This window comes from Aythya fuligula, chromosome 5 (assembly GCF_009819795.1).
Source record: "Aythya fuligula isolate bAytFul2 chromosome 5, bAytFul2.pri, whole genome shotgun sequence".
Lineage (NCBI taxonomy): Eukaryota > Metazoa > Chordata > Aves > Anseriformes > Anatidae > Aythya > Aythya fuligula.
This window is the reverse complement of record NC_045563.1, coordinates 39681331-39825509: the sequence shown is the minus strand read 5'-3', so window position 1 is coordinate 39825509 and position 144179 is coordinate 39681331. Positions and strand designations below refer to the sequence as shown.

Sequence of the window (144179 nt, the reverse complement as noted above, 5' to 3'; positions counted from 1 at the left end):
AAAATGAGCTCCACTGTTGGAGGAAAAGGCCTGTGCTTTGGATCTCGGCTACCAAATAGAGCAGCTTTTCTGTTCACCCCGCAGCTGCTGTTACTCATTCTGCAACTGCTAGAGGATGGGCAAGTAACCATCCTCATACGAGACAAAAATATAACTCCATTAGTCAGCTGGCGTGGGTTGTTGAAGCAGAAGTGCAGGCAGTATTTTCTCCTGGTGGAGAAAAATCCATCACATCCTATTAAAGTTGCCATTAGCTGACTATGGGGGAATGTACATTTCCTGAATCCGTGATTGCCTGTTCTCCTTACTTTGATGGCTGTCTACTTTAAAACTTGTAATTTAGTCATAACTATTATAAGATCATGTTACATCTCTGGGGTTAAATCTATTTGACATATAATCTGTCTGAGAAAAGCCCTTAAGAAATAATGGTGCTTGACACTAACTGAACCTTAAATTATTGTGGCGTGAATTAGAGAAACTTGTTTCTAAAGAGGTTTGGTGAGCTTTCTGAAATCTTTATCACCCTGTTGGACTTCTGCATTTTTAATATTTTAATTTTAACTTTTAGACTACTTAATATTTTAACTCGTTGCTGTTAAACATCGATTTCAAGATTTCTTTTGGAGTTTTTTTAACAGTTGTTTTCTGAATATTGGAAATTTAACAGGCTAGTGACATCTTCTACTTGCCAGTGTTAAGTGTAAGGCTTAAGTGAGGGAGAGTTAACACCCTTAAGCTTTTTCACAGTAGCATTTGAACCTTTTTAAGTTTTTGGATCTTAATCGTTGTAATTCAGAACTATAACAAAAAGCAGAACCAAGAAAATAAAAAGGTTCCTTCATGTAATTGCTGCTTATCAGGTACAAGAAAATTATTTTTCTTTGTTATTCTGGAAGTAGCAATCTTTAGTCATGGCTACAGGAGTGTTACAGTAAATCATTTGCATCTTTAGGGCAAGTACAGCTGTGGTTAGGTTTCCTCTTAATTTAGGGCTCAATTGTGTTAAAATCTTAGCCACCCGATTCCTTATCTCTGTCCTTTTTTTTTTTCTTTTTTTTTTCTTTTTTTTTATGAACTGTGCACAGATAGAAATGTTTGAATTTCTTAATTTCCAGAGGGATAAATATTTGACCTTAATGTAGTGTGGATGGTATTAATATAACAGGTGTCACGATCTGTGATTGCACTTTACAGGTGTACTAGCACCTGTAAATTAAAGGCAGAACAATGTCAATCATACCGTGTAAGGCCCGTGTCTGTCTCTATATTATGTACAACATTAAATCTGAAGAAGAAATGAAGCAATGGCAAGCTACAGTCAAGCTTCAATTCTTATTGTAGTTATATTTTATTTTAGACAGGCCCCAGGTGTATGTCCAGTTAGTTGGCAGTCACCTGTCTGTGTGGGTTTTTTGCCCTTTACCCTTAAGCTGCTTTTGGTTTGCTCATCTCTCCCCATGATAAATTTGCTTCTTGTTCTCAATAAGCTATCTATATGATATTAAAGAAGTTCAAAACGTGATACTGAACAGTAAAGTCAAAGTAAGTGTCCTGGTTTCAGTTAGAACAGAATTAATTTTCTTCCTAGTAGCTGGTGGAATGCTGTGTTTTGGCTTAGGATGAGAAGAGTGCTGATAACACCCCGATGTTTTAATTGTTGCAGAGCAGTGCTTATACCAAGCCAAGGACATCTCAGCCTTTTGCTCTGTCCTGCCAACAGGCAGGCTGGGGGTGCAGTAAGAGCTGGGAGGGGACAGACCCAGGACAGGTGACCCAAACTAGCCAAAGGGGTATTCCATACCATCTGACGTCATGCTAAACAATATATAGGGGTGGCTAGCCGGGGGGAGGGGGCCGGACTGCTCGGGGTTAGGCTGGGCATCGGTCAGCGGGTGGTGAGCAATTGCATTGTGTATCACTTGTTTGTACATATTATTAGTAGTAGTACTATTATCACCATTGTATTATTATTATTATTATTATTATTATTATTGTTATTATTATTATTATTGTTATTATTATTTTCCTGTCTTATTAAACTGTCTTTATCTCAACTCACGGGCTTCACTTTCCATTTCTCTCCCCCGTCCCAGAGAGGGAGGGGGAGGGTGAGTGAACGGCTGCGTGGTGTTTAGCTGCCGGCCAGGTTAAACCACGACAGTAAGAAAATTAGATTATTGTGTTATGCAAATATAATTTAATTACTTAATGACTCTACAAGTTTAATTCAACTCTTTATTAAAAAGTAAAAATTGTGCAGTTCTAGCTGAGGGAGCTGTTTTCTGGCAAGTCAGCTTCCTGTATGTTCATTTAAGTAATGTTTGCTAAACTTTGGTATGGCAAGGTAGACAAAGTTTTGTACCATTTTACTCAAAATAGTTGGTTGCCATGCTAAAAAATGTTGTAAAATTTAATTATTACTTTGTAAGATTGAAAATCAAGTCTCTATAACAATCTGTTTTTAACTTTAAAGAAAAGGAAATGAGCAAGATCCTATTCCATTGTATTTGATCACATTACCCCATTTTACCAAAGAGCTAAATACAACTTTACATATGCAAAGGTTGTGCCCCTGTGAGATGCCTACACGTTCTTGTTGAGCCTGGGTAATGGGATTTCTCGTGAGGTCCTGTGACTGAGGGTTGGGTTTTATTGGATTTTTGCACTTTGGTGTTCAATAAAATGTTTAAAATCCATCCTGATGTGATTCTGGTTGGCCTGCCTCAGTCTATCAGGTTCCAGGCAGCAACAGAGGACTCTTTTCAGCTTTCAACCTTTCCCTTCAGCTTTACTTTCTTGTGAGCAGGATCGTCCTCTGCATGTGTTGTTCATTAAACAGGTACTGTTTTTCATTTAATATGTAATTTTCCTCAAGTCAGAGCCTTCCTGTGTGCTGAATTATAAATCCTAGTCTTCAGTTTTTCTCCAGCTACTCCAAGTTGCATGTAGGCAGCCGGCTAGTTTTGTGTACAAGGGAGAGAAAACCTGGAGCATGCTGTAAATGTCAGTAATGTCAGCTGTAAATGTAAAAGTATGAATGTGTGTGTGGATATGGCAAGTGTCTTGCTGTCCTGAAGAATTCTGGAAGCAAAACGTTACCTCAATCAATGGGCAGAATTTAGGAACTGTTCTGTGTGGATGCAGAAACGTGAGCGCTCTGTATCTGTAGCTCTCTTTTATCTTGATCTCTTTGGATTGGGCTGTTAGGGAGCTTGTTTTGCCTCGTACAAATTGTAAGAGATTGCCATATGGTCTGGTATAGTTCATGTACACAACTGTGATCCAGTAGAGGAAAGGCAAACTCCCTACCCCCCTACTGCTGTTTCAGAGAGGAACAGACAGGAGGAAGTAGGAGTGAGAACAGATTTCTGGATAGATTGGTAGGCAGCGGGGTGAATTCTTAGCACTTCCCACCAGAAGTTTATTCTAATAGCATCAGTTCTTAACTGTGTAGCTGCTGCTTGGGAAGCTGGAACGTAAGGATCAAGAGCAAATGAATAAACACACTTATAGGGCTTGTTTCAAGTCAGAATGGTAAAATAATTTACTTATTATTCTGAAACAAGGCTGCAGTGCTTTCAGCCTCTAGCTTGATTTTTATTTTTTTTTTTAAGTGCAACTGAATGTTAGCACTAATAGATATATCTAGAAAACAGTTGTAGCAGTGTACTGGCTGAATGAGATTTGGCTAAGATGCACACCTGGTGGTGGAAGTGTGTGCTTAGTATATCCACATTGATTGAAATAGGTCACATGCAAGAGGAAATTTTTCTTGTTTTCTGGGCCTTTTAAAGGAAAGGGGTAATTTTGAGTAGATTTCCAATACTACATAGAAGGAACAGATGGATTTTTATGTTAGACACCCTGCTACTCCATTGGTCATCAGCTTCAGATTGATTTAAACCAGAGTTAAAGTAGTTTAAAGGAAAGGGGGCTGGGGGAGAACCATTTAGAATTAAAATTTATATATGGAATAGAGAACAACTTTTATGCCTTTCCTCTGGATTAAAGGTGAATTTATATAAATGCAAAAATAATAGCAATAACATAAGCTTTTAAATCTGTAAATCTGCATTTCTCGTGATGAAACTTTGGGCTTCATTTTGGGCCCCCTCTGAAAGGGGGAGTTACCTTTGTTTGCATTCACCAACAATGCCTTTGCCTTAGATCTGAGGAGAATGACTGCAGGTGATTTGGGGCACTGATCTGTCAAAGCAATGTTTTTGGGTTGTTGGATTTTCTGCTTAGGTTGCGCAACCAGCTCTCTTCACCGTTGCATAATAGTTTGAGCTAACACAAAGGAAGAAGCAGAATTGTGCCCCGAGACTGAGGGAGGAGAAAGGGGTAGGGATTCATTCATGCTGGATTTAGGTGAGCAGGTTTAGTTGCCTTCCTATTATCCCACAAGATCAAATAATTTTTGCTGCAAACCTACAAATGCTGAATCACTGGTAGAATTCTGTGTATATGACTGTTTAGACAACTCCTATGAATAAAATCTTACAATTAATCAGGAGGTCTGAAAATGAGAGTTGTATATATCATTTATGTGCTCTGCATGGTATACTGTACTCCTACCTTATGACTATTCAATGGAGCATCGCCCTTTAATTTGTCTCATGGAGATGCATAGTCTGTCTGTGTCAAAATGCTTGCATGAGTATAATCTGGAAGCTGCTTTTCTTCTGAGTGCCAGTGTACTGGAACTCAGTGTTGAAAGCTTGAAATTCATGAGGTTTGTATTTCCTTGCATTCTCAACAAATACTGAATAACCTTCTGTAAATAATGATCCTTATTAAAGGATGAATACATGAAAACCCTTCAAGTTTTGCAGCTACTTTTTTCTTCTTTTGAGGAGAGGAGATTTGTATTTCCTCTCCCTTATGTGCCTGGCATAATAATGCAGGAGCACAAACTAAAGAAGTGGTAACAAGCAGCAGTGGTTCATGATGCCAACAGCACTGCAGTTTGGAAAATATGTTGTACCACTAAATTAACCAGTCTCAATTAAAATGTAAAGAATCTACACCACAAATTGTTCACTACTGGTATAGTCATCTTTATCTTTTTTTATCCCTTAAAATGAATAAATGTTTTCTAGCAAAAAGGTCAGCTGTCAAATTTTCTAGGTTGTTCTTAAAAGCTACTTTTCTATTTTAAAACTTTTTTTTAATTATTATTTTAAAGGAAATATCCTTTAATGATCATGATTGTAAAATGTATCAGCGAAGATGAGCTGGTGAATCACTTCAAACAAATCATATTTGTATGTTAAACTTTATTCAAAATGCTGGTTGCCATAATTCCTTTCCATTAAAAAGGTCCAGATTTGGTGTTCTTAAGCTTTGCTAAGCCATTGGAGTTTGGATCCAGACTTCCTAATTTGTACAGTAAGGCTACAAACTTTAGTATTAATTTACTGTAATATTATTAAGAGTAAAATTTTGGTTTTAATCTGCAGCAAGATAGTACTTATTATACTGTTTCAGGTGGATCAGTTATATCAAAATTTAAAGTTACAAGCATGTGCTTGTAATTGATTCTCATATTGTGATGTATTTTCAGTTGTATTTCCCAAAAATTGTGTTTTCATTGCCTCTCAGTTTTCACCACATTGTGGGATAAACTTTTTGCAGTGTTCAGAAGATCCATTTTCTGTGCTACCAGAGCTAATCCCCTTGCATCATCTGGAATCAAGAGGGCTTTCCCTTTGTGTATTCAGTCCTTACATAAAGGAAACTCAGTCTATTTTGTTAGCATGTAAACTGGGATTTACTAAATACAATGAAGGCCAAAACTTCTAGCAGTAAGAATTTAGAGAAAGTAAATGTATGTTTCTTGGGAGGAAGAAAACTATTCATAACTGCCTTACACGTTTGGTGCTCATCATTCCACATGTATGAAGCCAGAAAAGGGAACATTTAAGATTTAAGTTATGTTGATACTGCAGAAAGAATGTGCCAAAATTTATGACTTAAATCTTAAATATCCATATTGCTAGTTGTGGATTAATCTCAAAATCCATACATAATGCAGAGAAACAGCCAAGCTCTGACTGGGCTTTAATGTGACTGCCCCATCCTTTCCTGAGCTAAACAGGTTTATGTGAATGAGCTTGGCAGCAGTTGCTGAATGTGAAGCAAGCTCTCATACATGTGTTCAGGCTCTGCCATAGAACTTGTGTGGAATATATATTCTGTTTCCAGAACCATTTTGAGCAGTTACAAGAGAGCCTCGATACCAAAAATCAGTCGTTTACTGATTAAGATTGGATAATTGTTCTGGACTGAAGTTATCCTTTTGATTCACATCAGCATCCTGGTGTTGATTGCTGCCTACTTGCAGAAGCAGTGGAGAAAGTGCATGGCAAGAATAAACTATTAGGACAGGAGAGGAGTAGAGAGAGGCTGGTACTTCTGGCAACAGTACTAAGTCATTTTACTTTAAGTGCTTGAGATAACAGCAGCATTAGTGCAGGTATGAAGGGGGCCCTGGACCTGTTGGTAGAAGATAGTGGAGAACTATCAGCAGTATTGAAAGACTTTCTGAAATCAGGATGCAGAAAGTGGTTGCAAGAGATGATTCTGACTGCTGTCATTTTCATCATCATGCTTACTTGCTGTATAAATGCATCTTAACCTTTCTTTCCATTCAGTCATTATCCCTAGCAGTTTTCCACCTATGTTATTTAAAAAGATTAACATGATACAGCTCTACGTTGTAATAGGGCAGCTTGTATTTGTTGGAAAGGATTTAATCCATATGCACTTACAAATTTAAATTTCAGTGCTTCACTTTTTCCCCTATTTTCTGGAACCAATTTAAAACAATTTTTACTGGTTTAGATTTAGCTACAAATTTTATACTTCCCTTTTAATGCAGAAGATATCAGTATATTATAGAAAGTCACTGCACACAAATTGCATGCTGAACAAGGATATGGTTTGTGATTATGTTTCTCCCACACACGGGAGGGATATAGGTACCTGTATCATATATACATACATACACACATACATATATACACAGATGCACAATTAGTGTTTGTGCTGCATACATTGAAGAAGGGCATCCAGTTTTTCCTCATTTATCTGCTTCTTTTTTTTTTTTTGGAAAAAGGGATGCTATTTGTGTTTGTTTTTTAATTTACGTGGTAGGGAGGAATTTATGCAAGCAGTATTCCCTACCACCACCCCCAACCCTGATCTGTTCATGTAACTGACTTTTGAAACATCTATTACTTCATTTTTGTTACTTGAGTTCTGGCATTTTTAGCTCCCCTTTCTTCCCCTTAAATAACTCTTGGGCAATCTTTTCTTTTTTGCGCTTCCTAAAGAAACAACTGTGTCAGCTGTTTTTCTTTAAACATCAGCTTTTCATGTGGAATAGTCAATACTGGTTTTTACTAAGTCTTCTGTGAAAATGCCTCAAATAAATGGTTGCATTGAGTACCAGTCGCACAACGCTTCCCAGTCAACATACAGACAAAGAAAGTAAGAAAGAGGTACTTTAGTCATAGGTAGTTACAATGCAGAGTGGTGGTTCTAGAACCCGTAAACACAAACCAGCATTTCTCTCTTGATTTTTCTTGCAGTCAATAAGCTTAAAAATAATAACAATAAAAAACAAGTCTTAACCTCTCCTGCAAGTGTTATTAAAAAATTACAGCCAAATGAATTCTGTCTAGGAATTACTATATGACTAGGGAGTATTCTTTCATCCATTCAAACACAGTAATTTTTTGTCATTTGTGCAACCAAATTCAAGAAGCAGACTCCTCAAAAACCCCCATCCACCATGACAAGCTCAGATGTGACGAGTGCATTCTTAATCTTGGGTTGTAAACAAAGTCTGGAGAGTTCTCAGATGAACTTTTATAATACAGTTGGTCATTTAAGCTCAAATCCCTAAATAGGGAATTCTATGTAGTTTTAAAAAATATATATTTATTAGCATCACGGAAAAAACTACTTGTAATGTGTTATTGGTCGTTTGACCTCATTTTTTCAGGATGCTTAATAAAATGCTGATTACTTTTCTTTAGCTAGTAAAGCAGTTAATGACTTTTCCTGGCTTATTGGGATTATTCAGACAGTCTCATTGCAGATAAAAGTACTCAGTCTAATTTTTTAATAAGATAAAATTATTTGTAATTCAAACTACTTTTCCTATTAGATCTTGTGCTTGGGGTATAAGTAGAGAAGGCCCTTCTCTTGCTAGAAGAGCAGAAGTCTGTAGCAAAAAATAAAGATGAAATTGGTAGTTTACCAAATTCAGATTTCTGTTCCTTGTATTTGAGCTTCACCATCCATTTTTGTCCATTCTGCCAGTCTGTTTTCTCCTTATATTTATCAAATACATAATCTTTTCTTCTGTCTCTCTAAGCAGGAGTCTTTAATTTTCTGTTTGTATTTCTTCAGATATGCAGTCAGGATTCACTGTTAGCAGTCAGGATTCACTGTTAGCAGTTCTGTTAAATACAAGCCCACAAATATTTGTGGAATGGCTCAGTATGTATCTCACTACATTGATCTAGTAATTTTTTTCAGATTTATACTTTATACTACTTTGCTATTTAATCATACTGTATTTTATGTAACAGAAATGGCAGATAGTTGTACTTAAAACATTTTTAGGGTGGATTGCCGTATGTATTGTCCAGTAAAACTGTGCAACACAGATGTCAGCTGCACAAAAATCTGCCTAATTGTTCTGATGTGCCATTTTTGTCTCTTAGATCGACTGGAGCAGGAGGACTTCTTTATTCCTTGTCTGGATTCTGCTGTCTAACAAGTGCTTTGAGCTTTCATTATGGCCTGCTGTACTCCAATCATAGGTTTTGTGCAGCTTCCCTTAACTATCTCCAGCACCCTTTTCACCACTTCCTCCTTATGGTGAAGTCCTACCCCAGGCCCATAACTTCTAATGGCATTAATGGTTGTGAAAAGTTCAAAGAGGAAGCAACAAGATGTTATCACTACACTAAATCATCTCATGATCTCAGTGTTGTAACTTTTTGTTTAGGACTTTGTTGTTGCCAAAACAAGGAAAAACTAGCTTAGGGAGCCATTTTCAGTTGCTGAGTAGACTTTGAGAGATTCAGTGATTATTATAGGAGTTCTCATGACTAGATATTAGTTATGAAGTTTGCACATATTCTTATTTCGATGTTATATATTTTCAGGGGAAAACACATGCATGACTTGTATTCTTTTTCTCAGTAATTGGTTATAAGCTTTTAAACCTCTGGAATAGCAGCAAATAAAAAATTTAAGTAGTCTTCCTTTTGTACTGAGAGGCCTTTTAGTTATTTTGCTGCTTGTTGTGTTCATGCATGAACTATGTATTCATTAAGTATTGCTTTTTGTAGAAACTCATGAACACTGTAGTTGGAGTAGGGAATGCAGTTACAACAGGATTTGATTTTTTATTTTTTTTTCTGATGCTCTGTTAACATTCCGATGTTCTCTGACCTTAGGACTTGTGAATCACTTCTATGCTTGAGACTGCTGGCTAAGGATACTAATTATTACTGAGATTATCAAACATAGATCATACAGTTACATATTGGCTAAGTAAATCACAGTGTTCATTCTGAAGTATTGCAAATGTGAAGGGCACATTGTTAAAACATTTTGTATAATCTTGTTAAACTTGTTTCCTCTCCTTTGATGGATTATTGTAACAGAAGTCTCCGCATTTGTCTTTCACTTATCTGTCTCAGTTCTTCGTCTCTCCCTCTTGTGTGTCTTTTGATGGGGGGAAATACAAAAAAAAACAAAAAACAACAAAAAAAAATGATTCAGACTGCAACATGTGGCGCTGCATAACAGGGGAGTGGTAACTTCCTTTCAATGGCTGAACAGAAACTCTTAAAATAGAGCTGGAAGTTGACAAGTTATGGTCCTTTAAACTGGGTTCAGATTTTCTTATTTACTCTGGCTATGGTGCCAGAGTAAATAAATCCTGTTAAGCATTTTGCAGTTTGGCTTCTTTTCTTTCTGATTTGTTAATGTGGATATTTATGATTTGTCCACTTTGTTTCTGTTTGAAACATAATTTTGGAAGCCTGTTTTTTTTGTCATCTTACATTAAAAAAAAAAAAAAAAAAAAAGTAGCATTAGTGATTGTTTTGCAAAGTAAATTGTGTTCCAGGATCATTTTCCTATGGACAAGTTAAGGTCCCTGAAAAGTCATTTCAATGTAAATGTTGAGACAAGCTTTAGATTTAACAATATCAACTACAGTTTTAAAGCATATAGTTTTAAAACATTTTATTCCATATTCATTAGTAACATCAAAGCTCAGCAAGACACTTAAAGGAAAGTTATTTTTTTATAAGCTGATGTGCTTTATTTGATTTTTGATTCTGAACGTTTTCAGTGCAGGCTAAATGGGAAATGAATGTCAGGAATGATCTAGGTAGGCCTTTTACATATTCGTTCTAACACTGCAAGGTTTAAATTTAAATTTGTGGTTGCCCTCCCTATGAAGCGTTGCTTGAGGAAAATAAACTGAGTGGGACATGTATTTTTTTTTTTTTTTTTTCCTTCACTAAATATCTTGGCAAAAGATGTATGTAGCAGTTCAGCAGCTAAACTATATACTGAATATCATCATGCATTCAGGGCTTTATTGAATTAAATTTATTTTACTAAAATTTAGGCAGTTGCTGTCCCATAGTCCAGGATAAGCTGAAATAAATTCAGATATAGTGAACGTAAAATAGGAGACTATGTTTTCCAGTGTGTTAGAGAAAGTATAGCAGTTTATAGTTTGTCTCTTTTGTACTTATTTTTGCAGAATAATTTCTTAGATGTGTTAGGTGGCAAGTAATAGTTTTTTGGACATTTGTGGAGTACTATTTTTAACTGCAAGAAGCATAAAAATTACATAGATGCTTGTTTGAAAATAACATATATGCAGTACAGGCAGTCACACCTTCTTAGGGTAGCTAAAACTGCTCATAAAAAAATTCCATGGTTTTATTTCAGTGTATTAGTTACCTTCATCTTATTTTACTGGTCAAGAATGTTATTACAAAGTGACTTGTTGATTAATGCATTCATATTTCCTGTTAACAGGGATTCCGGAGTCCTGTCATCCTTAATCTTGATGGCTAGATGACTAATAGCTTTGACTACAAGCATAATCTAATTGTACTCACATATTTGAGTGAAGCTCAGGGGCTTTGTATGTAAGAGTGGAGGAAAATGGTCCCAAGAAGAGAGAATTCGGACTTGTTTTTCAGATACTCATTGACTCTGAACTTTATTTTTTATCAACTGTAGTAAGCATTGCTATTCCAAGGAAAATAAGTCACAACTGAATATGTAAGCTTTATTTAAAAAAAAATTAATAATAAAAAAATTTGACTGGATGGATGTTGTCTGAGGGTATTTACTAAAAGTGTCAAGCTGTGTTAGTTTTGGTGGAATCTGCCTCAGGCTTCAACCTTGTCCTTGTCTTAAGTTTACTGAAGTGCCAGAGCTCATCTTCCATCTTTTCTTTAGACATTCCTCTGCTTCTGCAAGGATGTGAAGGAACAGAAACTTTTCTTAAATTACTCTTGTTTTGTGTTGTTGTTTGTTGTTGTTGTTGTTGTTTTTTTTTTAATGGATTTTTTTTTCTCTACGTTTCAATAGTAAGCAAGTTGCAATTAATACATGGCCTCAGTACCCAATACCTCAACTGCTATGTGGTAAGAAACAAGTAGTGATTCCGTGGATTTTGAAGAGTCATTGGCAGTTCTGTGCTATAAATGCAGTGAAGATATTTCTCTGGATCTTCAGGAATTCCAGGGTAAGGTGGAGGAAGAAACTAATGAGAACAGAGAGAGAGAGTAGAAGCAGGACTGGGATGAAGAGACTGGGTATTTCTGGAGTTCGTGGCTGTCAGTGTGTAAAGAGAAGGAGAAATAACAGTTTTCTGCAGGAAGTCTGTTAGGCCTGGGGAAGCATATGATTAGCAGGATCTAACCACTTATATTATGTTGTCCCACCTGCCTAAAATTGGAAGGAATTTAGTCCAGGAGCACCTAGTACCAACACTCCTCTGTTAAACAGGTAGCCGTAGAAGTCCCACTCATTTCACTCACTTCTCCAAGGAAGGAGTACTCCTTACTGTTTCTGCTGCTTCTCTTAGTTCTGCCCTTTATCTAAAACATGTTACCCCATGTTTGAATGTTACTTTGGTTCTTTTTAACTTATTTGGGAAAGTTTTTATTTGCTTGTGTATTTGATATCAGATGCAATTTTCCAAATAATATGCTATTATCATACTGTGTTACGAAAGCCATACCATTACAAAAACTTCAGCCTACAGAAGGCAGTTCCTTTGAAAGAGGTGCAACCCAGGTTTGTGATGTGACCTCCTTCAATCTACTTAAAGGTTATTTCATGTAACCTATGATCATGGATGACATACAGTTATATATAGTTACAGAGACTATCTACTATTATTAAACAAGAAGAGCTGAGAAGCAGGGTTAAATATTATTCACACAAATGTCAAATTTCTACTTGGTAATTTTCATGGTTTTCAAAATTTTTAGCAGCTTCTCAGTTCGTCATGCATTCTTGCTTTTTGTAAAAACTCTTGCAACAATAGCCATTCTTCCTTGCAGCCTCAGTTATTTCGCACTGTCACAAATCTTGAGTTTTCTGTATTCAGATAGGAATGTGATTCTAGTGCTACCATTTTTTGGTTTGTTTTTTCCTCGTGTTATGTGCAAGACAACACTTAACATCAGTATACTGTTTAGACAATTTCCCATTTTGGACACTTTTTCATCTGTCTCATTTTTCCCTTTTGACTGTCAAACACATTGTTTTACAAGTTATATTGCCTCTCCTACTAAATAAGCACTGTATGTATTTTTTTTTTTTTTTTTTTGTCTCTTCTGGGATACCAATTATTACCTCCTTAGGTAATATCGTTTCCCATGTAGCCTTTTCTATCTGCCATATTGGGTTCAGGCTAGGTTGCTTGGTAGCTCAGGCTTCTGTAGGTATCTTTTTGCTCAAGCAGGAATGTCCAATTCATTTTTTTTTTTTTTGCAGAGTCCAAAGTGTGATGGGAACCCAACTATTCATTTGTAAGTTAGTGTGAGTACCAACATCCTAAGTATACCAACATTTGTCTATGGTTCCTCCTGAAACTCCATGTCTTTTCTTACTAAGATTCTCAAAAATAAAAATAAATAAATTAAAAAAAAAAAAAAATCCTAAGCATGGCAACCAGGCATGGTTGCTGTACCTTCTGTCCTTATAGCATACCTTTTACCTCCCATTTCTTAAAAGAGAAAAGGAGATTTTTCTTAACAGGGAAAATCTACAGAAATACTAGAGAGAGAAATACTACAAAATCTAGTTTCGCCTTTTAAGAGTATGACAGCTTGGTATGTGTTCTGATATAATGTTGAGGAGAATGGTAACAGACATGTCAGGCAAAGCCTCGTGTATAGTTATTATTATGGGCAAAAAAATACATTTTTTCTTTTACACACAAAATAACAGGATATGCTGTCATTTATTTTCTTGTTGTAAATTATGTTTTGCTCAGCATTCTACTAGTGCTATATTTGCATCTCCTGTTGCAGATAATTCATTAATGTTTCATGCTGGTGGCAGTCATTCTCTAAACCTTTTGTAACAAAAGGCTTTTCATCATCAGTAGGTTACCAATATGGTCAAGTGATACTGATGAAATTACTTACTTTCTTCTAAATTGAATTGATACTCAACAAATGTTATCTGCAAGTCAAATAGACTTTAGTATGGTGGTTTGGTATTACCTTTTGGTATTCCTGGCATGCACTTACTCATTGAACACTTCTCTAGTTGAGAATAGTAAAATCATCTGCAAAGCTGCTTAGATAATAAGAACCATAAAAAGCCAAGCTCTTTGGGTGAGGCTAAAAACATACAAGCACCAGAAGCTGGAGGGGTTAAAGTACGTGTGTAAAGTGCCAACCAAAGGTAAGGAGCCTTGATCCATGACAAGTTCACACAGAGATTAGCCTGGAGCTGTTGTTTGTATGCCAGCAAATATAGTGTATTTTCATAGCGAAGTGTGTCAAGATTTTTCAGAATTCAAAATCACTTTTTTTCCTTAGCCTTGTCAGAAGTATTTATCTAGTAGTTCTGTGCAATAACAACCCATACTTCAAAATATGTGAATTTATGATAAATTAACCTATAATAGCTATTTTTTTTTTAAGATGTTTCATTGAAGTTGTTGTGCTTTGAAATATTATAATAAACAAGCAAACAAATTGCAGAATGCTTGAGGTTAGAAGAGACCTCTGGAGGTCCGACACGCTGCTCAGGCAAGGCCACCCAGAGCAGGGTGCCCAGGACCACGTCCAGGTGGCTTTTGAAGATCTCTGAGGAGAGTCCACACCTCTCTGGGCAACCTATGCCACTGCTCAGCAGAGTTTTTGTTGTTTTTTACTGAAAGTGTTTCCTGATGTTCAGTTAGACCCTTTCTGTGTTTCACTTTGTGTCCACAGCCTCTTGCGTTGCATGAGGGTGCTCCAGGCCCTGAATTACCTTAGTAACCCATTGTAGGCCAGTAGCTCCATGTCGCTTGAACTGGGAAGCCCAGCACTCCAGGTGCAGCCTCACCAGTGCTGAGCAGAGGAGAGCACCTCCCTCCACCTGCGGGCAGGTCTCCTCCAGGATACTGCTGGCCTTCTTTGCAACAAGGCCACGTTCACGGTTCGTGTTCAACTTTGGTGTCTACTAGGACTCTGAGGTCCTTTTCTGCAAAGCTGCTTTCCAGATTGGAAAGAAACCATAACACTAAATATTTTTCCTTAAGCTAGGAGGGTCAGTTTCTTGTACGGTTCAGTTTTTAAGTTGCAGAACCATTTTTTGATGGTGACTGTAGTAGTTTCATAGCACTGGAAAAAAAAAAAAATACAATTACAGTTCGGTTGCCTTTACAAACATTTTTGGGACCACTTATTAATTTTCAGTCCTACCTTAAAATAGAACTGTGCAAGATGCAATATAAAAAGATACGTAATGCATAATATAAATCAGCATGGAAGCCTTCCCTTTCCTAGAAAGTGGGTTAAAATAAATGGAATGCAACAAGATAGCTGCTTTTTTGGTTTTGTTCCTACCCTTCAACATCTCTTCATCTTTTTCTCTGGGAAAAATATTTTGGCAGAAATTTCTTAACCTTCATTCTCTTTTGGATCGCTAATGGAAGAAAGGACAAATGTTGTAATAATGCTTTGGTATCTTTAATTGGCTTGATATTACAAGTAAGAAATACCCTGAACTAACAAAATAACTTTATTTTTATTATAAAAAAAAAAAGGGGGGGGGGGGGAGGGTGTGTCTTTTCCCCTGACATCACCCAATCCCCTGCCAAAGGGGTTATTCATGAGTTGCTAGGCTGAAGATCTCTGCTGGTCAGGGTCAGTGGAGTGTTTCCCAGTAAGGAGCAGCAGTTTGTTCATTCAGGTCATAAGTCACTTTGGGCCCAGGAGCATTACAACAATGTACAGTACAGATTTTGGAGGGAGCTGAGAGCCCTTAAAACCTGTGGTCAGATCATAATGCTTGATGTTCTTAAAGTTGTTAGCAAGCAAGGACTGTGTCTTTGGTATCTTCCTAGTCCACTTACGGTTTGTAGTTCTTTGTTTCTGCCCTCCCAATACTTTCTCAGGTTACTTAGCTCACCCATTTCCATCATTTGGTTTTAATACAAGAATCATCTTCAGTAATTGTGTTATGATAGTATTTTTAAAATCAAACTTTGCAGATCCAATATCTGAGTGCTGAGTAGAAAGTATACTGTGTTGTCTTAAAATTACTTTCTTTCAAGTTTAATAGGAGTACAGATCAGACATGCTGCACTTTTAGTGATACCTAACTATGAGGAGAAAATCAGTGTGATCACAATTTCTAATTTCTTGTAATCACATAAAAATGCAATACTCACCTCCTTACCTGAGGCACTCTTCTGTCAGAGAGAAGTCCCATTTCCCTAACTGTGAGTTGGTGTTGGGTTTCCATGTGCTGTTGGGTTTCCCCAGTCTTCGCTGCTGTTCAGGGTTTATTATTGAGGAGCACCTGTCTCCTATGGGCAAAATCCTGTTTTGCGTTTCCCATAAAGCTTGCCCTTGACTCAACAGTTTCCAGTGACCACAACCAAAATCAGAGCTTCTCAGGAAACGTTGAATGTGATACAGTAGGTCTGGACCTGCTCTTGCAGTGCTGCTCTTCATGCTATGCTTCACATTTGTGGTAGTTCTAATAAAAGGTTTAATCAGAGCAGTGCTCAATTGATTTCCATGTTTGGCTGGTTTTCTTTTGTTTAGCTGCTCTATCAGCAATACCTGAACGTGCAAGAGCAGGTAAACATGTCAGGCTCTCAGGTTTTAAAAATACTGTAGGGTTGGTGCTGAAAAATACGGGAGCACTGTCTGTCCTCTTTCTCCCAGCTAAACCATCCCAGCATTTTAGCAACTTGTTATAGATGTTCTGAAATGTAGATAGGGCTCTCACTTAAGAGGACACAGGAGAGCTGGGTGGCTTCAGTAGCAGCAGTGGTGTGCTTTGGTTCAGCATCTTCAGTTCATTTGTAGGGGATTCTAGGAATTTAAATCACTCTTAAGACCTTCTGCTGCTTTGCCAGCTTGTATCATTACTAAAAATAGCTATCATTAATAATTGTCAGTTCCTTTAAAATAAAATAACTAAATAAAGCAGTCTCTTCATTGTTTTGGGTATTGTTAAACAAGCACAGTAATGAATCCATCTACTTAACTTATAAGGTAGTTGTCATAAAAAATAATCTTTTTTTTTTATTTAAAAGGTTTTTCATTAAATGTTACAGATTTGCCTGCTGGGCACTTTTATTTTTGTTCTTGCATTAATGGAGTGGATTTGACAGTTTCTAAAATATTTGAAAGGATACATATTGTTTCAAATAGTCTAAAGAATACAAAATATGGAAGTGAAATGTAAGATTGTTAACTAGACACAGATAGGCTTCTTGCAATAGGGAAGGGGGGCAAAAAATTCCGGAAGACTTCTGGGAAATGGAAGTAGCTATTGATATATTGATACTGAGATATCTATTGAAGTTATATGCATCTTCTACCTTTGCTTCTCCTTCAATTCTTGAAAAGAAAATGGTTGTAGAGTGCAAACTACCATTTAAAAGTAGTGTTTTAATTTTTCTCATTTAGCCTAAGTGAAGTTCTGTGAGTGTCCATAAAAGATACTAAACCGAACCTTTACTGCATCTTAAATACCATCTTCAGTAGTTCTAGTATGCCAAAGAAAACTTATTCAGCTAAATTGACAGCCAAATTTATAGAGTAAATAACTTTTTTAGCTAAATTTGTAGTTAGCTTGAAGGAAGTATAGTGGAAATATAGTTTAACCAGTTAGTGCATCCTATTTCTTACTGTTTCATAGAAAAGTCCTGGTGTCTTCAGTTTCTGTCAGGGGAGGCTCTTCACCTGGGACAGTAAGAGATAAATGATTACTTTTGCCAGTTGCAATCTGAAATTATCTCTGAGTTAAGTAGTGACTGAAAACAATGAACAATTCAACTTTCGGTAATACTGTTAAGCATCAAAATTACAGCAATTTTTATTTTCAGACATTAGAATTGATAGATGCATACAATAAATATAATCAAGAAAAATCCAATCCTTTATCTGCTGTATGGGAGAAGTTATTAAGAGATACTGGTATAGAAATGCTGTAAAATGTTGACTGAACTGTCATTTTAACTGAGTTTAGGAGGAGGAGGTTAGTTTGTGGGGTAAACAAAGTCTCTACAAGCAACTTCACTTGCCTATAAGCTAAAATTAGATAGTCTTGTTTTTTCACCGTTTTGCAGACCTTTATGTATTTGAGCAGCAAAATTATTTTATATTTACATACACATTTATACACAGATATATATATATGTGAATCATGTGTGAATCATGCGTGTGTCTGCAAATGTAATATATTAATTATGCAAAAGAGCTTACCTTCTGTTATTTTGGGAAAAGACCTTAGTCTTTTTCAAACACAACAGTTTGGTAATGGCTGTAATGCATGTTTATGTACAGAAGGAATAGCTTTGTTCCCTTTTAAGGACTGAACAGGAAATACTAAATTCTACATAACTAATGCTGACTGGTGTAAGTACTCAAGCAAGGTATCATGAAGCTTATTTTTCTTGAAGTGGTGGGATACTTGTTCATACAGTAAACCGTATGTAAAATGTAGGATAGGATCATATAAATTCCATGACAAACCACAGGGTTTTCCAACACAAGTAGCAGCAAATTCCTACTCAAAACTAAAACGTGTCATTGAAATAAATAAAAGGTGAGAGAGAAGATTACCACAAACTATTTTTCTGGGATTCTGCAAAAGAAATCGGGCTTTTAAGGAATGAAGTGATAACTATTTGTTTATTTCATAAAAATGCTAGATGATGGAAAAAGCCATTAAATTGTAAAAATTCAAGTAATTTTCCACACGCTGCAAGCACTGGAGAGAACCAGCTAATAGAAATACTAGTTTTTAAGTAGTCATAACCAATTCTGCTGTCAAACCCCACAGCACGTGTGTTCTGACTTACCCCTTCCAAAGGAGGGGCTCTCTATGTGGGAGGGAGGGAGGAGGGAGCAGCATTTCTGGCTAGAAGCCTGTTCTTGTTTAGATTTCAGTGGCAGAAGGCCTGACCTCTTTCTGCTTCCTTGTTCTCTTTTCTGTGTGATTTCATGGTGGCTGACTCGGTTCATGATTAGTCTAAAATAAATCAAGAGCTGATTTGTACTCTTCCTGCCACTGGCCCTCTCTAGCTAGATCACTGACTGCAAAGTTTCTAGAAGAATATAAATTTTGACTCTGAGGTACTGCACTGTCTGGTTAAGTTTCTTTGCAAGGAACCCACATGTATACTCTAAGTAAAAGAGGATACTTGTGAAGTCGTCCTAATGAGGGCATAAAACTAGGGAGGAATGTTTATTAGAATCTTAGACTGGTTTCTCCTAGGTGACAGTTACGAAAGCAGTGAACCTCCACTACATGAATTATTTTGATCTTGGTTGTGGGTTTGTTGTGATGTTTGTTTTGTTTTGCTTCTTTATTTGTTTTGTCATGTTTCTTAACTAGACTTAGCTGTTTTGCATTTATGTAAAACTAATTTTTTCTTTTGCATCTCTTCCAGTAATAGTTATGCACGAGTGCGAGCTGTGGTGATGACCCGGGATGACTCAAGTGGTGGATGGTTACCACTTGGAGGGGGTGGACTAAGCTGTGTCACAGTCTTCAAAGTCATTCCCCAGGAAGAGAATAGCTGTGCTGATTTTCTTATCCATGGAGAGCGACTCAGGGATAAAACGGTAACAATTTAGATCTGTTTAGTGTTCAACAAAGAACCTAGTGCTTGCATATTGTTGCTTGTAGACTGGAAAGTAAATTTACAGTCTCAATCTAATGCTGTTGCTGAGCTTATTCATATGACTATATACCGAGACATCCAACTATTTATTTTAGGTAATACCAAACATTTCTAGAATTAAAGATTTTGATCTTTCAGCAACTTTAAAACATAATTTTTCACTGTAGATTTTCATCCATTTGCAAAAACATTTTGCTAGTCATTTTTTTCCAATGGAGGGTCAAAGTAAAATCTGTTTGTTGACCTGTTTATACACTGATGATACTGTGTTTATTAGCAGTGTTGTCAGCATTTAGAAAATGAGAACTTGTTAAGAACACAAAATCAGAAGGAATTTCTCAGTAATTGATTATGGTAATTAAAAAGTAGCTGTTTTTACATGAAAGCCACTTCTCTATTGGAAGAAATCATGAAGTTATTAGCAGGTCCAAAAATTCATCTGGTTTAACAAATATGTAGACAGTATTAATTTATCAACTACAATAAATAGCTGTAACAAACTTGTCTTAAATAGCACCATGAAAGTCAGCCTCCCAAAAGGAAAACTGGTGTAGAGTATCAGCTGTTGCTATCTGCAGACCTATGGAAGATGGAATTGGCTTACTAATGTTTGCTGGGTTACTTGTATGCCAGTCGATTTTTGAAGGGAATGTCTTACACTGGAAACAAAGTGGGAAAAGCACAAAATCTCTATCTTAATGACTGCTATCAAAGGCTTACTGCTTTCTGCCAATAATCTACAACTCCCTAAACTTAAGCTGTGTAAGCCTAAAAGGTAGAATTACTTCTCTACGCCATGCTGCTGATTCTTCTCAAGCATACCAATTTCTTCCTTGAGGCAGGACTGCTGAGTTTTCTGCCTTGACTGTGACTGCTGTAGGAAGAGAGCATATAAATAGAAATTCTGCTGACTCAGTTGTTTCAGCGAGGCGTAGTGCTGTTAGCAGAGTACCCTGTGTTCCCGCACAGCTATGTGCACCTGCAGTTCCTTCCTCACTTTGCAGTAGTTCCCTTTAGAACTTTTTTTAGCCGTACTGAAGCTGTTTTTGAGCAGCTTAATTGCATTTAGAAGTACTTGACAATTTTCTCTTAATTCCTAATACTTTCAACATTCACTGTTTGCCTTCAGAATCTAAGGTAATTAAAATGCTCAGAATTGAAGGCTGACTTAAAGTTTCTCCAGCATGCATATGAAAATGTTGCAGGCATGAGTGTTTGTGTTCTCTCTCCCAATTCCCCTGGGCAAGCCTTGTTTCGTTTCCGCTTCTGGCAGAAGGCTTAAATGTGTCTGCTCATCTTCCTGTCCAAAATCCAGTCCATATTAGTATAAATATGTTTGCAGATTCCTCCCCCATAGCAGGGACAGGAAGAGAACTTTTGTTAGATAAGGATCAGGTCATCGATTCTAAAAAAAATTCTGCTCTTTATTTTCTGTGTAGATAATGGCCCTGTGTTTGTTATTAGTGATATTCCTGTGGATTCACTTAAAGCACAGCTTATAACCTTTTCTTAATGAAGCCAAACAACTGGTTTTCTAGTCCAAATAGATTTGACAGTAGACAATTATGTTATGCAACACAAGGAAAACACCAAGAAGATGAAATGTAATTGTTTGTTCAATATGTGTTTTTAAAGATACACAGAGGCATTTCTTAAAATACTCCAATGGATTAACACCAAAAAAAAGGAAAAAAGCTAATCCTTACAGATGATCTTTTTTCTCCTCTTCAGTCACATTATACACTGTTAAAATACCTTTTTAAATGGATTACATTTTGATTTCCTCTGACCAGCAGGTTGTTTGTTGTTTTTTTTTTTTTTGAGCTACCCCAACTTCCAGAAAAGGTGCAGAAATTCCCTTATCCTGGTAATAATAAAAAAAATAAACCACAAAACTACTGTAGCATGGAAATGTGGGCACTTTTTCTGTGAGATGGGGTAACATGGGTTTTGAAATGCCTCAGCAAATACAGTTAGATCTATGGCTTTTACCTAAGATACGTGGACAATATATAAACAGTATAACATGAACAGTAATACAAACAATATTACTGTTCAAGCCTACATGTTGAAGAAAGAATTTATTCCATAGCAAAAAAATCCATACGTAAGATAATAGATTAACCATTGAAGAAGTAGCTAGATCCCTTATATTCAAAAGAATGAGAGTTTCTCTTACTGTTTCTTGTAAACTGGCCTTAGTTGCTTCCTCTCCAACTACTGCATCTTATGCTACTGACAATTGCAATTCCATTCTAAAGTGCCAAATCTCTTCATATATGTTTTAGCATATGTGGGCATCTAATTAAGACTGTAGATCTTGGTCATCATTATATAAATTATATAATTTGGGATTGAACATCAAAATACTGAAGTACCTCATTGCAGTTGCCCTGGGGTTTTTCTCATCATTTCTTTATATACCTGAGAGTTAGATTACTATCAGCACTGCTATGAACAAACTTCAGATTGCATGTAGAACATAAAATATATATATATATTGTGCAGTATGTAGCTATTTAAACATCTCTTGGGTTGACAAAAAGCATTCTTGTCAACCGAGAAGGAAATCAAAGTGGTGGCACCACTGAATTAATTTAGAAGAGGGAATGCTTCCTGCTGGTTTACTCAGGTTGTTTAGATCTGTGTTGGAATGTAAAGTCTTCACAAAATACCCTTGACATAATTACACGTTTCCTCCTTTATTATACCCACCTTCCTAGATCTGGCTCCAGCCAGTCTGCTGGGAACAATTGCACTCCCTTCTAACCTGGTCACTCTGCTGCTCTGTTTTACTGTGTTTACAGTAGCTCTCTTCTATCTTAATGGCAGCAGTGTTAAACATATACTACACTTACAGGTTTTTAGACTTTGAGAATCTTACGTTCTGAAACGAAAAGTCTAACAGAGTTTCTTGTTGTACGTTATGTTCTTCTTCCGTCCTTTCCTCTGCAAGCTTTTACTGAAAAATGTGTCTAATAAATTTTGGATCACTAGTCAGGGTGGCAAGTCTAAGTTTAAAATCTTTCTTTTGAACAGCAAGTAATTGTGTAAATGGAAAGATGCAAAGCTGAAACTGAATATAAATGTTGCTCTATTCTAAAAATCTGCTTGTTGAATTACTTAATTTCAAACTTCAATACCAATTAAAAAACTAACAGATTGATTCTGATAGCTGTAGTATAGTCCTCACATCTTTCTGAATTGGGAGAAAAAAGCACGCATAGAAAAATAATTGTCATGGGGTCATGGTGGCGCTGAGGTACATATGCTTTGTAATAGTAATATGGTCAGGTCATGCTGCTTGGTCCCAAGACTAGAGAAAAGTCTTTGATTCTGTTATAAATGAAGTCTCATCTCAATCTGAATTTAGTAATATTTATAAAAGAATATTTATAAAAGGTATAAAAGGCAAGTAAACAGCATTGGGTGTGTGGAGAGTCTATGCTCCGCCAACACGCACACACAAATATCAAACATTCTAAGTATATAGAACATTGCTTTTACATACTAAACCCGAGTATGCCTATACAATCAGAAAAGGTAACAAAGAATCCTTTAAGTTCCATGACTTAACAGTCTCCGTTTTCCATTCCTTTTGAGCAATACGTCTTGCTTTAAGTTGTCAAGCAATACGGTCTTTGAGCCTTATGTATCCCGTTCTTCCCGAATCGAAGAAAAGCATATCCATCTCCTTTTCAAGGCCAAAAGGCCTGGGTCAAAAGGCACGTCCAGGTCACCAGGGGGCGTAACAGCAAAGGCCTGCGATGGCAGTAGCAGGAGGGGGAGGGGGCGATGGCATAGCAGTCACACAGAATCACAGAATCAGAGAATTTCTAGGTTGGCAGAGACCTCAAGATCATCGAGTCCAACCTCTGACCTAACACTAAGAGTCCTCCACTAAACCATATCCCTAAGCTCTACATCTAAACATCTTTTAAAGACCTCCAGGGATGGTGACTCCACCACTTCCCTGGGCAGCCCGTTCCAATGTCTAACAACCCTTTCGGTAAAGGGTTGTTAGACCTCTTCCTAACATCCAACCTAAAACTCCCCTGGCGCAACTTTAGCCCGTTCCCCCTCGTCCTGTCACCAGGCACGTGGGAGAATAGACCAACACCCACCTCGCTACAGCCTCCTTTAAGGAACCTGTAGAGAGCGGTAAGGTCACCCCTGAGCCTCCTTTTCTCCAGCCTGAACAAGTAAAGGAGCCCGCAGCTCCCTCACTGTCTGGCAAACCACACGTTTCTGACTGTGGTCCTACAGGGCTCTTTAAGGCCTAAGAGATTTGCCAGGTGCTGAGCAATCCCACTGCAACCTTGTCATTTTTAATTGCAGAGTCCCACACCTTGACCTCAATTTGGTCCCATATTTCAGGCTCATAAACTGTCCAATTGTTAATAAGGAGAATAAGCTGTAAGGTTACCAGGACAGTCTTTGTTTCTAAGGACGTGTGATTCCCCATAATGCGCAACTGCTTACCAGCGAGGGGCAGTTGTGTGCATGGGTCCGCTTCTCTCAGCTTGAGCTTCTTCCCAGCTCCGGTGCACCTATTTCCAGCGTATGAGCGGTTTGCTGAGTTTGCCGAGCCTATCTTCATGAGACAATCAATGTGCCTGTTCCCGTCCTGGTCTCCGTTCTGCTAGCCTGTTCCTTTTCTTTCCTTCTTTCTACTTCTTTATTGATGACATAACTTCATTGGGTTGCCTTTTTTTTTTTTTTTTTTTTTTATCTTGAGGACAGGCTCCCCTCTTATAACCTTTTCCCCACAGCAGTTCTTCTCAAAACAACTTTTCATTGGTCAAACAACTTTGAATATAACAACAACAAACACCCAGAAACTTCCATGCCTTAACGGCTGGAGAACAAGAAACCTGAGACTGCATGGAGTCTCCTGAATCACAGGAGTCTCTCTTCATTGTTCCCTCTAAACTCTTTTACATTCCTGATGGCCTCATCGTTAAGAGTCTAATGTTATCATTAAACAGGGGGCTTTCCGACCCCCATGGCCACACTCTCAAATCTCCTTTTTATCAACCATTTTCTCGGCACTAATTACCACTGCATATATAACAATTCTATGTAGCAGTAAAAGGATTCAAAAATATGATCAAAAACGATATGCTTATGTGTTTCTAAGTTTGGTCTGTAAATGAGAAACTGTGAAACTATCTGGATGTAATGTAAGCTGTGTAGAACACTAGAAACCAGTAAAATAGTAACTGGCTCCAGTTTATAGAGATGCTTGATTATAGGGTCTGTTACCAGAATAGAAATATCTGTCAAATATGATAAGTTTTTCTCATATTTGTTTCCAAAGCAGGATAAAAATGCCAATATCTTGAATATTCATTTCAAATTTGTTTGAAAACACTTGTCTTGGAATTTTAAGATTTCTGATTTTTGAGAAATTTGTCCATACAAGTCAAGTAGATTTAATACCTTTGAAGAATGTGGCTTGTAGAGGTGAAGAAAGAAACATACAGCAGGCAAGTATGCTTGAATAATTATGAACTCATTAGTGTTGCACTCAATGAGATCTGGATGCTATATTAACAAAGTATTTTCACATTAAGTAGTAGTAAATAGGTACACAGTGCTACATATGCTCTGGGAATCGAGTGTTTTTTTTCTGCAGCTGTGTGCTTCTGGAGTTTGCTATCATGAGTTTGAGAATTCTGCAACATGAATGAATGCTGAGGTGTCTGCTTCATACTGGCATGGAAGTCTTCAAGTGAAGAGAACTATCAGAACCGTAGCCCTTGTTTATTAATAAACGCAATTATTTTGAGCCATATTCATTTAATTTACAATTTCACAGATTTTCCTTGTGCCTATCACTGGAAATCTTAGAGATGGTCTACTTAAAAAGTTTGGGAAAACAGATTTTAGTAGCCACATGGGAAAGCATGATACTTTATGATACTCTGCACATACAATCTGGAGAGATAAGAACCATAAAAAAAAAAGTGTAGTAAAAATTCATTGGAGTTTGGGATATTTGAGAACTCAGAAAGATGCAACTGTTTTTTCCCCTTTCAACATACATCTACTGTATTAACTGGTATGTTTTCATATGTTTCTAGTGCTGTAGAATCAGTCTTGTCCTGTCAAATCCATTGTTTCCTTAAATCAGGCTGAAAATAATTATGCTAGTGTATAGTATGCTTGCTTGTTTTGTTAATGATTGTTTCCTAGAATGTCGTGTAGGTTGGGCTTTTGTTTGGGGGGTGGCAGGAATTGTTTGGTTTGTAAATCATACCCTCTGAAGTTCTATTCCATTAGTTTATCTTCAGTGCTACTATCTTGTAAAAATATTTATCTTCCAGATAAGTATTTTCAGTGTAAAGAAATCTGTATTAACTCCTCCAGGAGCAGGTGTTCATTGAGATACTAAAAAATCAGCCTTATAATACTGTTTACTGATTTTGGATGAAACTGCATACAAAATATAGTGTGAAAATAGTTGGTGTCTAATATAGCAGAGATCCCCCCAAAGTGATCACAGATGAAGAAAATGTGATGGTGTGAGAAGTCTTCATTTTGAACTGCTTTTCTTTTTGGAGGAGGCAAGATTAAAATCATCAAAAAATAACAAAGAATGGTCAGTTACTACACTGTAGAACTGCAGAATGATTTTTGTTGCTGCAGTACCTTGTAGGGAATTTTTAGGCAGTAAAAAAAAAAAAATTATATATATAGAACTCAGAGTTGAGAAAAAAAAAAAAAGATTTTAATGCTGAAAGGGTTTGTATGTGTGGAAAGAATGCAATCCTTATAGAGACAGGGATAAGAGACAGTAAAACTTGAAAGGAGATGATTAGCAGTGGGATGAAGTTTAGGGGGAATAACTAATGAAGAGCAGGAGGAAAAAAAATACTTGCCTATGTAATAAATAGACAAGGAAAGGAAGAATGCAAAGGATATGTAAGAATAAGTACAGACAGATTTTTTTTTTTACTTAGAGATTTTTGTTATGTTTTTAATTAACTTAATTTTCCCATGTCATAAGAAATCTTTCATTTTTCTGTCACCAAAAAAAAAAATGCATACATAACAAATCTGAAACTCAAAAATTGTGTAGAATAAGTACACATATAAAACTCCCAGTACTAGATATTAGCATACTGTTTTTTTTCAAAGTGTGGCTTATTTCACTTGCTGAGCTTCTAGTAAGTGTGTACTGACACAAGTGCTTGCTTGCAGGTATGAGAAACCTCAGAGGCTGGGACGATTTGCTCAGTACACAGTGTCCCTAAACCATACTGCCCTATCAGTAGCTGTTAGTGCATAATTTGGCCATAATGGCAACTAAGTTAAAATTACGTCCTTGTCATAGGAAGAAATTTAAACAGAGGCTTTTATCTGCTCTTTTGATGCATGTTTTCAGGTAATTCTTGAAGGCTACATTTTGTTCTCAAATTTGCTGTATTAGTTAGTGATACCTTTTCCTTCTGTCTTATTTCTGGAAGGTGGTCTTGGAATGCACGTTGAAGAAGGACCTCGTTTACAACAAAGTTACTCCAACTTTTTACCACTGGAAGATTGATGACAAAAAGTTTGGCCTCACATTTCAGAGTCCTGCTGATGCAAGAGCATTTGATAGAGGTATTCGGAGAGCGGTAGAGGATATTTCTCAAGGCATGTATTCAGATGAAGGGGCATTGGTTTTTCTTGTGTTTAATAATGGAGATGATACTATGCAAAGTCCTTTGATTCAGTGCCAACAATATTTAAAGATGTGTATTGATCAATAACATATTGAGATTGTAACAGTTTTAAAATAGTACTTCTGGCATTTTGAAAGTACCATTCATCCAAGCATCTTAAATTGTTTCACAAAAAGTACTGACGTAATTCCCAAAACATCTCTACATGAAAAAGGATTGCCTTATTTTTTTTTTTTTTAGAGATGATGAAATGGAGGAAGCTGGAGTGTTACAGTGTCTTACTTGCATCTTCTCGGAAGCTTGTTACAGCTTCAGTGTTCTTAAAGTATAAAATTCAATGACTTGAGACCTTTTGACATCTCTTTTTATCTACTGAAAAATTCAGTTCATAGTTGAATTTGTGTACTAACAGTTCACACAGTAGCTCTGAGGACAGATTTAGATGGGACTGTAGAAGAATTTTCTCTAATAATGATATGCCTAATTGGCTCTAGAGCTTCACTGACCTCATGGAAACTAGGGAACAAATTGAAGTTTTTAACACCTCAATTTTGAGATGTATGAAAAATATATTTGAAAATATGACATATATATAGTATTAGATGTGGGGAGAGAGGAATGGCAGAGAACAGGTATCCAGAGTGGAAAATGCATGTCTTTCAGGCTTGTGCTTAAAAAAAAAAAAAAAAAAAAAAAAAAAAAAAAAATTTGAAAAAAAAAAAAACGTGCTGTGGATTTAGGGGGGCTTTAATGTGTGATACTGTATTAGCAAAGGGTGAAATATTTTTGAAGGAAAATGCTTTTTGTCATACTAGAATGACTTTGAATTGTGCTGATCACTGCAAGAGAAATGATGAGACACTGACTCCTTTTCCGTTTTAGGGTCTCACAGTTGCTATTTCTTCTGATTTATAGCAAAAGAACGTAGCACAACATGCATTCATGATAACCAAATATATCTGTCTTTAATTTTCATAATGCTACGTTAACAAGGATTAATTTTTTCCTTCAGACTTACAATGACTCTTTGAAAATCCTTCATAAGAATGGTGTGAAGAAGATAGTGTGGGTAGGAATATTTAGTAAAAAAATAAAAAATAAATCTCAGAAAATAGTAATTAATAATACTTAATAAAATCAACTTGAAATATGGTGATCTTCTGGTTAAAAAAGTAAACAAACCTATTTATCATAGTTAGATATTGAAGGATGTTGTTGATTCTTTTATTCACTGTATACTGCTTTCAGAATAACTTTTTCTATTTTATTTTTTTAACCTTTTTTGTAGGCTATCCACCCTCCCAAAATGATGTTGAAGTGGCAGAAGACTGCTTTCAAGTAAGTACTTTAGTTTTTATATTAATCATGCAGTTATTTTTTGAAGAAAATGTTTGATCAATTTGTTTAATTATTCTAAATAAGCAAATAAGAGGCACAGCAAAATTAAATTTAATGAAATAAGTTCCAGAAGAGTGATTTAGAAGATTTGTGTTATTGTCTGTCCTAAGATAAGTAGTCAATATTTAATCAATAGAACGATTAACCATCATGAGTTTCAGTTTAAAATGCATCTTCTAGGTTATGTCATCTTTGGAGTAAAGATAAAATTGTTTCTATTCAGACTAGCTTGAGGGATCAGGATCATCTTTTTCTTTTACAGGAATATGCTGTTTGTTTTCCTAGATTTCACTCTGCAGCAATACACACCTCCAACACTGAATGATTGGGGTTGAAAAGATGCTGAGATAATGGCAGAGGAATCTAGTCTAACAAGGGCAGAAGTTCAGATAATTTTAAAAAAATCACTGAATATAAAGTAGTCATTTGTTGAGATTCAAATTTTGTACAGATCCTTACTTGCAGTATTTGATTTCTAGAGGTCATAATAGCAGGAGAGTTGATAACTTACCACCCATTATGCTTCAGAGTTAAAATACTTTACACAAATACCATATCAAATACTGCAGGACTGCCTGGTAACATGCAAGAATCTGTGTAAGTAAAAAGCTAGTAATATAAACAAATATTGTAGACGTATACAGTAAATAGCTGTAATTCAACTGAGTAAAAGCTACTTGTTTCTGTGTGTGCCTGTAATCTTGTATTCCCTGTTCATAGTTTCAGAGAAAGCCTTTTCGTTATTTACACAAGCACTGACTTCTCAGACTGAAGATATTTAAATTAATGTGAAGCTGATGGAGAAACAAGTTGGCTCAGGGGTCTTAGTGAATTTTCAGAAAACCGGTAATATTCCCAAGAGGTTTCTTGAGGAAAGGAGTTTTGTTATTTATGTAATATTAAATTCTTTATCGGTATGGATAGATGCAGTGTAGAACCTCTGCAACACAAAATCCAGAAAATTAGCAGCCTATTTTGAAGAAGCAAATTGTTAACAAGGCAGTGGGGTATTTTGAAAGGAATGCTGCAATGCAGTAGCAATGCAGAAGTGTCTCCTGATTTCCTTCTGTTTTATGGTGGAAGAAATTTCTTTGTGTAAGAGTTGGCCACTCAACCACCTGTTGTTCCTCTTTATTTGCAGTGCTTTGTCTTACGGCATTTAAAATTGCTTTAAAATTGGATGTTTTGGATTTACAGTAAGAATGAGTTCTTGACAGGGTGGAGGAATGTGGGCCAAAGTTAATGCTATCCTTAATAAGCTTTAGAAGACTTGTTTAAACATGCTTTATTGCAAAGATTAATCATTGAGCAATTTCTACAGGCCTAATGAGATTAGAGGCAACTAATTACCTCTTGATTATGCTGCCTAGTTACAATGTTTCTATATAAGGATGCCAAAATTGAAGCAAGTATCTGTGATTTCACATGTTTACAAAGTTTGGTTTCAGAAAAGTGGAAAAAAGATAATTTACAAGATCTTTTATATGTACTTGTGGGTACAGTCCAGTTTGGTGCAAACTGCTGGTAAAACTATCACTGCCACATTTTATACAGGAAAACATATTTCAAGACTTCACCACAACAAAGACTTTACCAAAACATATTTCAAATTTCAAGACTTTACCTAATTGTGGATTCATGCTCTGGGTAGATAAGAATTACCTGTTTTCTAGAGTCAATAAAGCTAGCCAGCCAATTTCTTTTACCATATCTCTCTGCATACCAAAGTGAAACGAACAATACCAGAATTGCTTTTCTACTACCCTACCAGAAGGGTAGGGGGAAAGAAGGGGGATGGAAAGGGATAAATACAGGGGAGGCTGAATAATCCCTGGTTTCGCTATGCCTCATCTAAATAAATTTTATGTATCGATAACTAATCCATAATTACAGGGTTATGAATGTCAGCATAGAATTTTGGTTACAAAATACAGGTCTAGTCATTGAGAACAAAATCCTGGGAAATACTAAATAGTGGACATATTCTGCTCAATGATTAATTCCTTCTTTCTTCCAAGAATGATTCTCTTGCAAGTGGAATTTACTCCACTGTATGTGTGCATGTGTATAAATAAATATTTGTTTACTTGAAAGACTGGTAAGACCATTTGGTTTAACTTACATATTGGAGAGCCTGACATGTTCAATCCCTACACACGTACATACACACACAAATAGTTTAAAGGCATAATGATTTCTTTTTTTTCTCTTTTATTCTATGAGCTGTTCTCTCAAGTATCTAATAGTAGTTTTAATTAAAATATTAAAAGTTTTGAAGTATATTTATGGAAGGACGTTTTAGAGTGAGGGCAGAAGGATAGAGGTTTACACCTGAATATAAGCATCTCAGCTGCCCTCGTACACTAATGTTCCATCAGTACAATATTCCAGAACTGCCATTTGTAACCTCTGAGGAATGAAGTACAAAAGATCAAACAGTTGAACTTACGACTACTTAATGTTTTTAAAATATCAGAAAATATTTTTCTCAGAAAGAGAAAAGGGTTATTTCATGCTTACTTTTCATAGCATCTTGGTTTATGGATTTATTTCTGTTTATGCCCTGTAGTAACTGGCATATCTATTGGTATTCTTCAGTTTCATTTGTACATCATTAGTTAGTGTGGTAAATAAAGTCCCCAGTATGTCATTGAGGTATGTTTGAAAGCTTGATTTTTAATAGATCCTTAAACAGTTAGATCATCTGCTGTCAAGGTGTTTTGCCTATGCTGTTCCAGGAATCCCATATTTAGTGCATGCGTTTGAAATATGAATATAGTATTAACTCTGTACATAAATTTCATTAGCAGTGGTTTGTGTTTTTTACTTGTATTTTGTTGGCTTTATTTTTTAAAAATCAAAATGATTAGTGATGAATAAAGCAAAACAGACTTCATTAACTATTTTACTGGCCAGTTGTAATCTGTGCTACAGAAAGGAAAGGAAATCTAAATACTATCAAAACACATAGCCTTCTGATCTAGTCAGGCAAATTGCTGTTACCTCGATACCTACCTGTAGTAGGTATTTTCACATCTTGTAGATATAGCAGGTACAAATACAGGTTGCTCAAAACTTGTACGTGCAACTCTTAAATGTATATCAAAAGATTGAACTCCTGTATTGCACTTTCTAGGATAGTGTTTTGCTCATGTTGTTGCATCTTGGCTTACTAGACTTTATGTACTTGAAGTACAGTCTCACAGAGAAGGCATCCTTTTTAATGAAGATCAAATCTGTCTTTTAAGAAGACATAGTTTCATTGTAGCTTCATAGAGATGTTAACAAATAATGTTAAAAGCTTGGTATTAAAAAAAAAAAATCATTTAAGGTGTTCATACTTGCTTTTAAAGATTGCTTAAATGATGAAAATTACTCTTAGTTATTTAATGAACATACTATGTAAGAATTGTTCATATCATTAAATAAGCCTTTCATAGTTCTACTAGATTAATTTTGAAGTAGAAATATACACGCGAGCTAATGCAGAGCTGTCTGACTTCCTGCAGTGTTTGTAAATAAGTACTGCAAATGTATATGTATTTATATGGAAGCATACACTGGGAATTTGTTTTGGTAGGAGGCTTGGATTTTTTTGGTATAAAACCAGCTATTTTGAATGCAGTAGGCAAGCAGCTTGTTGAAGTCAGTTTGCTTGTTTGCTTAGAGATTGGCTCAGATTCTTGTCCTCTACCAAATACAAACTTCTCACTCTAAATCTGATCTAGCTTAACAAAACAAAACAAAAAATCAGGATTGGTGTTTTTTTTCTTAGAAGTAAATCCTACTAAATTAAATATAGAGTTCTTGCATTTAAAAATATTTTTCTGTAGGTTTCGGAAACCAGAATGCAGAAGTCTTTTGAGAACTGAAAAATTTTGAGTCTTGTCAGTTTGTTGATTCAGACATTGGTGTTATTTAGAGACTATCAACGTTTTAACAGTTCTGAAGTAATAAAAATGAAATGAAGCACTTAAGCTCATGTTTCTTACTACTGGCAGAAGAAAACTGAAGGCTTATAAATTTTAAGCTTGTGGGTTATTTAAAAAAAAAAAAATTGTCTTTCAGAAATATGTACATTGATGTTTTTGCAAATACAAATGGGAAAAGTCCTGTAAATTAAACACAACTTCAGTGGTTTTGGTACAGTCAAAAAAGACCTAAATGGTTCCTGTGCCTCTTTGCAAATAAGCTATTTTAGTGAGCATTTGCTTTATTCTGTCTGTAAACAAATGTTTGAATAAGTTTTATTTTACAAATATAATTTGACGCTATAATTTGTAAGGAAATCTGAAATAACTTACACTTGACATTATTGTTTGTATGGAGAAAAATTTACTACATGATTGAGCACTAAAGATTAGCAATATTCAGTGTACGTTATTTTACTAGGTGTAATTCCTGGAAATAAAAGTAATGTTAACTTAATATAGAAGCTAAATACCTAATAATATAGGAGCTAAAATTATTTAGGTTTATTAGACCTTTTTGTGGTGTAGTGTTCAAAGAAAAGGTATAGATACTGGCAAGAAAAAAAAGAAATAACAGCCTGTTTACATCTCCATCCCTGTTATTTCCTCAGAGTTACACTTTGTGTCTTAATTTACTAGCTTCTTCCTTGGAATCCCTAATAACCTCTAGTATGCTTTATATGTTCAGGTAGAACAGCCTTGGAAGAAATATGTCAAATACCATATATATATATATATGGTATTTGACATATATATATTCTATTATATATATAATATATAATATATATATATATATATATATGGTATTTGACGTATGTATATATATATATATTTTTTTTTAACTTTAAACTGCATAAAACATTCAGATTAATCTATGTAATATCTCAGTCCATGTCAGAAATACATACCTGCTTGTAATAGAATTTCTTTGCCAACTATAGAAGTAATTGCTCCATCTTAGAAGTAGCTAAAACAGAAAGACATTATTCAAATGTCTTTGAAACCTGTATCATTTATTCACAATTAAAAGTTACAGACAAAAATCTAAACTCTTTTTGTGTTGGTTAGCATCAAACAGCAGATTTTCAGGCCTCATGGGAAGTAAAAACAAGAGCTGGGATGCAGCGGAAATGTGGTCTCATACATCCTTCTGTGTAATCATTAAACTTACTTAGAGCAGAACATTTTTAACAATGTTTGCAGAACAATGTTGAATTCTCTCCCAGACTTAACTCTGGCAAACTGGGAGAAGTAAGGAGAGAGAATTTGAAGAAGAAGAGAAGCTCAGTCTGGTTTTCATTTTCTCTACAGCTGTCATCTGGCTTTGAATTCTGCTGGAGAGCTACAGCTGGAGTCATTTTATTGCTTTACCCAGCATCCTTTTGCCTGTGCGCACAGAAATGTTTTAGTAGTCTTGGAAAAAAAAATCAGTGTATCTCTTAGCAACCATAGGACAGTAATTATTATACCAGCAGCTGGGAGCAAACCAGATTTCCGTTGTGCATTAAAAACTGGCGTAGGTTACTTTACAGATGATACTGAATAACCTATGCCAGTACTGTACTTTGCAGACTGTGGTTAAAGGATATTGAATGTGGGCGGTGTAATTGCTTTGGACAGTAGAAAAAGGGAATGTGTGCATCTGTGTTTGTGTGTAATATTCTGTATATTTAATGTACCAAGTTTAGTTCTTGTGGAAAACTTCACATTTGCTTTTCACTTGAATGCATTTCCAATACAATAGCATTTTTGTTTCTAGGGCCTCTTCTGTCAGGTCATCAGTATTTCCATTATAAATACGGGTTTTCAGGTGTTTATAACCTGGTCATAAAACATTATATTGGAGCAGAAAGTGTCTTTGTCCAAAGAAAGCCTTTTTGATACTAGTAAATGTGCTTTAGCTGTGACTAAACTACCACTTTGATTAAAAACACAGAGTTCGGGATATTCATCTAGCATTTCTGTAGTTCTGCATAATGAATATTTATAGGCTAAAGATGGTTAATGACCTACTCACTTTTAGGTTGTAGTAGAAGTTAGGCTGTATCTACTTACCTGCAGTGTCCAGGTTGGTAAGCTGAGCATTGTTATTTTTTGAACAATGAATTGAATTGTTCATTGCACAGCTTACCCAGGAATAATGATTGGCATGTGAGCAAGTATCTGTTTTTCCCTGGGAAGGAAGGAGTAGCAGTTTTTGCATCTCCTTCATCCTTCACACTAGACCACTCAAATTGATAGTAGCTCTAAGGAACCTCAACTTGTAGGTTAGGTAGTGCTTTTTACTGTGGTTTCTGTAAAATGCCTTCTAGCTGTTAAGTGTGTTTCTAGCTTAAATAGTTTCTGCTTGTAAGCATTTATAACATTGCTTAAACCAAAAATAGTTGTAGGCATTTCTTCTTCGTTCTGAATGCAGGTCTCCTGTGGTTCGAAACAATGTTTTGCAAGCTTTTTATGTCATTGGGCAATGTACCTGCAGGAGTACATCCTGCTGGCAAGATGCTTGATATTGCACTAATATTTGATGCTTTTTTGCTCTTAAAATAAGTATACTTCCTTGAAATCTAACTCTTGCCAGTCATTTTAACATTGTTTTGTACTCCTTTCCCAGCAGTATTTGACCAGAAAAGACAGGGTTGATTGCTTAGTAGTGCTGTCATGCTGAAGGACCTGCAAAATGTGCTTCTTTTTTAGGGTTTTCAGTCTTCATCATTTTTCAGCTGAACTTTGACCTCATTGAACTACTGTCTTTCCTTTCATGGGCTGGATGTTCGCTGGTATTAATTAAAGCTGATCATTAATTAAGTACTCAATTTTAATTTTTTCCACTCAGTGCTTCTGAATATTATATACATTCTTAGTGATGAGATGATTTTCTTCTAAGCATTAGCAGCAGAGCAGCTGCTTCAACTAAATCCAGATGTATTATTTGATGCATGGGGCTTTTATCTACATCAGGTGCTAATGCAATCTCGGAATAAGTTCTTACGTATTTTGATAAACGAAGACTAACAATTCAGTATTAGTACTTAAACCTGCCAAAATTTCAGGTTTGCCTATTCCTCAGTAGTTTTCTGCAGTATTTGTTTTGTTGTTTTCACCATTCATGTTTTCTTGATGTGTGCAATTCCTTATTAAGAAATCTTTATACTAAAACTGAAACACTTATTGCTGGAAGTGGGATGATGCCACTTTTCTCAGTGCTATCAGATGATGACAGCCAGTTAACTTTACAGTGTCTTTCAATGCAAACAAAACGTTGTACAACAAAACATTTTTGGCAACCTAATGGGGTTTATATCAATATGCTCCACTGTATCCTGAGTATACCCCAGTCAGCTAGCTTAAAGAATGAGAAGTGTTTGTTTTTCCATTCTTTTCAGAAAATTGGATCATCTTACAAGCTTGTGTTCCACCCAAACATACTTCTTCCTCATTCTGAGTGGCATACGTCCTGTACATATCTCATTATACACTGCCACATGGTTGCATGTTTGTATCAAACTGCCTGATGTAACCTTAATTTCAAAGAGACAGCCATTAGTTGTTTAATACACACTTGCTGTAATTAGATATTTTAATTGAGCCAGTATATGCTAAAATTGACTTTCTGTTCCTTTCCAGCTGATCTTTTAAGCAGTATTGCTTTTTAATTTATTAAAAGGTCTGATTAACTTTAGCCACATTAGTCTCAGAATTGTTTTCCTCCAGTTCTGTATTTGTAAATATTGTCAGCCGGGTGGGTAGCTAGAGAAAGCATCATCTCAGGGCCTAGGCTTAACCCCTCCTACCTTACAAGACATTCTTCATGTCTGATTTGGCAAGCGAGTTAAAGGCCTGTGTCTTTAACACCCAAGCTGTGTATGCTCTGCAGAGAGTCAGCTCTCAGCTTCCAAGGCTGACTCATCATTAAGAAAGTACTTGCACATTTATATGTACTTAAAAATGTATTTAAAAAAAATCTGTTAAAATGCTTCTAACTGTGTGGTGTATTAATGCATTTATGCATGAACTTGGTGGGTTTGGTACAGTTTTTGTGTAAATGCAAAAGTATTCCAGCAGTGTTCTTGTTTATTCTAGAGTACTCAAGAAAACACATCAGGTTCATTAATGAAAGATCACCTTTTCCAACATGAAACTGTAGTAACCAGTGAACCTTACAACAGTTCAAATTTAAGGCCTTCAGCATTTGAGGATTTCAACACGAGGAGAGCCTGTTTTCCTAGCCAACCTAACCAGGTAAGACCACCACCAAAAGCAATTCTTACTTTGCTTGCTGCACTACTGGCACAGGATGCAGTTTCTGACAGGAAAGCATTTTTATTCTAATCCCTGTTTGTAGTATTATACTCTGGACTTCTCAAAGTGATCAATATAAGCTTTGCAGCTGAAATATGACAGCATTATTATGGCAGAGGTAATGCATTGCAAAAGTATTTACTTGTAGCAGACTACATGAAAAAGTCCTCCACTTTATTCAAAGTCAAATTTCTGTATTACAGACCTCTGTATTTGCAGCTTTGAACAGTTATTTAAATTTGTTTAGAAAATGTAAACTGGCCATGGACTCAATCTCAGTTATGTGTATACTAATGATAGTGATTTGATTAGAAATATTGTAAAGTATCTTGAAAACGGGTATTTAGGATGCATTACACAGTGGGGCACTTCTGCTGCATATTTTTAGTTGAAACTTTGTTTATGCTCTCTAACTGATTATTAAACTGAAATATTCAGCATTGGTACAGAAGGAAAAACTGTAGATTCGTTATGCATGAAAGGTATTAAGCATTTAGCAGACATTCTTAAAAGAGGAAAGATCACTAACTTGAAGAAGGCTGAAGTACTGACATTTTTGAAAAGAAGTCATGTTTATATGACATGAGTTCAGAAAGGCATGTTGCAGCTTTTTTTTTTTTTTTAACAATACACATTTTGCTTTTTTCTCTCACAGAACTGATTGTTTTGGTGGAGTGTAGAGGTAGACTTATTAGTGAGAGGGATAACAAGTAATTTGAGGGTCTAATACCTAGAAGCAAACAAATTAAGCTTCTTCTAAAAGCTTCCCAATATCACATCAAAGTACAATGAAAGTTCAAGTAGTTGTGAGCACTTCATCAGAAAATATTTCTGCACCTTGAAAAAACACTTGTGTGCTGGGTCATTCTGCTTTCTAACTGCCTTATTATGCAGAAGAAACAGTCCTATCTGGAGAACTAATGAAAGTTTAAAATTAAGAATTTTTATTGTTGATCTGTGCCAATTATCATCTTGTATAAGTCGCTTCATATGTTTGCTTGTTCTGTTTGCCAAGATAAGTATTCCTCCCTCTTCCCATTTACTTGCAAAGAGAATTTAAGAATTTATTTGAGCAAGATGGGTGATGAGGTTATGATAACTAATACTTTTTGGCTGTGCTAACTAGTGATGTATATGCAGTTAGTCTTCATTGCATTGTAAAGAAAAGTACATTAGTTTAAACAGCATGTATGCTCTAAGAGCACATATAGAATAGGCTAGTAAGGAAATAATTTAAGCTGTGATATAAAATATACCATGCTTTTTGGATAGCTATGTAGTGCACATTAGAACATAGACAAGTCAACAAAACCTCACAGTCTGTACGTGCACACACTGCGCTCTCTGCTGAGCTCCGTGCATGTGACCATGTGGCACAGCAGATTTTGAGGTAAATACCAATTTTGTTTCAATTAGCTATAAATAGATCTGAACACTTACTGTGCTTGTAAGTCAACTAGTACATGCTGAAACTAAAGTGATTAATGACCATTAATCCTTTCCTATAATACTGTAAGAATCATAGAATCAGTCAGGTTGGAAAAGACCTCTGAGATCCTCTAGTCCAACCTTTAACCTAGTACTGACAAGTCCATCACTAAACCATGTTATTAAGTTTTACATCTACGCGTTTCTTGAAGACCTCCAGGGATGGTGACTCAAGCCACTACCCTGGGCAGCCTATTCCGATGCCACACAACCCTTTCTGTAAAGGAATTTCTTCTAACATCCAGCCTAAACCTCCCCTGGCACAACCTGAGGCCATTTCCCCTCATCTTATCACTTGGTGCTTGGGAGAAGAGCCTGATTTCCCCACCTCGCTACAACTGCCTTTAAGGTAATTGTAAAGTACAATAAGGTCTCCTTTGGGCCTTCTCTTCTCCAAGCTAAACGACCCCAGCTTCCTCAGCTGCTCCTCATAAAACTTGTTCTCTAGACCTTTCACCAGCTTCATTGCCCTTCTTTGGACACACTCCAGCACTCCAATGTCCTTCTTGTAGTGATGTTATTTAAAAAAAATAGTAATACCTAAGTCCTGCAGTTTCTCATCTTTGGGTGTGTGTTTCAGTTAAATTTTGTGCTTTGCTATGTTATATTCAGCTGGTGTTGTCCTTGTATCGTAGAGTTTCAACTAGAGAAGTCACATGCATCCATTTGTTTGAGGGAACTCAGGGAAGGCTGCAGTACTGAGAAAGTGTCTATGCCTTGTGTAAAGGTGAAACCCTTCAAGTAAGGTGTAGTACTAGTAAGTTCAGCCATGTCAATAACAATTTTCTCCCTGATTTCCAGCTGGCTAATTATGTTCATAATGAGCTTCTCTGTGGAGTTTGGCTGTAATATTCTTCCTTCCTTCCTGCTTCAGCTCTTACAGAGAGTTTTGACCTGCACTGAGATATTATTGTGAACATCTAGAGGACTAGGTTTGTTATTTTCATTGAATTTTGCTGGTAGTTATGCCAAACGAAGTCTGGGCTTCATGTAGTTTGTAAGTTTATGTATCTTATGCTTTCAGACAGATCACATTAAATACCCAATATGTAAGTATTTTATAAATAAAGCTCTTCCAAAATTTTTCCTGCATTTATCACAATTTTTCCATAATTTGTCACTTCCTTTCTTAATTAATGATTTCTTGTTATCAGTTGCCTACATACAGTTGTAATATGTCAAACCTTAAGCATTTTAGTAGGTGTTTGGCTGGAGATTTAAAAGAAATAAGTTCTGGTTATGTGTTATGCTCAAACAAATAAAAAAGACTGAGGAGAAATCAGACTTTAGAGTAGTTGGTATTTGTAGTGATCTTTAACAGCTATTTAATGTCCAGGAAATGGGAGGTCTAGGGTGGATTTCTTTATTTGAGTGTTTTTTTGTTTGTTTGTTTTTTCATATAAACAATTCATTTACTATCTTACATGCATGCTTAGTGCTCTGTTTGAGTAGTGGGGTAAGGATCTTTTGTGTTGTAACATATGCAATGACATTTTTGGTATTTTTTTCCCCTTAAATTTATGCTGTTAATGGTTCAAAAAAAGACAATTATCCATAGCCTATTGTTTTAGCATCAATAACTCTTTCTTGTTTTTGAAAACAAAGTTGAGTTTGGAAGCAGTCTGTTTTTATAAGTAAAGGGTTGGCCGGCTTGCATCAGAGCCTGGGAAAATAAGGATGAGCAGTGATGTCAGCTGAGTAGGATATGGCCTTTCTTCACACCATATCCTCTAGATCTCATGGAAATCCAACCAAGTGGCTTGGAGCCAAGATAAAAATTGTTCTTGTTAGCATACTGCAGTCGAAGCTCAGAGGGCAAAGCAGCTCTAATCACAATTCTGTAATTAATGTATATCACCCAAGGATTACCAAGCAGGGAAGTGGTGATTAGAGCAGGCTACAGATATGCCAACTTCTGTTTATGTAAGAATATTTTAAGAAGCTATTCCATCCTCTTCTGCCTTCTACCGCAATATTGAGACATGCAACCTTCCATGTAGTAGGAGCATGGACACATGCAAAGTGAAACTGAAGTGTAAACTTAAAACATCATCTTCAGTAACGCTTTGTTTCACACTGCAGCGGATTAGGGACATGCTAATTCTCATGAAGTTCATCAGTACTAATAAAGCTATGATATGGATGCCAAAGATGTGTTCCCAAGTAATTCCTGAATCTGGGAGAATTTTTCAGGCTAATAGGTTAGGGAGTGCTTTTCAGTCTTTTCTGTGAGATGTTTTGCAGACTGTGCACTTGACAGGAGGGAAAAAAAAGGCGGAATTAGACTTGAAGCTCAGTTATATTCTGGCTCTGATTATAATAGCCCTACAGTGTAGGAAAATAATTGCCTGTCTGTAAGGCAGGCATACTGGGACATACTGAGACTTTTGCTGTTTTGCTGGATTATCTGCTGTTTTCAGAAGCTCCTTCCATACATGTGCTAAATTTTTACACTATTTGTCGTTATTTGCACATTTTCTTAGAAGCTACTTGTAATGTGATTTCAGTGACATTCCATGGCAGTCTGCTATCTTACATTTGTATCAAAGATCTGCAGTATTTCAATTCTGATGTTTCAAATTTATCACCTTCAAAAACTTTTTCATACCCCCTTGCCCTTTCATTGAGACAGAATAAACAAGAACGCTCTTACCTCTGTTGTTTGCTTTGTATGTGTTCAGCGCATTCCTTGTTACTTGTCCATTAAGGTAAAAAGCCTTAAATTACGGTCAGTTCCTTACAAGTTGAGAATTTTAAAATTCTTACTCCTTTGTCCACCGGTATCCTAACCTAACCAATCTCAGTAAAGTATTGTATGTATTTGTATGTAAGGGTGAGGCATTTAGAAGCCACTGTTGTTAAACACTTATGTTCATGAGGCAAGGAAGAAATCCTGCACTCTAATTTTTACATTGTAGGTGGACATGAATCTAGAACTTCTCTATAGTAAACTGATCTTGCCTTTGCCGTTTCAGGTCCCACCGAAATCCATCAGACACGTTAGCTTTCAGGATGAAGATGAAATCGTAAGAATAAACCCTCGTGATATTTTGATACGTCGTTATGCAGACTACAGGCATCCTGACATGTGGAAGAACGACCTGGAGAGGGATGATGTAGACTCAAATATACCATTTTCTAAATCAGACAGTAAAAAATCTGACTATTTATACCCATGTGGGGATGGAACTAAGCTGAATTCCCTGAAAGACTCAAAGAGTTCTGTGGTATTTAAAACTCAGCCTTCCTCATCAAAATTTAAAAACTCTAAAAGAAGAAAAGAGGATGGTGAGCGCTCCCGCTGTATATACTGCCAGGAAAGGTTTAATCATGAAGATAACGGCAGAGGAAAATGTCAAGATGCTCCAGATCCTATTAAAAGATGTATCTACCAAGTTAGTTGCATGCTTTGCGCAGAGAGCATGCTGTATCACTGCATGTCAGACTCTGAAGGAGATTTCTCTGATCCTTGCTCATGTGACACTAGTGATGACAAGTTCTGCTTACGCTGGTTAGCACTGGTAGCGCTGTCATTCATTGCTCCGTGTATGTGCTGCTACCTCCCCTTGAGAGCATGCCATCACTGCGGTGAGGTATGTGGGTGCTGTGGAGGGAAGCATAAAGCTGCAGGATGAATCAGTCTTGTGCCAAACAGAGCTGAAAATCTTTGTTTCCAGGAAGCATCTAACTTGGATTTGTAGAAGCTTTTTGGCAAGCTGAAGGGAATCTTCTTTCATATAAGAGATGCTTGATGTGGAAGAAGCAAGGAGACTTGTCAGACCTTGGCATTTTACAAGTGCTAGCCATGCCTATTTCCTTTAAGCGCGTGGCATTTGTTGCAAGTTGTGAAGGAGATTTTGCAAAGGAAAGCCTGTTCTTATTATTGGCTATAAAATGAGTATATAAACTATGATTATACTAAAAGGGATTAACTTTTGCCACTTTGTACATTCATGGTTTAGGTGAGGGGGCTCTTTTAAAAGGATTAAAACTTATCTGAGGGGAAATTTTAACTAAAAGTGCACTAGTGACAGTTGATTTAAGATTAAGAAAAGTTAATACTCAGCAAATGAGAAATGAAACTGATTTTAAGTGCAACTAAATCACTTATTAATAGTTTTTTGGAAGCGACTTTATGTATAAATAACAAATGTTTATATTTAACTAAATGTGTAAGGTACGAATTATTACATGTTATACTTCCCTCCCCTCTGATCTAGTAGGTATGGACCATATCTACTGTCACATTCCATGGTAGTATTTTAAATATTTAATTAGTTAATTTAGTTGCATTTTTATTCCAGATGGACAAATTGATATGTTCAGTCCTGTTTCCCTTCAGCTACAGTTTGTGTTGAGTTGTATCCATACATTCTGATAATCTAAAAACCTTTAAAATATTAATTATTCTAGTCTCGAGTGACCAATATTTTTTGTTAAGCACAGATGTAATTGTCTAAAATGTTCTTGTTAGAACATAACATTTATTTTTATATATAAATGACTTTGATTTCAACATAATAGCAAAAAGGAAGTTGTTTCTGTTGCTCAACCAGCAAGTTGTTTTCTTTTGGGGTATCCTCCAAAAATACTTTTATTTACATATGCAGGTGTTCATTAAGCAAAAGGTACATTAAGACAGTTGTAACGAGTTGTCATCAGTGTTCTTGTTTATCCTTCTGTTAAACTAGGATCCTGTTCAGCTGTTTATCAAGTACTATGATTAAAACAAGATTAATAACAAAATTGAAATTGTTTTCATTATTTTGAACTGCAACTTTTCCTTACTTGAACAAAACTACTGTTTATTTGAACAACAACAAAAGACAACAGAAGACTTGAAAATAACTTACAGCCCAGGCAAAATTGGAGTGAACTTAATTGAGTGAATTTGGAGGGAGGCCGGGGAATGGGAAGAGGGTGAGAAGTGTGTGTGTGCGCGTGCACGTGTATGTATGCACATGTGATATTGAGCACAACGTTTGTTATGGCTTTGTATTTACTAAGTTTTTAACTTTCAAGTAAGAATTAACTAATTAGCCCTTTAGAGATTTTTTTAAGAACATTTCATGTTTTGCTGTCATGAAGTAAGAAACAGTTACTTCTCATTGAAGATATGGGAAACACTAAAAATAGTTCATTGGGGAAAGTGCCTATTTGCTATCATGGCTGGAGTGGACAGATTGTCCTCAGAGTACCCTTCTTGTTAAACTATAAAAAAATAAAATAAAAAAAAAAATTCACATGACTTACTTTTCTCCCTTCCTATGCATTTTCAGTATATTTTCCGTAGCTTTTTGTTCTGCATATATCAGTGCCCTGAATTTTCCTTTGTAGCCCAGAAGTAAAAGAAGCAAATGTGTATCATCTGTCTGTAAGATACTTTTTAAAAGAAAACATTTATATTTATATTACAGCTTGAATTGACCACGTTGTGTACATAGATCATCTCAAAGTATTATTTCACATTGAAAAGAAGAAACATATATTGATAACTGTAGAAGTTAAGAAAGAGCTTCTAGTTTTGTATTAAGACTGCATGAATTAAGTCCAAGAATATGACACTAGCAGCAGTCTTGGTTTTTACTGTTTATATATTTGAAAGCTGCTACTCTGTTTGATTTTCATGCTTCACACATTTTCAGCTTAACTTGGTTGCCTGGAATAGACTGTTAACTTTAAAAAAAAAAAAAAAAAAAAAAAAAAAAAAAAAAAAGTAAAATGGTAATGTCTTTCTTGTGAATGAGAGAAATTGAATATTTGTAAGTCCTTAAGTGATAGGTTCCTAACTCAAGGTGAAGAGAGGTATGAACAACCTAAGAAAAGAACTTGCTGGCTGTATATAGGTAAATGCTGTAGAATCCTGTTCTGTATATACTTCAGAAAGAAATGAGTTTAACAATTTCCTCTGAGCACTATACAACATAGTGTAACTCCTAGTCCTGTACTGTACTTTATATGACATATATGCTTTAATATTTTTTTAGTGTGTGCTTTAGTATTTTCATCTTGCATTTTTAACCACTTCACTGCTAAAATGTTTTCATCTTTTGTTTTCCTCTTTAAAGGCTTGATCCATCTAAAAAAAAAAAAAATATTAAATGTCATGGTCACTTTTCCTTCTTGTGGTGGAATATGCAGTCTGCCAGTTTTTAAGATCAATGAAAAACAGTGCAAAAATACAGTTACGGAAGGGTTGGTTTTAAAATGATTCACATATACTTTCTTCTTTTTCTGGTATTAGGAATCTTATCCATGTTTGCAGGTATGCAAAGGGTAATGAAAGGTGTAATACAGCAAACCCAGTCCAGAACTGGCTCTTAAATCCATGCATCTTTTGTTTTTGACAGCAAGTAAAATTTATTTTTCCTCTTATGAACTACTTTATTAAGCATTTGGGAAAAGAGAACTGCCTTCCCCAACCTTTACTTCTCTCCTCTCCCTGGGCATCAGAGCTGTAGCTTGTCAGGCGTGTAGTAGCAGAGCATTGTGTTGCTTAGAAGGGAGACCTAAGCCTTGGGAAACCATCATTGCATATTAAGTCCCTCGCTTACTGAAGCCTCAGTTACCATGAAAATTAAATATTTCCCCGTGGAAGGAAGTGAAGGAAGAAGCCAAATGACAGCGGCACTCGTGCACCATCTACTGGTGGAGAAACATTCAGGCTTTATCCAGGCACAAGCTCTGATTGTGAGGTAATTTAACGGGCTGTTGGTGCAGCACTCAACTTATTTTTGAGTTTATAACTATGAATTTACAAAATAGTATCCTGGAATCTTACGGGGATTCTTTATTTCATCGTTCCTATTAAATTTCCTCTGAAATTTTACTAATAGTGTTAATTGGAAGTAAAAATTACTTAATATGTCTTGTTAGGCTGTTGTAACTATTTTAAATCTATTACATAAGAGCCTAAAAATCAGGAATGAAACGAAAATTCTTTGGGTTCTGTCAGTAGATGTAAGAGTTTTACTTTCTCCTAGAGTTCTTTCCAGTAGCAAGTGAAGGCATATGGATATTCATGCAGAAGAAATCTGGCTTTTTGCTTTGTGATGTGAATTAAGTTTGAATATGCACAGGTGTGTCTGTGCACTTGCACATGCAATTTAGTAGTTACGAGGGTGCATCTACAGCTGTGTGCAAGATTAAAGCAATATTCTGAAAATAATCTACAATTACTATGGTAACCACTTAGTAAATAGCAGCAAATGATGGCATAAAACTCAGATGCCTTTCTGAAGCTTATGTAAGGGATGTTCTAGGCAGGCTTAACCAATTGCTTCTAAGGAAACAGGTATTTTGAAGGATGTCTTAATTTTGCATGTTGGAATATAACATTCCCACTTCAGATGTGTTCTCTTTAGAATGGCCTGTTCATGTGTACCTGGAGGGTAATGTTCAACTCCCACGTAAATAATGCACAGGTTCAAATTAGTCTTTAAATCTTTTCAGAGTTTATGGCATAGTGTGCAGTCAGTACAGTGATACATTCATCTTAATAAAACAAAAATCAAGGTGATGGCTGGCAACAAAATAGTTTTTAAAAGATGCCTTATGGTACTCTTAGTCTAGCAGCTGTGTGCATAAAACTTTCATTTCCTTTGGTGCACTGATGAATGTGATGAAGGAGGGGTGGGTTTGAGGGGTGAGGAAGCTTTGTTTGTTTCTTTTGTTTTTCTGAAAGCCTCTCTTAATTGCAAACTTTGTGATTAGTTCAAGAAATAAATGCATTTGATGGAGAAGAAGCCTTCATGATCAAAGCGGAGGTATAATCTGTACAGAATTTTTCTCCTTTTGCTTGGTGCCATTTGCTTTCCACCCTAATGACCTCAAAGTGCCTCATGTGTATGTTGCTTCCATTAAACCTCAACTGCTATTTCTTTCTACTAAATGATGTATAATTTAGTTAACTCATCCCATAGGCGTTTCTTTTTTGTACATGAATATAGCTTATTACTTTGAGTATATAATGTTAATATGCCTTTAAATTTGTAACTGGTTTATTACATCCTATTCTTGTAAGTTGACATAGCAGATAACACCATAAAAATTGTTTTAATATTTTTTTTCTCCTGTAATTACTTAATTAAAACTATCTTGAAATGAAACAGTTGATGTTTTTCCATTCTGTGTTGGTATTACGCCAAACAGTGCATATGAAGTCAAGCATTGCAGCTCAAGAACAGAATAAAACTATTTCAATACAGGTAACATTTTGCCATAGTATTTTATTTACTGGTTAAACAAAATCAGGTCATTTTATGATTTTTAAGATTGATCAAACCTAAATATTGTATTACCTTCAAGGTCTCTCATCTTTCATTCTAAGAACTGTTTATAAGAGTTGCTACGATGTTTTATACAAAAATGTCCTTTGCTTTGTGTCTCCAGCGGTGCGTGTTCTTGGCTCATTCTTGCCTTCATGCTATGCAGGTCAAGATTCCTTTATATAAATCATATCTATTCTAGCTTCCACTCAACCCCCATCACAAAATATGTGTGTGTTTAGATATAATGTTAAGCTTTGTGCAAATTAAATAATAATACATTTATGTGTACACCAACAAAAAAAAAAAAAAAAAGGAAAGTCCCTCTGTTCATGAAGAAAAATGGAGCTGAAGATTAATGTAGAAATCTGAGAGACTTTGCTTTTGAAAGCTCAGTGGTCAGGATTTAGGGTGGATTATTCTAAACTGAATCTTACTTGCCTCTAGCTTTTGTAAATGTTTCCTTACTTGTTACAATTGATAAAGTAATTCTCAGTGTTCATTTAATCAGTTTCTAATGTGAAGAACTTTGGTTGCTGGGGGTAATCATTAAGTGGACAATTAACTGTTGATACTTGAGCTTTTAACTGGTGATTTGAAAGTGCAGCTCTGCCAGAAAAAGGAAAGAGGCACGTGATTTAAGGGACAACCAAAGGAGGGGGTTAACAGGCAATGTTATAGAACTATTGAGGACCACATATAAGGAAGTGTTTCAGCGTTAAATGTGGCTTTACAAGAATTGAAAACCTAACTGTAAGATCTCTGTCAAATCCCCCTTAATGTTATGGATAATACACAACCTTCTGGTTTTGAATGAGAGAGAAGGACAGGTAAGAGGGTCCTTTTTCATTTTTTTTTGGAGAAGGAGAGTAGGGTGGCAGCTAAGTCAACCTTGCCTGCTGGGTTTTATAAATTAAATCCAAAACTGGCTATGGCACACAGATATAGTGGCCAGTTTCTAAGGAGACTTCATAATAGTATCCCAATTAGTCTTTGCTGTATTCCAATTAATGTATTAACATAGTACTTGCGTGTCACCATTTCTTGAACCTTTTGGCTTTCTGTCATGGATCAATATATGCTTATATACCAGAATGGAGACTTTAGACTGTGGTGTTATGTCAATACTTGCATCATTTGGGAATGCTGAGCTAATGAAATTCAATAGTTTAGAGAGAGATTTCACAAGTAAATGGATGGGAATAAAAATGATTCCTGCATTTCATACCTTAAACTTGAGGCTGGAGAGTATACACATATACACACAATGGGCTGTTGCTAAACTATGCTTTGAGTACAGCACAGTGTGAATGACTAGGAATATTTGTTTTTACATGGGAGGAAAAGAAGAGGGAAGTCAAATTCTTCAAGAAGCTAATATCTGTGTAGTATCCATGTTCAAATATCTTTATAGTATCAATGCTTGATTTGAGAAATTTAGAAATACTTCATAAAATCCAAGGTAATGAACTCCTCTGATAGAGCAAGTCTCTCAGATGGATTGTGAATTCAGTTAAGTAGGGATTTGCCAAACTCTTAAGAATATATTAGTACCCACCAAGCTATATCCGATGCATTTTTAGCAGCGTACAGTTATTTGTGTCATTTTGAGGTAATACACAGGAACAATTATATTTGGCACTTACAGTTTACTTTAAAACCACAAAGGAAAATCTCTCCTGTGTTCTGGATGTTGAGTAATGTGTAACAGGATAAGGTAAGATGACCAAAAAGCTCAGTATTTGGTGGGAGGATGGGTGGAAAGGAAAACAGTCGTGGCAAGATGAAGGCTGTTGCCATAGGACCTGCTCTTTAAAACTTGAGACTTTTCCTGTGAAGACAGATTTAGCCTAGTGGCTTGTCATGTTGGACTATGAGAGAGTTCCAAGCAGCATGAAGGAAAACATGCAGATGTTAATGAGTTTGCTAACCCTGGAAAATACAGCTTTTTGTGACAGTAGAACCTTATTTAGCAGGATTAACAATATCTGTTTGAAAGATCAATACAGGATCTATGTTTGAAAAGATTGTTGCCCATGTCCTGACTTTGCTGTAATAGGCACCATCTTTGAAATCCACCAAGTCATAGCACAGACCACTCCCTTTTGTAAAAGCTTGTCTGTGATTTGCACAGATGAATAACCGATATTGAAGGCTGACTGCTTTTCAGATGTTTCAATTAACACCCTGTTCTAAAGTGATCGTGTTCAGATTTCTGAATAATTCTAGCTTGTGGTGGGCTTACAAAGCTAGTAATGTAAACTTATGTTTCAGAAGTCTGGGTTATGAAAGTAGCATACAGAAAACCTTAGTGTGTTTGGAGCTGGTTGCCCACAGAAGGCGGTGGAGTCTCCATCCTTGGAGACATTAAAAACATCTGCACATGTCCCTGAGCAACCTGCTACAACTGACCATTCTTTGAGCAGGTAGGGTTGGACTTGGCGATCTCCAGAAGTCCCTTATGACATCAGTGATTCTGTGACTCATTTTTCAAGAAAATGATGATTTTGGAGAAGGAAGACAGCAGTCTCAGAGACTTTGTACCAGAAGAACTTGTTTCCTGATTTGGAGGCAGATCCTACTGTTACTGCTTAAATATTTCAAGTACCATAGAAGGATTGTCTTTTTAGTCACATCATTGCTATATTTCAATGTTTTTCACTGACACAATTATTAAAATATTAATGCATTTCATGAACGAAGTCTTCAACATACATGTAAGTAATAGATATTAGCATAGCATTGGGGTGAGGGGAAAAACTGTTCCAACTGTTAGTAAGTTTAAAAATATGCACAGGTGTTTGCATAAGTACTGAACAGCAGCTTGAAATGTTCTTCTGACACAGAAAATGTTTTCCCATAATTGCTAGCTAATTTTAAGATAGTTCAGTTTAAATAAAAATAAAAACTAGGTCCTCCAAATCTTTTCCAGATTACCAATCAAGTTTAAAAGCTTCTCTAAAAACTGGCTGGAATCTGAGGTAAGTTTGCTGAGTGAAGACAGGCAAAAATGCCTGAGCAGACTGTGCTTGGAAGGAGCGCACATGCTCAGACTGGAGCAGCAGCAGGGGGATGAGACTGGACTCTGGTTTCCCAACTCATGGAGAGTTGGCAGCCTAGTAGTGCCTGTATCTTTGGGACCCTGCAGGTACCCTGCACCTACTTCACAATTTATGTTGTGCTCAGTGGCCAGAGTCAAAGGACAGGTGGGGACTTGAGAAGAAGTTTGAGTCATTTGTTTTCTTGCCTCTCCTGAAAAATCAAAGTAATGTTTCTGCACACAGACGTCCATCCTGTCTTCAGACAGACATTTCTCTCAAATGGTTCATAGAATAATTCTATTGTATAATGGCCAGTTCAGAGTTCTTGGTCACGTTTGTCTCTTACAAAGTTTAGAATTATAAAATATTCTAAAAACTTTGTCTCTTTCTTTGTTTTTAGAAAATTCCAAAGTACCTGAACTTCACCATGTGCTTGTCAGTTATCTGGTTGTCTGTGGATGTCTGCTAGCTTACCTCCAGCCTTTTCTGAAGGGGCAGCTCCAGCTCACCAGTTCATTCACAATCATGACTCAAGCCCTTCCTCACTTCTTGACTTCGTTCTCCACAGCTTTCCTCTGCATTGATCTACCAGTCTTTCCAGGAAGTGCTCAATTATTTGCTGAAGTTTCTCTTCCCTTTGGATGGGAGGGTTCAAAAAACTGTTTTCCTCTCAGTCCTCATTTGTTCAGCCTGATACCTCTGAACAGACTCAAATATTTGTAATATGGCAGCAGTCCTGGCCATACAGTACTGTCTGTCCACCAACAGCATTGTCTGCCTGCACCTATTAACTGCAGATCTCATCTCTTGGTAACCACTGCCTTTAGGCTTAACAATAGTTTTAGTAAAGTAGTGTGGAGGATCCTCCCCAAGACTAACAAAAAAAATTAAAGAATCTCAGTCTCTCCTTTTAGCAAGATGGGAAGCAAGCTGAGGGGAGGGAGGAGAAGATGTGTATGATGTACTTTCCATGCTCTCTCTCCCCAGCCTTGCAGCAGTAGGTCCTTGGACAGGTGCAAAGGTCACACAGGCAGCAGAGTTTTGATCTTTGCACACAGCAGCTGAGGCTCCGACTTCACACCATTAGCCTCTAAGGCAGGCTGGTAGCTGATGGACATATCATTATCAGCATGATTTTTTGGCTTCCTGAACTGCCTGTCTTACTAAAACCTAAAGCTAACCCTATCTGGGCATGTGGTCCGTAAGTATCTGCTGAAACTCTTTCACCACAAAGTATCTCCATTCTCTTTTCAGCTTCCCTTTTTCTAGCTTTCCATTTCTTTAAAATACACATTTATATTTAATTTTACATTTTGATGCTAAAATAGAATGAGAATGCTTGCAGATTTTTATTGTAACAGGACACTTACTATTTAGAAAAAGTTAGAAAATGGGCACAACCTGTTGAGCTTTATAGTTCTAGATCATCTGGAGTAGTTTCAGATTTTCCAGACTAATCTTTACAATGTACTTTGTTCAGTGCAAGTATTTATAATCTGCTATGTATCCAGTGAGGCATGGTCCAGAAGTTACCTTTAACATACGCCTGGGGTTTAGGCTTCAGTTATATCTTGAGTACAAAGCTATCTGCACTTTGCAGCAGCTTTTTTGCAAGTCGTAGATCCCTTGATTTGCATTTTTTTCATTCTTCGTAAGCACCTGCACCTGACAATCTACTTTAAATCTTCTAAGGAGGATAAGATTTCCTTCTAGCAATCTTTAGGTCAAATAGTGGAGATTTTTTTTGTAGATGTGTACAGAACACCATATGGGTTTCCTCTTCAATTCACAAGTGGCAAGTACTAAATTAACGATGGTTTGTGTTGCCACACAAAAGGTTCATTTATCCACAAATGAACCTTTAACAAATGTAAGTTTCCTTATCGGGCTTTTGGTTACAGAACTGTTCTTTTCAAGACACCAAAGCTAAGTAGGCTTCTAAACAGTGAAACTACAGCCTGCTATGTGTGGGGATCTGCTCTAAGATTGCATCCCTTGTGAAAAATTTGTGCGTGTGAAAAACCACACTTTGTGTAATTAATGATAATATTGTAGAAAAGATCTTGAAGTATGCCCAGTTCAAAATAGTGTGTGTGGTAATTGGGCATAAGAACATGAAAGTGAAACAGCTCCCACGTGTTGCCAAGGTCATTTAGGAAAGGTTGACATCATGACTGATTCATGTCTGCAAAAACAGGGTGACTGACATACTATCACAACATCACTTGAGATGAAAGTCTTGGCTGTCAGAGTGTTTGGTGACCGCACTGCCAGGGCTTGGTGGAACTTGGACATCTGTGATGAAGCTTAAAACGACTTCTAGTTTGCATATTTACATGGGTGATCAGATGGCACCTCATCAGCAGCAGTCAATCTTGCAATTAATTTTCTTTGCCCATTTCCACTACATCGTATGATTAGGGCTTAACTGTTATATCTCTGACTTGGAAGAACTGCTTTGTGGAGATATATCATAAGAAGTTTCTTTCCAGTGGGGCAGAGCTTAGTGAGCCAGAAAACATCCCCAGGAACAGACAAAATGTCAGCTCATGTCTTGATGCTGAAGCAGAATATGTTATCCCAAGCAAAATCTTTACAGTCAGGTCATTCTGCTCCTCTCCTGTCACCAAATACATCGCAGAAATGTGGCTGTTTTTCTTGGTTGCTTATTTGCTTACATACACTGTCCCCTGAGCAGCAAATGTACATGGTTAAGGTCTTTCTTATGCTGTCTGCCACCTGTGGCATGAGTATGGAAGTGTTTATACAAGGCTCTCTTCTATATGCACACTGCTTTAGATTCCTACCGACAGTCAGGGCCAGCTCTTCAGGAGGTCTGTTATGAGCTTGAATCTTTGACAACAAACACCAGACAGCAACATGATCAATATCACTTGTGGTCTTACAGGTTCCTGTGGTGTGACTCAAAGCTTCTTCATGCTTTTAGTTAGTCTCACTGCTATAACAGCAGCGACAGCACTGCATTTCATCAAGGACCTTAACAATGAAATTGCAATCTTGTGCCAGGATGTACAGACTATGACAGTTTTCAACCGTCCCATAGAAATAAAGAGGAAAACTTTGGGGGATGGGGAGCACCTCCTAAGCAATGTTTCAGGAAAAAGAAAGATTATACAGCTTATATCAAGGTTTCCAACAATAATATCATGTAATTCTTTGGTTAGCAGGTTAGAGGGCACAGTACCTTCAGTTTGAGGTCTCTGCAGAGGAAATTGTTCCATTCCTTTTGAAATGATGAGATCTGATTACACCAGCTCCCTGATCTCAAGCTCTTTTTACACCATCTTTTTTTCTTGTCTCAGAACTTCCACTGTGCTCACACTGTTGCCATTCAGTGATGTTAATTTTTATTATTGTCTACATGTATTTATGTACATTGCTAAGTGTGACCTGCACAGCTCAAATGATCTTAGAGGTCTTTTCCAACCTAAATGATCCTATGATTCTACGATTCTAAGCTAGCTTTCTCCTGTTCCCTCTGTCTCCTAAAAACAGGTCCTTATAGGCCAGGGGGAGCCCCTCACCTGATTCCTAACCCACCAAAGCTCCCAAATCCCTCATTTAGTCTCTGTAAATTGGATCACTACAAAGCCACCTGGCAAGCAGTGACCCTCCTGTGTGCAGCCTTCCAATGGCATTGTTGTGCTCTATTTTAGTTCATTTTCAGGCTGTGGCAGTCCCGAATTCACTTTCTCTCTTTGTTTTGTCCAGTACACCCATTCCAGCTGGTAGCAGGCCTCTGAGTCTGTCATTGCTCAGTGAATAAACCACATTGATGTTTTTATAAGTTGCATGGATAAACCCTGTTGTGCTTTTCCTCCTTTACTCCCTCTGCTATGAGAAGCCTGCATAAATTTCAGCGTCACTTAGTCAGAGATGAATAAGACTCTTTCAATGCCGTGAAAAAAAATGTCATTGGAAGGCCAGTTATGAAAACAAACTCAATTTCCCTTAAATACAGTAGAAGCTGTAAGTATTAATTTTATCTCTGGATCAGGTCTTTAGCTGTTAGAACTTATGTGGGTGCTCTTATTGTGATATACGTCTCAAGTGATTACTTTTTTGTTGTTTCAAGGAAAAATGCATAACTGGATAATGTATGAATTTCATTGTACAGGTTGAGGAATGTAAGCAGAGGGGCGCACTGAATATTTCCAAAATTGTTTTAACCCGTAAGTGGTTAATGTTAACATTTGTCTAGTGCCAAAAAAGTTAAATTTATGTGGCACGTAATTTAGGAAATTGAGTAGGCAGAGAGCTGGTGGATGCCTTCTTAGCTAAAAAAAAAAAAGAAAAAAAAAATGTTCACTTTCCGTTAAACGCTCACACACATTTGTCATAGCAGCCTTGAAGGTGGCCATAATGCTAAGCAAAATAAATAGTGCTAGCATAATGTTCGCTGTAATAACATGTCTCATGAGCTAGTTCAGTACTTCTTTTTATTACCTTATTTTCATTGCTCATTCTCTGTGCTGGAGTTCTGTTTTGTGGTTTAATCATTATTACATCATTTTCCTTTCTTAATTTAAAGCTGTTGCCCTGTTCCTGTCATTCCATGCCACCTCTTTACTATGTGCACGTATCACTTCTGACTTGATTTCTTAATAATGAGTTCTCCGCTCCTTTAGTTCCCAATAATGACTAATCATTTGATAAAATTTGTATAAATCTAAATAGCTGATACTTTATCATTAGAAGAAAAAAAACAACATGCAGGATTAACAGGAAAAGGGTAGTACATTTAACAAAGTATGACAACCCAAAAGGCACAGAAAGCTTAATCAAGGTGCATCATATACACTTTTACATGAAGCAAAGCTAAGCAAGATTCTGAAGTGAAGTTAATTATCATTGAACGTAACAAATCATGGTCAAACTAACCAACATTTTTCACAAATACTGAGTTTAGAGTAGGGAGGAAAAAAAAAAAAAGAAAAAAAAAAAAACTCTATTCCAGTCTTCTTCCTTTTTGTAGATGAAGAAACCCATGTAAAAACAGGGCTGGATAAGTATTATTCTGAATTATTTGCAGAATAAAGCACCAGAGGTTTCTAGAGGATTAAAAATTGCTATTCTGTGCACCTTCCCAGTCTCTCCTAATACTCCTGGCAAAATCCCTGCTGACGTTCCCTGGGAAAGGCCACTACCAACTCAGGATACAAGAGGGACAGGAGTCCAGGGCTGGCACCCTATTTTATTCTTTTTACTGTTTAATAACTGAAATGATGAAATAACTGAACTGCTTATTCTTGAGCAACATATGTGAATGGAATAAATAGTGGACGTTTTTCCTTTTCTTTTTCCTTCTACCTTTTTAGAAAAATGTGCTAGTTCATCATATTGGTAGATATTTTTTATCTGCCTCATCTGAAATGTGAAACTCTGGTTGCCTCAGTGGCTCACATAGAGGAAAAGAAATGTTTGCTTTCAAGAACTTTTCTAAGTTTCCTTCACTGCATTTTGACATAAATTTTTTTAAATGGACAGTTTTTTAAAGGTTTCATATTATCCATTATCCATCTTCTGAAGTTCTGTCAAAGTGTCCAATTGTGTATAGATATATGAAAATTATCTTATGTGAGTTGGTTTTTTTTTTTTTGACATAATGTTTATTCACAGTGCTATATTTATGGAAAAACTTTGTGTGATGTAAAGAACAGCAGAAGGAACCAATAGGATAATAAAACATCAATCTAATAATATATTACTTACATTAACTTTATATTTTCTTTACAAAGCAACAAAAAAAGCAAAAAAAAAACAAGGCTAAACCAACTAGAAAGGTCTCCTACCCTCCCAAAATAAAAATATAACCACCAAAAATGTGCTTGTTTCAGGTACTGATAATTCTGTGACTACTTGCAAAAATGGTGCAGCGTACCTAAAGCAACAAAGTTGCTCTTATTTGATCATCTGCACTGAAAATTAATATAGTTATTTTTGCAATGGCTGTATGATTCCTCTCTCTCCTCACTAATCTTTTCAGGTACCACCACTCTCACCAAGTTCCCCTCTCCTTGTGCTCATCTAAAGGAACAATGGGGAAGAAACACCAGCAGGCAAAACTCATGTCCAAAGGTCTATCTGCATGAGTAAGGACATCCTTGCAAGATTGTGAGCTGACAGTCTGGGTCACGTTCTGCTAAAGCACAGTAGTTTCATTTACAACAACAACAAAACACTCAATTTCTCATTTCAAATGAAAAAGAAATAAGCAACATACTAGAAATGGAGTAAAAGACCTTGACTGGTACTTTTTCATTAGTACAATGTGACAATTCATTTATAGAACTGGGTTTATTTGAGAGTATGCATCCTAACCTTTTTATGCAATGGTATTCAGAAGAAACTACTAGATTAGTCAAGAGCTCATGGGCTAATGCAGTTTGTCTTTGTTTTATGATGTTAATTAGGTTTACTTGAATGTCTGCCATTTACCTCAGACCACAGGATTAACTGAGCGCCCTTCGTATTAACTCGCTCATCAAATAATTATCATTGCTTTTTCCATGTGGTATTATTACATACAGCATTTACTTTAATTTCCTCCAAATACTGAATAAAATGCGCATTCATTATATATTTACTCTCAGAGTCATACAGTCATGAAATCATTTTAAGGACTGAGGAAAAGAAGCACATATAAAATGATTATGGGCAAGACATGCTGTCTGCCTCAGCAGTCAGTTTAATGTCTATCATGGAGAAACGTATTTTCCAAGGCCAATTGTGGCACAAGTATTTTTAACTTGTCCTTGCTTACACTGTTTTAAATCTGCAGTAACTCACTAAAGTTAAAGGAGAAGCCTGGAAAAATTCCACTAAGTGAGAAAAGAATTTGGCTACCAGCATATAAAACTAACACTGTTAATCTTCCTTTTGGTTCTAGAGTAGGTCATTTCTTTATGAATGTTTACTACAGTTGTAGTATCCAGGAAGAAAATTTTTTAGCATTTTTGGCTGAAAATATAAATTCTCTTCTTGAAATGTGTATCTCAAGTGTTGTATTCTATCCAATATGTTTGCCTTTTTCCCTTCCCCCAACTGTATACTTCTCAATATTTCCAAGAGATTTTCTTCAAAATGCTTCCAGGAAGTAAGGATGTGAGAGTATTCCCATTTTAGGGACAGCCAGCTGAATCTCATAGGGATTGTGGTCTAAATTCAGAGCAAGGATTTTTTCCAAAACTGCACTGTCTCTGTGAGGACTTACATATATGTTCAGGTCTCTTATTTACTCAACGCTGGAAGGCACGTAAAGTCAATATCTAATATTTCATTTGTGAAGTCATATTAGCTGTTGGACCTCTCACAGAATCATAGAATAATTTGGGTTGGAACTTAAAGCCCATCCAGTTCCAAAACCCTGCCACAAGCAGGGACACCCCCCATTAGATCAGGTTGTCCAAAGCCCCATGCAACCTGGCCTTGAATACTTCCAGGGATGGGGCAAATAATCATCAAAAAATTATGTGCAGGTGCATCAGGTTTCAACCATATCAACATAACTAGCTTCTGGGCAGTTCCTGAGTTCTGTCAGGATTCCCAAAGAGAAGTTCCTTGTCTGCTTTTTATCCACGAGACTCAGTTCACTACCTAAATGGGTAGTATAAATTTTACAGAAAGACAGGGTGGTCATACAAGGTGGTCCTGGTGGTTCAGCCTAAGTATTGCCTTGGGCTCTGGGCCCTGGCTTGGGCCCCATTAGTGTGTATATGAATCCTCACCCCCAGCTTCTAGGCGATTGCTCCATCGACCAGGTGCTCTGGCGATTTACTGCAGTGGGGTTTGCTTTCTATAAAACACATATTGGCTATGTGAAAAAGGCATATTTATTTGACAAGCATATAGACAGGAGAGGGTCTCTCAGATAGACAGGAGAGTTTTAGAAATTTCTCTCTGCAACCAATTCATTCGTAACTGACGATCGATCTTCAGAGTAGAGGTTTGAGATTGGCACTCCTACAATACCCAGAATGCTGGAATACTGAGTTGAAGTATACCTTCTCCATCTCTCTTGTCTTAGCTGTTGATAAAAGAAATTGACCACTGCTTAGAAGAGCAGTGACACCAATCGTTGCCCACCCCTCCAGACAACCATGCTGCCTCATGCTCAAATCACTCTGTCTTATGAACTTCACCCTTCAGCATCTAAGACCTTACATGCTTTATGAGGAGAATGATGGGCACTTATATCAGGATGTACGTTGCAGATGGTAACTAGAAAAACAAAACCCAGACATGCAAGACCCAGCCAAAGACTTGAGCACCGCCATCACCTTGCGGGCAAGATTGACGGAGGTGAAAACTAACCTGGAAAATCTGCTCCAGCATGTTATCCCAGTTTTCCCTGATGTCTATTGCATTTTTATTCTTGAAACATAGCAGCGTCTCAGTGGCATTGCAAAATATGTTAGTTTTTCTTTTTTCTTAAAAAACAAACAAACAAGCAAACAAAAAAAAAATCACCAACAACAAAACACCATCTCACCACTTTTATTTTATCCTTATCTTTAGAAAGACAGCAAGGAGAGCAGCAACCATATGTGAGAAAGGAGTGGTGAAAAGATCTTCGGTGCATATGTAGCATGCTTAATTTGTCATGGAGGAAAGTATCTTTTCCACTGTCATTGTGAGATTGAGAGTGAGCCATTGTCAACTTGTATACTTTGTACATGCTGTGATTTGTAACTGTTCCCAAACAAAGAGCCTTCTGTCTTGCATGATGATGAACTCTTCATCTCAGTAAAGCCAATAGAAAACAATACACTTCAAGGTTTAGTTATGCCTCAACACTATTTTTTTATTATTTGTATTTATGATTATAATTATTATAGGTAGTCTGGTGTGGTCTGAATGGGTGTCTGTATGGTAAAAAATAAAATAAGGATGAGCAAAAGTCCCTACAAGAGTGCTCTTAAATAATTCTGGCACATGTATAGGTGTCATTTAATGATGGGAACAAAATAAACAGAACAATAGTGCATGATAATCAACATAAAGGGCTAATATAATATGTATTAAAGGTAAGTTTATTGCTAAAATATGGTGGGTTTTTTTTGGGCTTTTTTTTTTTTTTTTTTTTTTTTTTTTTTTTTTTTTTTTTTAAGGACTATTAAGAAATATCATTCTCAAATAAGGACCTAAGCAGATATACATATGGAGCTACATGTAGTTATGGTGAAAATCAGTTCAGCTGGGAAACAAGCTTGTTTACTGATTTGTTTTCATTTACTACCTTATATACAGAAGCCAGAAGATCCACTGAAGCAGAACCCGCCTAAGACAGTACCTCAACTGAAAGAGGAGTTAGAAAATAAGAGACAAAACGTGTATTTTTAAGTTAACATGACTAAAATGATAAATATTTTTTAATTAAAATGTACTTTTTCTTCTGCAAAGTCCTTTCTGTTCCATTTAAGGGAAGGCTATGTAACAATTATTTCCTATAAAACCACTCGATGCACATACGGTGTGTATGCAGACAGCATACAGAGCACCATCTACTGGCATGCAAAGAGTATGAAGCATTCGTCCTTCCTAAAGCATTTTTACTACTCCTGGTAACTGTGATTTTAGTTTTGTTACAGTGCACTGTTTGTCCTTCATTTAGCTTGCTTTCTAACTCCAACTCATGTAGAAGGAGTATAAGGCAAAAGGAAATATGCTGGGAAGTGATCAGGCTGAGGAGTTTCTCATCCTGTATCTCAAACCAGCACATGCTTTGTCCTGAATGTGGTGACTTCTAAGAGTAATTATGTTTATAGTAATAAAAGCCACTATTTTAAAACATATATTTATACATATCTTCTTGCATTGGCAGGGAGTAAAACAGGTATTTGTACAGGCCATTCATCTTCTCTGTCTGCATGCATAACTCACACCAAATCCCTGCCTGGCTAACCAGCTCTTTCAATGACAGCAGCCTTAACTTTGCTTGCTTGTGGGAAGAGCCAGTAGCAGGTATTATATGACAGGGATCATTGTATCTGCCTCTCCTTTTAAGATGAGTTTTAAGGTTTTAGTCTGCCATTTGAGAGCTGTTGATTAAGGACTGCCATCTCTCCTTCTCTCAGTCAGGTGTGAGGAAGGGCTATATACCACAGTTCCCTGTCCTTCCACCAGACAAACTGAATGTGACCTTTCAAGACTGCTCTTGGTGGATTTACTGCTGTCACTCTCCGGATATCCCTGAAGTGGCTCAGATAGCAATAGCTTGCTGATAAGAGACAGTGAGTGGTATATAGCTATATGAGAGTTCTGTAAGCTAAATGTGATCTGATGGAGATTTTTTTTCCCAGTTTATAGAAAGTAAATGCAGTTCCAAAGAATGCAGACATAAATGACAAATAATGCTTCAGAAATAAAAAGTAAGTTGTGTCTTCCCTACTTGTCCATTCCATAGTATATTATTATTATTTTAATAAAATAAAAAGCTAATAAGGGAGCAAGAAATCCAGGTGTTTTCCCCCATCTGTGTAGTTTAGCCACCAGTTAGTTTACCCAGGAATTACAAATGCAAATAGTGAGAGGGAAACGAATATTTGCAGTGTAGCTGGAGGAAGCCATCACACACACTTCAAGTGACTGTCTTGGTATCACCCAAATTACTTCCTCATCTCAGTTACAGACCCCCAGCTCTTTGAGGAGCAACCATGTGGTCAGGAAGAGGGGAACTGATGCTGCACAGACAGGACTTTTTTTCTTTTTTTTTTTTTTAATGTGCTCTCAAACAGTGATCTCCTTGGGGACAAGCTAGGCTTAGGTCATTGCATAACTTTGTTATATTTCCCCAGTAATTTTTGCAAGATCCTTTTCAAAAGCTTGCCCAAACCTCCTTTTCTTAGTTTATAATCTTATCTTTTTGTTTCTGTCTTAATAACTCATCTGAAGGTATGTTATTGGCAAAGTTCTATCATTTAACAAAGGCAGTCTTTGGCAGCATAGCTGATATTTTAAAGGGCTATACTAATGTTAAGAGGACACACAAAAATACTGCCAGATTCTTTCTGCAAGTACTGAAAAGTGTCTGAGTTTCCTGAGTATTCCCTAAAGACATTAAAAAAAAATGTGGATAACCCTTCTGATTTCATCTTACCAAGATTATATTGAGGTCATCTGAAATTTATGCAATGCAGGCATTCGGGGAAAGGGGGAAGGGACTTTTCTTAAAGAGCTGCAAGTGTGCTAATAATTATTGTTATTATACGTTAATAGTAAGGTCAGAAATATATTAGATGCCTTCAAGCTGCATTAGACATGATGTTACCATTGGAACCAGACCCCAAAAAAGGAAACATAAGCAATAAATATGCTGGAAGGTCAGAAAAAGAATTTAGTACTGTCAGAACAGAATGGGTCTAAGCATTTTTCCTGATGGGGAAAAATAGCCATTAGAAAAAATGATTGTTGCTATTTATGAACATCAGGTTGCTAAGTGACATCATGTGATGTTCGCTGCTTCATCGGCCACCCACAGTTCTCAAGGAATAGCAACAGAGGAGGTGAGAGGGGTGAAAGAAAATCAAAAGGCTGAGTTACTATTATAAAAAGTCCTAGAGTTAGGGAAAAAAAAAAAAAAAAAAAAAAAAAAAAGACAAAATAAGCTTTCTAAAAATACCTTATTTCTTTTTCTAGGAGAGTCTATCACAATTAGGTTAAGAATTTTAAACAAAACCAATACATAGGTGAATCATCTGAAAGAGAAAGAACAAGAACCAAACCTACTCCCAACCTCAAACATATGTCAGCCACTTGCTAACCTGTGTGTGTGAATTAATTTCCATATACCACAAGGAAGAATGTATGCAGTTATGGCCACACAGTTTTGAGCTGCTTCTAATGTTGTCAGACTTCAATCATTTGGGCTCAAATGCTTCATGCTCTTTAAATGTATGCATTATTAGTACTTCACCAATGTCAGCTCAGCTGCTTCATGTAGGTTAGATTGTTTAAGCAGCCATGCCACTGAACCTTCAGCACTTCTCAGGCTTTGTAGTATTCTTTTGAGATTTGTCAGAGGAAGTGGGACAAGGACAAGATTGAAGAGGAGAGGAGAAAAAGTCTGGATCAAACACCCGAGGAAAACATGTCTAAGGAACTGATATGCTTGGATGAAGAAACAGAAGATGGAGAAGAGACAAGAGATTGAATAATTCCATTATGTTGTTGTTGTTGTTATTATTTCTTAAGAAAACATACCATGGGTCCAAGGACAGAAAGCAAAACCTCACCTCTTCCCAATTTGGATATTCCTCACACTGGGCCACAAGCATTTGTCTTAACTTTCTTGATGCTTTGCTTTCAATATTAATATATAAAATGATCAATATATGTGCATGCCATAAATGTCCTTCCTCCCACCCTCTAGGAACCTTGTGGTACCTCTCTCTTTTTCAGATACTTTCAGTTACATTATTCACACACAGAAAAAAAATAAATGAATAGGTGTTTCTCGAAGATTCTGATTGTTTTCATTTTCAATGAACATGTTATTAATTTGACACAGGTTATTAATTTAATGTCTGCTGTCCAGAGAAAACCACTTAGGATAATGAATTAATTTTCTCTAATCACACATACAGCGAGTGGAAAGGAAAGGCAATTCAGCAGCTGTGAGTGCTAGGATAAACATGTTAGCCAGATACGTTTGTTTTTTGCCTCTTGACATGATTATCAATAAGTACCCATTATCAGTACATCATTGCTAACTTTCAGAGTTAGTATGCACAGAAGTACATAAACTGTTTACTGTTTCAGAACTACAAGATTATGCTGATTTACATTCAGGTCACACTTTGATTCGGAGCATAATTCCCTCCCAAGAAGGGAATTTCTGTTAGAAAATGAAAAATGTAGCCTTCTAATCTTGCTTGGTTAAGCCTTTCCATTACCAGACTCCCTGAAAACTATTTCTGTAGCACCACTGAAGCCTTTAAATTAGAAATGTGTCTGCTTTTAGAGGGGAAAAAGCAAAAATTTCATTTCATGCACACTTCTTTTGTTTACATTTTCATTTGTGCTGTTTAAAAAAAAAAAAAAAAAAAGACAAACATGCCCTCAGTTCATTTTCCCATGCTAACAGAGTAGCTTTTTTTCTGTGGCAAACACACCTTCCAGACAGGGAGTTGCTTTCGGACTTTAGTGGTTCACTCCCTTCCTGTTTGAGACCAATTACGTCTCATTTGCAATACCATTAGTCAAGGAAGTGGCTATTCTGAGGTCACGTCTTAGCCCACCCTTCCTAAATGGCACTGGTAGGCCTTTCTTCCAAGCCACTGGCCATGAGGTTGGGTCCTCTTTGTGGTTCAGTCTCTTCTAAATGTACAAGCAATGTAAATCTTTCAGGACTGGCCACAGCTGGTGCATGCTGAAATTCTCCAAAATAATTTGAAAGCTGTGGTTGCAGGCTATTTATTAAAACAGCAAGCATGATCAGACCAAGCCAACTTGCTGGTTTAACAGATGGAAGCTTGTTAAAAATCTTTATTCCAATACGTTAAGAATCCAGTTTTGCTACAAATTGTGAAGTATGACTTGTGAGTCAAGCCCCAGTGGAAAGGATGTCTCATACTTTGAAACTCTCAGCTTTACATTCAAGACCTAACATTTGCCACTTTATAATGCTTTGATTTGTTTGTTGTTGTTGTTTTCCTGTGATTCCTTTCTTTTTTTTTTTTTCCTTTTTTTTTTTTGGAGAGGATCAACTATTCCCATCATTTAATAGCTACCTCACATTTCCTGTTTTTCCTTTCAACTAGGACAGATACTCTGATACTTTGCATTTTGTGAGTTGAGGAGAGTATGATGGTTACTATTATTTCTTAAATTCTTTAAGCTCTGGTCTACCATTTCTACCATGCAGATAACACTGTTTTTTACACATGAAGCACAGAGACTTCAAAGTGTTTTCTCAGGGTCACACTGTGTGTGACTAGGAGAGAAATCATTTTGTCTTACAATTTGAAAAAGACCTGCCTTTCTCTCATTTTTGTTCCCCTCACTAGAAAGAAGCAAATTGGAAAAAGAGAAAGAAAAAGAAAAAGAAAAAGAAAAAGAAAAGAAAAAAAATCATTTAGCTGTGGAAAATCCATGGAATAAAGAAATCAGTAGTGAGAAAAAAAATCAGTAGTGAGCTGAGAGAGATCTTTTGCAATTCTAGATGTTTGGTTTCTCTATGGAGGCAGCCTGAAGTGTGCCCTACCACACATGCGTTCCTGGAAAACTTCAGGCTCCTAGTGCTTCTGACACAGGCTGTGGGAATTCAGCAGCAGCTTTCTGACCTCAGAGAATCCCCTGCAGGTAGCTCACACACTTAGCCACATACCTCATTCACCCACTCAAATATTCATCATATTTTAATTCAATTGATGCTTGCATAATACTTTTCTCTGTTGTTATCATGAGACTTTTTCTCTTTCTTATAAGGAGGATGGCGTAAGTATTAAGCAGGCACCTCTGAATACATCATATATGAGTAAAAAATCTTAAAATAAGTTTGTGTGCATTCATGAAGAGATTAATTTTCAATCAGAAAACCTAAAAGTAGGAACTCTGTATGATTGTTTTTTCACACCTGCAACTCCAAGCTGAGTAAAATTACCTTTCAGTGAAGCAAGTGAAACAACAGAGAAAGACTGCAATACACAGAGCTCCTCACAGTGAGGCCCTACCACTTAACTTCTAAGAAATAATGTCGATGTAAATCATGATGTGATGAATGCTTCACTGAAATGATTCATGCCATATGGTCTGAAGAGCAAAATGGGCACAGTTTATTTTTAAAAGAATGAGAAATATGAACTTGGAATATTCATTGCTTTGTCCTGCCAGGCTGAACATTTGCTGCAGCAGGGGCCAGACCTACTGCAGGTCTGTCTTTTTTTGCTCACTTAATAGCATATGTTGCAGTAGTTTGAGGCTTTAGTCTCATTCATAGTGGAATAATGTCTAAAAAACTATGACCAGTACTCAGAAGAAATCTTCTGTAAACAGATGTTCACTGTGCACCCAGAGATTAAATTGTCTTCTCGCTATCTCTTACAAAAATCTATGAGAACTTCACAAGCAAACAGTCCTCACAGGGTAATGACTATCTTGGTAGTGAGAAGCTAATTAAATTCAGTCCCCTGACAGAGGCAAAAGGTGCTGGTGGTTCCACAAGTCACTCATCTTTCCCTTTTGTGAGGCTACTGATGATCAACAATTTTCTTGATATTCTGTCATATATCAGTATATTCAACGTGAGATTCCATTTAAGCAAAACAAAATTATCAATAAAAATTAGGTTCTTTCAATAGTCATAACTCTTCTCTTGCAATACACCAATGGGAAAGAAAATAAATAAATAAATAAATAAATAAAAGAAGCGAAAAAATGTGTACGCTGGGGCTGCAAAGAATTGTTTTTATGTTAAGAGTGGTACCAAAATGTACAAGCACATCTCACTGAAATACTTTAGGCTGCACACCTACTCCTTGTAAAGTAAATGACAAAAATCTCAGTAACTTCAGCTATGTGCTTTTAAGTCTATAACATCACAGAGCTAGACTGTGCATTATTGATTTTATTCCAAGTTGTAGATAGTGAAGAACCACTGCCTCCTTAGACAGGCACTGGTAAAAGAGGAATGGTCAATATGTTGCAGTCAGTCTGCAAAGTCTGTTGATGACTACGCGCTCCTGACTTCTCCCCTACCAACTGTGCAGAGATGTGTGCCCCAGGAAAGTACTTTGAGAGCAGTCCACTTTCAAGAAATTGACATTTTCATTAGAATTCACAGAATGGTTTGGGTTGGAAGGGATGTTAAGGATCATCTAATTCCAACCTCCAGGGACACCTCACACTAGATCATCACGTATATAATTTCTAGCAGAAATTCATTTGGGATTGAGAACTTCATTACTTTGGGTGGCTTGATTTGGTGTAGAATATGTTAGAAGCGTGATCTCTAAATCAAATGTTTATAATGTCAGGTCGGCTTCAACTTAATTATACAAGAATCCTGCCTCTTAAACCAACAGGTAGGATTCTTGTATAAATCCTTTCAGGTTCAGTGGAGTCAGTAGACCTATCATTCACATCTACTTTATTTGCAAGACTGATTTAATTTATAAATAGACAGATTTTACCTTGCAATCTGGTTCCACAATGTTCTAATGAAGTTGGTAATGCCTGGGGTGAGTGCTCCCAAATCATCCTTAAAGATAGCAAAGAGTTTATTGAAGGATTAAGAGCAATTCTAAAGAATGGTACCTATTTTTTTCAATAGCCTAGTGCGTTTCAACACATGCAAGTTGAACAAATTCAACCTGTATCAATTTAAACTGATGGAAAAAAAAAAGAAAAAGTAAAAAAGTTATTTCACTTTAACAATTAAAACTGCTATTGATCTGTTTTAAACTCAATTGACATAAACTTTTTATATTGTCTTAAGTATGCATAATATGGTGTTGTTTTTTTTTTTTCAATCATTTTTAAACTGTGAACACACAGTAAAATATTGCATACAGGTAAGTTTATGTTAGGGGAAAACATTTATTATGTGGTATATCCAATTCCTTCTCTATGCCTGTGATCCCCTCTGGTGGTCAATAATTGCTAAATATTTCTTAGTACTACAAGTTACTTGTATCTCTTCTGTATTAAAATAGAGACCGTCTCCTTCTCATTTGAATTCAAGAAATCTGTTTTTTAATCCTGTGCCGCATTTTAGAAGGACAGAGCAACTGAATCTTTCCAAACATACAGCTGGCATATCTGTGAACAGTTTCACTCTCTTTACTAGAAAGAGAAAGAGATATGTTGTGCATATAATGCACAAGCAAGAATGTTTTCTCACATCACAAGCCAGGAGGTGACTGTCCTGCTGCAGCAGGAAGCAGAGCCCTTTCTCCCCACCCTGCCCATTGGGCTGTATGAGAATGCCTGGTGCCCATTTGTGAGTCTGGAAGTAGGAGTACTCCTCAAGCAATTTTGAATAGTGTAACAACAGTTTGTCATAGTCATACAAGTAATTTAATAAGTAGTTGAGATTTACCTTAGATTAACTTCAGTAGAAAATAATAATAATAATAATAATAATAATAATAATAATAATAATAATAATAATAATAATAATTATTATTATTATTATTATTATTATTATTATTATTATTATTATTATTATTATTATTATTATTATTATTATTAAGATTACAGACACCTTGTAATTGTAGAGATTTAATATGAATTGGCAGAAGACCTAGCCCCAGATTCTTGTCTTCACCTTGCTTTCAACTCCAGGTACTTTCCAGTATATTTAAGAGAGGTGTAGACAGCTGCAGCTGCACACTCCATTAAGATGCCATTTCATATCAGTTTACAGGGATTCAAGTCAGTGCTGATCAGTCCTGACTACATTTCCTAACCCAGTCTGTGCATTTCTGCAACGTCCTCATGCTAGCACTAAGGCATACCTGACTGCCAGGTGAGATTCCTAACTGCTAGACTAATAAAAAATAAATCCTGACAAAAAACTAGTTCCGGTTTCAAATATTTAGGTCTCTTGACGAAAGAGCTGACAGCAGGGAAGCCACATATACCTTTCACGTGAAGGTAAGTAAGAGCTGTATGCTGGGGCCTCCACCCTTGTTGTTTGTGTTTTACATGGTGCATAATATAAAGGCAAAATCAATTCTCTTGAGAATAAGCGGCTACAAAATATTATTTAGCCAGCTTTATCATGATTTCTTTTTTTTTTCACTCACCAGGGACAGGAGACAGAGGAATGGACATGGAGAAAGGTGTGGACTGTATGAATGGCAAAGTTGTAAGAAGGTGTTGGGCAACATTATACGTGCAATATATGTACGTTGTAGGTGAATGACAGTAGGAGAAATTTTGAGTATCTTATGTTATTTATATTATTATATATTAATTACATTATATTAATATAATTATATTATATTATATTATTATGTTATGTTTATTTTATTTTATTTTATTTTATTTTATTTTATGTATTAGGAGAAGTTTTATGTATTGTTCGGTAACATAGGAAACCACACTTATGACGTGACAAAACATACAGAGAAACCCAGGGAATAATGCTGCCACCTACTTGTATCATGCAGTACTTCTTACATTACCAGATTACTTTCTAGTTTTGATATCGTTATTTGATAGTTTCACTTTCAGTTTTTCCCAGTCCTTTTTCTTAGCGTGAACTGCTGGGTGATACAAAAATATCAGGAAAGAATGAGAAAGAAGACTTTTTCTGCATATTTTGCTTTCTCACTCTGTTAACTAGGCATTCATTTAAATCCAAAATAGGGGTAGAATTCTGCTACAGTGGCAAAAGCCTGGTGTTTCAGGACCTCAAAATGCACAGACAAGAAAACTTGATTGAAATGTTATTTTTCAGCAGACTGGAGAAGACATTATTGTAGGCCTACAAGACTTCAGCAAAAAAAGTTTTCTGACTAAAACAGAGCTTTCAATGGGGAACACTGGTATACTAATTACACCACCCTTGAATAAAATGCACAGTATTTTCCCATTCAAGTTGCTGCAGGAATATCCTGGTTCTATTTCAAACAGCAAGCACAAATGGAAGAAATAAAGATTAAAATCCTTTTGGGGTTAGATCCATTTCTCAAGTGGGAGAAAAAAAGGATAAGGAAACTCCCTGTGACCCTTTCTTCTTGTAAAGTAGGCAATGCTCAAACTTCCATCTTATTTCATATTGTCCATGGCTTTCATCATTCTCCTTAAAGCTATCCTGAAATCTTATCTATTCCATTAATACTAACACTACTCAGTACAAGCTTCTCATTGCCAGATGATGCAGGAACGTTTGAGTCTACCAAAATGTGGTCCTAACTAATGTTGTTTTAGCAGGAGTAAGAGATCTTATTTTCAGATTCTCCACTCTCAGAGACATGCTCTTGGGTTAGGATAAACCCTGCTGAAACAAAACTGCTCTTAAAGCTCTATTGTTGGAGAGAGAGGCAGATGAGAGCTGTGAAAGAGGCTGCAGAGCAACTGGCACTGATGTACATCATATGGTTGACATAAGCCTGCCTGACTTTAGCATGCTCTTTTCCACTGACTGCCATAAACATTTTATTTTTTTTTACTTTCTAGATTTCTGTCCATATGTGTGGGAGGGTCTCATGGCTGTTCAAAATAGTTGCTTCCAAAATTACGGCAATTTCACTCATTGGGAATGAGAGAACACCTTTATAGGCCTTCAGCACAGGGTTAGCTGTTTCTGAAGGTACATGTAAAACATTAAAAAGAAAAGAAAAGAAAAGAAAGGAAAAGAAAAGAAAAGAAAAGAAAAGAAAAGAAAAGAAAAGAAAAGAAAAGAAAAGAAAAGAAAAGAAAAGAAAAGAAAAGAAAAGAAAAGAAAAGAAAAGAAAAGAAAAGAAAAAAAAAAAAAAAGAAAAAGGCAGATTTTTCCTTCACCTAATAGAAAAGATAGGAGTGCATGGCTGAGGTGGGGGTGGATGAAATTAGTATCTTTGGACGGCTGATGTGGCAGTAGCGTTTTAGAGGGAATGCAGTGATGCTTCAGCAGAAGTGGCTGAGCGAGCCTATGGAATAGCTTGCAGCCAAGCAGAAAAAGAGAGAGAAAAAAAATGTTTTTTGGTTTATTTCTCTCTCTCAACACCGCTGAAAAGGGATCTCAGGAGACCCGAGTCAGGACAACGCGACCCGCAGGCAGCGGAGGCCCGGCGTGCCCACGGGCCGGGCCAGGCCGAGGGGGGCCGGGGCAGCCCGACCAGCCGGCCGGGCCCCGCCGCGGGGCTGACAGCGGCCGGGGGCAGCCGGGGGCCCCCTGCTGGGCCCGGTGCCCGCGGCCGGCGGAACGCAGCGGCGGGTGCAGGTTGCGGCGGGCCGCTTTGAGGCGGGCACAGCGCGGCGCGGCGCGGCGGGCCGCCGGGGCGGCATGAGGGAGCTGGCGGCCGGCCTGAAGATGGAGGGCGACATCTTGGACGCGTTGGAGGCTCTGGGGTGAGCGGGGGGTGGCCGGGCCTCGGCGGGCGAGGGGAGGATCCTGGCGGCCGCGCGGCCCGGGCCGGCCCTGCTCGGGCGGGGAGCGGCTGGGGACGGAGCGGGGGCTGGGGCCGGCCCCGGGGCCGGCCCGGGGTCTTGTCGCCCGCGCTGGGGCTGCCGTGGCCGTGCTGCCGGGGGCTGCCCCGAGGGGGGATCTGGTCGCTGCCTGGGGCTGGGAGGTGCCCCGGCTCGCAGGGGTGGTGGGTGGCTTTCCGTTTCGTACGGATAAAACGTGTTTTCTTTGTTCGGGGTGGAGAATAACGGGTGCTGCAAGTAAAAATAGTGTAACATGCAGTTCAGTTATCAGTTACCTCTTAGTATTGAGGGTCTCGGGCAGCGAGTTAAAGGCGTTGGAAGGAGAATTGCTTGACTCAGCACTTGAATTAATGCTGCATTTAGTGTGTTTAGCATGTATTGAAACATGGGACTCTGTTCTCACATACCTGTCATGCGTGAAGATGCCTCTCACATTTTCTGACAAACCGTTTTGTTTATAAATTACCTCTCTTTTGTTGGCATGTTTAAAAAAGTCTGAATTATTCATTCACAAAAGTAATTCACAAGTATTCATCTCAGTGTAGTTCCTAACCAGCTTATGTTAAAATTATTTAGAAGTATGCACATTTTATGTTAAACCCATTTCTTATTGCAAATGTTTATCTCTCTGCACAGGTACACAGGTCCCCTTTTGGAGGAGGAAGCCCTGAAAAAAGCAGTCGAAAAAGGATTGTCTTCACCAGAGTTTTTTGACCTCTGTGTTTGGTTAGGTTCCCAAATAAAGCCACTTTGTAACATGGAAGAAAGTATCACGCCAACAGATGGTAAATGGATGTTAATTTGTTGAAGCTACTTAGTATTTAGTGGATTCAGTATATTTAGACTTGTATTTTTAGCTAGTAGTAAAATCAGTGTTGAAATTGAACGGATAACCAAAAGGTAGCCAAAGAGGTGCTGATGTTTGTGTGTATGTAGCTGTTAGATTAAGGTCCTACCTTGTGAAGATTCTTTACAAAACAAAAGAAAAAAGAAAAAAAGAAAAATAAAATGGGCTCATACATGTGGTTTGGTTAATTTGATTCCTGTACCTTGTTCATCAGAAAGTTAATTACGTTGATCCACTGTTTTGTGACATAAGCTGTTCACATGATAGAAGGAATAAGCACTGTCTGTTCCTCTGCTTGGTGTAAATTAAATGCTGGTTCATTCCAAATACTTGCATTCATGTTTTCAAGCTGTTGTAGCATCAACTTTTGTTTAAAGCATGAATACAACACTGTTTTAACTATTATAAAGGAGTGTCTGCTTGTATGTGGGACTTCTTTAAGAAGAAAGAAAATATTATGAGTGGTAGGTGGTAAATATTTGTCTGGGGTCTTGAAACCCACAATCTAAATGTGTAAATTAAAAAAAAAATTATAGTTTGATGTTTCTGTAAAAACAACATAAAAGGGCCATTAACTTTTAATTTATTTCTTTATAACTTTATAGGTGATAAAGATATAGAGAGCTTCCAGCTTGAGATTAGTGGCTTTCTGAGAGAAATGGCTTGTCCATATTCATCGCTTATATCTGGAGACATAAAAGACAGATTAAAAGAGAAAGAAGATTGTCTTAAACTCCTCTGTAAGTTAAGACCATTTTTGCCACTTAGTATACTACTATTTTACATGCGTCTTTTATCATTATTCTACAATTTACATTAAATAGTTCTTTGTGTGTATTTTAGCTTATCTCTACAATCACTACAGCCTACCCAAGCATGCTCACTTGTGGAGGGTTGGAAATGGTAGAACTAATATTTCTCTGTGATGTACAGTTCAACCTACTGATTCCTCCTGACAATTTCTTGATCCAATTCCAGCTCAGCTGAAACAGATTTTCCTTCTCTTGTTTCTGAGAGGTTTTGGGGCAGCTTGTAAGAACATGTGACATGCTTTGAAGGTGCTGAAAGCAGGATCAAGAGGAGTGAACTTGGACAAAGGAGGACCAGCTGAGACTAAGTGTGGAAAGAGATTACATTGAGAAATTGGTGGTGGCAAACGCTTGGAATTTTCCAGGAAAAGAATGGAATAACATCAGGGATCAGTGTGACAACATGAAACTAGTCAAGGAACTAGGGGTCTGGGGAAGGAGGTATGGTAAGCAGTTAAGTATGGTGTACAGACAGGAAATTAGATGGAAGTCAGTTTAGGTAATGAATGGGAAACTGATACTGGTCTGTCTAGAAGAGGATTGAGAGTCTGTTTTATTGTTGTCTTCTTATCTGTATTATGAGAATGTGGGCGCAAAAAATTTTGAGTCCCTAAATACGCCATTATCTGCCATTTTTCTTTCTAGTATTTCTAAGTACAGAACTCCAAGCTTTGAAGATATTGCACAGCAAGAAAAGTAAAGGCTCTCATTTGGAAAAGCACAATGAAATTTATCAGGAAGTACAAACTATTTGTGATGCACTGGGCCTGCCAAACTCATCACCTGATATTCCTCCCTTGTTAACCAATGTGGAACAAAAGGTATGGGTTTTATGTTTTCTCTCTTGTTAACTCTTACTTCTGTAAGCGTTCATCTTAGTTGAGGGCCTAACAATATGATTCATGAAGGCCCTATCCAACAAGTGCAAAGGGATTTTTATTCTGGAAACCAGTGTAGTGTACAAGTTAAACTGTCTTAGCTGTGAGGTGAAATATTTGAGTGGTTCCCTCAGGATGAGATGTACCTGATGCACCTTGCCACGCAACCTTAGGGTATGAGTTGTAGGAACGCTTTCCTCCTACCTATTCAAATATATCAATCACAAAACTTTGGGTAATAACTGATTGCATGTTTACATACCTGTCGTTGTCAATTCTGAGATGTTTTCAAATTTAATGTGTAAAACTAAACTTCTTGCTCTTTGGTTTATGAATACCTTAATTGCAAGTATTGATTTGTTGGTGCCATTTCCTTAGTTTTAATTCAGGCATTTTTCAACCTACTAAGTTAGGTAGTCAATATGCAGCCTCATACCTTATCCAACCTTATAGTTCTTTCAATTGTATCCCACCAGATTCTAACTCATTTCACTGATGTGATGTTTAATTTGGATTCCTCACTGCAGATTATAAGTGCCACCCACCATCTTCTCTGTTAAAAGTTTGGCTCTTCATTTCTCCCTAGTATTTGGGAAGAGAATTGGTCCCCTCTTGAGTTATGAGAGATGCGTGAAGTGAATTTCCCTCTGCTGCTCTCTGAATCTTTGAATTTACTAATTTTTGCGTGATGATCGTTTTTTGTTTTTTTTCTCCCTCCTCATCGCTCAATGGGAAGTTGAACATTCAGAGGTTTTGGGGAGGGGGCCTGTTTTTTCCCAGATTTTCTTACAGATGTAGATCTTTATTGTGGCAAGACAGAACCTTTAATAGATTCATATATAAAAAGCAATATCCAGGTGGCAGTGAAATTGTCTGCATTCCCAAAGTGTCCCTGTACTTGATCTGTTTAGTTCATATGAAATCTTTAAATCTATTCTTTCCATTAAATATCTTTGAGGGGATGGAGAAACAATTCCATCACTGTTTTCTGAGGGTTAAAATGTCAGAGTTCCAGCTAGTAACTAGTTGATTAAAGCTGCCTAGTACTGTTGATCTTCCCCTGTGGGTGTTTACATCCAAGGGGCTTGTAGTCTCCAACAGGAACAACAAGGAAGACAGTGGCCTTCCTTGCACACTTCTTGGCTTCACTTCTTGGATACAGGCTTAGTTTCATGCCATATTAAAAGAATAACACTCTAATGCTGCAATAGCAGACATGGTGGGCCAGCTTTTCACACAAACACCTAGCAAGTTGTCTTTGCATTACAAGGTTTTGCAAAGTCCAAGACTTCTTTCAGATAGGGTCACATGCTTGCACTGATGTGTAGTGTGTTACTGTTAAACTGTTTACATAAACTGTTAACAGTTTCATAAGTCCTGAAGCAGAAAAATCTTCTAAGCATGTTCTCTCACTCTCCCTCCTTCCCCCTCTCTCCCCTCTCTCTCATATCACAAACTGCCTTGAGCTGTTTTTCAGTGTTTTCCAGGTCTGTCAATTTCACAGTGGTTATACAACTTATACGCACTTCAGAGTGTAGAAAGGTGGCAAAACTAGTTCATTCATCTTCTCTGACTTCAGATTAATAGTGTAATTTGTGCTCTGAAATGTTCTGGCCCCTTACAACTGAAGAACTTTTATTTTTCCTGCTTCTCAGGAGATTTTGTACAATTTCTGCTGTATGTTTCATTGTCCTTCATCCCCTACTTTCATGTGGGACAAGTTCCGAGTTTATTTTGATACAGTGCATAGAGAATTAGATGCCTAAGTTTGTTGATGTAGCTGCATTAGCGTGGTGATGCCCCTGATTGAAATTCTTTGGCTTCGTAAACATCTTTTTCAGTCCCATTTATAACTTTTTTAGATTCTCACAAAATTTCACTTGCAATGATCAATTTATTTTTCCAAATATTATGTTGCTCCTGATTTAATTAGGCTGTGTAAAATTGCACTGCTAACATGTAGTGTTATACTATATGATTTGTAACAGAAACTTATATACTAATCTAGCATTTTTATTGAATTTGAAAATGTATCTGCAGCATTTCAACATGTCTACTCTTTGTCTCTGTCTAGCATCTTCAGCATTGTCAGTAGCTGTGGGAATAGTTCTGAGAATAGTTTGGCTGTGCAGCAGCAATCTACCAAAGGGACAGATCACACATTGTGTTTTGGTATGACACGTTAGAATATTGATTGTTTTTAATAATTTGTCAGATTATTTAAAAGACTAGTATAAAATCAAGATCACCTTCTTCATTCAAACTATGAGTTTTGTTGTACATCAAACCGAATATGCAATCATTGGAAGTACCTTTTAAATTTGCATCTCCTGTAATGAACTACGGCAGTGGTTACGCATATAAGAAAAATTGAGGGAAGAGTTGGTAGCGTTACAGCTTCCTACCGCTTAATGTAATGTATTATATTCTATAGCATAGAAAAACTGATGTTCTTTTTTTTTGAGATTCCCTTGTGAAGTTTCCTTATAAAGTATATTTATAAAACTTACCTCTGGGAGGTGTTCTGAAATTTGCTACTAGAAAGCCCATAACTTGTAAATGAACCTTGATCAAAGATTCAGAAAAGTTTCTGCCAGCATTATGCTACATGCTTATATCTAGCTTTTTCCATTCAAAATGGTGTGAATTTTACACCTAGTTACAAAGAAACTTTCTAATACTGTTTATTCCAAAAACCTTTTTACAACAAAAATATTCAATTTTTTTTTTTTTTTTTTTTTTACCATGTATTGCTTTGCATCATTTTTTCTTAGTTTTCTAATGTAAAAAAAGGTAATCTCCTAACAGTCTACTGCAATAAAAGGAAACTGTAAAGGGTTACCTAAGAAATTAAATGGAAAGCAAGCTAAAATAGGCTTTAACTGAAATGTGAGGAGGCTATCTTTAAAAAAAATATTTGGGAATATTTTCGATAATTTATTCATATTTAAGTTAGTGTTAGTGTTTAGTAATTGTACAGCCATAATGGTGCCTGTGCATTAAATGTCAATATAGCTTCAGGGAACAAGACAGAAGAGTTGTCTGGTTCGAAGTCTTTGTGCCTAAACTTGTAGGCATTCACCAGACACAAAGCTCAGGCAAAAATGTCTTTAAAATTAGATAAGTATTGAAAATAAAATGACATGTAAGTAAATGGAAGACGGGCATTGTTTGGATTAACATGTTCTGTGCTCAAGAATTTAGGTGATCTTTCTGCAAATTAAGAAAATGTTCCTTCCTGTGTAGTGACAGCGTTTTAACATAAATTCCTTTAATGACACCTCTTTACAGGTTATTTTTTAAAATATGAGAAACCCTGAAGTTGTGTGCATATATTGTTTCTCTTTGCAAATAGTGTTAAACATAAAAAGTATAGGTTTATTTTGACTGAGGGTAAAGATATTTATTAAATATGTGGAACATTGAACCTGTATTGTGAGCTAATGTTTTGTTTTTTTAAAGGAGCATAGACTTATAAAACAAATGAGAAATGTTCGATACATAAAGGTGCGCTTTATTTGGTAAAAAATAGAATAACTATGTTTTTATACAACAGAGTTTGGAGTCAAATCCCAATACTTTTGTCTCAAACATCATATTTTTTTGAGTATATGAACTTCTAAATCAATCTTGTAAATATTTAATGTTATCAAGGAGTTTGATTACAATATATATTGAATAGTCAAATATATGCATCTCCCTTTAGCTTTTAATTAATTGGTTTGCTTCTCATAACTAAGTGTGGGAGAGTTTTAGGATGATTTGGCTGGCACAATTTGTTTTACATTTCTGTGAATATTTTCACTGCCCTTTTATCTGGACACTGCTTTTTGTATTGTTCCCACTTACAAATGCAGAATTTATATTTTTTATTTTTCTCCCCCAGAACTTCTGTTTATTCTCCTTAATGCAAGGCAACTATCATGTCTAGGAATGAGTTACAGCATAGATTCTTGTATTGGTTGTGCTTTTGTCCTCTGGTAGACAGGATATGTGCCAGAGACCTTATGCTCATAGCCCTGTTGGTCAAGGTTGGACAACATATTCTGGAACTATAAGGCAGCAAAGCATATTTCACTCTTGTAGTTGTAGGACATGCACTCAGAGTACTGCTAAGTGAGGGAGTAAAGTATTAATGGAGATTCAGAAATCTGGATATGACTTTTCATTGTCTGTAAAACTCTGCAAGTAGATAAAGTTATCTGTGGAACAAGTTTCTCCTTAACTTGATTCATTTTATCCAGTGACAATTATACTATCAATGTATTTTTTTTTAACTCGGGGGGAGGGGGGGCGAGAAAAAGGTTGCAGAATTTTGCAGTTTCCTAGCCAGTAAAGGCTAGTTTCACTTAGCTGCTCCTACTGCTTCTGATTGTGAGTTTCACTGATTTTCTTCTTTTATTGTTCCTCTGAACTTCCTTTCATATTTCAACTTACAGAAATCAGGGGTAGATGGTGCTGAGTTAGGTCTTTCAATTGTGATTCACTTGTCATGGCAGAATTTATTATTTTTTGTGTGTGGAGCCCAGTGTTGTATTTACTTCTTAGCTGCACTGGCAGCTGCAAGCTTGTAATAATTCTAATCTCCAGAGCATCTTCATCATCTGTGCTTTCCAGGTTTTATTTCAATCTATAGCTACAGGTTATTGAGGTGTTATGTTGTGTTTTTTGGCTTGTGGCTTTTGTCTTCTCCCAGAAGTCAGGCTCATTTTGTTAGATTCTTATCCTTTCAACTCATTAGGACCTTTGAGGATAATATATTTCTGACCTTAATGGCTACAAACGTCTTCACTAATAGAGCTTTTAATTCATGTGTTGTTTATTAGTATAGAAGTTCTGTAGTAATTGCTGGTTTCTACATCTTTTTCTGTCATGCTGATCTTATGTTGATGATTATTACATTTCTTCTTGGCTCTTCATGTATTTATTTAAATTAAAGCATAGTTTGTGCTAAAGTACATTTGAATTTTGAAGCAGATTGAGAGGCATCATGTACATGCTTCATTAGAATCAAAACAGGTTGGCTAGATTTACAGGATAGACAAGTCAGTCAGCCCTGGAGGGCTTTTTGTAAATAAAGGTTGCAAAGGTACAAGAATTTAAGAGAAAGAAGAATGTGGGGGCAATACGGTACATGAAACAGAACTTCAACCCTTATCATAATCACTTCTTTTATATGGATGGAATCTAATAGCACAGGTGGTACTTTTAATTCATCACTTCATGCCATTTGTTCCTTCTTCTATATTAATTGATGATTTCTTCATCTCTTGCTGTCATGCTGATCTTATATTGATTATTGTTCATTGACTACCACAATGCTAGGTGAGCACTTCTCAGTGCCCACTATGATAACTTAGTTAACTAGGTGCTCTAGAATTTGAGCAAGTTGACTTGTCTCCTGCAGTTACTGCACAGTGCTCACTGCAGATGATATTTCTGTAATGTGTAGAACTCAAAACTCTGACAAAATGAGAAGGTAATACTAGAGAAGTTAGCACTGGACCTTACCTCTATTATAAATATTAATGTAAATGGCTGTATGCCTACGCGAAGTCTTATAATCCTAGCAAATGTATCTAATGTCTCTCTTCAGCTATAGGTTTTATTGTAGGTCATGGACTGCCTTAGTCCTTCCTCGTGAAATGTTTAAAAAAGAAAAAAAAAGATATAGTTTTAGTCTTGTTTGACTTGATTCCACATGAAAGCAAGTGAAGATGTAGTTCTTCCAATCAGACCGTGTCCAGGAACAGTAATATGCTGTTCTCTAGTAATCTACTACTGCTTAAAAATCAGTTGGCCTGAAAGTTATGTAGGAGTGTTGTGACCATTTGTGGTAAGGTTTGTAGAAGAGTGTGTGGAAAAGAAAGTGTATGCTGAAAGAAGTTCCTTGGTAGAAGCTTTTTGTAAGGAGAGAGGGGGATGCAGTGGAGTTTGGAAGTCAGAAAGAGAGGGCACACTTCGTTCCCAAATACCGAAGGCAAAGCTAATGAAGAAGTATAAGGCAAGCTGGTTTGGAGTGAGTGCAAAAGTCTTAAACAATGTTAATTGGAACCAATAACAGGATTAGAAGGAAAGAAGTGGGAGAGCGACCTCATACCTATCATATCTCCTGCCTTCCTTACTGACACCCATTGTCAGCTTTCTGTAGCCAGGTCTACTATTTGTCAGTGAACTCCCAGCTTTCAATTGTTAATTTCCTTAGATGTAATTACGATGCTTAATGATGAGTAAACCCAGTAAATTTAATTAGTTGTATTGCCTGTGTGCACTTCATAAATTTGACATATAGATATTTTTCAATTATAATTGGGAGGAGAAATGCTATGCCGTATAGTCTTTTTATATAGAGGTTGATCATGTAGTGGAAGTATTCAGGAACTCGTCTTTTTGTAATGGATGATAATAAGGCAGAAGACATCTGTTTTTATGAGTCTGCTAAAACAAACGTGCTATAGTTGATCTTAGAATTGTAGCATATTTTTGCTGAAATAAATGTAAATATAATTTGTGTTCTGAAAAGAAGTATGTGTTTTGTTACAGATAAAGGACGTTCTCTCAAAAGTTCAAAAAAACCATGTGGGGAAGTCACTGCTAACAAAACCTCTGAATTCTGATAAATTGGTAAAAAAAAAAAAAAAAAAAAAAAAAAAAGTCCCTTATTTTGTTTTCTGTGTTTTGTGGGGTGGTCAAAATTAATGCTTATGGTTTTGTCTGTCTATTTTACAGTCACTCTTCTACTACTTAATATTCAATTACTAAATATTAATAATGCTAATCAGATACTTCCAGAATTAATGTTTTTAACAGACATTGTCTTGATATATGTACATACTAACTTTTAAAATATTTCGTAAATACATGTTACTGCAGCACTACATATCTGCACCCCTAATTTTATGTTTGTAGTGATCACCAGAGAATAGTCATCTTATTTGCTGAGTGGGGTTAACTTTCAATTGATTTGTATATCTTTATTGAATTAATATTTGGACTTTTTATTGTAACACTGCAGGAAAGATTGGAAAAAATCAATGATGCTCTTCGCAGTGAGTATGAATGTCGCCGACGTATGTTAATGAAGAGGCTAGATGTGACAGTGCAGTCTTTTGGCTGGTCTGATAGAGCAAAGGTAAGGTTGCTGTATTTTTTGCTTCCTGTAGGTGGGAGTCTGCTACAGTTCCATAGATCTTGTTACCAAGTATATGTACTATGTAAATACACTTCCCTTACTGCTGTCTTCTTTCCAAGCAGTTTCTCATCCTGGATTGTAACATCCAAGTTGTAGGTATTGAGAAAACTGAAGGATTTGAGTAGGTGACACGGTCCATGTTTTGTGACTGTCTATAGCTTCATAAATATATATATTCTAGCATCCTTTGTTGGGGGTTTTCACTTTAAGTCCATACCTCCCTTTTTCTTTCCTATATCCGCCCCTCCAATCAAGTAAAGTAGGAGAAAACCTCAGCATTTCTCTGGAGATGCAGGAGGAAGACAAACACTAGGCCTTAACAGAGATTGGGTGCAGAAAGCGTCTTCCCACAAGGTCAGTGAGATTATTACAGTGACTGCTACCTATCTTGGGTGCAAAGCAACCGAATAAACAAACGGTCAACTGAACAGCTGGTGTGAGAAAAGCCTTCAGATGGCTAAAACATCCAAACTATTGGGGATTTTGTCTGCTGGTATTGTTTTAATCACAGTAATTTCATTTGTGATATTTTCTAGCACTCTGTATATTAGAAAATAGACATGACTTAACCAGTCTGATATTTCTGAGCTAGAAATCCATATTGTTTCTATCCAGCAAAGTAAGAAGATACTAAAAGTTTGTAACTTGATTAATATATGTGTGGTAAGCTGAAGGCTTTTTTTTTGCTCATGAACTGCAAGATCAACTTTACTTCTAAGAGAAGGTTTGTGTAGAAATCTTAAGATTGATAAGTCTTAAAACTTCAAAAGCTTTCTGAAAGTGATATTATAGTTTGGCATAGATATGTGCAAACAGAGTCTGCTCACTAAATATCACTGAAAGACATGAGTCTACATTCTGCTTTGCTGCTTCAAAATGGCCCACTTTAATTTCTGCAGGGGTTATGAGTGCTTTTATGGTACAAGAGAGGAAAAGAGGGCATTTACCTCAAAATTATCAGGAGATTTCACTATGTGTAACTCTTATAACTGAACCAATGCAACTATAAATTTTTAAATTTAAGGTGTACTTCAAAGATGTAGTTGATGTTTACTGATAACTCAGACTAAAATCTGATGTTTATTCCAAATGACATTAAAAACAATGAATACTTTTATGATAAATCAAGTTTAATGAGATTTTTAATGATGCCAAAGCAGTAAGATGATTCCTTTTCCTGTCTTAGAAAGGCTGTTGATGCAAAATAGCATGCAGTTAGAAATAACCCCATTACATATTAAATCTGTGATGAAGATTTACACAAATTGACCTTCATTTAAAATTGCATATGATTTTTTTGTACTTTTTCCCCTCATTTTTCATGTAAAATACTTGTTTAGAATGTCTCCAAAAACTTTGGGGGGGGATTCAAAATATTTTGGCATTGAAATAATTTTGATTTTTCTTTTTTTTTTTTTAAGCAATGAAGCAAGTTCTTGTCCTTTTTTAATTCATTAGCTAGGTTGCCTTCCCCTCCCTCTCCATTAAGTAGGTATTTATACCTGTCTCTGCTTTTGATGGTGTGTTTTGTTGTTTGTTTGTTTTTTGGAGGAGTGGTGGCAGTGTAGTTTTATTTTTTTCTGTCCCCCAGGGGGTTAGTTTTGCAGATTGAAATGGATCCATAAATGATGACGTAATTGTCTAGCAAAACAGCAGTGACAAAGAACAGCACCTGTTGTCTGGTCCATCCAAGATCAAATGTTTATTTACTCTGAAGATCGTCCTAGTTGCTCACAGAAAGTGTGTTTATTTTTCATCTTTTGTTAAACAAGTAAACATCAAAGTGAATTTGGAAAAAAATCTATTTTTTTCCCCTTCTCAGTTTCACTTTTTCATGGCTTGCACAAGTGTTCTGCTTCATTGATGCAGATTTTCACAAATTGACCTGCATTTAAAGTCACTCCTTTTTCACATTTTGGAGTGATCTGTTAAATATGGCTATTTAAAGCACTGCTTCAGACAACAGCATGGAGCCTAAAATTTAGTCTTAGATATGTTGCCAGTGGATACAGTTTCTGTTGTAATAAGTTCAGCATCAATTAAACATAATCAACATTTCCTTGCACATCATCAGAGAACAGAACTGGTAGCAACTGGCACCAAATTTTTCATACATCACACCTTGTGCTCAAACTGCAATGTACTGAGACCACTGTGTGGCTTACAGTGTGTGTTTGTATTTGTATGCCTCACAAGTAAGTAATGTCTGATTTTTATTGTTTAGGTAAAGACAGATGACATAGCACGCATCTATCAGCCCAAGCGCTACGCATTATCTCCAAAGTCAACTATAACATTAGCTCACCTTCTTGCTGCTCGAGAGGATTTATCAAAGATCATAAGAACAAGTAGTGGATCAACACGGAAAAATACAGTCTGTGCGATCAACAAGGTAATGTTTCTTCCTGGGATATGATAAAAGGATGTGGGAGTTTACAGACCCATCAAAAGTAATTCTGGAATTACACTCTTTGTTTAACATTTTTGTTCCTTTGTACAAGGTGGTTATAGCTGGTGCTTTTAACAAGAAAAGTTTGCAGCATTCCAATAAACACTGCATTAAGTTCTTTTTTTATCTTACTACACAGTCAGTTTTACAACCAGATTAAATAGTAATCTAGATGAGAAAGAACAGTGGAGGAAGTAGACAGAGTTCAGAAGTTACTTTTCCCTTCCTACTGAGTTGTTCTTTTCAAACAGCAGTCTCAGAAAGCAGGGCTACACTAGCCAGTTCTCAGGAAGAGTCAATGCTTAATCTTTCTGGACAGCTTGGCCTGTCCTGCCTTTTCACAGCAGAATCTGCTGAGTTTTAATCTGCCTTCCAGCAGGGTCAAATGCACCATTCACAAATAAGATAAGAATCATCCATTTGCTTTGGTATCTGTATTTTCATAGGAAAGGGACTCCATTCAGCATAAAATTATAGTAGCGATTGTTTCTTTTTCTTAGTCAACACAGAAACAGGATCACCTGAGAACTGTTAATTTTCCTTAGAGCTACTAAAGAGCAGGTAGAGTATACTTTTTACCAAGTATACTTGGTAAAACAGGGGAAAGGAGGAAGGTTTGCTTCAAGTCGGTTTATACTTCATGTTAGGACTAGGGAGTAAATACAATACTTAACACAGCTGGATTTATTATTGATTGTTTTTTGTTGTTGTTCTTTTTGTTTGTTTCTATATTTGGCTTACAAACTTAGGTCCTTGAGTTCAATGGAACTGTACACCTCAAGTTAAGGATACGTGTTAGTCTTTCTGGTATTGGTGCCTAGGCATTGGTGCCTGGGTATTGTCAAGCACAGTAATGAAAAAGTAAAACACAAGGTTTTTTTAGTTTCCTTTTGTTGTTGTTGTTGTTAATAAGCATCTTTAGTGTATCAGTACATTACAAACCTCAGAAGTTTCTGTGGAAGTGACATTTAATTATTTGGTAAAATTGTTTGGTTTGGCTGTTTGTAATAAATAAACATAGTACTTCCTTCTGGACTATAACAAAAGCTTGCAAATAACTATGTTAGTTCACTATTTCAATAGTGAATAGTTCACTATTTAAATGGTGACTGTTTTCATTAATCCTTTATTTACAGACTTTCTTAAATGCTGTGCCCCATTTTGAAATCCTTTTAATTGTTTTGATCTCAAGAGTTCTGAAGTTTTATTTTACCATACAGGTTCTTATGGGGAGAGTACCTGATCGTGGAGGCAGACCAACAGAGATTGAACCACCACCTCCTGAAATGCCTCCATGGCAGAAAAGACAAGAAGGTGGCGGAAGAGGTGGCTGGGGAGGTGGTGGTGGAAGGGGCGGCTGGGGTGGTGGAGGGGGTCGAGGAGGAGGAGGTTGTGGTGGTGGTTTTGGAGGTGGGGGTTTCAGAGGTGGTGGAAGAGGTGGAGGTGGCTTCCAAGGTGGAGGTGGCAGGGGAGATTATGGTGGCAGGGGAGGTTATGGTGGCAGGGGTGGTTACGGAGATCCATATGGTGGAAGAGGAGGTGGAGGATACCGGCGATACTAAAAAAAAAAAAAAAAAAAAAACAAAAAAAAACTACAACAAAAAAAAAACTGTAAATACTAAGAGTAACTGGCAAAATATAGTGGTGGTGTTTACTGGTAATCAGAAATGTAGCTATGGTACCTTTGGTTTAGGTTAGATTTAAGTATGACCATATGAATCATTGCTTTAGACCAACTGATGTTGTCATTGAATTCTTTTAGTTAACTGAAGAGAAGTTTTATACTAAAATATTATGACTAGAATCCTTGTTTTTCGTACTGGTCATGTTTTTTTTTTTTATTATGTCCTCTTATTTAAAATAAGCCTCAGAAAACTGAATAAAAACCTTTTTAAAGTAAAAATAATTTTTTGATGTTCAGGCCTCTCTAATTATTGCATGTTGCATGTCCATTCCCTTGCTCCTAAAACTGTATAGTACGGAGAGAGAGAAGAGGAGAAAAACAAAACAAAACAAACAAACAAACAAAAAACAAACAAACAAACAAACAAAAAAACAGGCCTGAGAACCAGAGGGAAACACTTTCAGAAGAATGCTGTTTTCAGGCTTTTCTCTTCATCCAGTTTTCTTATCAGACATGTAGAAGAATTTAGATGTCAAAACCCTTAAGGCTTTGGTCAAAATTATTCATTTAGGTTTCTTATTATTCCAAAACTTGTCATAAAAGTAATATTCTGAATTACTTCTTTAGAGAAATTGATAAAATTAGGTAGCTTTGTGTGTTCATAAATATATTAGAGACTAATTGAAAGTCAAAGTTTGTACCATAAAATAAGAATAATGGTGACTTTTTTTAATGTTTATTATCATTTTACCTGTTTTCCGTTTTATTGAGGTTTCATAAAAGTATTTTAAGATCGGATTGTGCTGGAAATGTCTGCAACCATCATGTCCAGTGGGAGTTCATTCCTTTTGCATCAGCCTTTAAAAATAAAGGTTGAGTAAAGCTGAGCTTTCTGAGAAAGAACGTGCCATTTCTTCTTCTTTTCCATTTTTATTTTTTTTTCCCTCCCGCTTGGTAAGGTATCTCATACAAAAGTTGTTCTTCCGCATTGAGTTCTCTGGAAAAAGTGCAATTGTAATTTTCAAAGGCTTTTCTTCTCTTATTCTGCCAACCAAATGGTCTGATAACTTAAAAGAAACTCCATCTTGATATGATGTGGATATCTTCTCCTTCACACACAGTGCTACGCTAGGAGAAGAGCATCTAGGTAAGGAGTTAGATTTTGTATAATTACGGCTGTAAATACATATAGGCAAGTTCACGGCTGTCAGTTAAAGAAGGCAATTTCTGTTGTCCAGCTTCTTGAGATCTCCCTTGTTATGATGCTACCTGAGTAGATGTGGAACAGGGAGACAATGCCCAAGTGTATATTCATGACAGTATTTATCAGGATCACATTACTGCAGAGAGATTCAGGAAGACATATGATAAACCTTGGCATGTGTGTTGATGGCATAGCACAGAAACCTTCCAGCACTTCCACTGAATATATAACTTAGTCTTAACTGCAGGTTGAACTCTTAAGATTTGATTGTAGTTTATGTTCCACAGTTATGAGGTGTGGTTTTCTTGTTTTTTGTTTTTTCACAAATCTACTGTTGGTGTCTGTATTTGGTCTGCTTTCAAGTTGTTACCCTGTCTTCAGGGACACGTGCATCGTGTCCTCAGTTACAGAGGCAGATCTGTGCACGAATGTAAAGCTCTGTTTAAAACTGGGATTATCTATCACATCCTTTAAAAGCCTGTGTAAGATGTTATTAATTAGTTACCACCAACACGTTCAGTTGAAATCTTAGTCTAGATAACTTGAAAATTCCCTCCTGGAACTTCCCTGAATGATTGCTTGTTCGAGTGTGCTGCTTTATGATGGGACTGATGGAGTCTTATCCATACCTGGGGTCCCAGCAGGTGCCTACCAAAACAGGGCAGTTTTCCTTGCTTGAACACATTGGCTTGGATGTAAACTTGGTGCAATGAGTTGACTCAGCTGGCCTAACTTCACCTACCTGCTAGCAGTATGGTTTCTTTATCACTTTTTCCTATGCTCATTTCTGTTGTCAGTGTCTGCTGTCATTGCAGAGGTCTTCATGGGTCATGTGGAAACATAGCACTGGTGTACTTGCTTTTGAGCTTGATTTTTGCCTAGTGCTACAGAATGTCTCACAAGTTCATGACGTTCTGGGTGAGTCTACTGGCCTTGGACTTGAGAAGTATTGATCAGCAAGGAAGTGGAAAGAGTAAGTTTTAACAAACAAAGCCTTAATTTTAAGTTTTGTTTCCTCATTCCAGTGATGTTGTTTCTGTTACAAGTAATTTCTGAACTGCAGCCAAGCATTTAATAATATCAAGGAAATTCGGGTGGTTTGTCTCTACATAAAAATTTCATCAGTCAAGATCTGAAATTGCACTGGTTTAGTTGAACTGTTTTAACTGTGTGTGTGGATGTGTCTTGGTGCTTTTATGCTCACCAGTTCATATAGTTTGTAACAGGGAAGGCAGTTTGGAATGAAGTAGACCGTCAGGTAAACCAGCTGTGTGCCCACATCCAATTCTAGCAGTTAAGTATGCCAATATCTTAGTTCAATTGTATTGATGTGGGCCATGTAGAAGACAACAGTTTAAATAGGAGGAAGTTTTGTTGGAGACTTTTTTTTTTTACTCAAGCCATTTCATTTTTTCTTGAATAATTCCAAAATGTGAAGGCAGTAGTAAAAAAGTAAAGTAAGCACCACCACCTTTCATAGAGGTATCCTTTTCTCAGTTTCCTTTACTGTCAGAATGTATGTTTTTATCAAAAGATACAATAATAGCATTAAAATAATTTTGAGAAGAGGTTTAAATCAATTTTCTGTTTCAGTCCTGACAAAAAATATCGTCAGAACAAAAATTCTGTTGTAATTTTTTTTTCATATATATGTTTGTAAGCATTTTTGTGTTTATTCAGACTTAGTGAATGGTTTTGGTTGCTTGAGAATTGGGAAAAAAAAAAGATTTTTGTGTCAGGTTTTGAGACTTTTGTTAACAGCTGTAAACACTGAGGAATAAAGTACTGTATTTGAAGTTACTTGCATGACTGTATTTGAAATTACTTGCATCACTGTAGTGTGATTTGGATTCTCTATCTCATAGTGCTCCTGTGTTTGTAAGGAAGAATTCCAGCTGGCGATTTGCAGTAATGATGAAACTTGCTTTTTATGACCATGACCAAAATAGACAAGGCAGATAACAATACAGGAAAATTTCACCAGACAGGACAGATTCCAGATACATCCCAATTGTATTGTCTCATTTGAAAGTGTCGGTGTCCAAAAGAATTGGACAAAAAGCATAGGCCTACATGACTGTTACTACTGTCTTTATGTAAATTAAGGAAATAACTTCTAATTACTTGTGAAACTTTAAATTTTTAACTTCTGTAATTCTGAAATAGAACAGAACTTGTCTCCCCTGTCAGATATTTTGATGTTCAGTACCTCACATAAAAAACGCCTTTAAGATACAGTATTTTGAGTTTTGCTGTAAGGTAAATAGCAAATTTTCAGGCTGCTGTGATGCTGTGTGTGTAATAGCCAGCCTTAGTAGAAAGGTTCTTTGTCATGCTGTTAAATCTATTCAGAATTAGTAGAAGATCGTGCTTTGCAATACTTGGAACATTAGAGTGGCAGAAACAGTGTCTGCAGCGTCTCAACCACTAAAATACTGAAAGAATAATCTGCACAGGCCTAGCTTCCTGAGCATTCTCAATATTCTCAGGTGCAAGAGAGAGTAGAGACTCAGACACTAGGTTAGTCCAGCAGAAGTGTCACAGATAACAGAATCAAGGAAAATGAATTTAGGTTAAGATTTTTCAGATACAAACACAGAGGTAATGTGCAATTTTAATATTTTTTCTATTATAAATATTAAACGAAAATCTTACACTTTTATATATAAATCTTTACAATCTGTACACTTTTTCAATCTTCTTTAATATCATTAAAACAAAAACTTTTCAAGTTGCTGTAGAGAACAGGTACAACAGAATAACAGACTGCTTCTATAATAAAGAGTTCCAAAGGGTAGCTTTGTTATTTTCAGAAGCTACTTTAAATGCGGTTGTCTTTAATTTGAATATTAAAAGTAGCTCTGCCATTTTAACTTTCATATTATTCAGTCTACTTTATCTTTAGAAGATCAGAATTTATACTTAAAAATAAACAGTAGTTGGGGCAGGAGTGTTCATTTTTTCTTCCTTCCCGTACTTACATGAAACACAGCTGAGCCTGGTGAGAGCATAAAAGGTAAGTGCTTTTCATTTTTATTGACAAGATAAATGGTAAGTGGTGTTCAATATCACTGTTTGCTGATAAGACTTAAACAGCATTTGGTAGTTTAACTCTATTTTTTTCCTAGCATAGAGCATTAAGATTAACAGAGATGCATGTGATGTTTGCTCATAGCTTAGTCTGTTTCAGCAGTATCCCACTACAGTCTGTTTTTGCTATTAGCACAAGTCTTTCATGCATCAAAATTGAAGTTCCAAAAGTAATAAGAAGGAACTATCACCAAAACAGAACAAAACAGACAAAAAACATTGTAAAGGGATTTTGGCAAACAAAGAACCCGAAGGTAGTTGAAGAGCTCTCAAGTTTTCCAGGTATCAACCAAGTCATTTGAAGCAGGAAGCTTTCAGCACACATGAAGCACCACTTGTGATGTCAGATGTTCCTGCAAATAGGTGTTGTAAATCATTTAAGCTGTTTGTAGGAACAATAGGATGACAAAGAGAAACATTAACATTTACAAATATGGTCTTAACTCAATTTTAAGCATTAAGCACTAAAAAAACCCCTTAGTACTCTTAACGTAATAATGCTGGTCTTTGGGCCAGCTGTTGACATTAGGTTGTCTACTTTGGAGAGGGAGGGAAGGAAATGAACAAAGTATATATATGTATATACACATACAGAAATTCTATTAGAATCCAGAGTTCAGAGCATAAGCAAGCAGTTACCTGCACAACAGGATTTACCAGTCTTTGTTGCTCTTTTTAGCTATTTTCCAAATACATGAAAATATATTCAGTATTTATCCTGTTTTATTTGTTGCAGAAGTAGACTTTTGTTTGCTAAATGCATATCAGAAGTTCTTGCTGTAGTCCTGCATAGAGGACAAATATCAAGAAGCTTACAGAAAATTGGCAAAGCAAATTTACAAACGTGATCTGAAAGCCATTTCGACTGCTTCACTAATCAAAGTGCAATTACGTGTTAACTGTTAATAATTCAGGTTTAGTGTATGAGGAACAAAAGTTGCACAATCTTCACAGCTGCTATATGCATTTCAATTCTTTACATACCATATTTATTTACAGTAAATAACAAACTCCATTATTACTACTGTCTCCTTCCAGTCATGGAGGTACAAGCACAATCCAAATGCTAAACAAGGACTTAGAACCACTAAACTTCAAAGTAGTTTCCAATGTTGTCTTTTTTTTTTTTTTAAACAATAATTAAACCATTCATATACTTGACAATTAATGACTGTAAACTAGAGATAGAACATACACTTACGCCACTTTGAACACAAAGCACGCATGCTATTATAATGGGTCAACTAAAAATTCAATCTATAATGGAGTTTGTAAAGTAACTTGCAAGTTTTGAAGAGCATTAAGTATAATTTATTAGTAAATATATTAATTTTAACTTTCTGCTGTTTACATGTTTGATGAGAAATGCCTGCTTGATAAATGCAAGTGAGTTTTATACAGCTGTAAGTGTAAGAATTACCTTGAAATGCAAATGCAATTTTAAAATTGACTATTTTGACAAATATACCAGTAACTTGAAAGACTGTTTTGTCATCTTTTGCCAGTACGAACACTTAATAGCATTAAGAAAACTAAGTTAACTCCCTAGCACCTTTTGCTATACAAAATTTATACACATGAGAGCATGGTCATCTTGACTCTTTATCTAAAGTGCATGTGAAAACTGAGAAAGATAATGGAGAAATCCTGGTTAGAGCTTTAAGATGTTAGAAGCTCCGAAATACATTATCTGTTGCACTGGGATTACTATACAGTTTCCCTCATAATATGGCCTTTAAGGTTTTACTCAGATGTTGCAACACTGGTGTCATTTGACATTATAAAAAAAATAATCAACTTTGTCCCATATTTATGGTAAAGGAACAGCAAGCTATCCTTTAAGCTGAATAAGTAGGGCTCATTTCCACAAAAGTGGAAGCAGTGTTCACTCTAAACTCTCAAGTCTTATATATTACCTTAACAAAGGTAAGCATTTGAGCAGCAGGACTACAAAGCTCTGAAGGAGTTTTAAAACATCTGTCAGTTTATCCTAACAAAGCCTAAAGAATCAAGTAATCAAATATCATTAGCTTTACTTATTTTAATATTTTTGCTAAACTTCAGAAATACAAGTCACAGTCCATGTAATGATTTTAATTGTTTTCAGACACAATGAGAAGGAACTCTCTCTCAATGAAATATTTCTGCAGTTTTACTTAAATGCTTAGCTTTATGGACCATGTTTCTACAAACCTGAATTTGGACCAAATCTGACGTGACAGTCTTATGAATAGCTATGTTGTCAGAACACTTGTAGAGTAACGTGTGCTGCCTGCAGCCAACTCACTGTGGAATCCATCATGAACATAAACTTCAGGAACAGTGTTGCTCCTTTTAAAAGCAATCCCAGAAGATTGGATTTTCTTTGTGCAGATGGTGCTAAATTACCTTAAAAAGGTCAAAGGAATTCATTGATACACTTGAAAGTGTATTTCTAATACAGAAGTGTACAGAATAGAGAGCATTTCCATTTAAAATCCTTTGGACTAGCTCTCCAGATCACTTGGTAAAGCAGCTTTGTCACACCTTCAGTCTTTCATTCTTCCATAGGGATCTTCCCCTTTTCTGCTAGGAGCAGTCTCTGTGCTGTAGGTCATCAACTACATGATTTCTTCTCTGGATTGTAAGAGATTCGATTGTTTTATGTGCCTGCTCCAGCTGGATCTTTAAACCTTCATTGTCTGCCTTTAGAATATTTCTTTCCTAGACAAACAAACAAACAAAAAAAAAGAGAATGGGATTTGATTTTAAATCTGTTTCAGGATTGTCTGGTTGTATATTTAGGTTGATTGGCTTAAACATAAGTTGAAGGTGTCTCTTAAAGATAGAAAAGATACTGCATGTAAGCTAGTAACATTAAAAGGATGAGACATTTTAGCTAACAATCAGTTAATGTATTAAGACTTAATCATTTGCAAATCATATATATATGCATATATACACAAAGCTATCTATAAGATGTGTTATCAGTCATTAACAAGAAGTTCCTCTTACAATCCAAAGCAGAGTCTAAATTAAGACATGTTTTAGAAATGTGTCTCTTTACAGTGCTTGATTACATAGTGAGAATCAACACATGCAAGAGATAACAGTAGACACTACAAATTTTGGAGCTTGTACACAGAGCTGATTTACCAGCATTGTAATCCATGAGGAAAGAAATACAGAAAACTTCTCTATGCATTGTTCATAACAGTTGTCTCCAAGGCAGGCTGGGATATTTACATTATTATTTTTTTTAATTTTAAGAAAATGTTAAAGCTTTGAACAGATTTCTAATTCCTTGTTTAGTAATAGCTGATGTGCATCTCACTGTATGCTTTCTGTTTATTCTATATTCTCTGTACTTCTAGGAATTTTTTTTTTTTTTTGACTAACATTGTTGTCTTAAACTTGTAGTAGAAGTCATTTTCTTTAGCCATAAATATTTTTGTTAAGGTAAGTGTTAGACTGGTTTCAATGTAATGCCTTACATAAATAGTATTCTGTCAAAGTTATGTTAAAACACTAATTTAAGTTTCCCAGTCCTGTATTACATGTGCAGAAGGCTGTTCCTTAAAATAACTTATTTTGTGGAGTAACATCCTGTCCTAAGCAATTGGATTACAGTCACATTCTTACTTGTCACTTATAAGGCTACAGGGATGAATGTAACCATAACAAAGGCTTCAAAATATATTCCCTAAGCCCTGTACCACTACTAAAATTTACATTTGAAGTGAAACATCACTGATGCGGTTAAAGCGGCTAAGAATTCATTATACCTCTCATAGATTATTCTGGCAATTATACTGGAGTACAGTGGTAGTGTGACATCTTCCCACTCAGCCACCCCACTCTTACCACTTTACAGTACTGTTGTACAAAGACAATTTTGTTTCACTATGTACATACCTGCTCAAGTTCATGGTATGAGGGTTTATAGCTGTGATGCTCCTTCATTTTCTGGCTGGAGTCCTTGTTTTCCCATTTAACATATGCCTTTTTGCGGCTTAGTAGTGGGCTTGGACATGGGGATGATGGGGTAGGCTGGAGATAAGGATTTTCTGGCATCCTTTCTTTCTTCTCTGTCTGCCTATGAGATACATCACCAACCAGCAGTACAGAATCAGTCTGTGTACCTTTATGAACGACAGCTGGTTTCAGTCTTACTGAGATTTTCTGAGCTGAGGAACCCATCAGCATAATGGTTCGGTCCTTGCTGCCTTCATTGTGTTCCACTACTTCTCCATTAGGAAACGTGAATGGTCCTTCTTCTTGTCCTATAGAACATGCATCATAAATTGAGTCAAGATTTTATCCCAGGAAAGGAGCACAACAGGTACAGTAATTAAATATTATTTTAATGAATAAATAAAACAATATTTGTTCTTTATTTTTACATTAGTAAATGTAAAATTGGTGCCATGGGACATCTTTCAATATCATGTTTCTTGGAACAATGCTGTGCCCTATCTCAGTAGCCTAAATATGGATTATAAAGAGGAAAACACAAGTCTTCTATCACAATCAGAGCATACCTGTCATTAAGCTCAGAGAAAAACCTCTAGCTATTTATATGTTAATAAATTTTATACAGACCATTGATCTTACTGCTTGGGCTGGAGGTCTACTGGTTCTAGTTACTATGTTGGTAAAACTCTGCAATTAAATTAACCAAACCCTAAACAATACTGTACAACTCATCTTTAAAAGAAAAAGAAACAAAACAAAAAATATCTAGATATTTTGATCTTTTTAACATGACCTTTCCTCACCGTGGAGTTGCTCTTTGACCCCTAGTGTGCAGAGGTTTGAAGCAAGAGCAGATGTTGGGCTGCTGTCTGGAACTGAAGTTTTGGGTCTTCTTTTGCACTCTATCACAACCAGGTCTTTGCATTGCTTGTGGCAATTCATTCCACAATCTGTAAACAAAACAAACTTTGCATGATTCAGTGGCTCTGTTGTAGTATTTCAGGTCAGCTCTCACACTGTGTTGCTTCCAAAGGAAGCAGGAAAGTTTCTTTAAGATTCTCTACATGCCTTACCTGAAACATATGCTTAGTAACAACTCAACTGTATCCCCTTGCTATATACACCTCAAACTCCTTTTCAATATAAAAATATCAAATAGCAACATATGGTTGTAACAGTTCTGACTGTAGAAGTTGCAGAGAAAGCAGATACATGCATGAGGTGGAAAACTGCAAAATACTTGTGAATCTGTTATGTTACATGGTTTTCAGAGAATTTGTATTGCACTCATCAGAAGAGAAGGGTCTGTTTATCAACCCTTGGGATTCAGTGAAGGTTTGCAAAAGTTTAGGGCTATCAGTTCCTTCACCTTTGCATTTCTTTTGGAGCATGCCTGTCATCCTATTCTTGTCACCTTCTCCCTGAGAGGCCAGATTAAATAGGTCCATAGACATTGCAATGGATCTTGGAAAAAATCAAGATAGTTTTTTGTTTGGTTGTTTTGCCATTCACCATTGGTTATAGATTAAATTTAACAAAGAATAAAGTATCTTACCTTTGCATCTGTATCCTTGTTTTATGACTCCCCAAAGCTGAAATTGAAACAAACAGAATAATTTATTAACATATGTCTGTGCACATTTGATACCTCTAGATAAAAATATTCACTAAACACTCCACTCACATCTGAAATTTGAGCACCTGCAGAGTACTTTGCTTTCATATCCTTTTAATGGTAAAAATCAAAATATGAACTATCTACACATCTTCAGAGTAAGGTAAACAGAATATTTGTATGCATGTTCCTTAATCACAAACAAAATAGCTTAACTGAGTCTTTAATGAATACATCAGCAGATCTAACAGCTCCCAATGAAGGTGTAAAACTAGAGTGGATGTAGAATTGTGCATCAGCACTCTTGTTTGATCCCAGCTAAGCCAGGTAGTGGTTGGAGTCAGTTTTACTAAACCTTCCTGTGCCAGGCACAGGGCTTGTGTGTACCAGGACATGAGTTCATATAATCATAGAATACCTCAAGTTGAAAGGAACCCACAAGTCCAACGCCTGGCTCTGCACACGACCACCCAAAACTAAAGCCATATTTCTGAGAGCATTTTCCAAACACTTCTTGAACTCCAGTAGGCTCAGATCCATGAATATTTACAGATATACATACATACAAATATTCTCAGTGCCACTTTCCTGGGGAATCTACTCCAGTGCCCAACCACCCTCTGGGTGCAGAACCTTTTCCTAACACCCAGCCTGACCCTCCCCTGTCCCAGCTCCATGCCATTCACTCGGGTCCTGTCACTGTCCCCAGAGAGCAGAGCTCTCTGGATTTGGAAAGTCTTCTCGGAGAGTGACACAGCCAAATACCACAAGGTAGGAGCCATGTTTAAACAAATAATAGCACTGCCAAGAGGGATTTAAAGGGTACATTAAATAGCTACACAGGCAATAGCCTGATGGTTGTAGTTTCACTGGTGTTTTAAGCAGATTCATTTCTGTATGTGACACAAAGTAATTATGAGATAAAAATAGGCATTTTTCTAGACAATATTAACATAGTTTACTAAAAAGTGAACTTACAAATCCAGCACAGTTGTCGCAGAAAGTAGGCCTTAAATAAGTGGTTTCTTGGAAGTTGTGAGCAAACCCAAGTCCTAATTTGGAATAGATTGAGCTAGCCCTCATAAAGTAAGCAGTTATTTCATCCCTGCTAATCAGACCTTCCCTGAAAATAAACAAGAAAAGGTGTTTGTGAGGCACCTCTTTTCTTAAAAACAATAAGGAGAGCTAAACATACCTTCACAATTTATAGTGGCAATACTTTAATTGGCCAAGAACTACAGCGATATCAGTAATTTTGTCAACAATTAACAAAGTCTACAGAAGCTTTTCTACACATTACAATTGCAGCTTGTAAGGATAAATGAACTACTTGTATATGAGGTGCAACCTCAAAACTATTTTAAAACTTTGAAATAACCATGTTTGCATTTTTCCATGCTTTAATGTGTTGAGAGAAATATTTTTAATTTGGCCAAAATAGACATTTACCAATTCTCTCTCTCTCTCTCTTTTTTTTTTTTTTTTTTTTTTTTTTTTTTTACAAACAGGCCATCTTTGGAAAGTTCCTCAGTAGTATATACTGCATATCATTCTAAAAATATTTCTTCTTCTATTATCTCTGTTCTTACGATGCTTTTGTCAGTTATGTTTTCATTTCCATTTGTTGGTGAAGAGGATGATTTTACCATTCTAGTGACAGAAGTAAAAAAAAGGAAACAAACAAAACCACCAACAACAAAACAACAGAATAACACACACAGGACCTACAAAGTTGATAAGCAGAACTAGGTTAAGAGGTTTGTAAGTACTTACCAGTCTTTAGTCATTACACAAAATGAGAATGGAAAACTGGCTGCTATCTTTTCAAATTCTTCCTGAGAAATGTATCCATCCTGATCATGGTCATAATTTTTGAAGACAGACTGTGTAAAATAATAGTAGAATAGTTTACAACATGGACAGAAACTATTGAATTACCACTTCAGAAAGTCTTCACAGTATTCAGAGGATTCCTCTCCCACTTTCCCTCAATATCTATTCAACAGTACAACAGTTTTTTTTAATTGTTTTTCTTGCTTGAGTCTGAAGAAGCATTATGATTTCTTGATTTGTAGGAAGGTATAGATAAACCAACATAAAACAGACTGAGCACTTCACAACACTAGCTCTTATTTCATCAGTCTTTAAGATCATCATTAAGGCACAACTTGTACTAATACACTCAGTTAATGCTGTCAGTGATGCTCTAGCCAAATCCGTGCAGCTGCCTGGGTTATTTGGTCAGTTTAATGTTATGTGAGAAGCAGCTGTATGACAGACCTATTTTCACTTATAGGGTGACATCACTGATTGTGTCTGGCCCTATTTTTTTCCCTGCTTTGTGTCTTTTCATACCTAAACATTGAGACTATAATTGAGGTGTAAGGTAGATAGTCCAACTGTACTTACATCCACCATCCTCTGAACATGTTTGCTGATGGTTTTTGGATCAGGTTTTGGGGCTACTCCTGAGGCCCAGTCTGCAACTACTGGTGGTCTGGAAGGTGTCAAAGGCTACAATAAATTGAATGGAACTTTATTAGTACTATGTTAAAATATTTTCAGTGTAATGCTTCCTCAATTTGTGATGATGAACTGTGTGATACAGGACTGCAGAAATGGCTTATCTGACCCGACATCATACTTTTGATAATTATGTGGTACTTCAGAGCAAGCTTTTCCCTCAACTGTCCAAAACAATGGTTTAAATTCTCACAGTTCACTGGCAACCCTGCAAATTCCCTCTTTTCCATGTTTATAAAACAAGAACAAAAACTGCACTCATAGGTTTGATCATTTGAGTCATGTAAGAATTCTTAACTTAAAAGAACCAATATGGTTTGTCAAGGTTGAGCCTGATGTCTCTATAAAAGTAACTGCATTTTTGTTTGTACTGTGAAAACCAACATTGGTGTTGTCTCACATATGCTCTCATTTATGCTTCATCATCATCCTATTCAACCATCAAACTATTTATGCTTTAACAGATTTTGCTCAGTCTATGAAGTTTATGCTAAGCCAAAAACATATAAAATAAAATGAATGCAAGGGATAAAATTTAATTGCTCAAAATTTGTTTTGTTAAGAATCTGGAAAGGCTCTTACTGCCGCTCGGTGACTTCTTGGCTCTCGTGCATATGAAAGCTCATAAATTTCATCTTCTGTGTAGTACAGATCAAGGGACAGCTGAAAACAAACACAATATTAGTTTAATCCCAAAGCATTTGCTGCTACTTGATTCATTTCTTCCTGGCACACATTAGTATATTATGGTGGGCTATTTTTTAATTTAGGTTGCACCACAGGAAAAAAATGCATTTGAGCTGTGTAGGCGTTGACCATGATTTGAAATAGGCACATTTCTATATTCCAGTATGTTGCTGCTGTTATCTGGAAATCTGTAACATTACACAGCTACAGCCACTAACAGGCAAGTGACTGAAGGCATAACTAGCTGTGTGTTAATAAGTAACCTGAAAAAAAAAACTGTTACTCCCATGATATACAGATAGTCTACCATGCAGCTAAGCACAATTCCAATGAAACTGTCTGTCAACCATAATTCTCAGAAAATTCTCGTTTCAACATGTCAGGGGACCACACTGAACCAACGAGTATATGACGAGGATAAAAGATGGACTCTCATATGTTTAGTGAGAACTTAGCTGTCAACTGCAGTTATGTAAAACAAGAAACTTTACACCTGGATAAATAAAGGAATTTGAAAAAGTTATCAAATTTATCTCTTTGCTTATGGGTGTGCCCCAGAAAATGGTATAGCAAATAATTGGAAACAATTTCAAGTTAAGTTTTTAAGACTGGCAACATGACGCTTTTTGACTGTATGAAAATATTCACATTAGAAATGTGAAGCAAGTCTGAAGAAAATATAATGTTGAAATACTCTCTCCGTAACAAAATTAGTTTCAAGTTATCCTAGTATATCAATCCAGATGGTGACACTCACATATATATAAAATAAGAAACCAATATACTGCGGAATGCAAATAACACATCAGACCAAAGCTGAATAATGTGGCTTAAATTTTATATGTGCAACAACTTTCTTGTGAATGACTAAAAGATTGCTGTTGTAGTAAAAGTAGTGAATAATTTTTGATTCCTGGGGAAATATTAAAGTACTTTCTAACACTCAAAAACTAGTGCAAATGTCAAGATATTTCTATTAATTATTGATTCATGTATGTAATCACTACTACCTCTTCAAACTGATTTGGCTGTTGTTAGGAACACATAGGAGAAAGAGTGTTGAGAGAAAAAAAAAAAAAAAAAGGGAACAAACAAGAAAATCATACAGCCTGGAATATTAGCAGTTGAGAAACTCCTGCTTTGAAATGAAGAAGTATTTCTTTTATGTTATGTCCTGTAATATATAGTTACATGAACTTGTGGCCAAAGTTCTACAAGCTTGTAATAGGCACTTTTATAAAATGTTAGTGAAAAAGATCTACTTCTAATCATTTGAGACAAAGCATTTAAAACATTTTACAGGAAGAAATTCACCACTTTATGTAGCTGTATGAGAAGTACTGAATAGCCTGTTTCAGGCCCTGGGCACAAGACCTTACACAAGTGTTCCCAGAGAGGACAAATAACCTTAAGCACATGAACATTCTAACTATCAGGTTTTCCTGAAACAGGGCATATAACCAGAAAGAGTCAGCAGGCTATCTAGCTTTTCCAATCTGTGAGACTTGTTAGGGCCAAACAAAACTGAGAAACAAGAAAGTATTAATTTTGTTCGTAACATGTACTGACTAGAGATTACTAGAAGCACAATACAACTACACTTGACTGATCTTTATGTCAAACAGTTTTATTAGTATCAGAAGAAACTTGGCTAGAAGTGTGGTATGTTTAACCCTACACATCTTGAGGAACCCCTTTTATGTGCAGGTTTATATGTTCAACACGAGCAAGCATTATATGCAATCTTCTGCCTCCAAGGTGCACCCTAAGGAAGCTTTCCACCTTTTTCCCTATTTAGGCTTAATCAGCAGAGGAGTCAGGGTGCTTCCGTAGGGAAAGTACACACAGAATGTATGGTACCATAGTGAAATGTAAATAAACGTTTCCTTTCCTTATGTAAGTAATTGGGAGCAAATTTCAATAAACTTTAAAATAATAGTGTTCATGAGGCACCTCTACCCTTGCTGCCAGGTAAACTAACTTTTTCTCCTCTTCTGTTATTTTACACTTCTTTAAGGAAAAAAAAAAAAAAAAAAAAAAAAAAAAAAGTCTTAACAGTGTTATAATTAATGGAATTCTCTACTTAGTTTAATTTGAGAGGTACTTGAAAATCATTTTTTAAACAGAGGTATTTATCTCATCCAATAGACTTACTGTAAGCAAATGAACAAGGTCCATATTAGCCTCCAGGGGAAGTGGCATTTCCTGGAGTTGTATCAGCTCATTTATGTGGTTATACAGAGAGTACAGTTTGTATATGTTAATTTTCTTGTCTTCTAAGTAGTCTGGCATGGCCTCATGAAGTGATATCAAGTCTTTCAGGTGAACCCCAAGGATTGGGATCTTAAAGTTAGTGCACTCATTATAGGCACGTCGATAACTGTCATAGTTTTTGTAAGACGAAAGCAATTCTGTCATTTCATTAAACACCTAAAAAGAAGAGAACACAAATAATCAAAAGTGGTTCCTCCTTCTGTTCTGGGCATATATCACAAGAATTTTCCATATTCTTAAGTGGTTTGCTCACTGTGACTCTCAACATTGATTTAAAAATGTAAGGCTCCAAATGAAATCTAGTTATTTACCTTGTTTAAATTAATAATACATCTTATGTGCCTCATTTATAATGCCTTCCTACATTCCCTATTAAGTCAATTAAAAGAAAGAATCTTCTCAAATCAAGGGAATGCTTCTGCAGATAAAGCAGCTGTCACGTCTCTGACCTTCCTAAAATCAAGCATCCTCACCTTACAATGTGGAATGTAATTCTCCAACTTCCAGGTCACCAGCTGGAATGGACTGGCAGAGAAACCTTACACTGTGCTGTGATTCTATCACAACATGACCAGAACTCTTGCAGTTCAAAGTGGCACATCTGTGTCACTTTAAGAAGACTTTCTTCCTTGATAAGGATGGTAAATATATCATAACTTGTTGCAAAGACCAAACAAATCTTATGTCTAGCAATATAAACACCTTCCTTGCTTATAACTGTACAGGCACAAAACTGACTTTTAATGTTATAAAGTCACTGGAGCATTTATTTTATTTGTTTAGTTGGTTGGTTTGGGTTTTTTTTTTGGTTGGTTGGTTGGCTTTTTTGTGGAAGTTCCTGTCTAACCACTTGATTTTTAACCTTCACAAGTTAATCTTTTTAGTTAAAATTTAATTACTTTAGTAGTGTAAAGTTTATTTAATTACCAACCTTAATTTACTTAGTTTTTATTAGTGCTTATATACAATTTCTTGATGCAAAAAGTTACTTAAATCATAGGCACGTGCAGTACACTCCTCACAACGAGGAAATTTGTAAAACAACATGCTTCTAAAATAAGCTTGCTAAACTGGATCTATAGATCCTGAGATCTGCACCAGTGGGAAGTCATTTCAGTTCTATACTCCAGATATGCACTGTTCATTAAAGCTGTTTAAATATACCGTGATCAAAACAAATTCTTTAGATAACTTTATGAAACCTTTCAGGACACAAATAAGATAAAATAAAGTGTATTAGTCTCTTAAGACCAAGTGACTAAAGCCATTTCATAAAACCAAACCAAAACAAACAAGCAAAAAATCTTCACAGTTTTAGTAGCTGGAATCACAGCAAAAATATGTCCATTCTACAACTCACATGAATTAAAATGAATATATCAACTAATTCCCAATGTTACACTGTATTACAATATATGTGTCTTGGAGTTAAGTTTGTTCAAGTCTCAAATAGATAAAATCTGTCATAGGGAAAGATCAGATGAACAAAACTGGTCTTTTCAGGTTTAAAGTGCAAATGTCTGTGCTAGCATTTTATAGACTCAGGCTGGTGAGTGTTGCTATGGATAGCAAAGTTTTGTTCTCAAATATTCTAGGATCTAATTGTCTGCATTTGTATTTGAACGCTATTCTGTGCTACTCCATGTAAATGAAAATGCATCTTCTCAAACTCAAACAAAAAAAATTGAGAAAGCTCTACAAATCTCTAAGAGAGGGTTGAAAGCATAGGACGAACTGGTGTTTGTAAAGATGAAATGACAACCAAAAAAAAAAAAAAAAAAAAAAGAACAGAGAGAACAGAGGGAGTCTCCCTTTTTCTTTTCCTTTTTTTTTTTCTCCTCTTTCTATCTGTCAGATTTAACAAAGTAAGCTTGTTTTTTTGCATGTGCGCGTAGGCAATGACAAAAAAAAACCTTAAAGGTATCTCATTTATAAATCAATACCAACCTTAGTTACATCATGAGGAACACATGAGCTTGTTTCCTTGAGTCTGGAAATGGAACTGTGACAGAGACCTCCTATCACTGCCATTAATGTATTGAAATTCTGCAACTGGTGAAGCTTCTGTGTTGACATAAAAACAGTCAGTATTTATTATTTAAAGGGTGAAATTGTTCTACATGAATACCCAAATTCTACATTTCCTCTATTGTTCAGGGACAAGTTTAATATTGTTCTTACAAGTTTTGTCCCATAATCCATAGCAGTTCATACAGTAGAAAGATAAGCAGTTTCAGCTTCAGATCTCACCAGCTGATTGAAAAGGAATTCTAGTTTGTTGGTGCAGTTTCTTCAGAATAGATATGAGAAAGCCATAGTGCCATTGAAGATAATGTAACTGAATACGTGGTATGAACTCACACATATGTACACTGTATATATGAATCAGAAGACCACTGCCACCACCTCTTTCCTAGCTGACCCCCAACTAGTAGCGTGGGAAGAGCATCTAAAGGGCTGTTACAGAGAAAGACAAAATAAATAACTGTAGTTATTTATTTATGTAGGGTTTATGTGGCAAGGTTTTGGTAGCAGGGGGTCATAGGGATGGTTTCTGTGAGAAGGATCTAGAAGCTGCCCCATGTTTGGTAAGGGCCCCACTGCTGACCAGAGCCAAGCTAATAAGCAATGTTGCTTTGCGCCTCTGTGAGAGCATATTTAAGACAGGGATAAAAACGCAGCACCACACAGCAGCTGGGAGACTGAGAGGAGTGAGGAACAGACTTGCAGGCACCAAGGTCAGTGAAGAAGGAGGGGGAGAGGTGCTCCAGGCACTGGAGCAGAAGTCCCCTGCAGCCTGTGGTGGGGATCATGGTGAAGCAGGCTGTCCCCCTGCAGCCCATGGAGTACCACAGTGGAGCAGGGTTCCACGCTGCAGCCCGTGGAGTAGACCACAGTGGAGCAGGTGGACCTGCACTGATGGGAGGCTGTCGCCTGTGGAAGACCCCTGCCGGAGCAGATTCCGGGCCGGACCTGTAGCCTGTGGAGAGGAGACCACACAGGAGCAGGTGACCTGGCAGGAGCTGCTGCCCGTAGGGGAGCCAGGTTGGAGCAATTTGCTCCTGAGGGATAGATCCTGTGGTACAGACCCATATCTGGAGCAGTTCTGGAAGAGCTGCTGCCGGTGGGAAGCCCACGCTGGATCAGTTCATCAAGGACTGCATCCTGTGGGAGGGACCCCACAGCACAGAGGATGAGAGTGACTGAGAAGGAGCGGCAGAGAAGAAGCGCTGTAGACTGACCATAACCCCCATTCCCGCGTTCTCCTGCGCCGCTTGGGGGGGGGGGGAGGAGGTGGAAGATGGTGAATGGGGGGGGGAGGTGCTTTTGGTTTCTTTCCTTTGTTTCTCACTTCTCTAGCTTGTTAGTAATAAGCAATAAATCTTACTTTCTCCCTATGCCGAGTCTGTTTTGCCTGTTACAATAATTACTGTGTGATCTCCTTGTCCTTATCTCAACCTTTGAGCCCTTTTCATCGTATTGTCTCCCCATTCCTCTTTGAGGAGGTCCCCCTCCTCAAAGTGAGAGAGAGGTTGTGGTGGAGCTCAGCTGCCCACTCGAGCGGAACCACCACAATAACACGTGTCAAAATTTAACTGACCTGTGCAACATGAATGAACTTGATGAACACTTCAGCTCGAAGCTGTGGTGTTGGTCTACTGAGAACCATTAGCTGCACCCACTGAGAGATACCATTGCAAAGAGCAATTGATCTTTCCATCGTTGGATTCTCCTTCACACAACTATTCACAATGTAGTTTTGATAATCTGAGAACTTAAAAGAAAAAAAAAAGTATATTAAAATTCATCTTCCATTTCATACACCTTGTGATCTGTTTGCAAATAAAGGTGCGCTTTACAAGTTAAATACTGAAGAACAAGATCTATCTTGCACTTTAAATATCCATAAGACTCTACTTTGTCAAAGCTATGTTCAACTTTCTTTAAAGCAGACTTGCAGTAATTAACTGCAGAATGCAGAAATTAACTGAAAGCATCTTTTCTTGATGATTTGTATCACATCACTTGCATCATGTATATCCCACAAGCTTTGACTCTTATAAACCCTAGGATGAGCAAAGTTGGGGTTTTCCTCTCCAGTGGCTCCACAGATTGGTACATTACATTTAACTAACATTTGCCATAGAAACCTAGATTCAATCAATCTAGTAATTCAGTAATGGTTTATGTTCAAATTATGTATCTACATCACACTTCTGAATTAAGCTGTACAAAAACAAAGAAGCAAGTTCAATCATATTTATATAAAACTGTGATTAAACCCATTAAGAAATAAGAAAGGCTATGGACTCCTTAATATTTTGATATGGGTTGTGAGATTGTTGTCTTTTACCAAAATGATCCAAAATTGTTTAGGGGACAAACAGTTTAAACATTCTTTGAAGCCATTCTTCCCATTAAGATTAAAAAGAAGCAATCATTTGTTTTTGTTGATGCAACATTTATCTGTTCTCTTGATATATCCATTAACAGGAATGCACAGAAATGTAACTAATCAGAAGATTTGACAGGAGATATATATACTCATTCTTTACTATGGGTACTAATACTGACATCTTACCAAAAACTTTTGTAGCCATAGTAGATATGTATTCCTTTCTTAATGTCAGAGAAATACATGTATATACTGAATGGCACTGATCCTTAAGGAAAGGTCATAAATTGTAATACTGCTATGTTTCTTGCCCATTCTCTCTGTGTTTTTAACTTTGTTTCCCCCCACCCATTTAATGAGAACTATTAATACTAAAAAGCAGAGACAACAGCAGACACCTGGATTCATCTTATGAAATTAAAAATGGAAGAAATACTATGAGTAATAAGTAGAGCTCTCTCTAAGATTTCATAGCATGCACTTACAGTTATTGTTTGAATGGTGAACCATAGCCAGATTTGGCTGGATGTTGAAATTTAAGCAACCACTCTCTACTGATAATTAATTTTTCAACATCTGACTACATAATTATCAACTTTGTAGCAGTTTCAGTGCAATTATAAATCAGTTTGATTAATTTATATTTTGTTGTCACCAGCTCTCTCCTTCAGAAAATGATTTTTTTTTTTTTTTTTAATGCTGAACAAGTTTATATTTAATACTACTTAAAGGCTCAAGATAGCTGTAAAAGAACTGTAAGCGGCATATACTGTAAAGAAGTTCAGGTACTTAAATAATGCAAGGGTCTGGTATTGTAATGACTAATTAAAGAGCCTCAACATTAAAGCAGGTTCTTATAAGAGAGCATAGGATCCTTGTATTTTATAGCTATGCATTAAAATGATTTCCAAGTGCAAGCATACCTGCAGTCATTACTTTGTGAACACCACTCCCTGCATTTTTTGCTGCAAGATACAAGGTGTCTCCTGGAAGATTTTGCTATGTGCTGTATATGTGTAGGGGATCAAGTATTCCTTTCTCATTTTCAAATGACTGAGTCTATAAGTAGTTATGCCAATGACTGATAACATAACAGGCCATTTGCAGTCTCGTTCCTGCTATATTCTGCCCTGTTAGAAAAGGATTCTGTGGCTTAGCATATTGTGAATACATTCTGCAAAGAGTTAATGATTAAAGCTATTTCTTAATTACACACTTTTTTCCTGATCTGAGGTTTCAGTAAACTCAATTTATACCAAAATGCATGCAGGTATGTAACTGTAATTTGGAGTACTATGACAAATCCAAGACTCTGACAGCAATCATACTTGCTATGCTCATTAATCACTAATTATTTTATGTCTGCACAAAGCCTTGAAAGCATTAAGACTTGTATAAGCTTTAAGTATTAGTACTGCCTACAGGCAGCATGTCTATGCATGACTTTGGTTGTACAGCTGTTTGAATTTAGCACAATACTTGAAGAGTCACGTGCAGTCAGCTCAAAATAAACTACACATAAACTACACTAACACATGACTGAAATTTGCAATCTACTGAGAGCCACCTTCCTTACTAGACCTCATTTTCAAATTCTGCTATTTTGAGAAAAAAAGGCAAGCACAGTCCAGTTACTCCTTATGCAGAAAAGCCCTTAGCCACTGTATGAGAATGATGCATTGTTTCCTACTTTCCTATTGCCACAGGAAATTAACACTCTGGGAGCTTTCCAAGTTTCCTTCATACCTTTTCAGCTTGACTGATGATTTGAGTCAAAGGATGATGTTTGTTTCTGTGCCCAATTATACCACTTGTTCTAATAGGGACAGATTGTTTGGAAGAAGATTGTTTATTCCTCTTCCTTCCAATGGACCCTGCCCTGACTCTCTTGCATAGCTACCATAGCTACTTAAAAGCTTCTACTCTCCCTCCCCCCCCCCCCCCCCCCAACTGTAGGGAAAAGAAAGGTACTCAGAATAAGTATCACTGGCCAATTCAATTCCAGTAAGACAAGAAGGGCCTGGACACAGACATAGGCATATATTTGTCCATACATATAATTGTTAGCATAAAATTGAAAAAATTTCAACTCATGACACTAACACTCTCTCAACAACAGTTGGATTTGGTCCATGCATATATCTGTATGGATATGGACAGCACAGACCAAGGAATATTCTTAACACACAGCATGCATCAGTATCCTTCTCTAGAAGACATGATAGTTTAGCCCTGCAGATGCAAGTTGAGCTGTAATCAGTCTGCTTGATTTCAGGGCCAGGGAACTTAACTACTTCATTTTGTTGTACTGATACACAGATAACAGTTTTCTCAGCTGGTTCTGTAATTGACCTCGACGTTACTAGCCCTCCAGCAAAACTGTTTTACTTGCACTGCAGGGTTAATCTTGTAATACTATTCCTCTCACATCTTTTCTACATCATTCCTGCTTTTGTTTTAAAATATGAAACAAAATAAATTACTTACTGATATTCTTCTGAAAGACTTAAATTCCAGATAGGTAAGGTGGTCTGACAGCTCCTCTGGCTCAAGGTGATCAAAAAGAAGTGAAACTTTCCGTTTCTTGCTGGTGTTAGCCTTTACACGCTGTGTCAGCTTTCTAGACCAGTCCCTGGAATTTCTTTTAGAGAAATTTTAAAAACAGAATTACCCCGAGTTATCTTCTGAAGATAATTTCTTTTCTTCTCTTTATAATACAAAATTTACATTGTTTTCATGTTTTACTGCATTAAAAAGTTGATTACCTGAATTTCTAAACAGCAAGCTTCTGTCACATATTACAGATTATATAAGAATACATTAGTATTACATTAATGAAGCACATAAGTACAGTACAACTATATTACTAAACAAAACAAGATCATATACTGCACTTTCCAAACTGCTGTCCTAACTTTGGCTTTATGGAACGTGTACAGTGTTCTTCGATTTATTAGGTCTTAACATATTTCATTGACCTGCATCTGAATAAGAATTATTCCTCCTATGATAGTTGTCTTCAGAGTAACAAAATTTACTTGAGTATGAAAAACTAAATATCATCTTTCATAAACAGATATAAAGTGCATGCCAAGTTCTACTTTGTGTTTGCCTGTGTATTTCCAAAGTACGAATTTATAGTTAGGCAGTTCCACAGTTATCTTACCCTAACATAACAAGGAAGGTTCCCTTCCCAAGACAGAACTATGCTGTAGAGTTTTATGTACAGATGTAGGGTTTGTTCATGACAGTATAAGTCATCCTACAGCTAGAAATCACACAAAATAAAGAGTCTGACAATGCAATAAACTGTATCTTCTATCTTACCTTTGGCTTTAAAATGCAAACACATTTTACCTCCTTTATTACCCAATTAAAGTTTACTTTCCTTTTTCATCAACTGAGTCAGTAAGACCTTCCAAAACCATTAGGCCTCTACAAATTTTCTAAGTTCCCTGGATAGAATAAAATTTATCTGGTACAGAGCACAGTCTACACAACAGTTCAACTGAACGTCAGCCATTCTTGAAAGGCATTCTATTCTTCTATGTAATATATATTTTGACTATAATAAGGTATACATTCTTCTAGGATAAATAACAGTCAACTTATCTTATTACAGACTAAACCTAACCCACTGTAGGATCATGACCCTGTTGTACTGGAAAGATATTATATTTGAATAAAGGAAATTCAGAACAAAAGCTTGTTTTCTAAGCATACTGAAACTTCTGCACTCACATTTGAGTTGTGTCAATTAGACGACAGTGTAACTCCTCACCATTAGCTTTAACCAGTTCTTGAAATTCCTCCATAGTTGCGGATAGTTTAGAGTCCATTTTGAACATAACCCAAAACTCTGTAATCCAATATCTATTGTATGGTGAAAAAACAGAAATACAAAAATAAAGATGTTGCTTTACCATGAGTAAGGCTGAAACTTAGATAGTTGCTATAGATGCTCCAGTTTATCATTTGTTTTTGATCAACTTTTTGATCAACTTCAGGGGATAAACCATGCTTTTAAATGCTTCTGCTTTATTCTATCAGAAATCAAATATTCAAGGTTAAAAAAGAAGCTACTTATTTCTGTATATAGAAATTCTGTATAAAACTATAGTACATTTTTGAATGGAATTCAGTAATTCAATATTAAATCTTCTGTTTTCACATTAAATTTAGATAATATGCATGCTGATTATTTTCTTCATGATCTCACAAATATCTTCTATATTCCTTTAGAACTTGAAATAATTCAGTCTGAAAACACACTGTGCTAGTCAGAATTTTAACTATTAACTGAAGAAAAATTTACTATTTAAATTTATTTGTTTGGTGGTGCACCAAATATCTTCTGAGAACTACACTTTTCTGTGTTGGGCATTCAAAATGTTTCTGTCATGTATTTTATATTTCAGTTCCCATATGTGAATTGTCACCCATTGTGGTAAGTTGAACCTGGTCAGCAACTAAACAGCGACCCAGTCACTCACTCATTCCTCCCTCCTGCAGCAGGACCGGGAGAGAATAGAAAGGGCACAAGTGAGAAAAACTTGTGGGTTAAGATAAAAAGAGTTTAACAATCGAATAAAAGAAGAAAAAAAAAAATAAAAGAAAAGAAAAAAAAAAAGAATGAAAAAACACCACCAAACAAGTGTTGCAATGGCAATCACTCACAATCTCTCATGAGCAGACCGAAGCCCGTGCATTATTCAAGGTATAGCTACTTTGGAATGGCAACTCAGTTTTTATTGTTGAGCATATTGTTATATGGCATGGAATATCCCATTGTTCAGTCTCGTTCAGCTGTCCCAGCTTTGTCCCCTCCCAACCTCTTGTTCACTCCTTGCCTACTCTCTGGGGTGCAGGGTGGGAAACTGAGCAAGCCTTGGTGCTATGCAAACCTGTGCAAACACTGTTCACCACAGCAACATTTTACCTGTTATTGTAAACACCATTTTAGTCATAAATTCGAAACACAGCACCATACAGGCAGGTACGAAGACAATTAATACAATCCCAGCCAGACCCAGTACACCCATACACATAAAGATCTGTGCTTGTTGGAAGAATGGAAATGTGTGCTCTCATGGATGCATACATGTATATACATCAGTCTGGCAGGAAGCAAAAATGTTCCCTGACCACACACAATAGCAAAGCACTCTGACCTAACAATCTACTTTGAGATTCTAGAATCACCATTTAAACAAACAAACACTTTCATAACTGATGCTAGTTATTTCCTATTCCATGTAAAGAAGAATTATCATATGCTAATCTGTTACCAGAGCTGTATCTTTATTTCCTCCTTTTTGTTTTCTCTACACTAAGATATCAAATTTTATCACATTTAGTCCAAAAGAAAAAAAAAAAGTGATAAGCAATCCAGGATATTTCAAGTGACTAAGAACAGTTACTAGGGAAAATTACCTAATAAATACAATGGTGTATTTATTAGGTAATGGTGTATTTATTATGTATTTTGCTTAGTATTAAAGTAGCTGCAATATCCCACATCATTTTTTTTTTTTTAAATAGACCTATATAATAATATTAGACACAACACTACTGATTCCTGAACACTGTCAATTCTCACTGATGTTCAAGGTACAGCCTTATACAGAATCAGTTTGAAACTGACCCAGTAATTCATGCACTGACTTTAATGGATCTACACAAGGCTACCTGGACATTTTTTAAGTTGCTAAAGTGAAATTTGAAAAGATGAAGAAATGCAACTCTTTCTCTTTCAATGTCATCTTAAGATATGCAAAAGCATTCTTCTATATGGTACAGGAACAACTGCAGACTAATAGCTACCGTATGAGAATATTCTTACCTCACAAAATAGCATATCTTTACACATAGCATGGAAGATTTCTTTTCTAAAGCACTAAGATAGGTAGAAAACTGTTAAGGAAAATCATATTTATCCACATATGATATGAAATGTAGCATGCTTAATATTTCCCTACCTTTAAGTATAGTAGGAATCATTCTCATGGCATATTAGATTATAGTTTTATACAAAGGTATAGAAATTATGTTCCAAGATCACTAGCAAATGTTTGCTGTAAATATGACAACTCTGAGTAATACTGATGTAACTTCCCAAGTATAGACTGTTAAATACTGAAATGACTGCTTTGTACACATACTTCACAATTTCTCATAAAAATCACTTGCATATCTCACTAAAATTTGAAACAATACCAAATATATCAATTATGTTTAATTAATAAATACTCCGGTTTAGTATGAGTCACTGAAGCTTTTCAAAAAAGAAAAAAAAAAAAAGGAGTATATTTTCTTTTAAATATAAACAGCTATATAAAATACTCCTTGCTAATCTTACCCCTCTGACTGCAATAGTTTTCATTTGACATGCTCTGGTACCTAGAAAGAAACATCCATACTTTTAGTCTATTAGCTCTGTAAAACACATATTCTTATATTGTAACCAATACCTTATGAAGACATGGAAGATACATTTGGAAAAAATATATTATATGTATCTTCAGTATTCTGCTATAGATAATACATATATTTTCAGTACTACAAAAAATAATTTAATGAAAACACCTTGTAGATTCTCTCACAGATTGATTGAGATTAACTGCAGCTGAAATCTTCCCCAACTGAGGAGAGAAAATCCACAAAAAAAGTACCTGTATTAAGTGCTTAAATGAGACTGACAGTAGAGTTCATGAAGCCTGAAAAGGTTTCCCAAGTATTTTGAAGTGCTCTGAACAAACCACCTGAAATTAAATCATTCCTAACTATCCAAAATCACTCAAGAAATTTGTGGGAAAATTTGCACGAGAAAGAATACTTGTAGAAAATTGTCATCTCCAGGTGATAAAATCAGACTATTTAAAAAAAAAAAAAATGCTTTTGTGCCTTTTTCTTCTACTTGTATAGAGGAGAGAAAAATAAAGAGAAATCTGGACCAGTCCCAGGTTCATAGTATCTAACTAAGGTGCCTAATTTAATCTAACACCTGTTAGATATTCCCTAGGTATTTCTTCCACAGCTAATGGAGGGTGATTTATCCAACTTAAAATCTGAACTGGAATTTCATCTCTCTCTGTAGATCATAAACTAAACCAAACAGACAAAAACAAACAAAAAACAAAACAACACTAAAACAAAACAAACAAACAAAAAAACATTATACAGCCACAAAATTTGTAAGGAGCAAATCCATTGTTTTATTAGCGAAACAGTAGTATACCCCTAAATTAAGTATTCTACACTTACCTATTTTAAAATTGTCAAGTATATCTAATTTTACCTTAACAACAGTTGGATATTACAAAGGATATAGATCAACAAGTTTCTGGAGCATGTCTGCAGAGGAGATGAAAAACTGATGCATGGTCAGAATCATCTTTAGCAGCTGGTTGTTCTGATAAGCATTTCCTTCTAAATCTGAAAAATAAATAAATATATATATATATATATAGGAATCTTGATACAATTTCATAAACAACATGCAAGAGGCTTCTTCAGAACAATAATTTTAATCATGCCTGTTTGTCTATGCTGTTTGACAGACAGCAGTTACATACTGACTTAGGAAGTCCATCTTTTTTGTGATAAGAGCTATATAACAATTAAAAAACAAAAAGCTTTGTCTCAAAAACAGTCAAGTATTTAGACAAGTATACATAATGATCTGAGCCCAGCAACAATAACTTAAATAGTTAGCTTTAGGCAGGTGAGATAACCTTTGAATCAATGAATTGAGGAGCAAGAGAGTTAAGGCTACCGAATCATATAAGTCAGTGGCATGACTGAACTCATGAAAGGGAATTGAGATATTCTTAAGTGCTTGTGAACCTTTTTCTGTTGCTGACACATATAATCCTGAAGTATACACACAGGTTAGGACCTAGAAATGCATGGAATGAGACACAATGTATACAGAAGTCTAGGGGTTAACTGATGCATACTTAGCAGTGGACCTAGAAGCCATAATGAATTTCCTTGAACTGTGTATTACAAGGATTTCACTTGAAGGACATTTTTAGACTACATTTGTCTTCTGGGTATTGTATTTTTTTTCCATATTTGGAAAAGATCAAGGACATCAAATATATCAGAATGTTTTACAACGTTTCCTTTTCTGTTACACACACTTTAACTACTTTGTTAATATTAACAGGCAATGGTTGTGTACAGACTGCCATGAGACAAACTAGGTAGCTTGAAGTGGAATTAGACACCTTTTCAAAATGTATTTTTCAATAATTTTTAAATATTTAGTCCTCTATCAGGACAAATGCAGTTGCCATTTAACAAGAGCAGTATGCAGAAGTACAGTAAGGCAAAACAGAAGAGGCGGGTGAAACAGCAGATCTGGAACATAAGAAGTGGAATATAATGGTAGAGGAAAAAAAATAAATCGCACAGCACAGAAAAAGGAACATTAAGCTGAGTCCACTCACAAGACAACATAATCTGTGTTAGTCACTGAGCAACAATTGCCATGCCCTTATACAGGGAGGTACCAAATGTGAAGAGAGGACCCCAAAACCCAGGGCTTTCCTTTTGATCAATACATTGGATCTTTGGTAGAACTAACAAAGCCTGATAGCTTCTAGATGTGTCTCCTCTATTCTTCACAACAGCCCTATTCACACCCTTTACTGCCCCCTGGAAATCTTTGCCTTCTCTTCCCTGTATCAATGCCACAAATCCCCACTCATGCTTACAGAGAGCCAACACAGGGCAGTACATGCTGTGACAGGACCCTTACAGTCAAATCCAGCCATACACACAGGAGGCTCACCCCACTGCCCCTACACCAACTTGGGCACCAAGGTGGATGTCTCCCTTCTGCACAGTCAATTCTTTACAGAGTCCTGTCTTTCCATCAAATTTTTGCATTGTATGATCATTTTAAGCTTCTTTGATAAATTCAGCAATTCCATCACTTTTTACAAATTTCAGTCAAAACAAGTTCATTAAATCTTTTCAGGTAAGGGGGGTATGGGTGGGAGAGGTGGTTTATGGTTTTTTGTTTGTTTGTTTGGTTGGTTGGTTGGTTTTTTAAAACAGCTGATGCAATACACACTAGCCCAATATTTTAAGGCAAACAGAAATGTTTGCAGCATCACAACAGAGCACACCACAACTGAGTAGTGGGCAGTAGCATCTCTTAGTGACTCAGTTAGAAAGGCTCTAACTGAAAAATTTAGGTGTGTAGAAAACATGGCTGTACGTATAACCTCAGTCTGATAAACTTACGGAGAGAAAGCACTGGAGAGTTAGGAGAATAAGTTGCAGAAAATTTCCTATGAGCAATTGCTATCAATGCAGAATTTAAGGCTAAGCTTTTCAAAAGCCAAACCTCCCTGCGCTTACACTAAGAAAACAAGTAAGATGATAAAAGTCCTGAAGACTAATCTCTGTAGTGTTATTCTCAGCCTCTTTTAAAAGAGTGACAGGTTTAAGTTAACAGAAGCACTTGCAGATATGTTTAGAGATTTGTGTGCTCTTTGCCACACTTCCAATTTTGTTTTCACGTGTTAGCTGAGCTCCAAGGTCGTGACAGTGCATTCACCACTCAAGAAATACAGAAGACTCTGCTTAGCATACGATTCAACTAAGATGATACGAAGAGCTTAAAAATACCCTGTTACCAACCACAGGCACATCCTTAAACATCTAGGGCTTTTTGGTAGCAATGTACAGGAACTGTTAGTACTCCTGCACTACAACAACAGTATAAAGGTTTAGTTTCCTTTCAGGGAATCAAGTAGAGCTAAAGAATAATAAGCATTTTGAACTGTATAAATACATGTTCTCTCAGTGTAGCAGATAGAAACCAGTCATTTTCTGTAGTATGGGATATACTAATTGTATTTAACTACCCACTGTTTGCACAGATAAGAGAGAAACAGGCCATCTGGAAAGGCTACACTGGAAATCAGTTGAGTCAGGACTCTTAATTGATGGCATAAGAAATTGCAATTGGGCGAAGAGAGTTGAGTAACTGGAAAGAGAATACTAACCAGCAATCTCCAAAAAGGGACATAAACTAAATAAAAATATTGACTTCTTAAATACAGAAGTTACTCTAACAGATCAATGTAAAATAAAAATTAACGTTGGTGAATAGTCATCTGCATCATGCTTAAAAAGTTCTTGAGCTGTCTTTTGACTTTTACTACAAGTTCTCAATTTTACAGCATGAACCAAAGTTTACACATCTCCTGTTCATGTTCTCACGTAATTTCATTCATTACTCAACAGAACCTATTACAACATTCATTAAACAACAGATTTTTTCTGTTCTTATTTCTACTAGAACTATAAACAGTTTATATTTCTACTAGAGTATAAACAGTCTGGTAGAGCAGGTGTTGTGTGCCAAGGCACTGAGGACAAAACAGCAAGTTTTGCCAGAGAAGTAGGGAATTCACAGGAGAAGGCTGGGACATCAGGAATCATAACGTGTTTTCAACTCTTTAGTATCTGGCTTTTTGTACTATTCCAAGTGTTTTCAACAAGAGTAAAGTTCTTTCAGGTCTATCACATAGAGGTTGGTATCAATTTTCATCTTTTTTTTTTTTTTTTTTTTTTTTTTTTTTTTACAAAACTTTTTGTTTTGCTACGGTTTACATCTAATGGGTCTTGTTTAACCAGAAAAGCAGTTCAATGTATCCTTAACTTGAAAGCTGCAATGATTACATGCACAATTATTATTAAGTATGTAGAGCTGTAGTTAAATTACCTGCTTTTAAGACATGCTCAATATAGGTCACACCCTGCTGACAAGGACAGCAAATAACTATCTTAGCAGCTTCTCCTCTGTGCATATTCCAAACTCTTCTATCAAGACGTACAACAGGTACCACTTGGTACCATGTTCCAAAATGCACTTTTATCCTTTTTTTAGTCTTTTTAATTTTCTTTTTCTTTTTTTTCCTCCATATTATAAAGGTGCACAGAAAAATAGCACATTCTGCTTAATGTTAGGTCAATACACTTAATGGAACTGTCTTGCATAACAGAAGTGGATTTTTGCTTCAAAACATCCAGATCTAACTATCTTACAAGAGAGGTGGACTTTACGATATTTTACAGTAACATATAATTATTTTGCACACACTAATGCATTACCGTTTTGTGCTATCCATTCCTCCACTGCACCAATAATTAAAAGGTTCAATCTACACAAAGAAAAACATTGTATTACTGATGGTTTAAAAAACAAACACACACTGCAGCCACAAATCTGAAGGTTCCCAGTACCGTCCAGCACTGAACAGCAAACTTGTATGGGATTATAACAGCACACAATTTTACAAACACATCTGATACCAAATATGTAATGTCATATTCCTGCCAGATCTATGAAAGAAGCACTTTTCAAGTAATGCACTATGACTCCAGCTCAGTTGCAGAATTGTCACTGGTTATTTCACACCTCTGACCACTAGGTCACTTCTTTTTAGAAGAGCTAACCTGCTAAACATAGACATGTGTAAGGAAGTTACAAAAGTCGTGGTAAACTATCTTTGTGCAAATGCTGAAGCCAATAAGAGGGCTTTCCTGACTCTCTTGCAAGACTGTCTCTGACTGCCTCTACAGCATTCTCTTGAACCTCCAGCAGTGCTTTTTTTTTTTTTAAAAAAAAAAAAAAAAAAAAAAGTTTGAGACTCATTTTCATTTCCGTTTGTATACCTGTTTCTAACCACACACCCTGCTGAGCAGAAACCACTAAGTGAACATTAAATAAAGTGGCATGGGTGTGTTTCAGTTAGTCAATTTACCTTAACAGAATGCTACAAAATACTGTATAAGCCTTAGCTTTGTTTCACTGCAGAAAAATGTAAGTAGTCCATCGGTTACATTCTTTTTCTCCTGTAAATACCCTTAATGTGTTGTTTTAATAAATAATCTCTGAAGCAAACAAGAAAGCAGGAAATGAAAATACTTTTCCAGTATTTAACTACATGAGTACAAAGAGCACAAAGAAATATAGGGCTGAATATTTTAGTATCCATACAGTAACAGAATGCCACTAAAATTATAGCTATGAAAGTTCCATTGCATATGTTACACTTAGAACAAATGAGAGTAAAAACATCCCAACCTAGGTGTATCAGCCACTCTACTGCACGGAGCCACCGGTTGGAGCATGTGATCTGTGATTTAGAAATAGGTGAACTATATCACTTGTTCCTAGAATAATTAGAAGAATCAAAGTACTCAAAAGCTAATAAGCAAGGCTGTAACAGTTGCCTGTTTTTCACCATCTCCTGGCAGCCACCAAGCCTACAGTAAATGTGCTTACTAGAAAAAGTATGTTCTATAGGCTGTATCGTTGTACTAGGACCTTCCCACTCATGAGGGCAATCATTAGGCAACAGGAAGAATGCCAAAATGTCTTAACTGAACTTAATTTTGGAAGAAAGAAGTTAGTTTTTCCTAGGTCTGAGAGGCCTTTATTTCATAAGCATTTCTTTACCAGCCAGTTCTAACTCTATCACCTACTGTACAATTTGAAATGAATCAGAAGTGAATCACAGAACCCTGACATCACATGAATAGTGATTATACTACTAAGAATACAAATAACTTCTTGTAAGCTACCTGAAGTCTTCCAGTCATTATCAAAAGCTACCATCAAAAACAACACAACACAAGAAAGCATCAAGCAATTGCCAAGTAGTCCAGCAAAATGCAAAGCTGAAACTCATGGGTTGCTATATTAACGTTGCTGTATAATATTCTTCAAGACTTCTGCAAAGTGTTTTTTCATGTTGTTATTTTCCTGGTAACTTAAAGAAGATGGTGTGAGGACAGTGTTATAAATGTCTGTAAAGATTATTAAAGCAGCATCTGATAGCAAAACTGGGGCAAGTGATGTTTTTAAGGTTTAGCAGCAGGAAAACTTAATGAAACATACAGACCTGTGTTAAATACAGAGCTACATGTGGAAGTACCATGCTAGGGTTTAGTGGCTGAATTGAAATAGCTGTAAGACAGTATCACTGCCCCAAATCTTATGAGATAACTTAGAAAGGCTAGAAGGAGCTGAAACTGAACAAAATATTTCCTGAATACTTCATGGATACTTTCTGGAACTTGACCTCACAGATTGGAACACTATTCCCTGCAATCATTCTGTTTCAATTCAGTTAAAAACTTATACAACACATAATAACCTTACTATGGGCTTATTATTCCCTTTTAGCAAGGGAATTTGCTACCCTGCTAAGGAGGCAGTCATTTAACTCTGTTTGTTCAACTGATCAAATTTGGACAGAATCAGATTCTTAAGAAGCCATCCTCCCAGCTATTAGTTATGACTGTAATATCATAGAACAGAATCACAGAATGGGCTGGGTTGGAAGGATCCTTAAGGACCACCCAGTTCCAACTCCCTGCCATGTGCAGGAAAACTCCCACCAGACCAAGCTGCCCAAAGCCCCATCCAGCCTGGTCTCGAACACCTCTAGGGATGGGGCATCTAGAGGTTCTCTGGGCAACCTGCTCCAGTGCCTCACCACCCTCTGAGTAAAGAATTTCTTTCTAATGCCTAATCTAAATCTACCCTCTTTTACAGCCATTAGTCCTTGTCATATCACTGCACCCCCTCAAAGAGTCCCTCCCCAGCTTTCCTGTATGCCCCCTTTAGGCCCTGGAAGGCTGCCATAACATCTCCCCAGAGCCTTCTCTTCTCCAGACTGAACAGCCCCAGCTCTCTCAGCCTCTCTTCATAGGAGAGGTGTTCCAGCCCTCTGATCATCCTTATGGCCTTCCTCTGGACTCACTCCAAAAGTTCCATGTCCTTTTTATGTTGGGTAATGCCATCACCAAGAGCTGAGAAACAGATTCAAACTAAACTAGGGTGTTTACTTTTTGAGTCATAAATAGCCTTATTTGTTACAGGCAGGTGAAAGCTCAGTTAACGTAGACATCAGGACTAGAGGCTAATGTTCCCATTCCAATGCAGAATTGGTTTTCTGTAAGCCAGTGTGTTTCAGAACCAGTTTAATTTGTTGCTAAATTGACCAGTGATGAAGATACCAGTCTCTGTAGGTGACTTATTCCAGCACTTGACCATCTGTGTCAGAGTTCTTCCTGTTGCCTTAAGTTTTTGATTAGAAAATGTGAGCAGCTTCAGGATATTACATCCAACCCCCAGTAGAGAGAAAAAATACTCTGTTTTCCTTAGCAATGTATTTTTTTCTATTTAAAGATTTCTTCCCCCATCTTTTCTCTATTAGGAAACATTAATATTGTCTTTTTTAATTTTTCCTTAGAAGCCAGACTTTCTAGATCTCTGGTCAACTTTAATGTTTTCTGAACCTTCAGCAATTTACCCACTTATGAAGAGAACTTGAACAAAGTAATCCAGAAGACATCTTAGCATCAGAGTTAGCATATTATTTTGAATATATATGTATATATATATAAAGCTATGGCACACAGGATAACTGTATATATGTTATAAATAATAAAAATAAGCATATGCACTCCTCTATGCATACATATATCCCCTTAGAGTTTTTGCCTTTTCTGCAGTACTACAATACCATTACATCCTTTTCAGTTTTAAAGTCTGTCTTCATGTTGATATTCTTTCTTGTGGAACAGCTGTATATCAAGTTCACTGTACTCTGCTTTTACAACTGATTTTTACAACTGATTACTCTAAGTGTACCCTAAGAACTTAGTACTTGTTCTTAGAGAATTCTTCTTCATTTCAAATTATTATTTTAGATGGTTAATGTCTTTCAGAAATGGTGTAAGCTAATTACTATGACCTTACAAAGATGATGCATCAATTAGGTAAAAGAATGGTACTCAGAGTAAACCAAAGCATTCAGGGAATTATTGCATTAAAGCTTTTTTTTTTTTTTTTTTTTTTTTTAAATTTGGCTTAGTCTGCATAAATGCTTGTAGCCACTAGGTGAGTAATATATAAACTTATTTACACAAGCAATTGGACTTATGGGAAAAACCTCCAAAATTAAAATGAGAACAAATCAGTATTTTTACAGAGAGGAAAGAACCATACTATATTGTGATGAGTTGTGCACTAGCAGAACCCTAAATGAGCCAAATAAACAGAAATGCTGAAAGAAATGCTATAAATGTGACAGTTCCCCAAGTCTAATTCCCACTTCAAACTCCCTATAGAATGGGAAGGAAAAAAAAAAGAAAGCAGAAAAAAAAAAAGTTCTTCCAAATACTCATTAACAATGCAGATATATCCAAGACACATGTGAGTCTAATATGCATCCAAGAAGGATAATAAGACTGTTCTGTGTGCAGGTAGGGAACATTAGGGGCTAAAAGCCTCAAGGGAAAGCCATTATTCTCTCTCAGAAACAGCTTTTGGAAAGCTAAATCTTGCAGAAAGCTCTGGGTGGATAATTCTTTAAAATGAAAACAAGAGGATAAAAGCTCTTGTCAAGGGGAAATGGGATGATTCTGAGAAATTAAAATGTTCTTCAAGAGAAACCAAATGAAATGTGGGTGGAAAGCATTCCATTAGCCTTGGAAATTCATATCAAGTACACAGAACAAGGTAAAAACTTAACACGCCCCTACACACGCTAATATTCATTGTTCTACAGTATGGTTAAAGCATTGATCTTGGCGAGTGTAGATGAAAACTTTTAAATCAAGTACTTTTTTTCTATAGAGCCTAACAATTGTAATTTGAGAGCTCAAGTTTTTTCAAAACTTGAAGTCATCATACTAAAGGAGCCATGTGAAGTTTTTCAGCTACAGACAACTTCTGAATAATTCAGGTGTAATGCCTGGCAACACAGCTGTGCTGGTATAAACACAGGTAGCTAAGACAAACCAGACTTCCAGAACAGAAACAGAAAATTCTCAAGATGGTACCACTAGGTGACCACTCACCTCAGCTGCATGCTTCACACTTACTCATCCCACAGCAACAGTGTTTTTACAATGAGCTTCTATCTAACTACATGATTGATCCTGGTGCATCCAGTTATCAAACCCACAGAAGCATGAAGTCGGCTTCATTTGAAAGTGTGAACTGTAACAGAGCAGCAGACACAAGCAGCTTTCCTTTAGGTCCCTAAGAGATGTTACAGGTAGCTTAGACCCCAGTTTCTGGCCTTGACTTTCATTGCTTACTCGTACTTCTACCCTAACTATAAAGTTGCTCTAGTATAGTATTTCTGACTTAGTTTTAAATTTCTCTTAAATACCTCAGCTTCCCAGTCTTCGGTCTAACTTCTAGATATATTTCTGGAATTAACATTTACACACTACCAGGCAAGCTATCTTCTAACCCAGCAGATGCGGGCATGCCTTTGTCCCTTCCTCAGACTGGGACATATCTTATTCTGTAAACAGGGGAAAAAAAAAAAAAAAAAAAAAAAAATTTCCAAAAAGCTTTCAGCTTCACTACTGACTTAAAACACACCTAAGCACCATGCACCACTATCAAATACTTACATACAGAAGCTTCCCAATTGCTGATTCAAGCTAGCTGCAGTATGTCAAGTTTTCACCAGAGAAATTTTCTCGTATGTTCATGTGTAAGCTTTATTGGCCCCACAGCAGCAGTTGCTCTAGCACAGAAAGTGTCTCATGCCTCCCAAGTACTGTTGTAGTACATTTCTTAATATTAATAACAGAGGTATCTGATCATTTTCTTATTCAAAGTAAACACTGTTTGTTTTTTTTCTAGTGTACATTATTTAAAAGAATAACACTACATAGTGGAGACCAACATTAGACAGAGCTGATTAAATATAGCTGAGGAACAGAGCTGACAACCTCATCCTTATCCAAACCATAAATTTGGAAGGTGAAATATTTTCAAGAAAACGTAAAGGTTAACATAGAAAAAAATCATCTCACACTACAGTTCTCTGCCAGAGGATTCTGTATTTCAAAAGAAAGGAATTATGGCATGACCACAATATAGGTGACACTAAGCACTTTATTCTTCTTAACATGACCTCTATATACACATGAACATTAAAGCTGCAGTGTTTGAGGATTCCTGAAGTTATTTCCAATGCAAATACAATCTTAATAGCTATTAATGGGTGCTCTCTTACCTTTGCCTTTTCCCAGCTTTTGCACTTTCACATTCTGACCTCTTTAATGCGAGGAAAAAAGTGTTATCATGTTTAGAAATTTATCTTTTTTTATAAATTTTAGAAAATTATCCTGGGTAACAGAAACATCTACTGAACTGTGTAATACTTCATGGGAAGCCCCTTCTTTCTCAGACTTATAAAGAGCATTGCCAAAGTATGTATTTATACCTGGCAATAAACAGCAGAATACTGAAAGACTCAACATTAAAGCATACACAAACCAAACAAGTAAAACACACGGGGAAGCCTAAAGAGCAAGTGACTGATTTCTTGCTTCTACTTCATACATATGCTGTAGAGAAGAAAGAATTGAAATTCATGAAACATTCTCAAGAGAATGAATTATTTTCTATTGCTATCTAAGCTTTTGTGCACTGCAAATTAGAAGTTATATTGTTTTTCTGAAGTTACATTTACAGGTATGAAGATATAATTTTCTGTCATAGCCCTATGGTAACTATCAGTAAATGGGAGGCAGCTTTGTAAAGCAAGATGTCTAAGTTCTATGTATTTTCTTTTATTGTTTATTTCATGACTCAGACAACTATATTGAAAAGACCGAAGTCAAATTAGCTAATTGGAACTTTAAAACACACACAAAGAAATCCAGTTTAATTTCTTTGGGAAAAAAACCCACAGACATCAGTTTAAAAAAAAAAAAAAAAAATCATTTTCTTTTTGGTACTATCACAATTACCATTAATAGTTAGCTAAATGGCACTTAGCTTTCTACAGAGCAACAGCTGCTCTTCTGTTCCCACAATGTCATTAACTGATCATTAACATAGTTTCTGTTGCCAAGCAATACTAAATTTTCTGCGCTGTATTTGACCAAATCACACCCAAATTACTAAACACATAATCATTGATGCCATTGTAACACAGTATAACACTGTGAACAAACTTTAATCACTTTTTGGGGGGGTCAGGGACTTCAACATTCACTCTAGACTTTGGGAGCAGAAGGGACAAACATGAGACAAACAAACAAATGACTGGCTAGGCAATGCTAACAACAAAAAAAAAAAGCCAGAATTCTGACTAAAAGGCAATTATATTCTATAATTTGGTATATTTGGTAAAAGAGTAAAGATAAACTTGATAAACTTGGTACTTGAACTGTGATTGTTTTATTAGTTATTGCATATTGCAACTAGACTAGAAGAATGTATTTATGTTGAGTAGAATTTTTTTCTTAGAAGACTCATTATGTTTTTGCATGATACTGATACAAAAGTGAGCTATAGAAATATGAGGTCACAGAACTAGACAACACTGCTAACATAGGTTGTTTTTTTTTTTTTTTTAATAATTATTTATTTTTGAAAACATAAATTATGATCAACTTGTTGATCACCTACAGAGACAACCAGCTCCTTTGACAGATGGTCTCAATTCTATCACATATTTATCTGGCATCTTTCATCCAGATCAGTCCTGAACCAGTTTCCCAGATTTCTAAGGTTAGTTTACAAACACTCTCTTTATCCCACACTGAGTCAACAAGCTGGTTTAATAAGCTGATCATATACTGCAAAACAATTTGCATCACAGCCTAAGATTAGTATGACCATTAGAAACTGCAAATTGCACTAGGTTCACATGAATTCTATTAACATTACTAATTTATGAAGTTAAAATAATAGCTTTTTAGAAAAGTGGATTGCGGGTTTAAATCTTTTTTAAAATACAATTTTTTTCCCTACTGAAGACTGACAAACAATTAATTCCACTGCAAACAGTTTTTCATGACTGAGTTTCTACATAGAATTACAATATATAAAACATGTATTAATGTATGTGTATTATGTACACGTATAGATGTACATGTACTCTGGGGAAGAGAAAAAAACAAAAACAACAAGAACAACCAGTTGCTTCCCTAAAACCCTTTACTTACATCTCTCAAGAAACCACGCACAGGGACACTGCATGGTGACAGACACTTAAAAGAAGTTTCATATTTCTTTTTTCAACTGAGCATGCTCATCTTGCCCAGCAGTAACTGAAGTGCCTGAATAAGCAGGCACAGGTTAAGCATAGCTCTTCTATGTGCTACAGCAAGTATGCTTGTAGTGCTTAGACACAGAGGCAAATATATAAGATCCACACTCAAAGGCTGAAGACATAAATACTTCATAATATTAAAATTGTGACAGCTTAGGGATTTCTTAGCTCCTTCGTGACCCTCTGATGTTTTCAGGAAGCATTTGTAGAAATTAGGACTGTCAAGTATGCTCTTAGGAGTGTTTGTTAGGTAATTTTAAGTAAAATTTCAGGACTTTGCTGTAAACAAAGCAGGGAGGTAGAAAAATGACAATATGCTACAGATACATTTTGTCCCAATTGCTACAGACTTTATAAACATTTGTAAAAATGATTTAAACAAATGTATTGTGTGCTCAGGGGAAAGACCCTTTAACTCTATATAGCCTATAAGCTTTAATGCACATTAAAATAGTTCATTGAATCTTCAAAAGATGTATTTAAAAAAAATAAAAAAATCAGCACACTTCAACATTAAATTCAACATTTACATGGTAAGATAGAAGCTTAAAGTCAAAGAAATAAATTGGGATCTCTTACCCTACACAGTGAATGTATAAATAGGGGGAAAGAAAACATCTGCTAGAACAGAAACTGACTTACTACAAACAGTCAAAACATCAAGCTCGCAGTAGCATTAGAATAGCCATGGATAAAACGTATGATGAAGTATTGTTATTTCACTTCTATATGTAGCAGATACAGAGTTTAAAAAATTAAGATATAATTATTCAGTGAAGTGAACACTGCTGAAATATTTTTACTAATTTGTAACACTTTCTGGACTAAATATATGTCAACATGTATTTATGCAGTCTTGCAAAGATTATTATAAAGAAGAACTAGCAAAAATAGAGCTCCGCTACTGAGCGTACACTTCCTGTGTTCTACTGAACTGTCAGCATTAAATAGTCGATGTGGCCATGGAACAGCAAGCTACTATGGTGGTTTTGACAACAAAGCTGATAGTACTAGTGTCTTTACAACCAAGCAGTGATGTAGGAGACAAAGTCGTACTGACTTCCAGAGACCGGTCTGACCATCAAATAGTTTTATATACTACATAATAGGAAAACATGGATACGAGGAGTTAAAGCCACTTTTATAATTGTTTTATCTACAATTTCACTACAGAATCACAGTCACTAGCAAAGACTTCCTCCAGAATAAATTAACTCCCTCCTGAAGTTGTCATATTCTAAGCCAAGATTTATTAATTACTTTTTTTCCATGAATTCACAGCTTCAGCCATCTTGTTGCCAATTAAAAGAGGAAATTAAAAGTAGGTGTTAGTTAAAAGTAGGAGACCTTTCTGTTCCAAATTAACATCTCCGATGGAGAGGTTCCACCAAATCTAGCCCTTCCTTATGCAAGCTACATTTTCTAGTCTTTTCAGTCACCTTACCCTACCTCCTGCTCTTCCCCTCTATCCACTCCCCTCCCTCCTTTGATTTCTCTTTTCCTCTATTACGACTTCTTTCCTTCCATACAACCTTTTTTTTTTTTAATCCATAAATGTTATTGTCAGCTCCTACACTTTCCCTTCTTTTCAAAGGCAATCAAATGTAATGCATTCATTTACACTCTGCAGCTCTTGTCAATCTAGATCATAGCAGTAACAGCATCCTGCAGGTACTTGTAAAGCTGAAAGGTTTTCCCAGTCACATAGAAAATGTTTTAATCCCTGTCCTATCTAATCACATTTTTTCCTCTTTGCACTGTTGAGAGCTGTTTCAAGCCTCTACAAGCTTCTACATAGACTAAAAACAGGACCAATGTCCCTTTCTGAGAAACTACCTGCCTTCATTCTCTCATCGTACTCTTCTTTTCCTGAATTCTTGTCCTAGTCCATGTCCTGGCTTTTCTATTGCCTTTACTTTTGGCAATTCTTTTTTGGAACTCATCTTACTCATCCTGACGCAACCTTTCCATGGCTTGAAGAAGCCTCTTTCAGCATCTCCTTCTATCTTTGTTAATAAAAATCATGCTGTTGAATAAAATAAGCACTGGTGCTACACTCTTCTCTCAGATGTAGTTATCCACATGACTTCACGCTACCTCATATGACCCTCGCTGTTCAAGCTAAAGATGGCCAGATTTGAGAGGGGAGAGAGAGAATACATTAATCATTCTAAAGTACGTGTTCAAGTTGATTACACTGAATAAGATTTTGGTCTTTTCTAAAAAAGAAAATGAAAGTCCACCTAACTCTCAACTTTTGGAAACAGCAGGTAACCACCACCTTGTTGATTTTGGACTCACCACCTTGTAAATCAAGGTGTTAAATCCACATTCTACTGTCATTTTCTAACCAGCACTTTTGCAGACCCACAGACAATATCACAAACTCCAAGATCCAATCTTTGCTTCTTACCTCCTTAGCATAGGTTTTAGATTATCTCAGCTCTCTTGAGCTTTCTCTTGAAAGTTGCCTTTCTACAAAACATCCTGGAATTGTTTACAACACTGTGGCAAAATTTTCTCACTCATTATTTGAGCTTCACACATCCCACTTTCTCATTTTCCCCCTTATCCATACTGTAAGACAAATTATGAATACTTGTGCCCTCCACAGTTTTAAGTGTGGGTTAATTCTTAATGCCTTCTTGGTTAGGCCATCTTTCTGCTATTCCTCACATAAATGGCAGAAGGCTACCAACTTCCCTTTACACACCATTTTTGACAGCAGCCTCTCTTACACATAATGTGTTTTTTTTTTTCCAAGCTTTTATAATTGATTTCAGGAATATAAATTTGGCAGCATACTTTATAGAAAAACTGTATTTATAATTGTATACATAATACTAGCAAGTGCTGTATAGTATTAACATGATTAAGTACATATTCTGAAGTGTGACACATCAACATCTCTATCTACTACATACTGTATTTCTTAACCCTAGACAGTAAATACATCAAGGGCTTTTTTCCAGAAAGCAAATTAAAAATGTAGTAAGAAGATCTGTGCTTAAGTCTTGGAGGATTCAGCATTTTTAATATTGAAGTAACACTTGTTCAGATTACAATAATCAATTTCTGGAATAATATACAAAATAACACACAGCAGCATATTTGAAACTGAGAATACAACTTTAATCTGATTAGAATAAAGGGTAGTAGCTTTACTTAATACACTTAATATTATGCATGGGAATAAACTTGCTTAATCATTCAATATACTTGTAATAATTCAGCCTTTTTTTTACCCACTCTTTTTCTCCCTACTCCTCCTCAGTCTCCCAGATTAAAGTTTTTCCATTGCTTCCTTTGTTGGCATGACAAAATAAACATATTTTCCACAGCACTTTTGTTGATGGCTACAAAAACCTTCTCTAAGCAACTTTGTTAAATAGGTTATCTATAGTTTTAAGTTGCATTTTACAGTTACCTTAAATACTCAGCTTGGAAATTCCAACATATTTTAAGAATATGCATAATGTCATAGAAGACACGCAAATACAGACACACACAAAAAAGAGTCTCAGTGTCTACCGTGCACATCATGACTGTAGCAGTCCTTAATGAGCTTAACTATGAAACCCTTTTGAAAGATTCACATGCACTGACAACTGAACTGGACAGGTACACTTCTTATCTCTGTCACCTTAGTCCTTATAACACATGGATGCCCAGGAATCTGAGAGCACATGCTGATTTATATACTTCGAATATGAAAAAGTTATTAAAATAAAGCTAAGCAAAATAAATCAACCATTCAGTGTTTTACATATCGTACTTAAAATCAACCACATAAAAATAGATACAAGTTAGTATTGGTTAAAAAATCTCAATATTTTAACTGTACAAAGGTCTTACACATGCTTTAGATGTCTTGCCTCACTCCCAGTGAATCAAAACTTATAACTGATGTTTGTTTAAAACCTGGGGCTTTGTAGCAGTTCAATGAATACGTTATTTACAATAATTAAATGGAGGAGGAAAGGAGCCAGAAAGAAACAAAACAGTATTGATAATTGGATGTTTTGTCAACTTTTCCCAGACACGTTTCTCTGTACAAGTTTTAAGTATATTAAAAAAAAAAAAAAAAAAAAAAAACACATTTCCAATGGATGCTAAAGATTAGTCATTGTTTATACAGTATTTATGTGCTGCAGTACTACATCAACGCTGTGTTACTATTTAACTGCACAGATTAATTATTTTTAGAGGTGAGTGGGTGTTTGAGAGCATTCAGTGTTTAAGGACTACTCTGCAAGTAAACTTTGCAAGATGCTTTCAGAGTAGTTCACATTACTGAAAGATACAGTGTTAAACAAATTACCTACAAAGTATTTGGAACCCTTCTGAGTGCTTCAGTACTAGTATATTTTAATCATATAAAAAAAATGAACATGTTTACTAATGAAAAAGATTGGAAAAGTAGACTAAGGATACAGGGTTACTGCAATAATCATCCATGTACTACAATTCTTATGGCAGAAAGAGAAATGAATGGCTTGAAAAAGAATTCAGCTGTGATTTTTATTAGGATTTTTTCTCACTACTGAGATACAACTTAAAATCTATACAGATAATGTAAGAGGCAATCCAACGCTAGTTTACTCATCTTAAAAATAGCTCTGCTCATTTCAAAATATTTAACATAAACACATCATTGACACATTATGAACATATTACAGTAACATAATGATTACTTGTTAAAGTTTACCAAACTGATATTCAAAGAACCAATTAAAAAAAAATAAAATAAAAGAGGGAAAAAAAGCACAAACATAAGGAAGTACGAATGACTGGGGTTTGTTCTATTCTCTCAAGATAAAAATAAATAAATAATCACATCAATCTCTTGGCATATATTAACATGCATACAAAGATCAACAAACCCATAAAATATCCATTTACCTACTGAATGCATAACAATCAGTTAAGCCTTTCTAACTCTCTAGTAAATCAATGTAATTCACTAGTAAATGACCTAGAAATAACCAGTACAGAAACATATTCATACCATTCCAAAAACTCCCAGACACTCACCAAAAGACTGAATGCAGGTTTCAAGAAGATCTTCCAAAGTCGCCCCCTTGGCCAGGTGTCCCAGTGGCACCATTGTGACTTGGGTAAGGTTTGAAAGGCTGTGACAATGACTGATCTGCTTCAGCTCAAGTGCTGATTCAGGAACAGTGCTGCATCCTTGGGCAGGTTGCCTAGAAGAAAACACAGTAGCGAAGTAAGTACAAGATGAGTGAGTGGCAAATTTTATGCTACATGGAAAAGGGGGAGAAATTTAAAGGGCAATTAATTCCCTGAAGCTAGGTTGATGAAATACATAGCCCTCCCACTTAATAAGTACACCAAAGAGACTACTCAGTAAATTATTTTTTCTTCCTTCTAAACGTGGATTGTAGAGCACACAGTTATAGAGCTCCTTGAATGATCTCTCAGGTTAACTCTCAAGCAAAGCAATAAGACTTCTGGTATGTTTACATTACTGTTTTAGCACAAGTTTAAAAAACAGCAGCAAAACTTTAAACTGTATATACAAGCCATGTAACAGGAACATCATTATGCATTAGTGTACCACGTATTTTTGTGGTTACCAAAAGTAAAGAAGAAAAAAAATATAACTATAATCAAATATTACACATTGAAAAAACACAGACGAGCTTTATTAATAGTGATTTTCCAAGTGATTTTCTAAGTCCCCAAAATATCAGTGCAACTTTACAGTGGAGCATTTCACAAAATAAATAAATAAATAAATAAAAATTGCTGGTGAGTTTGTATCCATTCTATACTATTATTTCCTACTAAATTGTTTTAAGAGTGCATACATGACTGAATTAATGGTTTTATTATGAAAAGCTTACAACTATAAATGAGGCCAAAAATAAAGCTAGTATCTAGTTCTAGGCTTGTATTTTGCTCATATTATCGTTTCTCAGAGCCTAAGAATGCATTAGTTACAGATAGTATTAAAATATGTTCATTACTTGTGGACATGTTCTTCTTTCTGTATGAAACATTAAAGAAGAACAAATATCATGAAGAGTGCTGAAACATTTTCGCCTGCAAATAACAGGAACCACTTCAAAATCTGACTTGAGAGCATGACAGCACGGCTCCCAAAAGGGCAACAGTCACTGCTGTTTCCATAAAACTCAGGATTATTTTGAGACAATTCACACTCCACAATCTCCCTAAGGAAGTTACTGCAGCATCTTTAAGTTGCTATCTTAAGCTTTCATACAATTTTTCTTTGACAGAGCACTATGCAAAACTTTTTATTAATACACTGACAATCCTGAGAAGAAAAGGCATAGAAACGTATCCAGTGTGCATACCACATACAGGCAGAGACTGCAGTAACGACGCCAGCATCCCATACAGGTGGTCCCGAACAAATATGGAAATACGGATGCCTGGCGAAGACAGACTGGACCCTACCTCATGTCAGCGACTTTCAAGACTTCGCTTAAGTTTCTGACTCATTTCCACGCTGGAAAAGCCACAGAACTCCACGTGATCTCACTCCTCGCCCACCGCCAGCAGAGCGCAGCCCTGACCCCGCAGAGCCAGCGACCATCGCTCAGCTCTCCTGCGCTCAATCTGGCACTAGCTATGCAAAGAATTTTCTGTTCCCTTCCCCCTTTCTCTAAATTTCCCTCGTCGCTCTGTGATCTGACTTCCTGTTCTCTCATAAAGCAGAGCGAGGGCCCGATCAGCTTTCAGGGTTCTCTTTTTACATGCTCGGCCACCACCCCTCCTAGCTTCGTGCCGGGCCCCCGCAGCTCAGGGCAGAGGATGCTCGGGACGCGGTGGCGGCGAAGCCCGAGTTTTAGTGGGGGATATTTTCGGTCTGGTCATCCGAGCCGGCACCGAACAGCGCACAAAAGCAAAGTTCACGGCCCCAGATAGGGTCGGAGCAACGCCGCGGCCCGCTCGGCGGACCCCGGCGGAAGAGGCACCCCAAAACTGGCCAGGCGGTAGCGCAGCCCCCGGGGGCCGCGGAGGGGACCCCTCAGGGACCTCCGCAACACCCGCAGGTTCCCCGGGGGCGGAGGCGCCCCCCGGCAGAGCCCTGTCCCCCCCAGGTTCCGAGCGCCCCGCGGCGAGACCGGCGCTGGGAAGGGTGAAAGCGGGTCTTGCCCGCCGCCTCCTGCCCCCCTGCCCCGCAGCCCCCGGCCCGAGCGGACTCACCGGTTCTCCCTCCTCTTGCCCAGGGTCCCCATGTCGCCGCTAGCCTCGGCTCCGCCGCCCGGCCGGCGGAGCGGGGCGCGGGGCTGCGCGGGACGGAGGGGGTCGGGGCAGCGGGGCGGCCCCGCGCATCGCCCGCTCCCGCCTCGCCTCGCCTTAGCAGCTCGCAGCCGAGTGAGCGGGGCAGCCGCCGCCCGTGACGAGCGAAGGCGAAGATCTTATCGGCAGAAGGAAGTCCCGAGCCGCCAGGCTGCTCTTCTTTGAAGCCGCCGCGTTTACCAGGTACTGAAGCGCCCGCTCCTGCCTGGCTCCGATGCCGGCCGCGACCCTGCCTTGGGGGCAGCCCCCGGGGGCCGGCCCTGGCGGAGCCCACGCGTGCCTCCAGGCAAACGCTGCGGCCCTGCACGCCTGCGCCCCGCCTGCGGGACGTCCCGCGTGGGGGCCGGGGGCCGCCGCAGCCCCTGGGAGGTCCCGGGGGACCAAACCCTCAGCCCCGAGGGAGCGGCGCAGGGCGTATTCAGTGTGGGCGAGCACCCGCGGGGAGCTGCTCCGTGGGGCCGTGGCTCGGCTTTCCCCGAGGTGCTGGCGGCTGGAAGTGGAGGCTGAGATGCCTTTGTGCAGCTCCTGTCGGCTGCCACCTCACGCTGCCTCGCCGGATGAGATGTGATGTACCCCAGGCGTCTGCACTGCTGACTGTCCCGTTCTGGCCACTGATAGAAAAGAGAAAGAAACTCCTTCGCTTCTGAGAAGAAAAGGCCGGGCAGGAAATCTGAAAGGTCAGGCTCGTTGCACGTAGCACAGTTTGACTAAATGGGCTTGCGTTTAGAAGTATGACCATCTGAGCCGTGCAAAAGTCACAAATCACTTAGGCTCCACCACTTTGAGAGCTCAGTTTACATTACAGAAGGCTACCTGGGCATCACGTGCCGTTGTACTGAGATCCACACCGTTTCTTTGACCAGTAAGATTCAGATATTCTGAATAATTTGATACCAACAACCTTGGCACATTCTTCTTTAGGTCTCCAAGATGATCAAATTCACAAATGCACTCATGGGCATTTTCTCAGGTGAACTGCCACTATCACCATGAGTTGCATAAACCTGCCTGACCGTGCACAAGACCTGCAGGTGAAAGGAAAAGCCCTGCATGCAACTGGAAATCACATTAGTGATTCAGCAGGTGCCATTCCCCTGAGTGATACTGAGCTCATTCCCAGCTTGAAGATCACTGTGGTTTATGGAACACAAATGCACAATATATATCCAAGACCACTAGTCATGTAATCTGTGATATTCTCTGTAACACCTAAATTGTTAAGCCAATATCCTGGCCTAATTCTACTTCAGACAAGCCCATCCCAGCTATCTTTGCTTTTTCTTTAACTGTAGTTTTCTTGAGAAGTTCATGTGCATGTGTATACACACACAAATAAATGGGGGGTTGAGAGAAAGAACACTGTCCAGATTTGTAGTTAGAAGGTAACCATCAGTAAATCTTACACAATCTCATACAAAAATGCAATTGTATCTTACACACCTGTATGGCAGCCTGACATACTGACCCTTGAATGTAATGTGTTCCAGGTGAAATGGTCTCCTGCTGTAAAGTACATTCACACCTGTTTTTTGTCCTCAGAAGATCAGAGACCTGTGGAAAGGGAAGGTAATTCTCTTTTCTGAGAGTTTCTATCAGTAGATGATTGTTTTACAGTGAAACTTACAGAGCCATGCTAACAGAGTTGTATGAAGACTGTTATGCCTAGGATAGGCCATATTGATCCTGAGGGAACACTTCTGATTCAGAAATTTTAAACCATTTTGTTCCGATCTCTGGGATATCTTGCAGCAGTCAAACTCACAAAATGAATTTTACCATTGGAACTGAGTGAAGGGATCTAGTTTTTGCCTCAGAGTAAGTCAGATCTTTGAAGTTCTGCTGTACCTTTTCCCCTTCAAGTTAGTGTGAGTTCACAAACCTAGCTTGCCCTCAAAGTGGAGTAAAAATAATTTTCTGAAGCCAATGGGACAGCTAGTAGAGCTCTATAAGCATACGAGTCTGCATGCAAAAAATTAATCAAGGAAAAAACCCCACCCCAACTAAAAACGATGCATGTTCTGCCATACCAATTCTTTCATTTCCCCACCCACTCATATTAGTTCAAGTGCTGCCACAGCCAATTAATGGTAAAAGAGCAAGACCGCACATTTTTCCAGTAGCATTCACTTAGATCTGTTTTACTTAGATCGTTGTGAAATCACAGCATGAGTGCGAAGGCTCTTAGGTGTTCTCGTGGGATAATGAATGAGGTGGCTTCCTGCACTGATAGAGGACCCTGTTGGGTCATGGGGTCAGCAGACAACATCAAGAAGGCAAGCTAGACAATCTACTGTGGAAACTAATTCCAGAGAAGGAGAAAAGATTACTAATACAATTGGAAAGAAGGAAGCTACAAAGAACTACTGCTGGCTTAACATATGTTATGCAAATAAATAGTAATCAGAATCACTAGTTCTCTTCAGTTAGGGCCTGCTACCAATTGCATGTGAAAAAAAAAAAGAATAAAATCTTTTATCTGAGTTGTGATATGCCAAAGGTGTGGCTATGTGTGTGATCAGCTGATACAAATAGCAGCTGTAATGAAGACCATCTGAATGTGTTTACCTATTATAACTTAAATTTATAGCTGCTAGAGCAGTTTGCCTTAATATGAATGCTGACTTCAGCTGTAGCTAGTAGAGCATTTCTAGTGTCTTGTTCCAAGCCTGGGTCATAACTTTTCATCAGGATTATCTAGAGTTTGGTGTTTCTCTTTTTGTAAAAGTTGCAGTGTTAGTGGAGATTTTCATCCAATAATCCTGTTGAGGTTATCAGACAATAGTAATCCCCTTAGCTATTTTTCTCCTGATGCAGCTTTGCTAAAGGGGCCAGAGATGGAACGTCCACTTTCTGAAACAATGTGGCATATAGCAACGTTAGTTTTTTTGTCTTTAGCACATACATTGCAATAGCAATATCTTCCTTTGTAAGGTACCTGTAAGGCCCCCATTTTATGAGAGAACAGAGGGAACTAAGCACCCAATTGTTGCTGCTTGTACTTAAGGGCCATAGATTTGTATACAGTATATGTAAGACATCTTAAAAAAATCAGTAGCTGTGCTACTAATAGGTCTATCTATCCAATCTATCTCTATACTGAGTTTTCTGCTGTAAAGGCTGCTTCTGTCAAACCCTTCAACATCCAGTAGTCAGCCTTAAGTAAAGCCTCCACTGTGAGGGCTTAACTCAAAGAAAGCCAGTGCAAATTAATTGATTGTCCACATGTCTTTAGAGAGCTTGAAAATATACGGGTAATATTACTTTTAGCATTGAAGATGTATGACGAACTAAATACAACTGATTTTCCTTTATCTGTGTACCTTTGAACATAAGGCAGAGGAAGGTCAGTGGAAAATGTGTAAAATTATATAAAGCCCATCCCATGCTTAACAGTGTATGTATGTTTTATTGCAGTTCTCATACAGAAAATGTTCTTGTATCATCTAGGTGAACAAGTGCTGAAAAAGATGAAAGTTTTTGATATCAGTGTGAAGATAAACTAGTCCCCTAGCATTCTGTTACTAGAAATATTTTTTTTTCTGTTATAGCAGAATGTTTTAAAATAAAGATTCTGTATTATTCACGCTTCGGGTCTGGTATGGTACTTCACTCATCTGAGGCAAAGTTGAATGCCAGAGAAGTAGTGTATGTGCAATAGGCATTTTAAATTATCACGGTGCATAGGAAAAAGCTAAGAATTACCCTGCCTGAGTAGACACCATGTTTAGGTCTGTGGTATCTCTCATGTAAGATAGTTTGTGTGTAAAATCTTCTGAATCCTTCATGTTTTTAAGGATGTCTCTTGTGCTTTTTTTAAAGATAGTAAAAGTAAGATAGTAAAATGTGAGGCTTGCTTTTTGTGAAAATACCTCTGGGATAATAGCATAAGCAACTGACTACAGCAGTTTAATAGAGCCCAGTCTTACTTAAACTGGACTTGATTTATTTTTTTTTTTAAAGCTTGCAAACACACATTGTTCATAAGAAGTGTCAAATAAATATTCTCTTCTATGTCTGAGTTTATGTCCACATCATTTCACTATTACATAGTAAAATTCCATACTGCTGCAGGTTTCTGTATGATAAGGCACTTAAAATGTCTTTGAATGATTTAGTATCCCAGGTCAGCGAATAGGAATATACAGCATGTAGATTTTCTGAAATAACTTGAAAATCAGTACCAAATTGTCTTAAAATGCTTCAAGTAAATTCTGTATTCCTTCAAAGGGCAAATAAAGGAACACTGGCTTAGTTTCATTATTCTTAAATTTGTGTCTGATTACCATATACATTGTATAACTCCTGAATATTCAGCAGATTTCTTTGATAAGAACTGATGATTTCAGTAATTTCTTATGGCTTATGTTTTTTCAGAGTTACTCCAAAACAAAACCTACTAATGATTTCAGTAATTTATTGTGGCTGATGTTTTTTCAGAGTTACCCCGAAACAAAACCTATGCTCTGTGTTTGGATTACATTGTTTTCTTGAAATTAGATCTGCTGGGGGAGGACGGGGGGATGGGGACAAAACAAACAAACAAACACTAAAACAATGGCAACCTTTTCTTTCCTGTTCTCAGCATACACAGCTACTTCCATAACCAAGTAACTAACAAGCCACCTGCCTGTGTACATCATGCTTAGAGGACTGGAGCACCTGTTGTACAAGGACAGGCTGAGAGAGCTGGACCTGTTTAGTCTGGAAAAGAGAAGACTAAGGGGAGACCTCATTGAAGTGTATAAATATCTGAGGGGAGGGTGTCAAGAGGATGGAGCTAGTCTCTTTCTGGTTGTGCCCAGCAACAGGTTGAGAGGCCCTGGGCACAAACTGAAGCATGGGAAATTCTGGCTGAGTATGAGGGGGCACTTCTTTACTATGAGGGTGACAGAGCACTGGAAGAGGTTGCCCATAAAGGTTGTGGAGTCTCCTTCTCTGGAGATATTCAAAACCTGCCTGGATGTCATCCTATGCAATGTGCTTTAGGTGATCCTGTTCAGCAGGGAATTGGACCAGATGACCTCTAGAGGTCCCTTCCAACCTCGGCCATTCTGTGATCAGGAAAGGGTAAGTGATTCCTGCTAACAGGACCATGGCATACAAAAGGCTTCTTTAAGGCAAACATAACACAATTGTAAAAGATCTTTTAGGGTCTGGCATTTAAAGTAAATGACGTTAAACAAGATGGAAAAGAGACAAGACAGGAATTCATGTAAAATCAAAAGAAGATCAGGAAAATTGTCAGATGGATCTCAAACTACTAGCAAACACTTCTTTGCAGAACACAGAGTAGAACATGTAGCACTGGGATCTTGCTGGTTTGGGATTCTGCCAGAGCATTTCATAGGTATTAGCCAGCCATGAATTCCCCACCATGCTCAGTGAACACTCAGGCTGATCATTACAGCTCCTGTGAGTCATTTTGTCAGTTCAGGTGCCACAGGTCCGTGGGATGCATTGAATGATTCCAGTCCTAGTAATGATCCATGTGGGTGTGAGCACGCCACATGATGGAACGTCTGTGGTTTTGAGTCTTGGAAATTATAGGCAAGACAGTTTGTAGGTAAAGGCAGCATTTTCTATCAGGCCAACTAGCACAGCTGGAAGGCAAGGTTTGGGGTAGACTTGGAACTCAGGTAGTCTGTATTCCAACTTCCTGCCCAAAGCATGACCAGCTGTGGGACCAGACTTGGTTGTGAAGGGCTTTATCTGGTTGAGTCTTGAAAGATTGGAAGTCTGAAGACTGCACAGTCTCTGTGGATAATGTGTTGCAGTGTTTGACTATTCTCATGTTTTGCTTTTGTTAAATAATAATAATAATAATTTAAAAAAAATATATGTTTCCTTATACCAAATTAGATCTTCTCTTGTTTCAGTTTGTCTCAAAGTCCTGCCATACACTGGTGTGAAGAGCCTGGTTCCTTCTCAATAAGCTTCTCAGAAGCATTGTCAGTCTGTAGTTACATTGGTAATTACTCACATCACACACATTGATGTGAGTCCTCTTGGACACCTCGAGGTGCAGGATTCTGCCTTTGTCCTTGATGAGTTTCATAAAAGTTCTTGTCAGTACATTCCTTCATTCTGGCTAAGGCCTTCTGGGTGGCAGTCCTGCCCTCAAGCACACTGGCTTGTCCTCCTGGTTTGATGCTGCTTGCGAACTTGACAAGAATGCACTCTTGGACTGCTGAGGACAGTGTTAAAAAGGGCTGGTCCCAGGATAGACCACTGTGCTACTCACTGCCAGACTTGTTAGTGTACAACATGTACCCTCTGGGCCTAACCATTCAAATGGCCTTTTACCCATCTAGTTGTACACCCTTCCAGATCTCAGTGTCACAAAGTGAACACAAAGATATCGTGGGAAACAGTGTTGAAAGCTTTATTAAAGCTAAGAAATAGCAACATCTGGAAATCTGTGTACTTTATCCTTTATTATACTAGTTTGCCTAATAAAAGGCATTGTCTCTACCTACAGATCTTGTCTTACTTATGTCTGTAAGCCATTGCAGTTATGACAGTGCTACTACACAGAGATGCCCATTGGAGAACTGTAATCCAAAATGAAGAGATTGATTTGTATCATTGTGTTTATGGATGTCTATTGCCTTTAACTATAAAGCAAGGTACAATTTCCATCATAGCACCTCTGCTTCATTCGGATCATAGTGTGGATATGTAAAAAGAGCAAATAAGGAAGCATCAACAGCTTTGGCTCCAGAAGTTCGATTGCATGTGATCATTAAGGAAGGAGGAATGTACAAGTAAAAACATGGTCTGATGGCTGAGATAAATGTGATTTATCATTAGTTGTTCGTGCAGATAATTTGCAAGTTGCTAGTGGACAAGTCTTGCACTTTCAGCTATATATAACTAAACGATTGAAACAGGTGGTTTTGGTTTTAATCTGGAAGACTTTAGATAATGGAGTAAAATGACTTGTTCCAGCAAGGAGAGCAATGAACATATATGTTGATAATATAGGGAGACATCAAGTCTAGTAAGTTAGAAAACGCAATTAGCTGGTGGCATTCTGAGTAGGAGCATGCTTTGATTTTTTTTTTGTCTCAGTCCTACAAGTAATATCTTGGGCTTTCTATTGAGTAAAGATTTTGTTTTCCTATTTAGAAGAATGCTGAAATACAGTCAGCACTGGTCATCAGCCTAGAAGGAAGACTTGACTACCTTGCATCAACGTGCAGCTGTTTCAGAAGTAGCACAAAGTGGGTTTGTCTTTGAGATATTATGATATTGCAATACAGAGTGAGAGGTAATGATATTGCTAACTGCAGTCTCTTCTGCATCACCAAAACCAAAAGTAGGTTTAATTCTAGCAACAAGGAAATACAAAGCTCATATTTACTGTAAGTGAGTCCAAGAGCAGTGTCGTCATAACTTCTACTTTATGTCTTACAGCAGCCCATAGCGCTTACTTTTATTGTCTTTCAGAAGTAAAATATTTCATCAGTTTTGATTCAGGTCACCAAGATGCTTATGTGTGCGTACAATTTATGAATTGATTTTGGTAAGAATTGTACAAAAATGCCACCTCCCTCCCCCCCCCCCCCCCCCCCCCCCCCCCCCAAGCAAACAAACAAACTAACAAAACCCACTAAAAATACTGCAACATCTTTTTTCTTAAAATGCATGCAAGTGAAATATGGGAAGAAAAAGTGATAAACATGTGGTACCTTGAAACAAATTATGTCCAGAAACTGTGAGAATCAAGGTACAGAAAGGAAAAGCATAACAGTGCCACTGAGAATGCCTCTTTTTCGTTTACCATCTGCTTTAATAGAACAAAACAGCTGTTTGAACAGGATGTAGATAACATCATCCTCAATGTTCCTTTGTAAACATTTTCCAAGGAGACAGTGATTAGCTACTTCCTTCACAGGATATTTCCTGGTCAGCAGCAAGAGGCAAGACACCATTCACTAGAAATATATAAGTGTATTGTTTTAACATTTTTAAAGTGCTTTCACAGATAAATTGTTGTGGATCTGACAGTACATTTGAAAGTTTGACAGGATGAAAGTCAGGCTATGTGAAATGTATTTTTATTTTAATATATTTATAGCTTAATGTAATACTTCCTTTAAAAATCTGTTTAGCAAATAACAACTAAAATTGCAGTGATCCTTTGAGCTGGAAAGAAATGTAGATACATGATTTCCATCAGAGACAGCTGCTTCAAAATTTGCAAACAGTGCAAAATTTCATTTTGCTGCTGCAGGCTTGAAGGCCAGTCTTAATGATATTGCCTTCTTTATTAGCAGTGACAAAAGTAAGAGGTGTTGTGTGAAGAAACAAGAGTGAAAGATGAGGAGAAATAAGGAGTAATCACAGGGGTTTCACAGGATGTGGGTGTGTAGGGAGTGGTATTTCTCTTTGCTGCCTTTTCTGACTGATCTAATCTGCAGGGCAGAAAAGTTTTCCAAGGGGATTTCACCCTGAAGTGCAAGGTGGTGCTGATTTGAACCAAACACTGGATTAAGTGCTGAAAATGTAGGTGGACATGATACACCACATAGATAAGGTCCAGACTCTTCCTCTCCCAGGGGACTTTCTTTCCTTTTGTATTGCTTTAGGGGAAATGCTCTTTTCCCTTCTAACCTGGTTTTGCTTGCCCATCTCTCTCCTCTCAGTATGCTCAGTATGTGAGTCAGCTGGGGAAGAGAGGAGGTGAGAGGACAGTAGAGGAGGAGCAGCATCCCTCAAACCTGTTCCAGCCACCCATGGAGCTCCTGGTGCTGGAGGATCAGTAGGAAGCACAACAGGGCTGGGAACAAAGGCAGGGTGGATGCAGCTAGTGGCAGCCCAAGGTTTTCTGTCTTCTGTTGTTATTGATACAAGAATTAATGTAAGTTGGATGTTATTTAAAATAAAAGAATCATAGAATGGCTTGGGTTGGAAGAGACCTTAAAGATCACCTAGTTTCAACTCCCCTGCCATGGCAGTGTCTTATCTGTGGGCTGAACATGGTAAGCTTACCAGCCATATGTATAAATAAAGAGAAAGATTAATTTTTCCAGGACTCCATTTGTCTGTTATGTTCTCAGGAAGAGAATGTAAGACTTGTTCCTCAATTTGTTGGACTCAAACAAACCTTGGCAATAAATTAGGTTGGGAACAGAATCAGGCAGATAAATGCAGTAAGGAAATTTTTGAGTAAGCTCAGAGATAATGGGCCACCTTCATTTGTGGTCCATTGTGGCTAGATATAAAATGAATACAGGCAAATTGTTAACTACCTAGACCTAAAATCATGCAAGTTTTTTTCTTAACTCCTAAGACCTTTTCCTTCTCCTCTCAGTTTTGTCTCTCCTCACCTTCCCTGCTTTGAAACAACATGTATTGTTTCCTGTTTTAAAGGACCGCTCAGAATAGCAATATTGTCAAGCATTGCTGTTGCTTTCTGAATTAGAAACATTATCAGTTGCTGGCTTCAGTTTTAATCAGGGAGAGTAGTTGAAACAATTCTGAACAGAATGTAATTGCAAACATCTACCAAAAACGATATTCAATACCATATCAATAGTTGTATGATTTGAAAGTATTTAGGCACCGGTTCAACAAACACATTTAAACCCAATTATTTTAAAATTACAGGCAGGGAGAGACTTAGTCATATGCAGAAAATTAAACTGGTTTAAAAGAAGTCCATACTTGCTAGGAGCAATATAAGGGGTTCTTATGAAGACCTCGCCCTTCTTATGAAGACCTAGACATTGTTAGCTTCAGGAACTTAGACTCTAATTATTGGTGTCTCTGTGAACATCCAACCTAGAAAGCAAGGTACAGCTATCAAGATGTGCTGCACATGTCTAGTGCTAAGATGTCTGCCAGTCAGGTTACAAGAGGGTTAGGTAAAGTACCTAAGACTTCTTGTAGATTCAACTGGATGGGATTATGGAAATAGTTAGTTTGCAACTTTTTATTTTGTCAATGTCAAAATTTTATCAATGTCAAATTTTGTCAATAAAAAACAGTTAATAGTGCCCTTCTATAATATCTTTGAAAGCTTTTAAAATCCTGTGTTAGGAACATGAACAATGAAGTCTTACGACAATATGAAAATAGTTTGGTAGTGAAAGTTAGAGATTCTATTGTTGTCTAAAAGTGGTAGTTTGGGTGGGTTTTCTCTTCTCGCATCTACTTGTCCTATTTCATTGCTTCTTTGGAATTTTGAAGGCAAGGGTTGCTAATGGTTTTTTAGGGTGACTCACAGGTTAAAAAAAAATGATTTGTGCCATTTCCTTGTCAAATACAAGCATATTTTAAAAATTGAGTTTAAAGTTAGTGGTATCTATCTTTGAAAAGTCAGAAAACCAAAGGGGAAGGGGGAAAAACATTGTCAGTAAATTGTGTAAATAACAAGTCAGAGTAACTTGAACTAATATTTTAAATGTAGGGTGGTTTGCATCACTTTTAAGAACATGACATACATTATGATTTTTAGTGCTAATTGCATCAGTTATAGAGTATTATTTAAAAATAGGGACAAAAAAATTTAAAGTTCTTTTCTATGGTAGAGGGAAATTACAAAAATGAAGGAAAATTGTGCTTAAGTGGACATGTCAGATTCTACCAATATTCAAATCACTATTTTTTATAAGGTGCAAACTGTGTACAGACAGGAAAGCTACTTAGGTGCTTTTGTCTCAGTCTGTGGTTGTGGCAATGAAAAAACAGTTCAGGCTCTAAAACAAAATAAGTTTTCTAGTCTGTAGATCCCTCAGCTTTTTTGCAGGATAGATAGCAAAAAATAGACAGCAGCACCATGTAGGAGTAATTGCTGATTGAAATTCAGAACCTGATACCTCTTTCACCTGGGTGTAGATCAGAATAGCTTTTCTGACTTGTCTGAGGCACTCTTGTATTTACACAGTAGTTACTGAGGCTTCAGTTTGACCCATCAGTGGGAAGCATTCACATACCACAGTAACTTCACAACATTGTCAGGACCAACGGAAGTCATGCATATGTAGATGTGCTAAACCATTTCATTTTCATACAGATTTTCAGCACTGTGCTATGCTGATAATTGCGGTGATAATGCCAAGATAAGCAGATGCAATGTGAATATGTTTGACATGGTTAAATAGGAAGTTGTTCCATTTTTGCTGCGTAGATTGCAGAACATGGTTAGGGACTGAAAGGAGCACTTGATTTATTTTTTTGTTTTCTTTTCATGTTCTACTTTATCTGCCATACTTACATCTATGCAGTTCAACTTAATATGCAGCTACTTTTTCAAGCATTGCATGTATCCCTCAAAATTGCTTATACCATTTACCTGATCCTCCTGTTTCCTGAAATATCATCTCAGTATTTTTGGTAATTTTGGGGAAAAGAGATGATTCAGATCACCCCAGCTATCTAACAAGCCTATTTCAAACATGGGCCTTCTATCTTTCATTTTTCTGCCATTTACCAAAAGATGGTGTTTTCTGTTTGTTTTAATTTTATTTTTAATTTCATCTGTTGTGAAAAGATCACCTTTTCCCTTTTTATTTTCTTTATATTTCATGTGTCTTTTTGGCATTCACAAACACATTGTTTAACAAGACAATTATTCTAACACGATTAGCTTATAGACTATATTTTGGAAAACAACAAAAATGTCTCACTATACAAAGTCCTTGTGCTACTTTTTGACATACTATGCATTTTGCAAGCTTAATCCTTTTAATTTGTTGATACTTGCAAAAAATGCATAAAGGAATCTTTTAAATTGAAGCTTTTAAACTTAGTTAAATAAATGTCCATTGTATCTTTCTCTCACTTGTTTATGGGATGATAATTTCTGATTTTCTCACAGCTTTAATGTAGTTAATCCCACAGGACCTGGGGCAGGTAGGAAACTACCAACATCATCATTGTACTAATGGACATCTCAGTCCACAGAGTGTTTTATATTTCAAACTCTTTAGATACAATTTAAAATTCTTAATACCCTGGAATAGCTGCTTCCTCACCCTGGTGGCATCTAAAACTCCGTTATGAGACGGGTTGTAAGCACTCAGCAATGCTGATGCATCTAAGCCTCATCATAATCCATAGGCTGTTTGGTCCTCTGGCTATGTTACCTTAAAAACTTGATCCAAGCACTACTTAATACTTAATATAACAGAAATGGAACTCAATTTTCTCCCTTTCCTAATAAACTGTTTTGGTAGTTGGCCATGTTCATGTTTGTTGTTTGTAGTCTCTGTGGTTCAGTGGTTCTTTAATTATTGAATAGGAGAGAGTGAGAGCACCCTTTCCTTTTAAATATCCTGTAGCCTGCCATTTAAGATATTTTTTCCACTGAGATGTGGGAGTTAAGATTTAAATTTCCATGGACAGTGGAAGGAATTGAACTGAGGCATCTCATACCCTAGGAGAGTGCTGTGGCATGTTAGGCATTGAATTTAAATGCATTACAAATGTATTAAGAAAAGTGCTGCCTTCTCTGCCCTTTGAAAGGAAAGTCTCAAGAAGCTACCCATGGAGAGATTCCAAGCCTCAAGTAAAGGAAGTGCTTTCTTTCAACAGAGACTATGTATGTACCTCACATGAAGTAATTTAAGATATGGTATCTCAGTAGGAGTTATTTACCTACATTAAGCTGCTCCCAGCTCAGGATGCAGCCTATTGTAAATGAGTCGTTTAAGGTTCTCAGTTCTGGTTCCTTGGCCAAGCACCTAAACTTGCTTGTTATTGCTCCTAACTTCTAGTCAACACCACGTTTCAGTGGATCTAAACTGGGAGACACACACTCATGGTCACAAAAAAAAAGCTGTGGAAGAGCAAAACACTGAATTTAGATGTCAAAAATCTTAACCAAAAGCCAGCCTTCCTCTCTCAAATATTTCATCATAATTTAATAAACATGTCTGAAGCATGCTATTGACCTATGTGTTCATCTTTCCCTGATTACATCACTTCCTTGCATTGCAGTTGTATTACTCGTCTGAAACTACCACTCTTTATAAATGTGTAATTGCAGTGATTGTGCAATCATCATCTGTATGCATTACTATAGCAACCAGCATAAATACATTCCCTAGCCCAGCCCATATAAAAAGATCTTAGAGTTTCAGCTTCTCTCCTTCAATTTTATGCATATGCTGAGTGAATGTGTGTGACACAATGGAAATTACATGCTTTGAAGGCTGCTCACATATGTGAGGGTGGAAAGTTAAATTCTACTGAAACTCTTGTCTCAAAAAAGGGAAGAAAAACTTCTGACCTGCTCAGCAGGACTCAAATGAAGCACATGTATCCTCTCTCCAGCTTCCTTCACGTACTGCTGGCAGGGTACTCACCAGCTAGGAAGAACAACAATGCTTGTGGTTAGCAAAACAAGTTCCAATACGAGGCAGATGCTCAAATTTCGTATTCTAACATGAGAAGAAGTCTTTGCCCTCCTTGAGCCTTAATGAGGCCTTGCTTACGCTGATATTTTTGTAATGACAACCCCTAAGCCTTGCCTAATTTTAACATCTGATATCACTAACATAAATACTCTGAGTCATGAACACAGCTTTGCCCCAGATTTTGTCTCTCTTCCTTCCTTCCCCCTTTGAATACAGTATCAGGTAGTCAGCCTTGCACCTTGTGTTCCAGAGCTTTCTCCAGAGGTTCACCCTCCAAAGCACAGAAGAAATTTGAATGGTCTTGAAGGCTTTTCGTAAAAACATGATACGCGCAAATTGAAGGGAGAAATCCACATAATTTATGCATGTGCAGTTATTCTAGTTAATTATTTCATTATAAATACTGTCATATTTATTTGTCTTCCTTTAAGCCCCCATTACTGCTGGTGTATTGTTTCATGAGATTCTGTTTTGTTCTTGGCTTTTTTAATAATACATTTCTTAATACAGAAGAAAACTTGAAAACCTGGCTGAAGGGGTCTGCGCATTGTTCTGTTAATAACTAAATGGAAGTAATATTATTTCTACCACATACATTTTCAAGGGTCTATGATATTTACTCCCAGGCTATGGGCTGGCATTTACAATTGTGTCCCTATTTCCACAGTTTATGTAAGAATTACATTATGTTTGACACTACTACTCTGTGTCAAATTTCGATAACGTTTGCCAGCAGGCTCAAAACTTACTACTTCAACTCATGTGCATGTACCCATACACACCCACTGTGATTGCAGAAGTTTCATTTCCTTAGGGAACAAGACTGAAAACAAAAGGCAAAAATAAAGAACTCAGAATTGTGCAACATGCCACATAGATTCTAACAAGTGAATAGATTTAGTGTTTGGTCTCCCCTGCAAATTCTACAGGTAAAATGCAGCATGAGCCACACTGCCTCTTGGACTTAAATGCAGTTAATGTTGATTTCATTGTTTGCTATTAGTCACTTGTGTAATTTTGGACATATTCTCCTCTCCCGTTTCCCTTTTTGCCTGCTTAGACAAAGTTTGGTCAGGCAGGAGCACTTTCTTCATGCTTTAAAGTGCTTAGCCCGCTTCTGCCCACAAGAGACTGAAAATCAATTCAGATATGTAGTGCTGCAGCTCTCTAGTTGATTGCTATATGAATAA

The 144179-nt window shown here is 36.8% G+C and overlaps 3 protein-coding genes across 6 annotated transcripts in view; 2 read left to right on the top strand and 1 right to left on the bottom strand.

The window, feature by feature from the left end:
* The window catches only part of SPRED1 (sprouty related EVH1 domain containing 1), a 61956-nt gene extending 15632 nt beyond the window's left edge, over nucleotides 1-46324 (top strand). The window contains exons 1-7 of one of the 3 annotated variants that reach the window (XM_032187772.1): nucleotides 11785-11806; nucleotides 13066-13110; nucleotides 19202-19376; nucleotides 26908-27076; nucleotides 28394-28443; nucleotides 36555-36713; nucleotides 41237-46324. In XM_032187772.1, the coding sequence (XP_032043663.1) occupies nucleotides 13079-13110; nucleotides 19202-19376; nucleotides 26908-27076; nucleotides 28394-28443; nucleotides 36555-36713; nucleotides 41237-41896 (1245 nt within the window). In that variant the 5' untranslated portion in view covers nucleotides 11785-11806; nucleotides 13066-13078 and the 3' untranslated portion in view covers nucleotides 41897-46324. Of the gene's footprint in view, nucleotides 1-11784; nucleotides 11807-13065; nucleotides 13111-19201; nucleotides 19377-26907; nucleotides 27077-28393; nucleotides 28444-36554; nucleotides 36714-41236 lie in introns of those variants that run through there. The other 2 variants (XM_032187770.1, XM_032187771.1) reach the window with 2 other exon arrangements.
* A 23180-nt stretch (nucleotides 46325-69504) lies between these two features.
* On the top strand, nucleotides 69505-83412 carry FAM98B (family with sequence similarity 98 member B). Its single transcript, XM_032189312.1, has 8 exons — nucleotides 69505-69588; nucleotides 70303-70451; nucleotides 71119-71253; nucleotides 71968-72143; nucleotides 78744-78824; nucleotides 79216-79332; nucleotides 81617-81784; nucleotides 83062-83412. The coding sequence occupies exons 1-8, from the start codon at nucleotides 69524-69526 to the stop codon at nucleotides 83401-83403; spliced, it is 1233 nt and encodes a 410-aa protein (XP_032045203.1). The 5' UTR covers nucleotides 69505-69523; the 3' UTR covers nucleotides 83404-83412.
* A 3940-nt stretch (nucleotides 83413-87352) lies between these two features.
* On the bottom strand, nucleotides 87353-129888 carry RASGRP1 (RAS guanyl releasing protein 1). Of its 2 annotated transcripts, none has more exons than XM_032189310.1 (17): nucleotides 129530-129888; nucleotides 127367-127536; nucleotides 110537-110642; nucleotides 109051-109113; nucleotides 106950-107081; nucleotides 105696-105849; nucleotides 102414-102587; nucleotides 100760-100876; nucleotides 98693-98968; nucleotides 96434-96514; nucleotides 95738-95842; nucleotides 95102-95211; nucleotides 94307-94451; nucleotides 93269-93305; nucleotides 92517-92663; nucleotides 91654-92021; nucleotides 87353-90462 (listed from the first exon to the last, which is right to left on the bottom strand). In XM_032189310.1, exons 1-17 carry the CDS (start codon nucleotides 129559-129561, stop codon nucleotides 90328-90330), a joined length of 2352 nt encoding a protein of 783 aa, XP_032045201.1. In that variant the 5' UTR covers nucleotides 129562-129888; the 3' UTR covers nucleotides 87353-90327. The 2 variants fall into 2 exon arrangements, with proteins under 2 accessions (XP_032045201.1, XP_032045202.1); XM_032189311.1 differs by lacking the exon at nucleotides 129530-129888 and adding an exon at nucleotides 128777-128912.
* Nucleotides 129889-144179: the final 14291 nt, after the last annotated feature.

Excerpts from the sequence above, each read along its gene's own strand:
- FAM98B (XM_032189312.1), top strand. The coding sequence starts at position 69,524 with ATGAGGGAGCTGGCGGCCGGCCTGAAGATGGAGGGCGACATCTTGGAC. Across the intron at positions 70,452-71,118 it reads AAGTATCACGCCAACAGATG|GTGATAAAGATATAGAGAGC; the intron begins GTAAATGGATGT and ends ATAACTTTATAG. Across the intron at positions 72,144-78,743 it reads TAACCAATGTGGAACAAAAG|ATAAAGGACGTTCTCTCAAA; the intron begins GTATGGGTTTTA and ends GTTTTGTTACAG.
- RASGRP1 (XM_032189310.1), bottom strand. The coding sequence starts at position 129,561 with ATGGGGACCCTGGGCAAGAGGAGGGAGAACCG. Across the intron at positions 127,537-129,529 it reads GGCAAGAGGAGGGAGAACCG|GCAACCTGCCCAAGGATGCA; the intron begins GTGAGTCCGCTC and ends GTTTTCTTCTAG. Across the intron at positions 95,212-95,737 it reads ATGTTCAGAGGATGGTGGAT|TCTGTCTTCAAAAATTATGA; the intron begins GTAAGTACAGTT and ends TATTTTACACAG.